Source organism: Hyperolius riggenbachi, chromosome 3 (genome assembly GCF_040937935.1).
Source record: "Hyperolius riggenbachi isolate aHypRig1 chromosome 3, aHypRig1.pri, whole genome shotgun sequence".
In the NCBI taxonomy this organism is placed as follows: Eukaryota; Metazoa; Chordata; class Amphibia; order Anura; family Hyperoliidae; genus Hyperolius; species Hyperolius riggenbachi.
In genome coordinates, this window is record NC_090648.1 from 316,469,841 (window position 1) to 316,614,019 (window position 144,179).

Genomic DNA, 144,179 nt, shown 5'->3' on the forward strand with positions numbered 1-144,179 from the left:
TTTGGGTAAAAGTTATAGCGTTTACAAACTATGGTGCAAAAAGTGAATTTTGCCATTTTCAAGCATCTATGACTTTTCTGACCCCCTGTCATGTTTCATGAGGGGCTAGAATTCCAGGATAGTATAAATACCCCCCAAATGACCCCATTTTGGAAAGAAGACATCCCAAAGTATTCACTGAGAGGCATAGTGAGTTCATAGAAGATATTATTTTTTGTCACAAGTAAGCGGAAAATGACACTTTGTGACAAAAAAAAAGAATCCATTTCTTCTAACTTGCGACAAAAAAAAATGAAATCTGCCACGGACTCACCATGCCCCTCTCTGAATACCTTGAAGTGTCTACTTTCCAAAATGGGGTCATTTGTGGGGTGTGTTTACTGTCCTCGCATTTTGGGGGGTGCTAATTTGTAAGCACCCCTGTAAAGCCTAAAGGTGCTCATTGGACTTTGGGCCCCTTAGCGCAGTTAGGCTGCAAAAAAGTGCCACACATGTGGTATTGCCGTACTCAAGAGAAGTAGTAGAATGTGTTTTGGGGTGTATTTTTACACATACCCATGCTGGGTGGGAGAAATATCTCTGTAAATGACAATTTTTTCATTTTTTTTACACACAATTGTCCATTTACAGAGTTATTTCTCCCACCCAGCATGGGTATGTGTAAAAATACACCCCAAAACACATTGTACTACTTCTCCCGAGTACGGCGATACCACATGTGTGGCACTTTTTTGCACCCTAACTGCGCTAAAGGGCCCAAAGTCCAATGAGTACCTTTAGGATTTCACAAGTCATTTTGCGGAATTTGATTTCCAGACTACTCCTCACGGTTTAGGGCCCCTAAAATGCCAGGGCAGTATAGGAACCCCACAAATGACCCCATTTTAGAAAGAAGACACCCCAAGGTATTCCGTTAGGAGTATGGTGAGTTCATAGAAGATTTTATTTTTTGTCAAAAGTTAGCGGAAAATTGATTTTTATTGTTTTTTTCACAAAGTGTCATTTTCCACTAACTTGTGACAAAAAATAAAATCTTCTATGAACTCACCATACTCCTAACGGAATACCTTGAGGTGTCTTCTTTCTAAAATGGGGTCATTTGTGGGGTTCCTATACTGCCCTGGCAATTTAGGGGCCCTAAACCGTGAGGAGTAGTCTGGAAATCAAATTCCGCAAAATGACCTGTGAAATCCTAAAGGTACTCATTGGACTTTGGGCCCTTTAGCGCAGTTAGGGTGCAAAAAAGTGCCACACATGTGGTATCGCCGTACTCGGGAGAAGTAGTACAATGTGTTTTGGGGTGTATTTTTACACATACCCATGCTGGGTGGGAGAAATAACTCTGTAAATGGACAATTGTGTGTAAAAAAATCAAAAGATTGTCATTTACAGAGGTATTTCTCCCACCCAGCATGGGTATGTGTAAAAATACACCCCAAAACACATTGTACTACTTCTCCCGAGTATGGCAATACCACATGTGTGGCACTTTTTTGCACCCTAACTGCGCTAAAGGGCCCAAAGTCCAATGAGTACCTTTAGGATTTCACAGGTCATTTTGCGAAATTTGATTTCCAGACTACTCCTCACGGTTTAGGGCCCCTAAAATGCCAGTTCAGTATAGGAACCCCACAAATGACCCCATTTTAGAAAGAAGACACCCCAAGGTATTCCGTTAGGAGTATGGTGAGTTCATAGAAGATTTTATTTTTTGTCACAAGTTAGTGGAAAATGACACTTTGTGAAAAAAACAATGAAAATCAATTTTCCGCTAACTTGTGACAAAAAATAAAATCTTCTATGAACTCACCATACTCCTAACGGAATACCTTTGGGTGTCTTCTTTCTAGAATGGGGTCATTTGTGGGGTTACTATACTGCCCTGGCATTTTAGGGGCCCTAAACCGTGAGGAGTAGTCTTGAAACCAAATGTCGCAAAATGACCTGTGAAATCCTAAAGGTACTCATTGGACTTTGGGCCCCTTAGCGTACTTAGGGTGTAAAAAAGTGCCACACATGTGGTACCGCCGTACTCAGGAGAAGTAGTATAATGTGTTTTGGGGTGTATTTTTACACATACCCATGCTAAGTGGGAGAAATATCTCTGTAAATGACAATTGTTTGATTTGTTTTACACACAATTGACCATTTACATAGAAATTTCTCCCACCCAGCATGGGTATGTGTAAAAATACACCCCAAAACACATTATACTACTTTTCCTGAGTACGGCGGTACCACATGTGTGACACTTTTTTGCAGCCTAGGTGCGCTAAGGGGCCCAACGTCCTATTCACGGGTCATTTTGAGACATTTGTTTTCTAGACTACTCCTTGCGGTTTAGGGCCCCTAAAATGCCAGGGCAGTATAGGAACCCCACAAGTGACCCCATTTTAGAAAGAAGACACCCCAAGGTATTCCGTTAGGTGTATGGCGAGTTCATAGAAGATTTTATTTTTTGTCACAAGTTAGTGAAAAATGACACTTTGTGAAAAAAAACCAATAAAAATCAATTTCCGCTAACTTTTGACAAAAAATAAAATCTTCTATGAACTCGTCATACACCTAACAGAATACCTTGGGGTGTCTTTTTTTCTAAAATGGGGTCACTTGTGGGGTTCCTATACCGCCCTGGCATTTTACGGGCCCAAAACCGTGAGTAGTCTGGAAACCAAATGTCTCAAAATGACTGTTCAGGGGTATAAGCATCTGCAAATTTTGATGACAGGTGGTCTATGAGGGGGCGAATTTTGTGGAACCGGTCATAAGCAGGGTGGCCTTTTAGATGACAGGTTGTATTGGGCCTGATCTGATGGATAGGAGTGCTAGGGGGGTGACAGGAGGTGATTGATGGGTGTCTCAGGGGGTGGTTAGAGGGGAAAATAGATGCAATCAATGCACTGGGGAGGTGATCGGAAGGGGGATCTGAGGGTTTGGCCGAGTGATCAGGAGCCCACACGGGGCAAATTAGGGCCTGATCTGATGGGTAGGTGTGCTAGGGGGTGACAGGAGGTGATTGATGGGTGTCTCAAGGTGTGATTAGAGGGGGGAATAGATGCAAGCAATGCACTGGCGAGGTGATCAGGGCTGGGGTCTGAGGGCATTCTGAGGGTGTGGGCGGGTGATTGAGTGCCCTAGGGGCAGATAGGGGTCTAATCTGATAGGTAGCAGTGACAGGGGTTGTTGATGGGTAATTAGTGGGTGTTTAGGGTAGAGAACAGATGTGAACACTGCACTTGGGAGGTGATCGGACGTCGGATCTGCGGGCGATCTATTGGTGTGGGTGGGTGATCAGTTTGCCCGCAAGGGGCAGGTTAGGGGCTGATTGATGGGTGGCAGTGACAGGGGTGATTGATGGGTGGCAGTGACAGGGGGTGACTGATGGGTGGTTGACAAGTGATTGACAGGTGATCAGTGGGTTATTACAGGGAAGGACAGATGTAAATAATGCCCTGGCGAATTGATAAGGGGGGGTCTGAGGGCAATCTGAGCGTGTAGGCGGGTGATTGGGTGCCCGCAAGGGGCAGATTAGGGTCTGATCTGATGGGTAACAGTGACAGGTGGTGATAGGGGGTAATTGATGGGTAATTAGTGGGTGTTTAGAGGAGAGAATAGATGGAAACACTGCGCTTGGGTGGTGATCTGATGTCGGATCTGCGGGCGATCTATTGGTGTGGGTGGGTGATCAGTTTGCCCGCAAGGGGCAGGTTAGGGGCTGATTGATGGGTGGCAGTGACAGGGGTGATTGATGGGTGGCAGTGACAGGGGGTGATTGATGGGTGATTGACAGGTGATTGACAGGTGATCAGTGGGTTATTACAGGGAAGGACAGATGTAAATAATGCCCTGGCGAATTGATAAGGGGGGGTCTGAGGGCAATCTGAGCGTGTAGGCGGGTGATTGGGTGCCCGCAAGGGGCAGATTAGGGTCTGATCTGATGGGTAACAGTGACAGGTGGTGATAGGGGGTGATTGATGGGTAATTAGTGGGTGTTTAGAGGAGAGAATAGATGGAAACACTGCGCTTGGGTGGTGATCTGATGTCGGATCTGCGGGCGATCTATTGGTGTGGGTGGGTGATCAGTTTGCCCGCAAGGGGCAGGTTAGGGGCTGATTGTTGGGTGGCAGTGACAGGGGTGATTGATGGGTGGCAGTGACAGGGGGTGATTGATGGGTGATTGACAGGTGATTGACAGGTGATCAGTGGGTTATTACAGGGAAGGACAGATGTAAATAATGCCCTGGCGAATTGATAAGGGGGGGTCTGAGGGCAATCTGAGCGTGTAGGCGGGTGATTGGGTGCCCGCAAGGGGCAGATTAGGGTCTGATCTGATGGGTAACAGTGACAGGTGGCGATAGGGGGTGATTGATGGGTGATTGATGGGTAATTAGTGAGTGTTTAGAGGAGAGAATAGATGGAAACACTGCGCTTGGGTGGTGATCTGATGTCGGATCTGCGGGCAATCTATTGGTGTGGGTGGGTGATCAGTTTGCCCGCAAGGGGCAGGTTAGGGGCTGATTGTTGGGTGGCAGTGACAGGGGGTGATTGATGGGTGATAGGTGATTGGCAGGTGATTGACAGGTGATCAGTGGGTTATTACAGGGAAGGACAGATGTAATTAATGCACTGGTGAATTGATAAGGGGGGGTCTGAGGGCAATCTGAGCGTGTGGGCGGGTGATTGGGTGCCCGCAAGGGGCAGCTTAGGGTCTGATCTGATAGGTAACAGTGACAGGTGGTGATAGGGGGTGATTGATGGGTAATTAGTGGGTGTTTAGAGAAGATAACAGATGTAAACAATACATTTGGGAGGTAATCTGACGGCGGGTTTGCGGGCGATCTAATGGTGTGGGTGGGTGATCAGATTGCCCGCAAGGGGCAGGTTAGGGGCTGATTGATGGGTGGCAGTGACAGGGGGTGACAGGGGGTGATTGATGGGTGATAGGTGATTGGCAGGTGATTGACAGGTGATCAGTGGGTTATTACAGGGAAGAACAGATGTAATTAATGCACTGGCGAATTGATAAGGGGGGTCAGAGGGCAATCTGAGCGTGTTGGCGGGTGATTGGGTGCCCGCAAGGGGCAGATTAGGGTCTGATCTGATAGGTAAAAGTGACAGGTGGTGATAGGGGGTGATTGATGGGTGATTGATGGGTAATTAGTGGGTGTTTAGAGGAGAGAATAGATGTAAACAATGGATTTGGGAGGTGATCTGATGTCGGATCTGCGGGCGATCTATTGGTGTGGGTGGGTGATCAGATTGCCCGCAAGGGGCAGGTTAGGGGCTGATTGTTGGGTGGCAGTGACAGGGGGTGATTGATGGGTGATTGATGGGTGATTGATGGGTGATTGACGGGTGATTGACAGGTTATCAGGGAAGATAGATGCATACAGTACACAGGGGGGGGGGGTCTGGGGGGGGGGTCTGGGGAGAATCTGAGGTGTGGGGGGGTGATCAGGAGGGGGCAGGGGGCAGGGGGGGGGGATAAAAAAAAATAGCGTTGACAGATAGTGACAGGGAGTGATTGATGGGTTATTAGGGGGGTGATTGGGTGCAAACAGGGGTCTGGGGGGTGGGCAGGGGGGGTCTGAGGGGTGCTGTGGGCGATCAGTGGGCGGGGGGGGGCAGATCAGTGTGTTTGGGTGCAGACTAGGGTGGCTGCAGCCTGCCCTGGTGGTCCCTCGGACACTGGGACCACCAGGGCAGGAGGCAGCCTGTATAATACACTTTGTATACATTACAAAGTGTATTATACACTTTGTAGCGGCGATCGCGGGGTTAACATCCCGCCGGCGCTTCCGTATGGCCGGCGGGATGTTACGGCGGGTGGGCGGAGCCAGTTGCCGGGGGAAGCGCGCGTCATCAATGACGCGATCGCTCCCCCGGCATGCCTAAAGGACGCGCCGCCTGAAGGCGTATTGCGGTCCTTTAGGCGTCCACTTTGCCGCCGCCCATGGGCTGTGGGCGGTCGGCAAGTGGTTAAAGGGGTTCTGTGGGGGTTTCTGAGGAGAAAAACTGCCACTTACCTGGGGCTTCTATCAGCCCCCTGCAGCGGTAATGTCCCACGCCGTCCTGCTCCCATCCGCCGTTCCCCGCAGCCGGCACCGGGCTATTATTCGTCTGTCACATAGACGAATAATGCGCGTTGCCGCGCCTCCACTCGCGTCATCTGTTTACTGCGCAGGCGCAGTACAACGGAGTCTTGTACTGCGCTTGCGCAGTAAGCTTCCGATGATGCAGGCGGAAGCGAACGGGTGCGCGGCCTCTGTAGCGCAGCCGCAATTCGATCCCATGCCACGCTAGACCGGGGCCGGCGGCGGAGAACGGCAGATGGGAGGAGGACGCCGTGGGACATTACCGCTGCAAGGGGCTGATAGAAGCCCAAGGTAAGTGTCTGTTTTTCTCCTCAGAAACCCCTAACAGAACTCCTTTAAGTCTCGTTCGCTCCCGACATGTGACTTCCCGTGATTACGTGCATACCTGCCGGCAGGAAGAGGCGTTGCTAACGACCATCGTCAACGGGACATCGCTGGACCCATCGGGTGGTGAGTACTGAGCTTTTAACGGACGGTCATCTGCAGATCAGATCCACCAGGATCTCAAAGATTGAAAGATACATATCTTTTGTGTGTATCTTTGGAGGTCTTTTGTGAACTTTTTTACAATGATTATCTGCAAATTATCTTTCATTTTTCAAATACTTTTAATCTTGTGTGTACACAGCTTTAATATTCAAAATCTGTTGGCCCTCACACTACATGTAGATGGTAAAATTGGCATTTGATCTTTCATTTTCCAAAGACTTTTATATTGGGTGTATCTAGCTTTAGATGTCTATGGAGGTCACGGGGCAGGAAGTTATGGAAACTCTCCAGTGCAGACACAAACTTCGATAAAGGCAGAAATCCCTGTTCTCTCAATCCAAAAGTTAGAATTTGTTTTACTCTAGAGTTGGTCTTTAAAAGTACAGCTATGATAGCTTGAAGTGCTGTGCACCAGTTGCCGTTCCCTGCAGATCTATGGTTAGGTAGAAGTCTTTGTTTGAGTTTCCATAGTAGAAATATAACACTTCAACATTATGTAAAAAAAAAATAGAGACTCCTGCTGAATGCGGGAACAATATGTAAGTAATTATGAAATCTCTTGAATCAGAAATAACTTCAGTAATGTAACTTACATGCTGTGATATATAATCAGAGAGACCGTGGGGTCTGTTTGGAAAAAAAAAAACATCCATAGAATTCACTGGCAGTAAGGATGGGAGAATCTTACATATTAACATGGAATTTTCTAATTTTTATTTAATGATCCAGCATATAAGGAAATGTTCTACTTTTTGTTTCAGTTATGTAAAGATAGACATCCATGCTTTTTTACATTACAAAAGTTCTTCTTTGCAATACCAGCAGGGGTATAGCAAGCAATATCTATATTAGCTGCTATAAGGCCATTAAAGAGGAACTGCAGTCAAAATAACATACTGAATGTCAGTCAGTGTTTGCCCATTGGACGATCTGTCCTCTCCCAGATTTAGTACTGGCAAATGATCTCTGCAGAATGTTTGTTTACTGACAGTTCTAAATCCAGTAGAAAATACAGCTGGTTTCCCAGAATGCTCTGTGGGAGAACTCACACAGCCGTCTCAGCCATTAGGCAGCTATAAATTTTTGCCTAGAGCGACAGGAGGAGGGAAGAGCGCTGTTGCACTGAGTAGTGAGATAAGAAATGCCTCTCAGCTCACTCAGGGGTCAGATTACAACAGCAGCTAAAAGCAGCGCCTGACTCCACTCATAGCTGATTAATTCAGTTCCTTCAGCTCAATGATTCAAAGAACCACAGTAATGAATGAGTCAGTGAGAGAAGGCACTGGTCCCAGCTCACTCAGTTCCAGCTCACTCAGTCAGGGATCCATTGGAGTACAGCATCAGCTTCTAAGTCCTGACTGATTAAGTCAGTTCCTCTCTCTCTCTCTCTCTCTCTCCCTCTCCCTCTCTCTCTCTCCTACTGGTAACTCCTTGGATTTAGAGAGACTTAGTGTAGCAGCCAGGCATGGACTGCCCCCCAGGTCACCTTTCATTCAGTGATTTAGGGCTGGTCCAGTGCCTGGTGTATTCAGGTTTGTTGTTGTAAGGCAATGTCAAACACTAAGCTAGCAGATAAAAGTGCAATTAGAGGGCAGGCAAGCTGGTAAATATACACAACATAATGCAGAGCTTGCCTGGAAGGTCTGTGGGAAAACATCTGTCTGGTCTCTCATCATTGTTAAAATGACTGCCTGTGCAGATAAGGCGTTAAACAAGTGGAAAAATGTTGACAGTCCCTACACTCCAGGAGGGCTGCTTTCTGACTTGTGTGAGAGACCGCCAGGGACAGGAATCCTATTACAGGTAAGTAGTCTCTGTGTAATGTAGGACTGCAATACAGATAAGCTCTCTGCTCCATCTCAGGCTTTTCTAAGTTTCTCCACTCCGCCTCTCTCTGGGCTACTGCACGACAAAATCGCAATAGCAATCGCTAGCAGTTTGCGAATGCGACTTTGTGAAGCGATTTTTAAAAGAATCGCTCCAAAAAATTAGAAAAAATCCCAACGCTGCTGTGGGAACACCGTCATAGGGTAACAATAGCCCAGCGCTTTTCAAATCACTGTCGATTTGAAAAGCGCTCAGAAGCACTCTTGGTGTGCACCAGCCTCCTTCATTCATCTTTGTTTCCCTCTTTCCCTAGTGCTGGCTGGCTGTGTCTTCTTGTCATACAGGAAAGCTAAATAAAAGTGCAATCCTGGTGAGGCAAACATCTTCTTCCCTCTCTTTCAGCTTTTCTCTCCTCATTATTTCTTTGCATAAGGGCTCAGACACACTATAAGGTAGCGAAAGCAGGGATTAGTAGAGATGGTGGTGAAGGGGAGGACATAGGTAGGTGTATGTGTGTGTGTATAGTGTAGTGTGCAGTGTGTATAGTGTGTGTGTGTACTGTGCGCGTGTATAGTGTGTATATAGTGTGTATATAGTGTGTATATAGTGTGTACTGTGTGTGTACGTGTGTATAGTGCTGCGTAATATGTTGGCGCTTTATAAATACAATAAATAAATAAATAAATAAATAATAAATAGTGTGTGTATGTATAGTGTGTGTGTGTTTGTATAGTGTCTGCGTGTGTATAGTGTGTGTGTAGTGTGCGCATGTGTATAGTGTGTGTGTGCGCGTGTGTATAGTGTGTGTGCGCGTGTGTATAGTGTGTGTGTGCGCGCGTGTGTGGTGTGTGTGTATAGTGTGTGTGTGGTGTGTGTGTATAGTGTGTGTGTGTGTGTACTGTGTGTGGTGTGTGTGAGTGTATGCCGCAATAAGTATATTTTATGGTGAAACGCTCTGCTGCATTACAACTATTTTCTGGTGAACCCATGCCGCAATAAGTGTATTTTCTTATTTTCTGGTGAAATGCTGCTGCATTATGATTATTTTTAGGGGTTTTGGGGGTGGGGGGAATGGGGCTGGGGGGCAATCACGGGGAGGGGGGGGGGCCACAGGATGTCTCGCCTGGAGTGACAAAATGGCTAGAGGCACCCCTGAGAACTCAACATAATAAACCACCTCTGCCAAGCCTCAATAGCAGGGAAGGGCGATATACCAATATACAGCAATATATACAGTAGCTATAGGAAGTGTTTCTGATGCTGAAACCAGAATATTTAATGCAAAATTGGGTATCCTGAATGATTTACTGCATGCTACTATTTGTCATTACAGTTCCTCTTTAAGTACCCTATCCCCAAACACTAACCCTACAACCAAAATGTGTTACTCTAATCAACCTAACATTACCTGATACTCCTAACACTGTCCCTAAAACCTAAATCGGCCTAACACTAACCCTCATACATATCCTACCTGAACATTCCTGCCGATATGCTTAGCCTAGCATTTGCTGCATAACTGGAAAACCTTGCCAATAACCTGGCATCAGAAAAAACGTGCTTGGCACTGCTGTATGAACTAGCCACATTGCTTGCAACAGTGGGCAATAACCCGGTGCCAAAAAGAACCTCCTCAGGTGCCCCATAACCGCAGTTAACATTGCGGTCTATGGAATAGCTGAATAGTGCAGGTTGCGGCAGAACCAAAAAGAACTGCTTTGCATCATGTGGCCCTTAATCTATTTCCTGCCCATTTTGCTTTGCTCTACCCTGTAACTTTATATCTCTGTGGTGTGCTGTATATGCTTTACATTAGTGTGAGTACACATTGCTATGCACAGGGGAAAGAAAGTCATTGATCAAGTGTGCTTAGGTCTGGAGGTCCCATCAAAAGTTTACAATAGGACCCCACTGTTTATAGGCAGGCAAGAAGTAAGACTGCATCATATGCACATTCTCCACTGGTGTCATTAAGCTGTTGTTGTAATCCACTGTACTATCCACATCGAGCTTAGTAACAATTGCTTTTTATGGCAACTGGACTGCACACTGCATGTTATGGACCACATGGTCCTTCATCAGGCGTACAATATACAAGACAACCCCACATAAATAAAGACAAGGATAAACCACACTCTACAATCAAGATCACACGATCGTGTCCCATAGTTAACCCCATAGTGTCCATGTTTAAGGGGGACTCCAAGAGGCTGTAAATAAATCCATAAGAAACACTTTACCAGTCCAGAATGTCAACTTACAGAGAAACCGTGACCAAGAACTGAACGTCATCCCAATCAGTAGCTGATACTCCCTTTCCCATGAGAAATCTTTACCATTTCTCAAACAGATCATCAGGGAGTTCTGTATGGCTGATATTGTGGTAAAACCCCTCCCAGAGTGTCCTGACAGTTTCCTGTCTGTGAACCTCATTGCCATGTGGGAAATAACAGCTGTTTACAGCTCGGTCCAACTGCCAAAAGCAAAGCAGCATCTCCTTCCACTGACATCACCTGCCAGCAGTAAAAATTTCACCATGTGGGTAAATGTCAGAATGTAAATCAGGGAGAGGAAACTGTTACAATGGGAAAACGCCGACTAAATCATTTATACATAATTATTGTAAAAATGAAGCACTTTTTTATTACATTATTTTCACTGGAGTTCCTCTTTAAGGAATCACCTGCATGAAGAAGAAAAAAGCACAATAAAAACTACTGAGTCTTGTGCTCTCATAATCATAATTAGAAAATCAAAATCATAGTGATACATGCCTTTATTTTAGGTGGTATAAAGATCTCATTTTAATAATTCATCTTGCCTCTTTCTGTAAGTAGAGACTTTTCTCTGTAACCTGTGTGGGGAAGGGACCTAGTCCAGGACTTACCACCCACTTCTACCTCAGGAAATGGCAAAAAAGTTCCTGAGCTCAGGTTCATTTTAAAAATACCACTTGCCTGGCTGTCCGCTGATCTCCTTGGCTGCAATAGTGTCTGAATCACACACCTGAAACAAGCATGCAGCTAATCCAGTCAGCGCACCTGATCTGCATGCTTGTTCAGGGTCTATGGCTAAAAGTATTAGAGGCAGAGGATCAGCAGGACAGCCAGACAAGATTAATTATTTAAAAGGAAATAAATATGGCAGCCTCTAAATCCCTCTCGCTTTAGATTCCCTTTCAGTGAGTGTATTTTAGTGAGAGAGTTGGAAAAACCTTTTATTGTACTTCTTACTGCAGAACCTGACAGGATATTGCCTGCTCTTCCTCCTCTCTCCCCTCTCCACAGGAGATTTTCAAGTAAAGGGAAGAAGTTGGTGATCGGTCAGATTTATGTGTATATGTGATGGAACAATGGCTGGTCCTTGGTGGATAGAGTGCGGACCTTCAGTGGACATCTTCTAGGTAATTTGCATTACGGTCCTGCACCTGGGAATTATTAGGAGTGCGAACTCTCAGCAGTGTCTCCGCAGGATAGAGCCAGACAGCATGTCTGTTTCCTGTCTGTTTTGAGACCACTGCCCGGTCCATCAAACTTCTAGGCAGTAAATATGGTGAGAAGCGGCCCTCGGATGATTTATTTATTTGAGTATTTATATAGTGCTAACATATTACGCAGCGCTGTACTAGTATATAGTTTTGTCACTAACTGTCCCTCAGAGGGGCTCACAATCTAGTCCCTACCATAGTCATATGTCTATGTATGTATCGTGTATGTATGATAGTCTGTATCGTGTATGTATCGTGTATGTATCATAGTCTAGGGCCAATTTAGAGGAAGCAAATTAACTTTTCTGTATGTTTTTGGGATGTGGGAGGAAACCGGAGTGCCCGGAGGAAACCCACACAGACACGAGGAGAACAGACAAACTCCTTGCAGATGTTGACCTGGCTGGGATTCAAACCGGGAAACCAGTGCTGCAAGGCAGGAGCGCTAATCACTATGCTACCATGCTGTCAAGATTAGACACACACAACAATTTTTCTGGCTGATTCGATCACTTTGATAAAAAATGAGGGACATCTATTGGCTCCAACACATCCAAGTGATTAATTATTTGTTGATTTTGGGCAGCAGGGAGTCAATAGGTGCACATCACTGCACTGCAGTGTACAATGTGTGCAGTTCAACCGATGCGCAATAAAACTTCTGTTGAAATTTATCATCGAGTGTGCAGTGTGGTGTAGCAATTGATCGATTTACAATCAGAGAGAGATTGATCAGCTATCAGGCTACAATCGACCACTGTACTCTTCATTGTGTTTCCTGTCATGCATCTGTGGTTGAGAAACAATTTCACTTGTGTAACAAGTGGGTTTTTCTGCAGCCAAAGTATTTGCACAAGATTAGGACAAGTCATGATTCACACAATGATGTTGTCATTCTGACTTGTAACAATAACCAAATGAAGATATTTTTTCCTTTCACTAAACTTAGCTACATCTACAGGTGTGTGGATGTTTTGTATTCCAGGCACAACTTTCCCTATAAATATTATGCTGTATGTAGTTTGAACAGGTCAGCTGCATAAGGAGATGTCCAGCTGTGAATAGGTTGATACAATATAGTATTAAACTGTAACTGTTTAGCATGGATTATTATTATGTAGTACTGTTTGCCTGAAAATAATACAGTGTCTTATATTAATTTTTGCTCCAAAAGATGTGCTAGGGCTTATTTTCAGGGGGTGTCATATTTCTATCAGGAAGTGACTCACATCAGAACATTTCCTGTTCCTTTGTACTGTGCTGTTCCTGAATTTGAAGATATGCTACTGTACTGATCAGGCACTTGCCCTGTCATCCCTGCACGCAGCTGATAACCTTGCTGTATTCTGGGATGCCAGGACTGGTGCACGATCGGCACTGCACCGCTGTGTCCTGCTTGCTGGCCGCCTCTTCCTCCTTTTTAACGTCTGCTAGGGCTTGTTTTCGGGGTAAGGCTTATATTTCGAGTATGCTCAAAATTCCAGCTAGGGCTTATTTTCAGGGTAGGTCTTATTTTCAGGGAAAGAGGGTATTTATATAGTGCCGACATCTTCTGCAGCGATGTACAGAGTATGTTGTCTTGTCACGTCACTGTCCCTTGGGGGCCTCACAATCTAATCCCTACCATAGTCATATATCTATGTATGTAGCGTATGTATCGTAGTCTAGGGCCAATTTTAGGGGGAAGCCAATTAACATATCTGTATGTTTTTTGGGGATGTGGGAGGAAACCCACACAGACACGTGGACAACATACAAACTCCATGCAGATACTGCCCTGCCTGGGATTCGAACCGGGGACCCAGCGCTGCAAGGCGAGATTGCTAATGTGTTTCACAAATTTCCAATGCACCTTAATAAAACTGAAAGCTCCTAACTCTCCACCCCTAACTTATAAGCATTTACATTTGTCATTCGGTTTCTCTGTGGCCTAAGGGCTGGTTTACACTGCAAGTGCTTTTCTAAGCGCCAGTGATTTGAAAAGATCTTGCTAATGTAATGCTATGTGTGTGATCCCACTTGAGTGGTGAGATTTTTTCCCAAATAGCATTACATTAGGAAGCACTTTTCAAATCACTGGCACTGAGAAAAGTGCTGGTAGTATGAACCAGCCCTCATCAAGCTGTCAGGGAAGAGGTGGCATCCTGACAGTCCAGGATATGTCCTCTCCAGTTACAACACAGCCAGAAAAGATACTAAAACTTGTTTGAGTATCTACATAGAGTTTGTATGTTCTGTTCATGTTTGTGTGACTTTTCTCTGGGAGCCCTAGAGCCATATGCAATTAACTTTTTATCCTGAGTTTTCTCCTAGAAGATAGTTTTTGATATTCTGTTTAATATGTATTTTCAGCACTCTGCAATTGAAAAAGTACCAAAAAAGTATATGAAAAAGTACCAAAATTATTATTTTGAGTATGTTCTTGCTTTCTGGTGGTTTAAAAGACATTTTATTGACAGGTTTGAAAATATCACCTAGGAGAAAACTCCGGAGAAGAAAGGAATTGCATATGGGCCCTGGTTTCTACTACAATAAACATACAGCAGACTGAAGCCTGGCTCCAGTGGTAGTGGCTTCAGATTCTGAGCCATTTTGTGGACAAATCAGGCCCAGATTTAAATGGTTTAAGGCTGGTTTCACAGTGGGACGTTAAAGTCCAATGTTACAGCAGCCAGTAACGCAGCCTAACTCACAGCGCTGTAAAATCAATTGTGCTGTTCACAGTGCCCACGTTGCGTTATATAGTAACGCAGCACGTTTAAACAAAGTGCTGCATGCTGTACGTCATACTGGGCTAAGCAGCGTTAGACTGCTTGCACATGCTCAGTAATGTTGGAGGAGGAGGTCTCCCCTCCTCCTCCTCCTCCTCCTCCTCAGCCAGCCACATGGCTAATTAATATTCACTGCACTGCAGAGACTCATGGTAGGACTGTAGTGTTGTCCGGATCATGAACGAATCGTTCATTTGATCCGGATCTTTTTTGTGAGTCGAATCATCCGGATCATCACAATGAAAGATTCGGTTCACAGTGGATGTCTGTCTGGAAGAAACAGGAACATACAGAATGTACAGTGCAGGGCCTTTTTTTTTCATTAACAAACTTAAAGCATACAAGGAATAATAAATAAGATAAAAAGTATGCCTGTAAATCAAAATACCATCATACAGCATACAATGAAATAAATATAAAAAGTATGCAATACAAGTAAGGAAACAAATATAATCCGGGAATAATCTTTCCCACACCATAATACAACTGAAACAACGCCATGATTACAGAAAAACTCTGTCAATGTACCCAAGAAAATACAAATCAAGGAACAAAACTGTGCTTTGCACATAACTTGTGAACAAGAAACTGTTCCATACTCCAGAAGTATAGCTGCTGAGGAGACATCACTCATCTACATTCAGACAAACAGGACAACCAGACAGAAAGAAAAAATAAAATAAAACACATAACACCAACCACCACCCAAAAGGACACAAGTCAACACCTACATCACATCATTCAAAACAAACAGGACAAGAAAAGAAAAGAAAAGAAAAAGACATATAACATACACCACCACCCAAAAAGTGAAGGACAACACCCACATTACACCATACATTCCACATACATACCGCGGGACTTTTACGCCCGACCAATAAGCAAGTACATAAGACTAGAAGTCACTACACAAGACAAGACTGAAAAGAAATTGAACCCCAAACACAGGACAAAACCACACCAACAACTAAAAAAGAAAGAGCACAAAGGGACACTCCCCTTGTGTCTGTGGCCAGACTTCAAAAAAATGTCAAAGAAAAAAAAAATCTAAGGTGTACAAGAGAAGCGACAGACAAGCTAACACCCAGGAGAGACCTCCACCAGTTTAAGGAGGCTTGATGTTCTGCCACGCCAGAACCCAAGCTCCTCTCCCCGGTTTCTTTCTCTCCAAGAACCGAATATTCCTCACCTCACCGAGAATAGTGCTCACCACCACCTGGACGGGCAAGTCTCGCTGTCTAATAGCTAAGTCACACCGTGCTAACCATAAGTGTCTCCTAACCACTAAGCTGACTACGTATAAAGTGCTCAAATGATAACCCTGGCGCTGATTGAACGCTCCATAGGCCCACTCAGCATAACTGAGATGCGCCAGAAACAGGATATTCAGAGCCCTCCCCACCTGTTTGTACACCTCCGTGTTGAAAGGGCATGACATCAGGAAATGGTCCATGGTCTCCTCAACAGCACACCCCTGTTGAGGACAACCACTCTCTGCCACATGCCGACACGTCATGTTCCCTCCAACGTAAAGTTTGCCCTGGAAGGTAAGCCAGGCGATGTCCCACAATTTATTCGGAACCCGCGGCGAATTCAACAAACGCAAGCCCTCCTCCATAATTGTGCCTGGGCAATCCCTCAAGTCCAGTGAGTCAGGAAAGTAAGAGTCCACCAACCTAGCCGACAAGACTTTCCTGTCGACCGATCTGATGTCCTCCACCATCAATCCCCACTGCCGCAGTTTCTTCAAACAAGGCAAGACATAGGTCGGAAGGTAGCCATGACGTGCTCTCAGATTTTTCACTGGGCAACCGCTCTTCCATTCTCTAAGGAAAGGCTCACACCAAGTCTGGAAGATACCTACCCAGCTAGGCGGGTTCTCCAACAACAAACTACCAATGTTGTGTTTAATAAAAATCAAGGAGAAAAAAAACGATCGGGTTGACCATACCTAAGCCACCCTCCCGCCTAGCTTTGTAAGTAATATTCCTGCGCACATGGTTTAGGACAATAGGAAAAACAATAGGACAACAATAGGAAAAACAGGCCATTGACCCTGGTGTACAGGGATGCTGGCAAAATCGTGACATAACTGACATATAACAATATTGTTATCAGGTAAGTCTTGATCAGGTCAATCCTTTCCCTAAAGGTCAAACTCCAACCTTTCCAGCGAGTTACTTTCCTGTCGACATCAGACAGCTTGCTCTCCCAATTTCGCAGGCCATAATCGCCTGGGCCGAATTTGATGCCAAGAATCTTAATTTCTTCCTGCGGCAAGGGAAAAGACCCGGAAAGTCTAAAGGACTCTCCAACTTTACCCATCCAGAAAGTTTTACACTTATCCGGATTGATCTTCGAACCAGATGCCAATGAGTACCTGGTGATCTCCTCAGAAACCACCAACGCCTCCTCTGCATCCGAGACCACCACAGTTACGTCATCGGCATAAGCCACCACCTTCAGAGATGAGCTACCAGAGATGCCCACTGGAACCCCACCAAGCGTGCTGCCCTCTGGCCTCCTCACGAAGGGGTCGATGGCAAACACGTATAGTAGTGAACTCAGCAGACAACCCTGGCGGACCCCCGAGCTCACCTCAAAAGGCTGGCCGATCCATCCATTGATCAGCATAAAACTTTCAGCCTCCTTGTATAAAGTTCGCAGCCAATCTACAACCCCCCCCCCCCCCCCCCCTTGCAAACCATACACAGTAAGCAATCGCCATAGGTACTCACCCGATCAAAGGCTTTGGACTGATCCAACGTCAGCAGGTATTTTCCCCAACCATCAGCCTTGCACCGTTCCAGGACTTCCCGGACAGCTAACAGTGCTGAGAGCGTGCTCCTTCCTACAACAGAGCAGTGCTGATGGCGAGAAAGCACATCTGTCACCTGGGACAACCACCAGAACAAAATTTTCGCCAGGATCTTCCTGTCGACGTTGAGAAGGCTGATGGGACGCCAATTCTCAATCATCTCAGGATCACGACCTTTTGACAACAGGATTACTGCAGATTGCCTCATGGAGGGCGGTAACTGGCCCCCAGCAAGGCAATCGTTGAACGCACCAGCCAATTGAGGGGCCAGGATGGACACAAAGGCCTTGTAAAACTCAGCCATCAGTCCATCCGGACCCGGGGTCTTTTTAGGTGCGAGGCCACCAATGGCTCTCGCTACTTCATCTGCAGTAATCTCCGTAGTCAAGTCTAAGGCAGAAATATCAACATCTTCCAGACCCGGCGTGGAAGCCAAGAAGTCTTCCATCCTCGCCTGGTCAAGTGGCTTCTCCCCAAGCAGATCAGCGTAAAATCCCCTAGCGATGGCTAGAATCTCTGCCCTGGACTATGCCAGAGATCCCGAGCCATCCATGAGACCGATGACCATCTTAAGCGCTGCACTTTGTTAAAACTCAGGTAAGGGTCAGGCGAGCGGTATTTACCATGATCCCTCTCCAGAGCTAAAGAAGCCAGCCGGTCGTACTGCTGCTGCCTAAGTTGAAGTTTGACCTCAGAGACAGGGGCGTAACTAGGCCCCACCGGGCCCCCCTGCAGATTTTCAGAGCGCCCCCCCCCCCCCCTGGGGCCCGCTCGGAGTTTTGTGGGTGCTGGAGGGGTGGCAGCATGAGGGGAAAGCCTTGCCCACAGTCGGCGGGGAGAGGGGTAGTTCCCCCCTCTCCCTCACCTCAGGGCTCTCCCCTCTGTGCTCCCTTCCAGCTCGTAAGTGTGTGGGGCTGTGGTGGGCAGCGAGCGGCTGGCAGATACATACCTGCTTCCGTGCGTTCCATCGCAGACTTCTCGCTCTAGCGGCTGACGTCACTTCCGGAAGTGACGTCAGCCGCTAGAGCGAGAAGTCTCCGATGGAACGCACGGAAGCAGGTATGTATCTGCCAGCCGCTGCCCACCACAGCCCCACACACTTACGAGCTGGAGGGGAGCACAGAGGGGAGAGCCCCGAGGTGAGAGAGAGGGGGGAACTACCCCTCTCCCCGCCGACTGTGGGCAAGGCTTTCCCCTCATGCTGCCACCCCTCCAGCACCCACAAAACGGCCCCGAGCGGGCCCCAGGGGGGGGCCGGGCCCCCCCATGGGCGCAGGGGCTGCAGGGCCTATTGCTACGCCCCTGCTCAGAGATCTCCCCCGGATCTCCGCCCTCAGAGACGAGAACAGTCAACCTCTCCCTTAGACACTGGTAAGCTAGATTTCTACCAATACTCCTTCGGGACGCTAGACCCTTGAAAAATCTCACAGCACATTTTTTTTACTTCCTCCCACCACTCAGACCTATTGTCAAAGCAGTCCAGGATGGAAACCTGTGCTTGAAAAAACTCCTCAAAGGATTGTCTCACCTCATCTTCCAGTAGCAGGGACGAATTCATCCTCCAAATACCCCGACCTCTGGGAGGAGCATCCGAAGCATTCAAGCCCACCGACAGAATAAGGTGATCCGAGAACTCCACCGCCAACAACTTAGGAGTTGAAGTGATGAGGCCCTCTGAAACAAAAAATCTATCTATCCTAGACCTAGCACTACCTCTATAAAAGGTGAACCCCGTGAGATCTGGGGAGTGACGAACGTGCACATCCACCAGATCCGCCTCATCAACTAATCTTGCTAAATACCTACCATCTACGCCTATCTGGACCTGGGCCCTTGCCCTGTCCTTGGCCCTAGTGACGGTGTTGAAATCACCACCCAGGATCACAGGATAGGCTGAAAAAAGGTATGGCCTGATCTGCATAAGAAGGCGCTTTCTCTCCCCCTTAGACTTGGGGTCAGCATAGATGTTGATTAGCCTGAGATCCTGCCCCCTCATGCAGACGTCCAAGACCAGACACCTACCCATCTCTACCTCAATTACTCGCCGGCACGTTACCATGTTGGCCCTAAAAAGGACCGCCACACCACTACCAGGCTCTCCCGCAAGAGACCAAAAACTCGGACCAGACACCCAGTCCCTCTCGGCTAGCCAAAGGTCAGCCAAAGAGGTGAGCCTGGTCTCCTGCAGGAAAAACACATCAGCCTCATGGGCAGCCAAAATCGAAAAAGCCAATTTTCGAGCCCTGGTCATTTTGATGCTGGCAACGTTGATCGTCGCCAGCATGAGTGGTGGGGAAACAGCCATCAGAATAATTTAGGTTTCCCTTTATACTCTTTTTGACAGTAGACAAAAACTAAAACAAAAATACAACGTCAACAAAAAGAAAAAGACAAACACATAGGACCATGTCCCCTCAGACAACTTCAGGGGTCTCGACCACCATCTCCTCCTCTTCCGATGAAAGGGGGGAGGCAGCCAAAACACCAAACCTGTTTGAGAGTTTCAGGTCTCTACTCTCTTGTCTCCTCTGCTCAACTGTCTGCCTTAGCGTCTGTCTCTTCTCTTCAGAGAAGGACCGAGGTGCAGACTTTGACCCAGTATTCCTTTTTTTTTTTTTATTTTGAACCTCTGCTCGAGATATTCTTTCTCCTCTGCCGACAGGTGCTCCCTCCTGCAAGGGGCGGAGGAAGCACCCGTCGGCTCGGGAGGCGAAAAACACAAAGGCTCCTGAAATCACGTTGACAGGCAGGGAGGCAGCCCCACCGTCAACGGTAGAGGAAAGGGTAGGAACAGGAGAAAGTAAAGGAAAGGCAAGGGAAGGAGGAGCGGGAGGAGGAAGGTCAGGGGGAGGAGGAGGAGGGGGAGGGAGATCGGGAGGGGAAGGGAGAGGGTCAGCAGGTGAAGGGAGGGAAGAGGAAGAAACACCCCTGGTAGGATTTCTCCACCGAGGCTGCGGAATAGGAGGATTTGTTGGGGGATCTCCTGGAGCAGGGGTAGGGCCCTTAGTCCCACCACCTCTCCTATCCCCACCAGATCTAGTAGACCTGGTTCGCTGCTCCTTGGGAGGAGAGTCCCCGCCACGAGCAGCATCCCGGACATAAGTCGATGACCTGGGTCCAGATTGCCCTACAAGGGCCATGCTGGCTGGAGGAGGAACCGAGGAAGGGGCAACAGAAGAATGGTCAACAGCACAATCCAATAACTCAAGTAGTGACATATTAGGATCTGGCACTGGGGCGTCTTGTCCCTCCTCCATACGGGCCAACATGGCCTTCTTGAGATCCGAGGGCATCGTGTTCCAGGAGACCGGGCACGCTGTGTACGGATGTCCGTACTCAAAACAGAAATTGCATTTTATGCGTTTGCACGCGGATGCAGAGTGCCCGAACTCCTAGCACCGACTGAACCTCGGATCTGGGCACCCGCTCGCCAGATGGCCCCGCTTACCACATTTGTTACAGGTCCTGGGCTGACCGGGATATAAGGTGACCACTTTGTCCCGCCCTATAAGGGCAGAACGGGGAATATGGGTGACGACCCCCTCCTTGATGCGGAGTTTGATCGCCACCTCATATTCCCCCCACCAGATTCCCAGGTCATCCAGGACCCTGTGGGGGTCTGCGTAGTGCTGAATCCAAGTCATCAAGTCACGCACCGGGATACTCTCGTTTTGGACTACTATGTGTGCCTTCCTCTCTAAGGACTGTCTTGAAAGGGGCACCACAGAGAACCCGTGCCATTGCCCGTTTAGGGACTCCCCCAATCTCTTTTCTAAGAAGGCCTCCATTCCCTGCTGCGAAAGGAAGGACACATCATAGTAAGGCGGTGGATCCCCTGGAGCCAGGATCACGAATAAATCAGCGAGCCTAAACCCCAGGTCGAACAAATAACCGACAAACTCTCTTTTTGTGGGAATTGCAGAAGGGTGTTCCCACTTAAGGCGAACAACGTTCCGTCGGCCTGGGGTGTAGGCCTCCGACTCTGTTTCCAGGGGAGCCAGGACCCTCCTCCCTGAAGCAGTACTTCTAACCGCCCTGGAATATGAGACTGGTTTTGCAGAAGATGTGCCCCTGGCTGAGGCTGCCATGGAGTTAAGGGCCCCTGGTCTCGCAGCCGGGCCCAACTCTGGGAAACCCCCCCTCGTTACGTACTCCAATTCTGGAGGCTCTGCCTCTCCACCCTCAATTGTCTCCACACCCACCTCAACCACCCCACCAGACACCTCCTCAGCCACATTAGAGGTAGAAACAGGGGGAGAAGGGGGCTTATACCTGGGGGCATCAGGGCTTAACCCAAAAATGGTCGCCATAAAGGTCTGTCTACCTTGAAAATCAAAACATTTAAATTTCTCATCTTCCACCACCATTCTCCTCCCACCTGCCCTAAACTGGCGACCACAATCGGGGTCACCCATGCCCACCAGATGCAAGCCTGAGTAATCCCCCCCTGGTTCCACCTCCTGAACTACCGTCTCATTAACATGAGAATCAGTAACAACCAACCGCTTCCTCTCCAAGCGTACAATTAAATCCGCGGTCTGAAACTCTGTGATTAGATCATCCTTAACCACAGGAGGCGGTTCTAAATGCCTTTCCTTTAGTTTTCTCTTTTTCTCCCTTTTCTTTCTCCTTTTCTCCCTCTCCCCCCTCACTCAGGTCATTATCAGACTCTGAACATGAAATTAAATTTCTCTCAAACAATACATCCAGCATTGAATTATTTGGTGACCTGATTAAGCCCCCCTTCTGGACTAAGAGTATTTCACCACCCTCCTCCGCTTGTAAAAGGGACCCTATCAGCTTCTGGACACCATCACTATCCTGATCAGTCTCTTCTACCACAACCTGCTCAACATTATCACCTGTGTCACCAAGCGGTAACCTCACACCTTTGCCAATTTTATTTCTCCCCTTTTTTTCCTCCCCTTTTTAGTTCTTTTCTTTTCAAAAGGTAAAGTGACATTTTTCTCACCCTCCAGGACGATTCCAGATTCTATCGCCAGGGAATCTTGGCCTCCTCCATTGTCGCCATCAGGAAAGAGCTCCTGGGCCAATTGTTCCATCCCATCAACAGGGGGAGTCCAGCACCCAAGGGAGTCTATCCTTTCGTTTTCCGCAGAGTTCCCCTTAAGAAAATCCTCCTCGGACATTTCCAGACTTGCTTGCTCGGTCACCTGTACCTTCTTTGTAAGTTTCCCCTCTTTTGGGGTCTCAGAAGTTCCTTTGGTATCCTCCTCGCTTGTCTCCTTGTTTTCAGGGACAATCGGTAACTCCTCCTGTGCATTTGCATGCACCTCCTTTTCTTTTTCCTTGAAATCCGCCTCTGGTTGCGGAACTCCGCTTGGAGGCTGTTTCTCTGCATCCCCTGCATCCATCTCCGCATCTAGCAATAAAAGGCTTCCCTTGCCTTGACTTTCCGCATTGGCAGGCTGAATTCCGCCTACAGCTGTATTGGTGGTAGTGGAGTTTCCGCCGCCATGCGGACTTTCAGCCGCAACACCTCCAGAAGAAAGTCTGCTTACCGCTACATTAACGCCAATGGGGTTTCCGCCTCCATGTGGACTTACAGCCGCATCAGCCTTAGGAAAAAGTCAGCGTTTGGCCTCATTGACGTCTATGGAAAGTCCGAAAAAAGCGGAAGAGCGGCCGCGGACGACACTTCCGCCCGGCGGACCGGAAGCTGGTTTGGCGTTGTCGGGCTGCCGCTCTGCAAGCCGGCGCCATCTTGAAAAGCCTGCATACGATGCGGGGAGCGTTCCCTGCAACTCTGGGCACACGTCCCCACTCCCAGCCTTACCCAAGCACCCACATCAGCCACTACAAGTGACCCTGATGTGGGAACCAAGGCTCCACCAGGAGAGGGATCCATGCGGGCATCCGGGGAGGCTGCTGCAGCTCCAGCCACACCACCACCTTTAGGTATTTCAGAGGGGGGCATGCCAGCCACAGCAACAGCAGCACTTGCACCCACCACCTCACTGCGGGCCCCAGTAGCACCCACGCCACCAAGACCCTCAGCAGCAGGGGCAGCAGCACCAGCACCAGCACCAGCAGCACTCACCCAAACACCCGCCGCAGAGCCAGGTACTTGCTTCCCCTCACTCACCAGCGTGTCCTCTTCACTCTGTGTCACATCACCCTCACTTTCCTCCTCCATGGGGTCCTCAGCCGGCTCATCTTGCCCGGGTATGATCTGTGACTGTTCTTCCTTCATCCATGGAGGCCTCTCTGGGGGGGTGCACTCGTCTTCCACAACGACACAATCTTCCTCTGTGTCGCTATCATCCATGTCAGTCTCAGGTTTGAGCATCTCTTCAAAGCGTTTCTTGTGGCCTAGTTGCTCGGCGAAAGGCCCACCGATTCTTATCAAGTCAGCTAACTTTGCTTTTTGAACTTTGCTTTTTCTTTTCAGGTTCAGCAGCTCTTTATCCTGCCACAGGTATTCTGGCTTCCACTTTATCCCATACCTGAACTTGGATCTTGAAAAGCTGTACTGTAGCTGTGCTAGTGTCTCCTCACAGGTTTTTGCAGCTTTCACCCAGGCTATCGCATTCCCAGCGATGTCCTCTCCAGAGTAGTCCCCTTCATCCCCCAGGTAAGTAGAGGTAGCAGGGGGGGTATGAGCTGGCCGCTCCATGGCTGGAGCGGCCAGTTAGCACAGGACAAGACAAGCCCCTGCCCGGCAAGGCCCGGAGCAGGGACCTCAGGTAAAGCTGTATCCCAAAAAAAGGCTTCCAAATTCGGATCTGGACCTGCTGGCTGAAGACCCCTCCTGGAAGTCCAGGAGCTCACGCACACACAACCTCTCACACCCACAGTGCAGGGAAAGTCCTGTCCTGCTAGTCATTTCACCCAGTCTGCTTCCCTAGTAAAATGATTCAAATGATTCGGTTCAAAGATCCGGATCTTTTCAATAATCCGATTCAAATGATCCGAATCCTTAAAAAGATCCGGACTTCCTATCACTAACCTGGAGCGGCTGCTTTGAGAGCTGAATAACGCAGCTCAATCTGACTTCCAACTTCAACACCACCATATGTTGCGTTAGGGGCACGTTATGCGACCATAACGTCCCCTAAAACGCAACGTCTTAGTGTGTAAGTAGCCTAAAGGAATCATCAGGCAAAAAATAAAAAATGAGCATTACTCACCTGGGGCTTTCTCCAGCCCCTTCAGCCGACTGTCCCGCACCAACTGCTCCGCTCTCCGCCACCATCCCGGGCTCCAAGCACGGTGCAGAGGACGACCTCGAGGTTGTCCTTCCTGCGCCTGCGTGAAGTGCCAATGTCATTCATTGCCACGTTGTAGTAGTCCTGCGCCTGCGCAGTGCACCGTGAACAAAGTGGCCATGATTGACAGCGGCGCTTCACGCAGGCGCAGCAAGGACGACCTCGAGGTCGGCCTGAACAGCATGCGGGGAGCCCGGGACAGCGGCGGAGAGTGGAACGGCCAGCGTGGGACAGTCGGCTGAAGGGGCTGGAAAAAGCCCCAGGTGAGTAAGGCTCTGTTCACATAATCAAACACGGATGGCCGTGCGTTCAGAACGCAACGTATAAGAAACCCACGCCATCTGTGTTTGTATGCGGTGCGTGGCTGATCCCATTCACTGAAAGTGAATGAGTCAGCCGCGCGTTGTGGGAAAAATGCATGCAGCATGCGTTCCCGGACCGCACTGGTCCGGAACGCATGCAGTGTGAACATCAGACAGTGCAGTCTATGCACTATCTGATGTCATGCGTGTCTGCCTCCTGCACACGTTGCTGAAATCCGGACGGCAATGTGTGCAGTGTGAACGGCCCCTAACGCTTGTTTATTTTTTGCCTGATGATTCCTTTAGGCAGGGAACAGGCATATGTAGGCAGAGTTAGGCATATGTAGAGGCCGGGTTAGGGGTTGGGTATCAGTAGAGAAAGAGTTAAGGGTTAGGCATATGTAGAGGCCGGGTTAAGGGTTAGGTATCAGTAGAGGAACGGTTAAGAGTTAGGTATGAGTAGAGGGAGGGTTCTGTGTGAGAATAGGATTAGGTTAAATTGTAGTAAAATATCGGTAAAGATTATAGATATTTTACTATTGGAATTTAGTAACAGAATATTGGCCATTCCCTGCTTCCTTTTATTCCAGGCGCCTTTATTACATGGATGCCTTCCTGACAGCTACCCCTTCACTTTAAATTTGTGCCTAACTGGTTGAACTTGATAGACGGATGTCTTAAAGCAAACTATGTACTATGTACTGCTGAATAAAATGATTACCGACTGGGCTTTCAGTGTGTGATGAACCTATGATACAGTTTTTACAACCATGATCTCACCATTGCACCATCTGTTTAAATACACAGTACTATTTACCTTACAAAGCATACAGAATACACTCCCATTCAGCATATGTAGGGCAGTGTGTAATTTTATGCACACATGCTGTAGGCCAGTTTCTGATACTATGTACATGAGTAGTATCTGATGTTATGTATATAATTCTAATAGCAATCAGGATAACATCCAGATGATTACGTTCCATCTACCGTAATCTTCATAGGAGGACTTATTGAATTGTAAGAAGCAAAGTGCAAACACTCCTCTCCATCTTTTGATCTAGTAATATTTACACAAAGCACACAGAATAATGATGTGATATTCAGACAGTGTTTGACATTATGTATGTATGTACATTTTGATAGTCTGTACACCAAAGGCTTATAAAATCCATTATACAGTAGGCACAATCTGTTTCATAGGTGAGCACACTCAATTACAAAGGGTAAAAAAGCAACAAAGTGCACAATGCATAGCATCAAATCTAAATTCATCTTGCATAGCCCTTACTTCACATAAAGTGAATTCTGATTGGTTACTGGACCTTGCACTCCACTCCTAGAACTGGCAGCAAATGAAAGACTATAGGTGCGTACACATGCACTACGGCCACCAACGACGGGTCCGTCAGACCCTCCCACTGGGCGGACTTTCAGGCGACAGTAGCGTGTGTGTACGCGCTGTAGGCGCACGTACACACGCACTACTGTCGCCTGAAAGTCCACCCAGTGGGAGGGTCTGACGGACCCGTTGTTGGCGGCGGTAGTGCGTGTGTATGCACCTTCAGGCCTCAATTCACTAAGCTTTATCAAACACTTTATCGAACATTTGATAATTTATCTCATGGGTAAAATTTAAATTTGCATTCACTAAGGTTTTATAGTTTTATTGAACGTTTTATCAATAAAACATTAGATAAATATATAACACCTTAGTGAATTAAAAATGAGATTTTACCCATGAGGTAAATTATCAAACGTTTGATAAAGTGTTTGATAAAGTTTAGTGAATTGAGGCCTATGTCAGGGGTTCTCATACTGGTTGCCGCAGCACCCTAGTGCCCTAGTGCTCCTCAAGCACCTCCCAGGGGTAACTCAGCATGCATCAACATCCTGTGTGCCCTGCCATCAGATAATGCAACCGCGCACTGATATATAATGGGTGGGTCACTAACCACTTTGAGTGGGATGCTTGCTAGTTGGGGTCACTCACTAGCTACTTGGGGGGGTTATTACCCAAAGGTGGGGTGTCACTGACATCACTAGCTACTTGGGGGGGGGGGGGCTAATAAAGGTAATAACAGCGTTGCATTCCAGTAGTTCTTTTTACCCGGGGGTGCCTTGAAAAAATTTCAATGCCATTAGGATGCCCTCACCCCAAAAGTTTGAGATCCGCTGGGCTATGTGATTGAGCTAAGCATCATAGGCTTGACTTATCTATAGTGTGGGTACAGTATTGTTTATCTCAGATTGGTAGTAGTAATGTTTTGTTTTATCACACCAGACATCAGACATATTCAAGGGGCTTGTTCCCACTGGCAGCTGTTACAGTGGGTTGCAAAAGTATTCGGCCCCCTTGAAGTTTTCCACATTTTGTCACATTACTGCCACAAACATGCATCAATTTTATTGGAATTCCACGTGAAAGACCAATACAAAGTGGTGTACATGTGAGAAGTGGAACGAAAATCATACATCATTCCAAACATTTTTTACAAATAAATAACTGCAAAGTGGGGTGTGCGTAATTATTCGGCCCCCTGAGTCAATACTTTGTAGAACCACCTTTTGCTGCAATTACAGCTTCCAGTCTTTTAGGGTATGTCTCTACCAGCTTTGCACATCTAGAGACTGAAATCCTTGCCCATTCTTCTTTGCAAAACAGCTCCAGCTCAGTCAGATTAGATGGACAGCGTTTGTGAACAGCATTCAGATCTTGCCACAGATTCTCGATTGGATTTAGATCTGGACTTTGACTGGGCCATTCTAACACATAAATATGTTTTCTTTTAAACCATTCCATTGTTGCCCTGGCTTTATGTTTAGGGTCATTGTCCTGCTGGAAGGTGAACCTCCGCCCCAGTCTCAAGTCTTTTGCAGTCTCCAAGAGGTTTTCTTCCAAGTTTGCCCTGTATTTGGCTCCATCCATCTTCCCATCAACTCTGACCGGCTTCCCTGTCCCTGCTGAAGAGATGCACCCCCCGAGCATGATGCTGCCACCACCATATTTGACAGTGGGGATGGTGTGTTCAGAGTGATGTGCAGTGTTAGCTTTCTGCCACACATAGCGTTTTGCATTTTGGCCAAAAAGTTCCGTTTTGGTCTCATCTGACCAGAGCACCTTCTTCCACATGGTTGCTGTGTCCCCCACATGGCTTGTGGCAAACTGCAAACGGGACTTCTTATGCTTTCTGTTAACAATGCTTTTCTTCTTGCCACTCTTCCATAAAGGCCAACTTTGTACAGTGCATGATTAATAGCTGTCCTAAGGACAGAGTCTTGACTGCATTTCTGATCAGCGCTCTCCTTGTTCGGCCTGTGAGTTTAGGTGGATGGCCTTGTCTTGGTAGGTTTACAGTTGTGCCATACTCCTTCCATTTCTGAATGATCGCTTGAACAGTGCTCCTTGGGATGTTCTTTGGAAAACTTTTTGTAGCCTAAGCCTGCTTTAAATTTCTCAATAACTTGATCCCTGACCTGTCTTGGACCTGTCTTGTGTGTTCTTTGGACTTCACGGTGTTGTTGCTCCCAATATTCTCTTAGACAACCTCTGAGGCCCTCACAAAGCAGCTGTATTTGTACTGACATTAGATTACACACAGGCGCACTCTATTTAGTCATTAGCACTCATCAGGCAATGTCTATAGGCAACTGACTGCACTCAGATCAAAGGGGGCCGAATAATTATGCACACACCACTTTGAAGTTATTTATTTGTAAAAAATGTTTGGAATCATGTATGATTTTCGTTCCACTTCTCATGTATACACCACTCTGTGTTGGTCTTTCATGTGGAATTCCAATAAGATTGATTCATGTTTGTGGCAGTAATATGACAAAATGTGGAAAACTTCAAGGGGGCCGAATACTTTTGCAACCCACTGTATGTGATTTTTAGTGGTCTTGCAAACTCTGATTGAATTGTACTGAATGAGACAGACACTCAGTTACTCATTGCACAGAGCTGCATAATAAGCTGGCATGCTGTAATTGAATAATAACCACAACACAGACAGTTGTTGCGCTTTCTCGTTACTCTTCATATCTGTGTACATTGACTACATAGAAATATAGGAATTTTCTAATTAAAATGGAATTGACCTATGCTCCTCTGATCTGAAAGCCATGAATGCCATTTTAAGTGACTGTGTATTTGTGTAGCTCTTCCTGCAGTGAATAGGATGTTGTTGTGTCTCTGGGTAGCCCACAGTGTATTATTACATCTGAGCTGGAACAAATCTTCATTGTTCCCTGTCTCATCTCCACGCCAGACTGACTTTACACAAGTGATTCAGCTGGGGGATTAAATCTGGGAGTAATGTAAGATATTTTATAGTAACAGTCCTGCCAGTAATGACATTCTCTAGTTTCATGCTTGCAGGGCTTCTCCATGCTTGTTACCAGCCCTTATGCTCCCCTTTGCCATCTTATATTTTTTGTCATTGCTGTACATGCTCAGTTCCTTGGAAGGCTGGTCTGGGCTGCTTCACTCTGGGGGAATTGTGATGCACTTGCCAATCACTGGCTATTGGTAAAGCACTAGTGCAGTGTCACTCTACACGGGTGTTCCAACAGCAGCGTTACCAGTTTGAGAAAATGGAAATCTTGCTACGTGTAGCATTTTTCGAAATCATTCAGCTTGTAAATGTTCAAACTTCCTGTGTGTATATAAGTGTGACTGCACTGCACAGGTGCAAATATGACCCGTGCCTGCGCAGTAGCACAAAGCCACTCCTGTGTGGCTTTTTCCTTTGTGCATGAGTGGCTCCACGCTACTGGGCAAGTGCGGGTCATACTGGTGCCTGAGCAGTTTGACCTAGGCTTGTCGAATATATGTTCAGAGGGTCCCAGTGCTGGAATAGCGGGGTCGAGGAGGATGGGGCTCAACTCTCCTGAGGTAATTATCTCTCCATTCTGTACACTATAGACTTGGCTGAGGAGCTGCTAAAGACATTGGTGAGAGATATGGCACGTCGGATCATATTGTCCGAACGCAGCCCAACTCCATTATTCTCTCCCGTGCTCTTCTCTTCCTTCATGCGCTGTACGTCGTCCATCCAACACCCTATGTAGTGACAGAATGCATTGTTAGACTGCAGGCTAGAGACGTGTCTGTACAGCCTCAGCCCTGAACCTGCCGGGCGACAGTAGTCTGAAGTGGGTATGAGGCTTTAAACAGATGCATGGGTGGCCGCATCAGATAATGGGGTTAATGTACTGAAGTGCAGTAATATTGCTGTGCCACAGCAATAATACTGTTACTACTGCAAGCACTGTACTGCGAGTTATGCTATAAGCTCCACCCACTGTACTCCAAGCATTGCACAAGCGTTGCTATGGTAATATGCACTACTACCATTAGCAACACTCGCCCTACTCGAGTACTGCGGGGGCGCTAATATGGTAACTCGCGGTACAGCGCTGGTGGTAGTAACAGTGATATTGTCTGCACACAGAAATATTACTGCTCTTTTATGCATCAACCCCAATGAGTGATACAGAACACTATCCCATCAGCTCAGTTACAGACAGAACTTTACAATGGTGAATCAAGCATCCAATAAGATGCAATAACCAGATGTGATTTATGCGCAGATTACCACATCATTAGTGAATTGTAGTCCACCAACCCTCCTGTCTTTTCCTGGAAATCAGATTTTTGTCCAGGAAGTGAGAACAATTCTTTCTAATGGGGATGCAGCAATAACATCAGACGGACATTCTTGTCTGTCAGTGGCTGGGCGAGACTTGCACATTTTCTCTGTGCACTTGCCATCCAATTTTTGATGAGCTTCCATAGTCCCGTTTAATGGGATGGAAATACAGTCACACCAAAAATACAGCATGCAGTGTGTTTGTGATGCAGCAACAATCACATTGCAGTAGTGGGCATGGAGTTCCACAATTTACATTATAAAATTATTGTCTTTAAGCCTGGTAAATAAATTCAATTTTAATTTGCCAATCAGCGGCCAATTTTACCACTTACATGTAATATTACCCACACAATCTGTTCATAGCATTCACAATCTGTTGGCTCTCACGCTAATCACATTCACAAAACCAGGCGCCTGGTACACACTTTAAATTATGACTGGCCAATTACTGACCAAATTTACCACCTCCGTGTACCGCACTATTAGGGTCAACAGATATTAAATACTATGAGCAGATTGTGTAGATCAGGGGTGCCCACACTTTTTCGGCTCGCGAGCTACTTTAAAATTTGCCGAGGCCAGGAGATCTACCAACGTCTCAAATGCTAAGCACGCCTTCCCCCCCCCCCCGCGTAGGTTAGCCAGGTATATGGGCCCTCAGTGTAGGTTAGCCAGGTATATGGACCCTCAGTTTAGGATAGCCAGGTATATGGGCCCTCAGTTTAGGATAGCCAGGTATATGGGCCCTCAGTGTATGTTAGCCAGGTATATGGGCCCTCAGTGTAGGTTAGCCAGGTATATGGGCCCTCATTTTAGGTTAGCCAGGTATATGGGCCCTCAGTGTAGTTAGCCAGGTATATGGGCCCTCTGTGTAGTTAGCCAGGTATATGGGGCCTCAGTGTAGTTAGCCAGGTATATGGGCCCTCAGTTTAGGATAGCCAGGTATATGGGCCCTCAGTTTAGGATAGCCAGGTATATGGGCCCTCAGTGTATGTTAGCCAGGTATATGGGCCCTCAGTGTAGGTTAGCCAGGTATATGGGCCCTCATTTTAGGTTAGCCAGGTATATGGGCCCTCAGTGTAGTTAGCCAGGTATATGGGCCCTCTGTGTAGTTAGCCAGGTATATGGGGCCTCAGTGTAGTTAGCCAGGTATATGGGCCCTCAGTGTAGTTAGCCAGGTATATGGGCCCTCAGTGTAGTTAGCCAGGTATATGGGCCCTCAGTGTAGTTAGCCAGGTATATGGGCCCTCAGTGTAGTTAGCCAGGTATATGGGCCCTCAGTGTAGGTTAGCCAGGTATATGGGCCCTCAGCATAGTTAGCCAGGTATATGGGCCCTCAGTGTATTTAGCCAGGTATATGGGGCCTCAGTGTAGTTAGCCAGGTATATGGGGCCTCAGTGTAGTTAGCCAGGTATATGGGCCCTCAGTGTAGTTAGCCAGGTATATGGGGCCTCAGTGTAGTTAGCCAGGTATATGGGCCCTCAGTGTAGTTAGCCAGGTATATGGTCCCTCAGTGTAGTTAGCCAGGTATAGGTGCCCTCAGTGTAGTTAGCCAGGTATATGGGCCCTCAGTGTAGTTAGCCAGGTATATGGGCCCTCAGTGTAGGTTAGCCAGGTATATGGGCCCTCAGTGTAGTTAGCCAGGTATATGGGCCCTCAGTGTAGGTTAGCCAGGTATATAGGGCCTCAGTGTAGTTAGCCAGGTATATGGGGCCTCAGTGTAGTTAGCCAGGTATATGGGCCCTCAGTGTAGTTAGCCAGGTATATGGGGCCGCAGTGTAGTTAGCCAGGTATATGGGCCCTCAGTGTAGTTAGCCAGGTATATGGTCCCTCAGTGTAGTTAGCCAGGTATAGGTGCCCTCAGTGTAGTTAGCCAGGTATATGGGTCCTCAGTGTAGGTTAGCCAGGTATATGGGCCCTCAGTGTAGGTTTGCCAGGTATATGGGCCCTCAGTGTAGGTTAGCCAGGTATATGGGCCCTCAGTGTAGTTAGCCAGGTATATGGGCCCTCAGTGTAGGTTAGCCAGGTATATGGGCCCTCAGTGTAGTTAGCCAGATATATGGGCCCTCAGTGTAGGTTAGCCAGGTATATGGGCCCTCAGTGTAGGTTAGCCAGGTATATAGGCCCTCAGTGTAGTTAGCCAGGTATATGGGCCCTCAGTGTAGTTAGCCAGATATATGGGCCCTCAGTGTAGGTTAGCCAGGTATATGGGCCCTCAGTGTAGGTTAGCCAGGTATATGGGCCCTCCAGGTATATGTACCTGCAGCGTAGGTTAGCAGGCAGGCAGAGGAGAAGAGGCGGCTAGGAGAGACTCTGGCAGGCCAATGGGATGCAGGAGAGAAGCGGCGGCGAAGAGAGAGGCGACGCGGCCGCTACGTCATGGCTGGGGGCGGCGCCGGGCACGCACGTTGCAGGCCGCCCGTCGCCTCCCCCAGCCATGACGTAGCGGCCGCGCCGCCTCTCTCCTCCCTCTCTCCTCGCCTGCATCCTTATTGGCCAGCAGCTAAACCGATGAGCTGCTGGCCGCAACAAACTTTTACGAGACGCGCGATCTACCAAGAAGGCGGTCGCGATCTACCGGTAGATCGCGATCGACCTATTGGGCAGCCCTGGTGTAGATAAAGTTACATACTACATACTACATTGGTCAGTGTTTGGCCAATCACAATTGAAAGTGTATACCAGACTTTAAGGCCTCTTTCCCACTAAGACATTGCGTTAGATGTGACGTTAAGGTCGCATAACGTGCCCCTAACTCAACGCATGGTGGTGGTATTAGAGGACACTACATAGAGCTGCGTTAAGCGGCTCTTGATGCGTCCGTGATGCGTACTTTTTGACGCATGCGCCGGTGGAGACCACGTGAGCGGAAAACTACCGCATCACGTGGTCCCACCAGCCAATAAGCGGCCGCTCCAGGAAGAAAACACTGCAGTGCAGTGAATATTAATTAGCCATGTGGCTGGGATCTCTAGCGGACTTTCCCCTCCTCCTCCTGCAACGAAAAAACAACATTACTGAGCATGTGCACACAGTCTAACGCGGCTAATAACGTGTATAAAGTACTGCATGCAGTACTTTCACTTAACATGCAGCGTTACAATGTAACGCAACGTGGGCACTGTGAACAGCCCATTGATTTTTCATTACTGTGCATCGGGCTGCGTTACAGGCTGCTCTAACGTGCGCCTGTAACGTCCCACTGTGAAAGCAGCCTTAAGAGAACACGAGGCGAGAGAAGAGGTGAAAACCTAATACACACTTTCAGGGCTGGTGCACACCGAGCGGCTTTTTCAGCGTTTCTGCAGCCGCTTGCGGCTGCGGATATACGCTTGGTCAATGTATCTCAATGGGGTGGGTCACACCAGAGCGGGAGGCGTTTTGCAGAAACGCATACTCCCGGGGTGAGGCATTTTTTGGATTGTGGATGCGTTTCTGCCTCAATGTTAAGTATAGGAAAAACGCAAACCGCTCTGAAAAACGGCACTTCAGAGCGGTTTTGCAGGCGTTTTGTTACAGAAGCTGTTCAGTAACAGCTTTACTGTAACAATATCTGAAATCTACTACACCAAAAACGCTTCCCAAAACCTCAAAATGCTAGCTGAAACGCTACAGAAAAATAAGAAAAAGCGTTTCAAAATCTGCTAGCATTTTGCGGATCTGCTAGCGGGTTTTGGTGTGCACCAGGCCTGAGTTAGGACTGGCCAATCACTGACCAATTTTACCTCCTCCATGTAGTATGAGGGTCGACAGATATTGAATACTATGAGCAGATTGTGTAGGTAAAGTTACGTACTACATGGAGGTGGTAAAATTGGTCAGTGATTGGCCAATCATAATGGAAAGTGTGTACCAGACTTTAAAAATAACACAAGGTGAGTGAAGAGGGTAAAGCCTAATACACACTTTCAGTTAGGATTGGCCAATTCACTGACCTCTTTTACCAACTCCATGTAGTAGGAGGGTCATAGTACATGTAGATGGTAAAACTGGCTGGTCAGTGATTGGCCAATCATAATTAAAAGTGTGTACCAGGCTTAAAGGATACCCGAGGTGACATGTGACATGATGAGATAGACATGTGCATGTATAGTGCCAAGCACACAAATAACTATGCTGTGTTCCTTTATTTCTTTCTCTTTCTAAAAGAGTTAAAAATCAGGTATGCAAATGACAGTTTCTATCTGGGTCGGGACCGGGTCAGACTAGGTCAGACTATAGCATAACCCTCACTGATAAGTAATTACAGCCAAAAATACTTTCCAGTCAGTAAATGGCTTCTGAGAGCAGGAAAGAGATAAAAACTATCAATAATTCATAGATTTTAGCTCTGGCATACTTCAATGAAGGTGTCTTTGAGCAGAAACAATAAAACAGTAAAAACTTAAAAACGAGATTTAGGCCTCTTTCACAGTGGGACATTGCGTTTGATGCAACGTTAAAGTCGCACAACGTGCCCCTAACGCAGCGCATGTAGGTTATGAAATTGGACGTTATTTTGCACTGCGTTGTGTGTCTCTTGGTGCGCCGTTTTTGTTGCATATTGATGGAACGAAAACGGTGCATGCGTTACATTAAAAAAAAAAACATTACTGAGCATGTGTAACACACATAAAGCAGCAGATTTATTGCTAAACGCACGGCATGCAGCACTTTCTAAATATTGCTACACGTTGCACACAACGCAACGTGTGCACTGTGAATGTCGCACAGACTTTGTATTACTGTGCGTTAGTCTGTGTTATAATTTTTTATAATGTGTGACTTTAACATCCCACTGTGAAAGAGGCCTTAAATATAAAATAAAACTGTGGGATATCTAAAAAAGTAATTTTTAGGAGAAGGAGGATAGATACAATTGTTTTCCTCATCAGTTTATTTTCACCTCGGAGGTCCTTTAAGATAACACATACTTACCTAAGAAGAGGGAAGCCTCTAGATCAGGGGTCTCAAACTCATGGCCCGCGGGCCATTTGCGGCCCTCGATACAATATTTTGTGGCCCGCGCCGGCAAAAGCTTCCTTATAGTTCGCTTCAGTGCTCCCAAATAATCCGCCGCATCCCCGCCGCTAAACGAGGGCTGCAGAGCCCCAAATCGCCCGGTGGGCAATCCGCCTGCATTTCCTGAAAGGGGCAGAGCTTTCAGCTTCAGCTCTGCCCCTCCTGACATCAATCGTCGCACAAATCGCTGCCTCTCCCCGCTTCTCTCTGTGAAGGAAGAATGAGAGGGGCGGGCAGAGGCGGTGATGCACCGCGATTGACGTCAGGAGGGACAGAGCTGAAGCTGAAAGCTCTGCCCCTTCCAGGAAATGCTGGTGGATTGCCCCTTGGGCGATTTGGGGGCTCTGCAGCTCTCGTTTTGCGGCGGGGACATGGCGGATTACTTGTAATGGGAGCACTGAAGCGAACTATAAAGTAAAATAGGCAAAATAGTTTGCTTCAGTGTGAATTTGATTTTGAAATAAAAATCAATGCAAGTGCCGGGGGAGGGGGGGAGCTGCTGATTGTGAAATCCCTTATGCTGGATACACACCATGCGTTTCCGCGTTAGATGCGTCCGTCGATACGCGTCGATTTGATTATTTCCGACATGTCCGATTCAAGCTTCGATGGATCGTTAGGTCGATTTGCCATACTTTACATGGCAATCGACCTAAAAATCATCGAAATTCGTTCGGAAATGCTCGGAAATAATCGAATCGACGCGTATCGACGGACGCATTCGACGCGGAACCTCATGGTGTGTATCCAGCATTATGCGGCCCAGCCTCATCCTGACTTTGCCTCCTGCGGCCCCCAGGTAAATTGAGTTTGAGACCCCTGCTCTAGATCCTGTAGATTCAAAAGATCAGTTCTGCAAAATGCATCCATAGTTTATTTACTTCCTTATTTTTCCCACATGCCTGTGCACATAAAAGTTAAGAAACATCTGCAGATCTCATATACACCTTGTTATGAACAGATCAGATTCACTGGGATGGATCTGAAAGATTGAGAGATAAATATCTTTTGTCTGCATCTTTGGAGGTCTTCTGTGAACTTTTTTTTTTACAAAGATTATCTGCAGATTATCTTTGACCTTTCATTTTTCAAAGACTTTTATTTTGTATGTACCCAGCTTTACGTATGCAAAATCTGCTGGCCCTCATACTACATGTAGATGGTAAAATTGGTCAGTGGTTGGCCAATTATAATTGAAAGTGTGTGTGTTCTGTGTGTGTTTTATTCTGGCAAGAGCGCGGGCGAAAAACTGGTTGAATATATTAATCAGATCAAATTGGTTAGCAGGAATTCATCCATTAATGGGCACAACCAATAGTATCTGATCGATTACTGCAGTGTTTGGAGACGACCGATCTCCCTGGTGATTGTATTGTTAATGGCCACCATAATGCTGGGAATACACCTTAAGTTTTTACTTTAGATAGATGGGTTCGATAGATAAATTCCAACCTGTCGGATCTAGTCGATTCTACTTTCGTTTCGATTCTCCTCATTCAAGTGAATGTAATTGATAAGAAAAGATAAGGAATCGAGAGGGGAATCGAGCAGTGAATCGAGAGTAGAATCTATCGAAAGCGAAAACGACGGCAAAAACGAACGCAAAAACGCATCGTGTATTCCCGGCATAACATTGTACTTTATGGGCTTGATTCACTATGCGGTGCTAACCTACCTAGCACGTCTAAAGTCTTTAGGCACGCTAACCAGGGTGCTAAGTAGGTTAGCACCGGTTTTCTCAATCAGATCGCGCGCTAAGTACCGCGCGCAAAGTTTTGCACGCGCAAAGTCCTATGTGTGTGCTAAGTCCCATAGGCTTTAATGGGCACTTCGCGCGGAGCGCTCTGTGCAGTGCACACGTAAAGTTTTGCACGCATAACTTTGCGCGCGATGCGGTTCACGCGCAAATTAGCGCGGAAAAAGCTCATTTAGACGTGCTAAGGGGGTTTTCACAGGCGTGCTAACAGTTAGCACCACTTTGTGAATCAAGCCCAATGTGTCAGGGTATGTGCTTCTAGCAACACACTGAATGTTCTGCATTGTAGCAACAGAATCAGTTGCATTGCAGCGCAACCAATGAGGTGTGAACTGTTTATAGAGTTTGAATTGCACCACATTACAGTGCGCAAAACACAGTGTCCGTTACAATGGTACAGGTCACACTGACACGTTGTGTTGGACAATATAATTACATGGCAATGCAATGCACTTATACTGTATTATATTCACATTGGGGTGTTAGGACCCCGTTGGAATAACACGAGGTATGATGTTATGTACTGGACAACACGCACATTTACAGTTACAGTGATGCATGCTTTTTATATACTGTATGCTTCCCATCAGACGTAACGCACTTTTCCCCTGTGTCGCCATCCTGTTTTACAGGATGTGCAATGCAATTCCCCAGTGCAAAACTAGGCTCAGCATTCAGTTAGGCCGGGTGCACACATGGCAGAAACGCTTGCGGAGCTGGAAACGCTACGTTTCATGCAGCAATGTTAGTCTATGGGATGCAGAAGTACCAGCGTTGAACTTGCGATTTACAGTAAGTGTTCCGCAGACGCCGGTAGTGTTGCATAATAAGCAGGCTGGCTGCCAAAACACACATAATGAAAGTCTGTGGTAACGCATATGCATTGCATTTCTCATGCGTTTTTTCATACGTTTTTTGTGCTTCTGCTTCCTGTTGTCTTCCTAGTGATTTGCATAAATGTAAAAAAAATGCATACAAAATGCATATGCGTTTTCCATTAACGAACCACAAACGCATTAAAACGGACGGAAAACTCATCTGCTGCAAACGCGGTAAAAACGCAATAGCAAATCGCAAACACGAGCTCCTAAAATGCTACTTTTTCATGCTGTCATATGTGAACCCAGCCTTAATCAATCATTTGCTCCAAGTAGTATCTAAATTGCTCTGTACAAAGTCACAGCTCAGCCTCCTATTGTGAAGGAAAAACGGGAAAGCCAAATCTCAGATCACATCTCAAGTGCTCAGTAAACATGAAGTGTACAGGTCCACTAAACAAAAAGAGAAAAGAAGAAAACAAGGGTGCGTATATACATCCAATTTTCATTGGCCAATTTTACCACTTCCATGTAGTATGAGGGCTCAGGCCTCATTTACAGTGGTGCATTGCCGGTGTGGCATAATGGCCGCTTTGTAATGCAGCTTGCTGCATGGCAATGCACGACCTATAGTGACGTTCACAGTGTGGCAGGTGCACTGCGGTACAACGGCATGTGGAATGATAACTCTCTGCATGCAGTGCGTTAACAGGTACAGTGAAGCATACTTTTCATTTACTGTTTGCTTCTCCTGTATGTGATTTAACGTGGACGCAAAGCGTGATGCGACTTTTCATCCCATTGCGATGCGTTCCTGTTATACACAAAACATAACGCAGCGTCCCCCTTTTTTAAATGTGGCCTCACAGATTTTAAATTGTGTAGGTAAGCTGCTTTCATACGACATGGAATGGTAAAATTGGCCAATAAAAATGATATACGTGTACGCACCCTTATGTTTAAAAAGAAATCCTCTTCAATGTTAATCAAGTAATGAACAGCTTTTAATAACCTGGCTGAATTTGTTGAGGCATCATGATCGTTTTAAAATATTTACAAATGCTGTGTACTTCTCACCTTGTGACATTGTAGCATATGATACCATGAAACAAATACAGAGATCATTAAAGTATTTGCCATGTTGTGGCTTTGTGTATGATTCCCAAATCCTGGTCACAGTGGCAGCTGTGTGGCCTTCCCTGACATACCAGCGTGGCTCCGCCTCACCGAACTTCTCTGTGGGGTGCTGCTCAGTATCCATGTGACACTCACAGAAGCCTGCAGAGCGGGAGCTGCCTGGGCTACCAGTGTGCCTCGCAGAAGCTTCTAGTAAGTCAGGTAAACTGTAATGTGCCCTTACCGTGTTTCTTTCACTATCCTTCATGCTTATGCTTGCATACTGTATGTGAAAAGCTTATGTGTGCTAAAGACAGGATATGAAGCTTTGCATGGGAAACTTCACAGAACATTTGTGCTGGATGCAGGAAATACCAGATCCCACTGACAAAGCAAGATACTAGTTTGCATGTGCCTACTTTTATTACACTTGTTTTATTTTGTTATTTGCACTCTAGGTTACAGCCATGAGCTTTATGTGAAGGAAGAAAATCTCTCAGCAGACACTGAATATATTTAATCTGGACAAATTGAATTGATGCTTCTTATCACACAGGACAGGACTCAATTTGGGAGTAAATTGTGAATGCCTTGCTGTGTTCCTGTGTCTTTATTATCCCTTTCACCCCACCCATCCTGTTAAGTGAACTGGGAAAGCTGACAAGCATGCCTGCAAGCTGCTGCAGGTGGAACGACTGGAGACGTCATACTTCTTATTCACCTGCTGGACGAGTCACTGAGAAACTTACCAGGCAGGTTTGCACCATTCTAAGGTAGAGGGTGGAAAGAAAAAAACAAATAAAGAAGAACTGCAGGGAATTTATGTAAGTGAAAAGTGCCTCCACTCCCTGTAATGTGAATAGTACAGTCCCGGAACTCTTTCTTACTATGCCAGAATGTTGGAGCAGTTGGCAGGTTGCTGGCAAAAACTAAGCCAGGTATGGATACTTTGTGGCCTTTAGCATACTACTATTTTTTCTGTTGCTGTGGATGATACAGTCGTGTACTGGAAACATGTCTTCACAGTTATCTGATGGAAACACGGATGAAACCGTTTATGAGGAGCTATGCATAGATGATGACAGTGATGCATTTACCAGCACTAATTATTCGGAATCTGCCTCCATACAGAACTTGGGTTTGTGGCCTAGTGCATATCCAGTGGGCTGGCCACTGCCCCACTCTGAAAACGGTGAGGCTGGGGTGCTGCCTAGTGAGCACTCCAGTGGTAGAGGTAGTGCTGACAGTGCCAACCTAAATGCTTGTCAGGAGGGTCGGAGCCGCACGTCATCCCTGGTGAATGGTCTGCTGACAGAACTGTATGACACATACCGTGGTGGAGTTGAATCTGGAACATGGCGCTATCAGGACAGTGTGGATAGCTCAACAGAAGCCTCAGGCTCAGACGCTTTTCTAAGCAGAAGTAACCCGGAATCTGGATTCCTGCTGGAGCTTTCAGAGCATCGGAGCCGCAGGCATCGTATACAGTTCCTCAGGCAGAAAGGTGAGTGAGCCTGGCTGGCTGCATGATCTGATCACATAACCTGTCTGGCAACGTGGAGATCTGATGCTTCAGAACAGCCTAATCCTTCTCTTCGGGGTATAGGTAAAAGTTCTGTCCAACATTCTCCAATGTGTTAATGTAAAGCCTTCTCGACCAACATATGGGAGCTGCCATTGCTACTGCAGTTTCCTAGCCTGTCATTATGGACAACTTGTACATGAATTGGCACTTGCATGAGGGGAATCAATTACTGCACCAAAAAAACAAACAAAAAAACCACAGGCGAATGGCATTTATAGACTGCATATCTAGCTGTCATACACATATGCAATTGTGATTGGCCAATCACTGACCAAATTTACCCTATCCGTGTAGCACGCAAGCCAACAGATTTTAAATACCATGAAAGTTTGTTGGGGTAAGCTCTCATACTATAGAAGAGTCATGGCTATCGGAACTCAAGTAACTGGCACAAATCGTCAGCAGTACTCGCAGTGGAGCAGGCCAACTCCTTAGGCCGTTTGTGGGCTCTGCTGTGCTTAAATGACAAATGTAATGAGAGGGATATGGAGGCTGACATATTTATTTCCTTTTAAGCAATACCAGTTGCCTGGCTATACTGCTGATCCTTTGCCTCTAATACTAATTGCCATAGACCCTGAACAAGCATGCAGCTGAACAGGTGATTCTAATATTTTATTGTCAGATTTGATAAGATTAGCTGCATGCTTGTTTCTTTTTGTAGTGATTCATACACTACTGAAGCCAAATAGACCAGCAGGGCTGACAGGCAACTGGTATTGTTTAAAAGGAAATATGGCATCCTTCACATTCTTCTCACTTCAGTTGCCCTTTAAAGCAAACCTAAAACCAAATTTAGAGTTCCCCCAACCCTGTTCTTGAGGTCCTCCAAAAGTAAGTTCTGCAGAAATCCACAAACATGCACAGGTGAGGTAACTGGTGTCTCAGCAGAGCTGATCATCCTACAAAATTGCATCGCTCCAGTGTAAACACACACATAGGATAACATTAGCAAGAGCTTTTAAAATCACTAGCGCTTAGAAAGCTCTTGTAGTGTGAATGAGTCCTAAGGGCTGGAACCAACGAGTGCTTTTCAGAGCATTGAGGGAGCGCTTGAAAACGCTAGCGATTTCCAAAAACGATCAGCTAATGTTAACAGGTGTGCCAACTTCCACTGGAGCGTTTGCGATTCCCAATATCGCAAGCGCAGGACATGCAGCATTTTGTTAGCGTTAGCGCTTCAATTTAAAGTATATAATCACTGGTGTAGTCGCTCATCAAAACTTGCATGGAGCGATTTTGCTAGCGTTTTAAAGTTAATGTACACTGTAACAAAATTAAAAATAAATGATAGGACCAATCAGACTTGAAACCGCTAATGGCTACACAACCGCTGGCAAATTGTTTACACTTTCTAAAATCGCTCCCTAAAACGCTCATGAAATCGCTTACAAACTGCTCATACAAAACGATTGCGATTAGTGATAGCGTTGTGTTGGGTTCCAGGCCTTAGTGTGTGTTGTCACATGGGCAATGTGATTTTACAGAAATCACCCATAGCATTACATTAGCAAGAGCTTTTCAAATCACTAGCGCTTAGAAAGCACTCATAGGGCTCTATTCTCAAAGAGCCAAATTTTCCGCAAAATGTTACCGCTATATTCCCGCCGGCGGTAAACTCCGCATTTTTTCCACATTCACTAATATTTTCCGCATGTTTTCCGCATGCGGGAAAAAAGATGCGGAAACAGGCATTATTCATGCGGGAATCATGCGGTAAAAAGGTCGCATGAAAAAGTGTTTAAAAAAAAAAAGTTAAAGTCCACCAAGCACAGCCCTTAAGCCTCCACACTTCATTAAAGTCAATGGGATGCGGAATATATCACCTACTACTTGTAGGTGATAAAAATTCGGTAATTAACGAAGAAATGATGCGCCTGAACATCTTTGAGAATTGATCTTTTATTGCGGAAAATACCGACTTTTGCGGAAATTTTCCCGCATGAATCCCGCACTTTTATCACACTTTTTCCGCATGCGGAAAAAACATGCGGAACATTTTGAGAATCCCAACTTGCCGGTATTTTGGGTGCAAACTTCCCGCATGTACTTTACCGCATGCGGGAAGTCTTTGAGAATAGAGCCCATAGTGTGAACCAGTCCACCACTGGATGTTTTTGCGCTAGGCTTAATCCTATGGCTTTACTGTTTGGAAGTCATGAAGGTGTTTAACCTCATTACCTGTGTAATGGATTTGAGTTGGAGACTAAGGCCTAGTGCACACCAAAAACCGCTAGCAGATCCGCAAAATGCTAGCAGATTTTGAAACGCTTTTTCTTATTTTTCTGTAGCGTTTCAGCTAGCATTTTGCGGTTTTGTGAAGCGTTTTTGGTGTAGTAGATTTCATGTATTGTTACAGTAAAGCTGTTACTGAACAGCTACTGTAACAAAAAACGCCTGGCAAACCGCTCTGAAGTGCCGTTTTTCAGAGCGGTTTGCGTTTTTCCTATACTTAACATTGAGGCAGAAACGCATCCACAATCCAAAATCTGCAGCAGCCCGGGAGTATGCGTTTCTGCAAAACGCCTCCCGCTCTGGTGTGCACCAGCCCATTGAAATACATCACCCTAGCGAATCCGCACCCGCAAGCGGATCGCAAACCGCAGCAGAACCGCTCTGGTGTGCACTAGGCCTAAGATAAGGTGGCTATACACTACAAAACCTTTTATAATAGATGAGGTGATACACATAAAAAGGTCGCCTGAGATGGCCGCCAGTAGGATATTAGTAAAAGTACTGATTTTGTACTACTTACAGCAAATATGATGCTGGTAAAGATTGCTGATATTTTACTAGCATCTTATTATCGCCTAACTCCTACTCTCACACAAAACCCTCCCTCTACTGGTGCCCAACCTCTGGCATGCATGCAAATAAAATTCACATTGTACACAGCTTGGAAATGGCCAATCTAAGGCCTCTTTTCCATGGACTGTTGAACTGTGTGCCCAGCAAGCAGTTGCCAGGCTGCAGTGAGCATTTGTGATAGTTTGAGACGCAATTCACTGCCTATCAACAGTCTGTGGAAAAGAGGCCTAATTTGATTATAAATGGCCCATTCCAAGCTGCATATAAAGTTGTATTATGCTACGTACACACATGCGACAACGATCGTTCGTTAAGAACGACGAACGAACTTTTAATTGATGAAAGAACGACCTAAGTAAAGGTAGTTTTAAAATGTGTGTAACGATCTGATCGTTAGAACGAACGTTACATCACAGAAAGCAACTATTGCGCCTGCGCATAAAAATGAGAAGTTCCATGGAGAAATAGTGAAATGCGCATGTCAAGCCTAGTACGAACGATCGTTTCCAACGATGTACTACTTTTGCAAACGATCGTCGTTGGTTAAAATCCGCCGAGACAGAACTTTCTTTTGTAGCGATTTGGCTCGTTCGTCGTTTGCCTTAATAGTCGGTGGTTCGTTTTTTGTAACGATCGTCGTTGGTAAAGATCGGGGAACGATCGTTACAAACGACTATAGTCGCATGTGTGTACGCACCATTAGGCATGTATGCAAGTCAGGATTATTTGCATCTCATTGTCCATCTCTAGTAGCAAAGATAGCATGGCCAGCCATGGATAACAGGTGTCCCATTATGTCCTTTTACAAGTGTGCTTCCCGCCCTCCAATGCTGAGTAATGCAACTAGGCAGGACACGGCTGGTACTGTTCGTTACCTGTCCTGCTCCCTTGAGGCGGGACACAGCTGTCCTGTTCTAGTTACCTGTCCTGCTCCCTTGAGGCGGGACACAGCTGTCCTGTTCTAGTTACCTGTCCTGCTCCCTTGAGTTAGGGGCAAGGCCAGATTTAAACTTTTTCCACTCCTAGGCTAAGCATGTCGGGGCTCTCTGTGCACGGAGCAGTGCTGTTCAGCGCTGCTGGATTTGGGTGCAGCCGGCGACTCCATAGACTTCAATAGGAATCATTCCTATTGAAGCGCTCTGTGAGTAACATCGGCTCCATCAGAAGACGGAGCCGAAGTTGCTTAAAAACATAATAATTCGGCCTCCAGCAATCGCTGGAAGCCGAATTATTTCATTCCCCCACTATCCATGTCGGCCTGGAGGGGGAATAGTAATTAACACGGCCAGGACTTGTGTAGAAGCAGGATCAGCTATATACCGCTGTATCCTGCGCCCAAGTTTACCGGCGCCGATTTCAAATGTACTCCTCTGTGCATGTGCAGTAGTGCCCCTCCTATTCCACATGTGTACATTCCTAGACCTGCACCCCTTTCTTTCATTTACTGCTCCCTTGGGTATCAACTTCACTTTTTATGTGTTACTCCCCATTTCCATTTGCAGCCTTCTTTGTTTTATATGTAGCAGCCTCTATTTCACACCCAGGTACCCTCTTGAACTGCAGCTGCCCAAGGCCTGGGCCTTTGTGGCCTTTCCAGAAATCCGGCCCTGGGTAGGAGGTTACACTTGTAAAAATCTGCAGCATTTTTTTGCCCGTAGTTCAGAGACGCATGTGGGGAAAAAAAATGCTCTACTACTTTTCTGCATAACGCATGCCTAACGCCAATTGGTGTCAAGTCCTGTAGTTGCAGTTTCCCAGGGAACGGCCATGCGCATGCGCGATCGTTTCCTGCCCGTTCACGGAGCGGAGTTCTGTGATTAGCCTGCTAGCCGCCGATCGCGGCTAGCAGGCTGTTTGTAAACGAAAGGGGAAATCCCCTTTGTTTACATCTGTACAGCACTGCAGTCTCCGGCAGCGTTGTACGAGATCGGCGATCCCCGGACTCTCATAGGCATTAGCCTAGGTGGAACTGGACAGATCGCCGTCCTGTTCAATGCTGTAGGTGGGGTGGGGGGAGGAAGGAGAGGGAGGGCGATGGCACTAACCAGAGCCTCTGAGGAGAAAAAAAAAAAAAGTGCCGCAGCGATCGGACACCTCCGGCGGCATGTCACCTTAGGGACAAAAATAGGTGAGTCCGATCGCTGGGCTTCTAAGCTGGGCTGTGCAGGAGGCTAAAAGCCTGCACAGCCCAGTGCTGCAAAAAAAAAAAAAAAAAAAAAAGCTGGTCGTTAGGGGGGTTTAGCACTGTAGTCTTCAAGTGGTTAAAACCAATGGCTACTGTAAGGCAGGGAACACACTTGACTGTTTTCGTGCACGTTTTCTGCACAGAAAAACTGAGAACTCATGTTAATCAATGGGCTAGTCCACACTTAATATGTTGTTCTTAATATGTTGATTCTGCACATTTTGTCAGTTTTCTCTATCATTACATCAGCTGCTGTGAAAAAACACGCATGTTTTCCTGCATAGAAACACACTTGATGTGTAAAAAAAGTATGCAGGAAAACGCGCGCAGAAAACTGAGACAAGTGTGTTCCCTGTCTTAAAAAAATTGCATGCTTTAAAACACACACAAAAATACCCAATAGTGTGGCAAAAAGTTTGTGGTGACTCGTCTGCGGTTCCTGCACACAAGTGTGATCCCTCCTCAGATGTCATGTCTTGCTGCCGTCTGTAGCCATCCCAGCTGTCATGTATGTGATGTATAGAATGCGGATGTGACTGCTGAAAGAAGCAGGGTAAGTGATGGAGGGTAAACTTTGGGCAACATTTATCCACCATAGAGATGGTCAACAAGATGCTAATTATTCCAGCCAACATTCTGGAATTGGTTTTGGCCCAGATTCCAAACTGCATAAAATTTGCTTCACATTGACGATCTTCATATAGCTCAGTAATCTGAAGACAGATTGGTTGCCATGGACTACAGAGCTTTCCACACTCTCAGTACTATTCTATGTAGGGAAAAATTCAATACAAGTGGCTCATTTTATTTAAATGATCAGTATTAAAGTGAACCTAAACCAAAGGAAAGAAAATGGTTCATTAACCGGGGGCTTCTACTAGCCAACACAGAAGGGTGTGTGCATCAAGCACCGAGTGAAACCTGATATTTCTAGCCTAGCAAGTTTGGCTTAATCAAGAGGCATAGCTCATGCAAACTTGTATTTGCTTTCGCTTGCCAGAATGTGCAGGGTTTTTCAACGAATTACACGGCAAAATTTTGCCCTGCGAGGATACGTTCATGCTGCATTAGCACTTATCCAGGGGCGCCACGTGGAGGCCCCCCACCCCTTTGGAGACGGGTGGTGGATGGTTTGTTCTAGGTGGTGAGAGCCCTGGAGCAGGCGGTCTGTGCCTGTCCTCCGCACCCCCCCCCTCCCCACCTGGAGTGTGTTGCTTGAAACCCAGCCCTGGGATACAAAGCTTGGGGTGGCCCATGCTTCACTCCTATCTCATGTGTTGCTCCCAAGTCGTGCTCCTGTAGCAGAACGCAATGGACGTAAAGGTAAGTGCCTGTTTTTACATTTTGGAAGGTGGGTGCGAGCAGCTCTTCCCAGTGCTGGCCACGCTTGGAGGGGTCGCCTGCAGCTCCAAGCCTCCCCCCTATGGGGTGCCGCTGTGTGGTTTCCGAGCAGTGAGAGGGCTTGGAACCCCATGGCTCCCCGGTTGTACGGGGGCATTGGGGAGCCTCCCCGTGGCGCTCCTGAATAGTGCAAATGCAGCATGAACTAATCCACACAGGGCAACCGCTTTTGCGGTATTAGTTTTAGACCCTTCATATTTTGGCATGCGAAAGCAAATGCATATTTGCATGAGCAAAGTCTCGTGATTAGCCGATTTGGCCAAATTTGCAAAGCCAGATTTGTCAGGCTTAACTTGGTGTTTGATGCACACATAAAATTCTCTGCTGTAGGGCTTCTACTATCCTCCTGTAGCCATCCTGTGCTCACGCCGGTCCTCAATAATCCTCGGGTCCCCCACCATGGCTTCATTTTGTTTCTGTCGGTGGCCCCTGCGCGGACCGACTGTGCACGTCCTCGTTTGTGCTCCTGTCTGCGAGAACGTCCTGTGCAGTATAAGGTTTTTTTCTTATGCGCCTGTGCGGGATGCTCTGAGGCCATGTTCACAGTGGTCAGTTGCGCTGCAGAAAAATTTTGCGTGTCAACTCGCTGCCCATACAGTTCTATGGGGCTGCTCACAGTAATGAATCGCTTTATTCTAACTCACTGCATGCAGGCTTTGTATTAAAGTCTATGGCCAGTCTCCATTGCCGTTCACAGTCATTATAACGTGTATGTTATGTAACTGACCCCTGTGAACATACCCTCACTGATGGGAGCGCAGTGGCCCGCTGACTGATCAGTTAGCATAAACAAAACTAAGCTGCTGCAGGGGACCGGAGGATCTTTGAGCACCGGCCCGGGCACAGGACGGCTGCAGAGGGAGGGGGGGGAGGTGGGGGGGGGGGGGGGGTTGAAGCCCCAGGTAAGTGAAACTTTTTCTTTCCTTCGGGGCAGGTTCACTTTCAGGCTGCTTTCACAGTGGGATGTTACAGGCGCACATTAAAGCAGCCTGTAACGCAGCCCAACTCACAGTAATGAAAAATCAATGGGCAGTTCAGTGTACATTGTAAAGGCCCATACACACGTTGGATTTCCGTGGACGGGTCGTTTGAACGTCCCGTCGTTCACCCGCTAAATCGGGCGTGTGTACAGACTGTCGTTCGCTTGATAAGAGTGAGTTTGACTCACTCTTATCAAGCGAACGACAGTCTGTACACACGCCCGATTTAGCGGGCGAACGACGGGACGTTCAAACCCGTCCACGGAAATCCGATGTGTGTATGGGCCTTAATGCTACACGTTAAGTGGAAAGTACTGCATGCAGTACGTTATACACGGCTAAGCCGCGTTAGCCTGTTTGCACATGCTCAGTAATGTTGGAGGAGGAGGGGAGAGTCCGCTATTGCGGCCAGCCACATGGCTAATTAACTTCTTGCCGACCGCGTCACGCCGGCAGGCGTGGCCGCGGCGGCAGCCCCAGGACCGCCTAACGCCAATTGGCGTAAAGTCCTGGGGCTCTGTTTTGCAGGAGATCGTGCGCAGGCTGCGCGCGCATCTCCTGCTTGGGGGGCGGAGCTCCGCCCCTCCTTCAGTCTCTGAGCGGCGGGAGACTGTTAGACGGCGTGATCGCCGTCTATTTACTCTGTGCAGCGCTGCGATCAGCAGCAGCGCTGCACTGGGGACAGCCGTGTGACACGGCTGTCCCCCTGGGGGACAAGAGAGCGATCGTTAGAGGCACGTTATGCGACCTTAACGTTGCATCTAACGCAACGTCTTAGTGGGAAAGAGGCCTCAAGCTTATGAACTCTCAGAGTAGGAACCCACTAGAGCATTTTTTTAATGGGATTGCTTTAAATCGATAGCGCTTTCCCTAAACGCTTTGCCAATGTAACTGGATGGGACTGATTCCACTTGAGCGATTGTGATTAGGCCAATCGCAGGACATGCAACATTTTGGGAGTTTTTGCCCTCCAATGTAAAGTATATACACATAGCGATGCTGTATATTTTGTGTGTGCTTTTGAGTTACTGTAAAAAAAAAAAATTTGAAATGACCAATCAGAATTGAAATCACAATAGCTGGCAAATGCCTACACCTTTTTGAAAAAAAATATGCTACCTAAATTGACGTAAAATGCTCATGAAATCGCTTACAAAATGCTAATTCAAAACGGCAGTGATTGCCATTTGCGACTTGTAGTGGGTCCCAGGCCACAGACCGTTTAAAAGCATATTGTATGCAAAGCTATATAACCAAGCATGTTAAAAGCTTTATTGGTGGTAAGCAGAATTACTGGTAGTTGGTATAGGATATTGAACTTAATTATCTCATTAAATAATGATTTTCAGCTTTTTGTGGACATATCTTTTCTTTTAGGGAGGGAGCGATTTTCCGCATGATCTGTGTGTTGGTCTAAAATTGAACGCAGGCTCTTTTTATTTTCAACAAGGCATCGCATGTGCTGTGTGAAAAATTAGTGCAGGTTTTTTGGGTTTTTTTTTCTTTTGCTCCACACCATTGCAGAGGTTTCAAGAAAACGCAGCCAGCCCATAGGAAAGCTTTACATGCAATTTTGCGATCCCTGCCTTACCATGTTAACTCGCATGTGTGGCCCATACTGGAATGCAGTGTTCCCCCAACCCTGTCCTCAAGGCCCACCAACAGTGCATGTTTTGTGGAATCCACAGCGGTAGTTAATCAGTTCTGCTGAGACACTAATTGCCCCACCTGTGAATGGTTGGGGTTTTCTGCAAAACATGCACTGTTGGTGGGTCTTGAGGACAGGGTTGGGGAACTCTGCTTAATGCATATATAAGCTTCTTCTCTTTCTGGCCTCTGCACTGACAGAGGCTTATGAACAATTATTACCCACACAAAACAGAGCTGCATATTTCCATACCTTATCTTGACATTCTGCTGCTGACGTGATCCTCCAATGGGAGGGTGGAAAGTCATACCTCAGTGTATTTCAGGGAATACTATTGGTGTGTGAAGAGGCATGTTTGTGAGGAGCTATAATGCAAGAACATGTGCTGAGGAGAGGGGAGGCAGCTTTAATTACTGCAGCACTTTCCCTTTCCTACCTGCTCTTTTATAGCAGCACTGCAGAATTTAATTAAGGCGACTGTAAAATAATTATAGGTTTCATTTATAACACATTCACATTGTGGCTGCTTAGAACACAAGCACAAGTGAAAAGGTGCATTAGTAGTTGGCAGGAATTTGTTATATACAAGGCCTTAGGAAAAGACATGCATATTTAAATGCTATGCTACGTGGGAGACTTTAATCTCATGCTAATAAAAGATTAACTACTTGGCAGGCACCTAGGCTACTTTACAGTTTATTGATTTTTTTTAATCGGGCCAAGCAGGTATAATAAGGCCCTGTTCACACTGCACGCGTTTCCAGCCGCGTCTTGGAAACGCGTGCAGGTGGCCGACACGCACGACATCAGACATTGCATAGAGTGCAATGTCTGATGTTCACACTGCATGCGTTCCGGACCTGTGCGGTCCGGGAACGCATGCTGCACGCATTTTTTGTAAAAACGCGTGGCTGTCCCATTCACTTTTCAGTGATGGGATCAGCCACGCAACGCATACGAACACGGATGGCGTGCGTTCGTACGCGTTGCGGTCCGCATGCGTTGCGGTCCGCGTTCTGCAGTCTGACCGGGGCCTAAGCCATCAAGAGTGTGAATCTGATCTCTGTGAGAAAACAAAAAGGTGCCCACTGCCCCACCTCCACGTAAGGCTTATAAACCTGGGGCTTATTTATGACGCCATAATGAGGGGTGCTTTATATTTTCACCTTCTCTCACTGCACATTTGTTGTGGACTTTCTACCCTTTAAGTAATTACAGCAAAGTAAATCCATTCTGATACCAAATACAAAGGGCTCGTTTCCACTATCACGAATCCGCATGCATCCAACGCATGCGGATTCGCACATGGTATGCAAGTGAATAGGCCTGTTTCCACTGTTGCATTGGTGATGTGCGTTTTTTTTTTGAGCGGTGAAAAAACGCACAAAAGAGCCAACGAATTCTCCTGAGAGTGGAATGCATGCGAATCGCATGCAATGTATTTAATAGGGAAATCGCATGCGTTTTCCCCATGCGTTTTTTGCTGCGAATTTGCATGCGAATTCGCATAGGTACCGATGTAAATTCACACAGGCAGTGACATGGTTAAAATCGCATATACCCTCACCTATGCGAATTCGCATGCGAATTTGCTGCAAAAACGCATGGGGAATCGCATCCGCATGCTATTTTATCAGCGGTGGAATCCAGGCGATTCCGCACCGCAATAGTTGAAACGAGCCCAAAATGTTTTTTCCCTTTTAAACCACAATGAAAAAGGAAGTAGTCAGCTAACACTTCCTCTCATCTGTTTGCTTTGATATCCCCACCGGCAGGCTGGCAACGCCCATGCAGAGCAGTTCTGGCTGTGAGAAGACTGTATACCTGACAAAAATGAGGGGGTGTCTGTTAGGGTAAGGGCATAGGACAGGGGTGGTTACGGTTAGATATCGGGGGGGGGGGGGGGGTGTTATGGTTAGGCATCGGTACAGGGGGAGGGTTCTGTGTGACAATAGGGTTCGCTTTAGCTGTAGTGACATATTGGTATCTTTGATATTTTACTATCTGAATTAGCACTGCAAATTAGTATTGGTACATTTACCGATATTCTGCGGCTATTTCCGGCATCCAAATGTGTGGGGCACCCTTTTTGCTTGTACACGAAATACCCCAACACCTATGGAGACAGACCCTAGGGGAGTGACTTGTGGTGGAAACTGGAAGGCCTGATTGATTGGGATTCCTCCAGATATCCACACCTTCACTTCTGAGAAATGTCTGACATCCCCTTTACATTACAAATCACCTTAGCAACTTACAATTTTTTATTTTTTTTCCCCACAAATGTAAAGAAAATTTGAGACTGACTACGCAGGTGAAATGGGATGTCTGAGAGTCTCTCTCAGGATCCCCCTTCCCCCAAATATGCATAGCGGCTCTAGTCACCCAGCCATTTGTATCCCAGAGATAGATACAATACAGACTATTGCGTTTCATTTCTTATTGTCATATAAAACTCTCATTCAGGCTATTATAAATCAAGCACATACGGAAGACTTTTTTTTTTATTTTTGAAAATGTTCTGACACGTATTGAATGTTAGACTGTTGTGTTTCCCTATTGATAAATATACTGTATTGTCAAGGTTGATTCTTCTGAGAATTTTGTTCCTGTAACCATGACATCAGATGTGTTGAAGGACACCATATGTTTGTCAGGAGCCTTGATTTATCCTGTGATTAAGATAATGTACTTTCCGCCTGAAGCAGGGGCAGGTATGCAATGCCCAGTAATTTGTTTTACACTTGATTGGTTTTATTCTCAAGACCCCTTGAAGTACAACACTCCATCCGCTATGCATTTATATGGCATACAGCTCAGCTTCACTTGGCTTCCTATTTCTGCAGGAAAAACTACAGAACACAGATACATTTTCCATTGTTACTCAATGACGCCAATCACATTCTTCTACTTTGACATGTGAAATTTGATACGTAAATTATGATTGGTTGCTGTGGAAACTCACAATTTAACATATTTTACTTTGGAAGCACATAATTAACATTTAATCGCTAAAAATTCAATTTTTCTGCTTTTGAGTTGTGCTCATGTTGGTTCCTTAGTGAATTATGGTTTTTAGGAACAGGTGAATGCACGTCAGTTATACAGCTGTTTTTCATGTGCTTGTTTTTCTGTGACCTCATTGTTAAACTGCTGTATTAAAGGATACCCGAACTGACATGTGACATGAGTATGTACAGTTTTTCTTTCTCTGCCTGAAAGAGTTAAATATCAGGTATGTAAGTGGCTGACTCAGCCCTGACTCGGACAGGAAGTGACTACAGTGTGACCCTTACTGATAAGAAATTCCAACTGTAAAACACTTTCCTAGCAGAAAATGGCTTCTGAGAGCAAGAAAGCGGTAAAAAGGAGAATTTCTTATCAGTGAGGGTCACATTATAGTCTCTTCCTGTCAGCCACTTGCATACCTGATATTTAACTCTTTCAGGCAGAGAAAGAAAAAAAGGAACACAGCATAGTTATTTGTGTGCTAGGCACTGTACATACACACACATGTCTATCTCATCATGTCACATGTCAGTTCGGGTATCCTTTAAGCCTGTAAGATAAAAGTGAAATTTACACTAAAGATGGTCCTAGCCATGGCATAGTATTAACCTAACCTGACACATTCTGACTGCATATGATAAATGTTAATACTTCCTATTAGCCTGACTGAAAAAATAAATGCAGAGTAGAACAAAGCTAACAGCTATGCTTTTCCTTCTCTTAGGTGGGTGGCTGTTTACTGAGAATTTCCATTATGTTGCTTACAGCTTTATTTTTATTTCTTTTGCATTGAAGCACAGTGGGTTGTAGCGAGATCAAGGACGTTGCTAGAACACGAGTCCTGTTGTGCCAGTGTTCTACCTTACGTACATTTCTGGCCTCAGTACATGTTCATTCCCAAATAAAGCATAACTGTGTCTGTAAGTACACAATAAAGGACATTTATCACGCTTGTCCTTGTACATTTTATTCTTCATTGACCAATATTTTTCACTATCTTGAGAGCTGTTTCTCTCAGGAAACAAGTGCCCCATTTAAAGGGAACCCGAGGTGAGATGGATAGGTAGGCTGACATGTTTATTTGCTTTTTTTAAATGCACATTGTCTGGATGTCCTGCTGATCCTCTGCCTCTAATACTTTAAACCATAGACCCTGAACAAGCATGCAGATCAGTGGTCTATGACAAATCTGACAAGCTTGCTTGTTTCAGGTGTGTGACTAGGCATACACGGTAGTTTGTATCCTTATCGATCGAGCCGCTGATGGCTCGATTGATAATATCCGACAGGTCCGATGACCTGCCAGATATATTCCCCGCGGGCGGACAATAGCGGGGAATCGAGCGGCTGATGAGGAGCGCCGGCGGGGAGACGCCAGCATCGAGCCGCTGGCTCGATACCGGCGCATTATCGCGCGGTGTATGCCCAGCATTAGACCTTACTGACCAGAAAGATCGGCAACTCTGCCAGGCAACTGGAATTGCTTAAAGGGAACCTGAAGTGAGTAAAATTATTTAAAATAAACACATGACGTAGCTGCAAATGAATATTACATACTTACCTCGCCATCAGTTCCTCTCAGCTCACCATTTTCTTCTTACAGTGATCCCTTCCAGTTCTGACAATATTTTGTCAGAACTGAAATATACCAGTTGCTGTCAGTTACAACTGAATGTGCAAGGTTGAGTCACAAAGACAGAATGGAAACATCCGGCAGTGCAGTAAATGGAAGTTGCGTTTAATCCAGACTGTGTTCAAAACAGGGTGCAAACAGTTCAAACGTAAGAACAATACAGTCCTACCATAGGTGTGTGGATGGCAGTGGGCGCAGGGTGTGATACCACTGGTCAAGCCTTAGAAGAAGCCCCGCCGTGCGAAACGGCCATCAGGCTGCCCGTAACACACCCTGCGCCCACTGCCATCCACACACCTATGGTAGGACTGTATTGTTCTTACGTTTGAACTGTTTGCTGTTTGCACCCTGTTTTGAACAGTCTGGGTTAAACACAACTTCCATTTACTGCACTGCCGGATGTTTCCATTCTGTCTATGTGACTCAAAATTGCTGCCGTGCCATTTCATCCTGAGCACGCAGATGGGACCATAGGTGTCAATTTGGGTCTATCCTGTCTAACCTAATGGGCAGTTTCTCCATGTAGTGCCGACCACTAGTTGCTTCTCTCCATTGTACTGAATGTGCAAGGTAATGTCGATGTTTCCCTATGGCTCAAGTGGGTGATATTACAGTTTAACAGTGTGCTGACCAGGAAGCTGTTATGGGGTAATGGCCATTTTTAAAATGGAGGACGGAGAATTCCATTGATCACTGTGGACAAATGGGGGACGCAGGAGAGGCGAAAGAGATTGAGGAGTAGACTACATCGGAGGTATGTATGACCTCTGTGGTTATTTTAAATTTTTATTTTCAGTTCCGGTTCTCTTTAAGGAAATACATATGGCAGCTTCCATAGGTCTCACACATCTGGTTCCTTTATTAAAGTAAAATTGTACTCTTGCTAACACAAATTGCTATAATCTTGTCAGTATTGCACACATTTTTTTTGGTGTTGTTCAAAACAAGACTATTTCAGTTTTCATCAACCACAACTACCTTGAACCTCAAATAGTGCTATACCTTGGCTAGGTAGCTCCCGCCAATGCTTTTCTCTCGCAGGATCATCACTCCTGAAAACCTGTCAATCCATTATATTTTAGAAGCAGTCGCTCCACAGACTTCAAACTTGCTTGTAGTTTATTGAGAAACTGAACACACATTAGGGGTGCACTGACCGTTCCTGAGGTGTATCACCACCCACAACTACCACCCCTTATATAGGACTACCCATACAGGAAGTCCCACCCAATGTGGACTTTTACGTGCAAGGTTTGACTATCAATTGTATACAATTCCTATACAGGGAACTGCTATACCATCTACACAGCAATAAACAGTGGAGGGGTCATCCTACCTTCCCTGCAACATAAATAATCCATATCATTATTCTTTCCTGCAATAAATCAAGAGAAACCACTTAAGGGCAGATTCGACCAAGAGACAAATATCTCTCTGAATCTTATTAGAGAGAGATCTGTCAGCTGCCCATACACCACAGGCCAATTCCTGATCAGTTTCATGCTAAAATTGATCAGCAATCGGCCATGTGATGCCGCATCCGACCGCCTCGCTGATACTGTCTGCCCTAATGTTTAATGTGCCCCCCGGTGCTCAGCACATGCTATACATCACCTGTCTGCGGCCTCCGTTTGTTCTGGGCTCCCTCCGTTATGTATACACACATACCCCATGTGTTTGCCTAGTAAGGGCGCGTGTGTATGGTGCATGTGTATGGACAGTGGGGGAAGCCCGGTGCATGCAGAGGCCACAGACAGGTAATGTACAGCGTGCACAGGGATATCGTTCCAATATCGCTCGCTGTTACCGCCACGCACCCGATCAAGCAAATTGGACCTACATCTTGCAGCATATCCAGCCGATTAATGTGACCAATTTTGGCCTGAAATTGGTCACATTGTTGGTCAGGCATGCACCTGGCAGCACCGATTTTTATCAGATTTTAGATTATGATAATCAGATGGTCGGTTGGCCGCCAATCGTCTGATGTATGGCCACCTTTTATAACTCACATTTTCATTTAAACTTCTCGGGTTAACACAATCCAATGTTCTTATCCACTTTGGACAATTGACTGTCTGCCACTCATTTTAACCGAGCTTCATTTGACATTTGCACAGAAAGTCAGATTGGCATGCCATGTAAAATGTAAAAAGTGGATCATGTGCAATACACATAACGTTATGCATAGCAGAGCCTGATCTTTTTCACACAATACAGGTTAAGAAAACCAGGTTTGAACTAACTGCTTTTTAATACTTTTTCACTTGCCAGGTGCTGAAAAATAATTCTGTAAGTAAAATAAGAACATGTATCCAGTAAGCAAACCCAGGAGAAGTGTTTGCAGGGCTTGCATTTCAGCACAAATGGGCACAAGTATTTCCTGCATGAATAATTAGGCGCACAGAACAGCCACGGTGGATGTTTCATTTACACATCTGCATAAACTGTGTGACTGTCAGGAAACCTTGGCACGGTCTCGGCAGGCTGTTACAATCAGTGTGAAGCAGCTAAACTGAAAGGAAGCGGTTTAAAATATGTGCAATAAATAAATATATGGATCTGGACTGAAGGGATTTCTTATTTCTCATTTTAAAGTAAACCTATTATATTTAAAAATTAAAAATGCTTGACTCGGGAGAGGGGAGCTTTTGGATCCTGTAGAGGCTTCCCCATTCTCCTCAGCCAGGCCGTTTCAGCAGTGAGACTCCTGAAGCATGTGGCCCCTGCGCAGTAGCATGGACCTAACTGGGCTTTGGCGTAAGCTCATGAAGAGCTGGAACGGGCCAGTGGAGGATGGAGGAAGCTGCTGGATTATCCAGAGGCTTTCCTCCTATTGAGGGGAGTACCCCTTTCTATCCATCTATCCATGTAAAGTTTCCCAAAATGTATTTAGCACATGCTAGAGGTATATTCATGCCATATCCACATGCCTCTGTGCTGTTCATTCCTCTCCTCGTCTAAGGTGTGCTTGGGGACTTTATCATGTTGGAATTCTTCCCTGTGGACTAGTTTTCCAAAGGATGGGATGTTGCTCTGTCAGTATGTCAAAGATAAAATGTATTTGGTTCAGATGGTGTCAAGGTGTGTGGTGACAACAAGGTGAGGAGTACAAAGACAAGTGTGTATTTTCTACAGTCAAGCCTTGTGGTGGGAGTGTCATGGTGTGGAGCTGCATTTGTGATGCAGGCACTGGGGTACTACTGTTCGTTGAGGGAACCATGAATGCCATTATTCATGGTTCCCTCAATGACCTGTAGTACCCCAGTGCCTGCAGCACTCTTGCAGCTCCACACCATGACACTCCCACCACAAGGCTTGACTGTAGAAAATACACACTTGTCTTTGTACTCCTCACCTTGTTGTCACCACACACCTTGACACCATCTGAACCAAATACATTTTATCTTTGTCTCATCAGACAACAGGACATTATTTCATTAATCCTTGTATCTTAGTCTTCTTTGTCTTCAACAAACTGTTTACAGACTTGTGCATCACCTTTATAAGAGGCCTCCTTCTGGGAAGACAGCCATGCAAACCAACTTGAATTGAGTGACGCATCCCATGATGCACCACTCCCAAATATGACATGTATCTCTTTATGCCCCTGAAAGCCAGGCACACATCCAGAACTGCTGGCTCTGTAAAATGTGTAAGCTGGCGGTTCTGGATGTGTCTGGCTTTCAGGGGCATAAAGAGATGAATTGCATATTTGGGAGTGATGCATCATGGAAAACCATACTTGCTCACTTAAAGCTGAATTATTGCAAACACCTTCTATTTCAAGGAGGCAACATGTTGTTTAGTGTTGATCTTTTTAAACTGACCCTTTGGTTTAGGCCTGCACTAAATGGAAATAACAATATAGCCTTGGGTAGGTTTTAGTGAGGGTAAAAAAGTTTCTATACTTGCCTAGCAGTGGTCATCTGAAAATCCCAAACCAATCATTTATTGCGGTGACTACATCCCTACACCGACACCAGTAAATAATTAAATGATCATGGGGGAAGGGTCTGCCATTAGCAGATCTGTGCAAAGCTTCCCTATCCAAACTGAGGAGGATCACATGACTGCTGCTAGGTAAGTTTGTCAATATTTCTAACCTTCAGTCCATACACAAAGGGCCTACATTTCTCTCCAGTGTTCTGTTTAATTTTGAAGCCCAAACCTGTGCTAAGCGTGCATGCTAACCCAGTTGGATAATGCTTATTGCCTGCAAGTTAATATTTTCCCATTATGCATTTGTTTTGTAATTTTGCTATAGATTGCAATGAGCTGAGAACCATACGAGGAGAAATAAAGCGTCGTACTGACGTCCAGTCTGCCAAGCTGCTGCGCCAATTGAAGCAGAAGGACCGACTCCAGCACAAGCTACAAAAAAATTGTGATATTGTTACTGCTTGTCTGCAGGCCGTCTCCCAGAAACGGCGTAAGTACCCATTTGGCATAGAGCTACTAAAAAATTTTTTTTTTTATTATTCGGCTGGCTAGTTTAGCTGACTTTAAAAATGTCCAGATATTGTAGTGTGTTGCATACACGTATGGCTTAATGTGCATGGTTACGGGTTCCAGGCGAAGAGTATGCAGTGGAGCTCTTCTAATATTGCTTAAAGTTAAGGGTTTTGCTATTGTTTCTTCACCCTTATGCAAACAAAATCGTTTGCCATTGCTTTAACTGAAGTATGCTGTAGGGTAAGATACTCATAGGCCTGGTGCACACCAAAAACCGCTAGCAGATCCGCAAAATGCTAGCAGATTTTGAAACGCTTTTTCTTCTTTTTCTGTAGCGTTTCAGCTAGCATTTTGCGGTTTTGTGTAGCGGTTTTGGTGTAGTAGATTTCAGATATTGTTACAGTAAAGCTGTTACTGAACAACTACTGTAACAAAAAACGCCTGGCAAACAGCTCTGAAGTGCCGTTTTTCAGAGCGGTTTGCGTTTTTCCTATACTTAACATTGAGGCAGAAACGCATCCGCAATCCAAAATCTGCAGCAGCCCGGGAGTATGCGTTTCTGCAAAACGCCTCCCGCTCTGGTGTGCACCAGCCCATTGAAATACATTACCCTAGCGGATCCGCACCCGCAAGCGGATCGCAAACCGCAGCAGAAACGCTCTGGTGTGCACTAGGCCATATTGTTGGTTTATCATGTTTTCCAAATGTCTGTTATGTGACACGTCAACGACATCAGAGTGTTTGAGCCTTTTCAGTCTCCTCATGCCATTGGTGGTGTTTGTTTTAATTTTCTTATTACTGAGTGATAGCCAACATTGCATGCAGAGGTTCCCAAAATCACAAGAAGAGTCAGACTTGAAACATTCATTTTTTTTATTATCTATTGAGCGTTACAGACACAGGATGCCATTTGACCAGTCTAGTTTATTGCTGCATTGGATGTCTCATCAATGGGTGGATTCTGACAGATTCTGGAGGAAATTAGCTGAAGGTATTTGCTTGCTGTTGAATCCATTCCACATACTGTATGTGCCAGTATGCAAATTCAACTCCTTTGCATATACAGTACATGTATGCCAGGCTGCACATTTTTATTCACCTACTGGCATTAATACACACCTGAGGTGAGAGGGACGTGGAGCTGACATTTTACTTTTAAACCATGCAAATTGCTTTACTTTCCTGCTGCTCCTCTGCTTCAGATACTTTCAGCCACAGCCCCTGAACAAGCATGCAGGACAGGTGCTCTGACTGAAGTCTGACTGGATTAGCCACGTGCTTGTTTCTGGAGTCTGATTCAGACACTACTGATGCATAGAGAAATATGGAGGCTGTCATATTTATTTCCCTTTAAACAATAGCAGTTGCCCTGCTGATCTATTTGGCTGCAGTAGTGTCTGAATAACACCAGAAACAAGCATGTAGTATTAGAGGCAGATGATCGGCAGAATGCCTAAAGAAACTAATCAGGTGTGACTTTCTTCTTGCCCTTGAAATCCTTGACAGAATAGCCCCATATCTCAAAGTAATGATCACTGTGTCCTACGAAAGGAGGGGGGGGGGGGGGGGGGGGGGGGGCACGGCGGCAGGGTAGCGAGGATTTATACGATGTCAAACTTTGCTGGATGGCTCAGGTAGAGAAGTGGTTATTGTCACAGTCATGTGGTCATAGTAAATGTTTTTTATCTTTTTCAATACCACACGTTTGGAGGGGGCAACCAGCAAGCCAGGATCCTTTGACCATTGTGGAATTCAGTTGTGGGTTTGTTAATCACTTTGTAAAGTTTGCAAATCTTTGTTTCAAGAATGGCTGCCGATTCCTGTACCCAAGCGAGCTAATCCAGGACTGGGGATGGGATGTAGCAAGTGGGGTTAGGACCAACACAGTGCAAAGTTAGTGGTGGCTGGTGACTGGCCCCAAATGAAGGAAATCCATGACTGCCGTATACACAACTTCTGCAATGTGAATTGAGCTGCTGCTCCATTCAATTAATACGTTTTAAAATGGGTAGTTTGGTCCCATGCAGTCTGTGGTGACAGGCCCACTGAGCAGCTCTTTTAATTGCCTGCGTGGATGGTGCCATAATATAGTGTTATTGGGAGACTGGCGAGTGGGGAGCATGCTTGTCTAAAGGGGCCGAAAGATGTCTGCTCTTGCAGTTTTTTTTTTTCTGAGAAATGCTGCAGATGTCTTTTTTAGTCAGGACATCTGAATGGAGAGGCATCAAGCAACCCCAGTGATACAGTTAGGCTGTATTCACAGTGGGACGTTGCGTTTTAATGCAACGTTAAAGTTGCAACGTGTCAGCGTTGAGGTAACTCGCAACGCAACAATTTTTAATGCGACTTTAACGTTGCACTGTGAAAGGCTCATAGGATTAGCATTGCAGCACGGTAAGCTGTGTTATAAGACTTTATAACGTGCGATCATAACGGCCCACTGTGAATGCAACCTCCATGAAAATGTATGTTATATTTTCTGTTATGACAAGATTATGGAAGTTGCTATTTGCAGATGCTAGTTTTCTAATTCTGTTGATATTCTGGCATGAACTGATATGCAGGCGAGTTGTTATATCAATCTGTATTTTCTGTTTCCAGGCAAGTGTGTTTTTTTTGTTTTTTTTAATATATAAATATATATATATATATATATATATATATATATATATATATATATATATATATATATATATATATATATATATATATATATATATATATATATATATATATATATATATATATATATATATATATAATATATATATATTATATATATATATATATATATATAATATATTTTTTTTATAAAGGCATAACATGTTTTGTATGTGTCTTTGACGTGTGAAGCATGTGCTTTCCTGACAATGGCACATACAGGGAATTTCCATGGCACTGTTCACACTATGGACCAGATGCATGAGGATGCGGTAACATTGCCATGTGCAAGGCAGCACATGGCAATTTTTAACAGTATTAACGGCAGGGGGGAGGGGGGGGGCATTACCCTATTAGTGCAATGCCAGAGCTACATGTGCATTGCGATGTTAATGTGCGGTACGCTGCCCATGCACCACATGTTACGATAGCGGCTTTCCCGTAGCTTCAGTATTGTGCTAATATGGTAAAATGCACTGGTTATTGGTGTGCTTCTCAACATAGCCATTCACTGTAAGAAATGGGCTGTGAAAATGCCTACAGTCAGACATGCATTTATCTTTTTTTTTTTTTTTTTTTTTGTGTGTGTGCATTTTCATGTGTTTTGCAATGCATACAGTGTGAATGCGGTCTTGTAGACCAAGGTTTAAAGTTAGAGCTTTCAAAAGGTGGTCAGCAATGGCAGTTGCCATATTTGTCTCTTGACAAGTGTACTTGGGAACAGCGTTTCATATGCCTGAATACATTAAGCTAAGCTGTGTGAAGTGTGCGCTTTGCGGACTGCAGGCGCTGAATCCTATGCTTTGGCGTTGGAATGTGCACAGATGTCTCACTCCCACACAGCATGAGCTAATGATGTTTTTCACTATCTTAAAAAGGACTGTTAGAAAGTTCATCATCGGGGAAAGGGTTTTCTCAACATAGAGCGGAGTCTCTTAGTGGTTCTCTTAGGGACATGTAAACTGGACATATTTATTAAAATTCATGCATTAGATAAAATAATAGAGCATCCCTAACTTGCTTCACTTTCAATAAGTACCTTTTGTTTTCATAAATGAAAAGGTTTTAATCATATGTGCCTACATTTTAATTACACAAATTCAAATAATGTTTTTCTCCTATGAGATACATTTTGATATTCCCTTTTTTTTCAGCACTTTGGAATTTAAATTATGAAAAATTAAGTCAAAAAGTATTAAAATTATTTTCCATATATTCTTGTTTCCTGATGGTTGCAAAGGCATTTCATTGGCCCAGGTTTGAAAAGATCACTTAGGAGAAAACTCAGGAGTAACAGTTAATTGAATAGGGGCCATGGTCTCTGGTAATAGGAGTCATGGGCATGTTTCACAGCTTTATGAATAGCAAGCAGAACACAAAGGGCTTGATTCACTAAAACAAATAGCATGCCTTATCTGAGTTAACACGCCTTATCGGAGATGACATGCCTGATCAGAGTAGCATTGTGAGCACTACGAACCCCGCAGGGGCTCAGGGCAGGACGAGTGGAGCTCTCTTCATTGCCAATTAGCAGGCATAAGTTCGTAGCGCTCGCTATGCTACTATATGGCGTGTTAACTTGGAGGCATGCTATTTATCTTAGTGAATCAAGCCCAAAATGTCTCTTACTTTAATCAGACTCTGGACAGTAGACTTGTGATGAAATAAAGTACGACGGCTTTAAAAGAGAACCTACAAACCTGCATGTGTATTGAGAAAATATAGCTGCCAGTGTGTCGAGGAATTGCACAATCTGATAAGTGGGCTACTGGAGTAAATGAGACAAGAAGACCTGAAATGAGACCTAAAATTCATAAATGAGACAAGACCTGAAATGAGTGGCATGCTACTACAATAGCAGAACCAGTGGTGTAGCAATATCGGGATGCAGAGGGCTGTGACCGCACCGGGGGGTCCCTGGACAAGAGGTGCCCTCCTTCATCCATCTTATTAGCATTTTGTTGGTGCTATACTGGTAATGAACACCGCTATTTGTGCATTGTATAGGGGTAATCCTTAACAAACTGTTTCTGTACTCCAAGTACACCTCTCTGACACTGCAGCTGTCCTTAGTAGGTTTTAGGGCTCCATGTCAAAAGCAGGCTTGGGGCTCCATGTGGAACTCGCACTTGGGCCCCAAGCTCCTTAGTTACACCAATGAGCAGAACTAATCGGAGAGGATATGAAATGTGTATTTTTGGATGGATGGGCAGAAGCCCCTCGGCCACACTGAAAGACCACTAACTTCCCAATACTGCAATATAGCGAAGAAGCTGCTTTCACAACTTGACATGCTCCGATTATACATTACAACCAAGATGCAGGAAGATCCATAAGAGCTGGATGTGTAGTCAGTACCTAAAGCTGTAATATCCTATCCCCATGCTTGAAGATTTCAGTGAAACCCTCTTGATAATCCCCACCATACCCTCTGCAATCCTAGAAATGATCAAGCAGAGCAACAGTACATACCCTATGGAAAATCATGTTGGAGGCTTAGATTAACACAAGTCAGAGAGAATTCAGTCAACTAAAGAAGGGTGTTGAAATTAAGAATAAGACACAATCGGTGTAAAAATATACTAGCCTAACTCTATCTGATGCCATGGAAACTGCTAAGAAAAACAAAAACGTTCACAGATTTAAAGTGTATGGTCAAGTTTACTCTCCAGGATGTCATTCCCTTATCAAAAAAACACCACCCTCATCCTTAAATGAGTAAACAGAAGGGGCAGGAGGGTTGAGACAAGAGCAAAGAACTGAAAACCGGGAAAGGTGCAAAGGGAAAAGAGGTAAGCGAAGGAAAAGGAAGCAAATGAGGGAGAAAACCAAAGAAGAGACCAAAAATACAAAGTGAGAGTAAAGAAAAGTAAGAGGATTGAGAACTAAAGGAAAGCCAACAGGAGAAAGGGGGATCTTCACAGCCAGGATAGTGTGAGGAGCAGCTCTGCCCACTTTGGGGGGGGGGGGGGGTCACTTAGCCTCCAAAGCTGAAAACTCCCATAGGTGAGTATGAGGGGACTTTGGGTGGCAGTGTTATTTGTGTTAGGTTGAGAGGGAATTCCCAAAAAATATAAATTGTATTAACAAAAAAACCTCCCTAACCCCCCCCCCCCCCCCCCCCCCCAAGTAAGCATTTGCTGGGAAAGATGAATAAGAGGGGTTTTCTAGGATTGTTTCTCTTTTTTAAACAATTTAACACATTACGAAATTACGTGTCTTTTGTGTTCTTTAATTTTGTGCTTGCCTGGAATACAACTTAATTCTGCATCAGGTCCTTTCTGGATTCACTCTTGGTAAGATCACTAAAGTTTGAGTTTAAAAATGTTTTGTTTTCATGGAAAGATGTCGCTGGTTGAGGTAAAATTGTTATCTAAAAAAAAGTGTTTCCCTCTCCAAGATGAAGTGTGATGACTCCCCATATTTTAGCACCATTAGTGTGTAACATGATATTTTACAAAATGAGCAGGACACTAATCAAATTATAGCCTACAGCAGGTGTTTCCATAGCAGCCTCCTTTTTAAAATGCAGCTGCACATGGAAAGACTGGATTTAATGCTTGACTTATCTGCAAAGTGCTACATGGCCCGGTAAGTTAATGGATGAGGAGAGAAGTGTGGTTAATGGACAGAGAGAGCAGAGTTTAGATTAATGAGAGTGATGCTTCAGGAAATAAGATCTGTGTCCCAGCACAGCAAAGTATTTTCTCCTACCTTGGCATTGTCTACATGGGTTTTGTTTCCACAGAGAAAAATATTATGTATAAACCACTTTCTTTGTCATATTTCTGCTAGCTATTCTTTAAAATGTGGATCTCAAACCTGCTACTATTTTTAAGTTTTTGATTGACAACGGTTTGTGCTATATGCTTCCACTGGGGTGACGTACCGTAATATCCGTTTTCTAATTCTGATGATACTGTGAGCATAACCTGCTCTTTCCTCTCACTTTAGTGCATTGTTCCTGGTTAACGAATGAGCTGTGGACTGTGGGTTGGTTCTTAAATTTGTATGTAGTTTGGAACACTGCTCCCAGTGTCCCTCTATGCATCCTCTGTCCCCCTGTGCTACAGTGTTTCTCTGTTCCTCCACTTGACCCCGCTCCCAGTTTTCCACTCTGTGCCACCTCTGTCCTCCTATACCTCTGTGACCCTCTGTGCCTCCAGTGTCCTTTTTCGTTTTATCACTGTTCCCTCTGTGCCGCTTCTTGTCTGCCTGTGCCGCCTCCTGCTGCCCTCTGTGCTTCCTCCATGTCCCCTATGCCCTCTCTGCTCTTCCTCCGCTCCACCTGTGCCACGTCCTGTCACAATTTGCCAACACTGTGCCTCTTTTGGTCTCCCTGTGCACCCTTCTGTCTCTCTGTACATCTTCCTGTCACTCTGTGCCCTTCTCCTGTCACCCTGTGCCACCTCCTGTCAGTGTGTCCACTGGGTGCCGTCCCCAGTCTCTCTATGCCCGGGGGGGGGGGGGGGGGACGTCTAGTGCACAGCATGACCCTCAGCTTAACCAGATGGGAAGTAAATGAGAATCACGAGGAACATGGACAACAATAAAAGTCCAACAGACATTATTTACCGTATTTCTCTGACTATAAGACGCTCCTAACCATAAGACACACCTAGATTTAGAGGACAAAAAACAGAGGGAAAAGATGTATACTAAACCTGGTGCATCCATGGTGCAGGGGCATCTTGTGTATTATGCCCACTTTGTACTTCATGTCCCCTTGTACCTTTTTTGTGTCTCCCTATGTCCTCATTCCCCCTTGTGTCCCCCCTCTATGCCCCTTTGTGTTTCCCTTGTGTCCTTCTCTATGCTCCTTTGTGCCCCCCATTTGTCCCCCTCTGCATGGGTACAGTACAGGGAGTCCTTGACATTGCGATGGGTTAGAGCAGGCATGGGCAAACTCGGCCCTCCAGCTGTTACGGAACTACAAGTGCCACAATGCATTTGCCTTTATGAGTTATGACTATGGCTGTAATGCATTGTGGGAATTGTAGTTCCTTGACAGCTGGAAAGTTTGCCCATGCCTGCGTTAGAGGTATGTATTGGCAGGCGTTCACAAGTCAGGAACTCCCTGCATTTGGACTATGACGCAGTGACTTTTTCCCCCAGTCTTCTAGTCCAAAAAATACAGTATTTATTTTGTCCTATATGTCCTGCATTTATTACAAGGGTGTGTATTCGATAGTGTACAAAAGAGGCGCCATTTTTATAGCTGGCAATCTAATAATGATTTATTACAATCCATATCCAGGTGTAGTGGCTGCAATCAATGATAGCTAATGTTCCTGGTGGCGTAGTGGCAATGTATCTGGTAGTGCAAATGAATTGGTATTGTGCATTGGTGTAGGACCCCTGGTGGAGCAGTGTTCCCAGTAGTAGTAGTATTTCTGTTAGTTCAGTTCTGTAATGGTAATATTTCTGGTAGTTTAGTGCTGTTATGTCGCTGTTGGTAATATTTATGTTGGTACTGTAATGTCCTTGGTGTTGGTATTCTACTGGTGTAGTAATATCCCTGGTTGTAGTATTCTTTTTTTGGGGCAGTGTTAATGTTCTTGTTCCCCGGTGGCAATATTCCTTTTGGTGCAGTGATGTAATTTCTCTGGTGATAATGCTGTTGTTGTACTGTAGAGCTAGTATATCTCTGGTGGTATTCCTGTTGGTGCAGTGCTGTAATCTCCCAGGTCATAATGTTGCTGTTAGTTCAGTGCTGCAATGCTAATGGTGGTAATATTCCTGTTGGTGCAGTGATGTAATTTCTCTGGTGGTAGTGTGCTTATTGTTGTACTGTAGAGCCAGTATGTCTCTGGCAGTATTCCTGTTGGCGCAGTGCTGTAATGTTCCAGGTCATAATGTTGCTGTTAGTTTAGTGCTGTAATACTGATGGTGGTAATATTCCTGCTGGTGCTGTGCAGTGATGTAGTGACCCTGGTGGTAATGTTGTAGTGCTAGAATGTCTCTGGTGGTATTCCTGTTGGCGCAGTGCTGTAATGTCCCAGGTCATAATGTTGCTGTTAGTTCAGTGCTGTAATGCTAATGGTGGCAGTATTACTGTTGGTGCAGTGCAGCAATGCCTCTGCTGGTAGTATTCTTGTGTGTGCAGAGATGTGATGTCTGAGTTGATAATATTCCTGTTGGTTAAGTACTGCAATGTCCCTGGTGGTAGTGTTTCTATTGGTGCAATGGAGTAGTATCCCTGGTGCTAACCTCAATATGCAAACAGGAATATTATCCCCAAGGATCCAAGGACATTGCTGAACTTACAGAAATATGATGTCCCTGGTGATGATATTCTTGTTGGTGTAGTGATGTAATGTTCTAGGTGATCATTTTTCTATTTGTGCATTGTTGCAATGTCCCTAATGATGATCCTGTTTGGTGCAGTGATGTAGTGACCCTGGTGGTAATGTTCTTATTGTTGTACTGTTACAGCTAGTATGTCTCTGGTGGTATTCCTGTTGATGCAGTGCTGTAACGTCCCAGGTCATAATGTTGCTGTTAGTTCAGTGCTGTAATGCTCATGGTGGCAATATTCCTGTTCGGTGCAGTGATGTAGTAATATTACTATTGGTGAAATTATGTAATGTCCTAGGGGATAATATTCCTGTTGGTGCAGTGATGTAGTGGCCGTGGTGGTGGTGGTAGTAGTAGTATTGCTATTGGTGAAATTATTTATTTAATGTCCTAGGTGATAATATTCCTTTTGGGGTAGTGACCCTGGTAGTAATTTTACTATTGGTACCCTTTAAAAGCTCCGCGATGAAAGACAGAAAAATGCAAGATATTACCAATATTAGAATATTGGTACGTTTACAGATATCTGACTATCGTCCTGTTATCCTATTCTCACACTTAACCTTCCTGCATATATACCGAATACTAACCTACCCCCTACCTACACCTAATGTCCTCACCACTACTGACATTAATGGTAACCACCGATTACATTTTGCCCCCTTCATATGTGGCGTTGCTGTACTCTCCCCCACCACAGCTTGTTGCAGTGGCCATTAGTCTTTATGAGATAGGCCTCTGTACCTGAGGTGCAGTGCGATGCAACAGAAGGGCCCCAAGCACTGCAGGGTAATGCAGAAGCTGCAGTGCATTACCCTTTGATTCCCAGAAGTAAATAACCGTCACACCGTGGTGCAAAATTTCAGTGATCACAACGCCATAGTGTGCAACTGGCCTTAATAGTAAAGTGCCATGTCCAAATTTAACAGCTTGCGCTATTATCTGCTCCATCTGTAGTGCTTATATTCCGGTTAGTGCAGTGCTGTAATGTCATTGTTAGTAGTACCCTTGTGGTTGCAGTGATGTAATATCGCTAGTGATAATATTCCTGTTAGTGCAGTGAATGGTTCACTGATGGTATAGTGAAACTCCCTGCCTGTCTCTGGTTCTATAGTGTGTACTCGTTGCTAGCATTGTTCCGACTAGTGCAGCGGTGTAAAATTCCTGGTGGTATACCATTGTAATGACCCCGTTGATAAAGAGATTGTCCTTGCTAGTAACATTCCCGCAAGTGATTGGTCTCTGCTGGTGCAGCAATGTAAAATCTAGTAGTGCAGTGGTGTAATGTTCCTGGTGGTAATATCACAGTTAGAGCAGTGGTGTCCCTGGTGGTGTAGTGGTGTACTAACCTGATGGGGCATCTCTGCAGAGAGGAGAAAGTCTTTTATCCCTGACTTTACTTGAGGCTAATGTCATGTGGCATATTGGGTAATGCAGACTTCCCAGAACAGTTAGCAGAGGGGTTTCCTGGAATCTCTGGATGTGTTTATGCCAACTGCCCTTATGTGTCCCGATTATATAACATCATGACTTGATTGGATTTCATATGACTTTAGAAGCAAAGGTTTTTAAAAACTGAACTCATTCAGGACCTTGTTTAATCTGATTTAAAATGGAAACAATCAGTGGACATTAGTACAAATCATCCATAGAAGCTATAGATGCTGAAACATTCCATGAAGAAAATGTACACCAATATAGTTTTGGTTACTGAACGCAGATCTACAAAGGCCTTTACTTCCTAAGAACAGTAGTTACAACCTAGCTATCCCTGCCATGTAATGACCTGCATAGATCACATGGATAGTACCAATAAGAGCTAGATACTGTTTTGGGTCATCAGACTGAAATGATAGCGTCCCCCTCCCCCCCCCCACCTTGGCCAGTTGCTATTTATTTATGTTTGGGGAAAGAAAGGTGGTGGGGGCAGGGGGAGGTATTGTACAGTGACAGATCAGGCAAGCACTGGACTCAATCTGAGCAGCTCCTGTTTGTGTTCTGGAGAGGGTAGGGGGAGAGCCCAGCAAGCGTATACACATTTGCACCCTGACAAAGTTTTCCAACTTGCTCAGTTGCATTCCTACGCAACCGCCCCCAAATCCCTCAGATTTTGCAATGTATGCCAGAGAACTCAGATGTGAGGTCAATGCCTGATGGGGCTGAAATAATACAGATCAGGAAACTGCTGTCTTGTCCAGGACCAGCGGTATATTGCATGCATAATTCTGGACAATATATATCAAGTGAAGTGTGACCACACATTGCCTAACCCTTTGATTTTTCATTGAATTAAAATGTAAGTAACTGAAGTGCATCAGCATTTTTCCTTTGAATGAATCCTTAGTGCCTTCCTTTGGACGGTTATTGATTTTTTTTCAGCAGAATGTATGTGTCGATAATGAAATAAAATGCAATTTCCACTGCATGTTCTGCAGGCTTGTAGCTAGGTAAAGCTGTGAGAGTTGGGCATAGGGAATTAAATGGTGTATCTTCAGAAAGAGCTGGCTCCCTTGCAGAATGATGATATAATTGTTGGTAGGTGGAGCATCGCTACCCCAGTCCCTCCTCATTTCTGCATCTACACACAGTTGCCTCTGCAGTGCAGATTTCCTCGACAAAAGACAGCTTCTGGAAACTGACTGCATTAAACCTGCTCTGCTACAGATCTTTTATGATTGCTAGGAGAAGAAACCATGGTAATCTTGATTTGTGCTACTCCCTAATGATCTGGGCAGTGTATACAGGCTGGATGTTTCCTAGTCGGTAAACAGATGCATTTGCTCATTGACGGAAGCGAGCTGCCTTTGAAAGGCTTTTGGATTCAGCAGCTGTCATCTGGGCTGCCTTTGTGCCTATAGGATTTCATACAAGCTCCTAGATGAGACAGGAAAGGATACCTTGCAGCCTGCGACGAGGGGGAAGATGCTTGAAGAGGCAAAATGCTGGAGGAGTGGGGAACATTCTTAGCAATGTGCTTAAGAAGAGAAACTGCATTTCCAGAACAGCTCCCCGATTGCTGTGCACCCTGGAGCCAGGTGAGTAGATAGCACTGTTCACAAAGCCTCTTGTGATCTAACTAGGATGGGGTTCCTTGGGGTTAAGCTCACCATCTTGTGTGTTAACTCTTGCGTAGGATGGCTTGGGTGTATTGAGTCACTAAATGTCAGCAGCATCATAGATTTCTCTCTCTCTCTCGCTTGTCGTCTATTCTAGATTAGTTTGTATTTTGGAAGGGGTTATTAATCATGGCTTAGCCATACAGTGTACGGATAATCAGCTTACCACTAGTTGCTTTGTTATTCATCTGTATTGTGTTGTAATCCAATCGAAAAGGAGGCACAAGGGACTTCTCTCTTCATGATGGAAGCACCTGGTACTGAAGCTTGCAGGAAAGGCAGCTTGCTGTGTTGTGCTTGTCGCTGTTTTATTGCAGATGGATGTGAGCGTGTGTAGCTTTTGCTTTCATGGGTCAATGTGCATCAAGATGTGGTAGACACATGCCTCCCTAGTGAAATGAGTGCAGATTTCTTGGTGAGATGAGTAGGGCTTCAGCACTGGACAGCGCCCCTGCACCTCCTGCTCCTCTCCACAACCATACTTCTGAATGAGACAATAAGGCTTTGCAGCTTCCTGGCTGTCATCTCTCAGCGGTCATCATCCTTGTACTTACACGGCAGCTGTTCTACTCTGCTTTTAATAAACCTTGTAGTGTTATTATTTACTAAAGAAAGGGTGGAGTGCAATAAACCTGTGTTTGTACACAGCTATACTTTTTCAGCAGACAGTCTGCTGTGTATTACCCTGTTCATGAGCAGAACATGGCTTCAGCTTACCTTACATCTTCTGAACATTGCTAATTATGTTTGTTTTGAATTGCTAGATTGTAAATTTACCATATTTTTTCCCCTTCCCAGGGGTGGACACAAAATTAAAATTTACACTTGAACCGTCGCTGGGACAGCATGGATTTCAACAGGTATGCTGATCCATATGAATCCAGTGTTCTGGACAAAACTCTGTATGAACAATGCTCTGTATTTTGAATGTGGATATTATTATATTTTACATTTAATAACATCACTTTATAGTCAGCCTGGGTATTATTGTATTGTCTAGATTTTAGCATTCTAATTTGTATCAGTTCTAAATTCACCATGCTGCATGAGATAATATAATGGATGCTCAACCCATTACAGTATAACGGAAGTGCTAGCCACTCCATCCAACAACTGTACAAACGGGCGGTGGGACATTGCCATTCGTATTTGTGGTAAATGGACAGACCTCTTAACTTGATGCATTGACCTTTTTAATTAGTCAAAATATGCATTTTATTTTTTTATACAAGCACAATTTCTGTTACTGCCCAGCTAAGAGGCCTTTCAGAGATGGCAGCTAATAATTTGTTCTTGGTTTCAGTATCCTGCCAATTGAATTACTTGCCATCATTGGAGAACATAAAATATACACTATATGGCTCTCTTATCCTGTCCATTACAGATGGAGGGAAGTCTCTCCCACTTCCTGCCTCTGCAACATTTGCTAGGAGACAAGAAAGCAACATTGTCACCATATCTCGAGTTGGGCATAAGTCTCCCCATTGGGACATTTGGTCTGGTGAATGAATGCTGTCAAAAGTGGGATTTCCCCAAATTACCTGAAAGCTTCTGTTTTTGAAACAGTCTCAGGGCAGATATCTTTTTTAATAAGAACAGAAATAATCTACTTCTCCCTCATTGTCTTATTTCATATGAATGTGATTAGCAACAAATACAAGAGCCATGTCTCTCACTGTACTGAGTATTAAGATTTTTATAGTAATTTCTGCCTTGCAGCCTTTATGCCTATGTTCATATTATCGATTTATTTTTAATATTTACATGCTATTAACTTTTTTTCCTAGTTTAATGGGGATTTTTCATATGAGTGGCTATGTAAATGGGAGATGGCAGATTAGACACTGCAGCAACAGTCTTTATTTTTACGAGACCCTGTTGTAGAGAGTCGGGATGTGTGGATGAATTCTGTGAAGCTGATTTCACAGGAGAAAACTGGTATAAGTGGCCTGAATTTTATTTTACAGAAAAGTCTTTCTTTTGCAGTGTTTAACTATTTAGTGAAAGTATGTTGTGTTTTTTTGTTTTTTTTTGTTTTGAATGGGATAGTTCAGAGATAATGAAACCTTTGTTGGCCCTCCCCACCTACCTCATCAATAATGAATAGGCTGTGGGCTACAGGGCTACAGAGGTTGCATGGCATGGTCATGTGATCTACATAAACCTAAGTTTGTGCGGGATTATGCAAATTTTATGCAGCTTCAAAATGGACCAATCGATTTGATTGCTGCATGTATTGGGATACAAAACTTGCATAAACCGTCCCAACCTATCAGGGCTGTGGAGTCGGAGTCGTGGAGTCGGAGTCGTGGAGTCGGGCAATTTTGGGTGCCTGGAGTCGGAGTCGGGAAAAAATGCACCGACTCCGACTCCTAATGAATTTGTAACTGTAATTAAAATAAAAAATATGATAAAATGTTCTATTTCTCAGATAATAGTCATTACAAATAATGTATATATACAGTATATATACAGTAATAGCTGTGCTTAGTCCACAAAAATGAAATAAACCAATCAAAATTAGTTACTTGTGCTGCTTCAATAAAGCAGTCCCCGTATTTTTAAGGTCAGATATACATATCTGATTGTGACTGTATATATGATGTGTACACAGGAATCTCTTATATATACTAAATAACATCTATGCTGTAAGAATAAAGCCTGATGTGTAGCTGTGTCACTAATAGAGATGGTCAACGAGATGGAAATAATTCTGCATTGATGCTGATTTATGCAAATGTATGCACTCCCTTTGCTGATGAAATCAAATAATTTGATATGTTGTTAAAATTTGGTTTGGTGACTACAAATTAAAGGGTAACTGAGACGGATGAAAAGTAAAGTTTTATACATACCTGGGGCTTCCTCCAGCCCCCTTCAGGCTAATCAGTCCCTCGCTGTCCTCCACCACCCGGATCTTCTGCTATGAGTCCTAGTAATTCAGCCAGTCAGCGCTGTCCGGCCGCATGCCGCTCCCACAGCCAGGAACATTCTGCACCTGCGCAATAGTGCTGCACAGGTGTAGTATGCTCCTGGCGGCGGAGTGTGTGCATGCGCACTACGCCTGACTGGCTCAAGTACCTGGACTCGTAGCAGAAGATCCAGGTGGCGGAGGAGGACAACGAGGGACTGATTATCCTGAAGGCGAATTTCATCTGTCTCAGGTTTACTTTGTTACACAGTAGTACTATACTCTACATATGCACTCCCCACAGAGCTGCAGGGAATCCACTGAGAATGCTGTGCACATTGAACACAGAGGTGTTGTCTGTTTACAATCTCCTCATTCCCCTGCAGAGTACCTGCACATCATTCTTACATGTACCCACACTTACACTGCCTAGGGCCTGATAGATGTTCTTTGTTCCGGTTTGTACCTTTTACAAGTACTCTTACCAAGGACTAGTTTTAGTCTAAAGGGAATAAATATAGTAGTCTACATATCCTTCTCACTTCAGTTGTCTTGTAAAATTCCTAAGCGTTAGCAGTTAAGAGACGAATTTCATGTTACATACTTTTAATCAACAAAATTGTAATATGCAAATTAGAGGAGTCGGAGTCGGTGGAATCCTAAACTGAGGAGTCGGAGTTGGAGTCGGAGTCGGTGGATTTTTGGACCGACTCCACAGCCCTGCAACCTATCACATGCATGTATAAAGGTGCGTACACACATGCGACTATAGTCGTTTGTAACGATCGTTCCCCGATCTTTACCAACGACGATCGTTACAAAAAACGAACCAACGACTATTAAGGCAAACGATGAACGAGGCAAATCGCTACAAAACAAAGTTCTGTCTAGGCGGATTTTTACCACCGACGATCGTTAGCAAAAGTGGTACATCGTTGGAAACGATCGTTCGTACCAGGCTGGACATGCGTACTTCACTTTTTCTCCAAGGAACTTTACAATTTTATGCGCAGGCGCATTAAGTGCTTTTACGTGGTGTAACGTTCGTTCTAACGATGTGATCGTTACACACTTTTTACAACTAACTTTACTTCGGTCGTTCTTTCGTCAATTAAAAGTTCGTTCGTCGTCCTCAACGAACGATCGTTGTCGCATGTGTGTACGTAGCATAATGCACAATGGCTGTGTCAGGGTGCATTTATTAGGCTAACATTTAATATCACTTTGAGATATTTACACGTTTGTTATTCACAAACAACCATGCAAAGTGTGGGTTACACAAGTCCCAATAACTGGTTTCATGGGACACAATTTTGCACACTGAACTTTGGTAATCTCTAATTATTTTGTACTGGCTGATGACCCGGCGTTGCCCAGGTATGCATTTGGCTGGTGTTGGGTCCGCCCACTTTTTCTAACCCTAACACACAAACACTCAATGACCAAGATTGTGAGCTTTGGCATCAATCATTTTGTATATTACCATAGAAATCAAATAAATCAGATTGGCGGTTTGTGACTAACCCCCCCCCCCCACCCCCTCTCCAGCATTTGAACCCCAGTTACCCAATGACCATCTGTATCAGGTTTGAGGCATCTGCTATTAACAGTGTAAAAATGGCAGCAATATAAATATTCCTATTGAAAATCAACAGCTGAATTTTGATTGACTATTATAGGCTCCACCCACTTCCTGAATATTAATCTGTCACCCATTGACCATCTGGGCAAAGTTTGAGAACCCTGCCATTAACAGTGTAAGAAGGCCTGCAATTTATATTTTCCCAGTGAAATTTGTTTTGGCTCTGCTCACTTTTTGTAACCTGGACACAGTCACTCAATGACCAAGTTTGTGAGCTTTCGAGTCCTTGGCATCATTAAAAACAAATCTTTTCTGAATTTGATGCCAAGTGACACAATGACCAACTCTACCAGGTTTGATGCTTGTGCCATTAACATTGCAAGAATGGCAGCAATTTTAATATTCCCCTTTGAAAATCAACACGTGAATATTGATTGGCTTTCTTCGGCTCTACCCACTTTTCTGAATATTAATCCCAGTCACCCAATAACAAACTGTGCAAAGTTTGAAAACCCTGCCATTGACAGTGAAGAAGGGCTGCAGTTAACATTTTCCCATGGAAATCTGTTTTTGACTCCACCCAATTTTTGTAACCTTGACACACAGTCACTCAATTACCAAGTTTGTGAACTTTCGGGATCCTGGCATCAAAATTGTGTGAATGGAAGCAGTTTATCCAGCAAAAAAAATCTGATTGGCTGTTTGTGGCTCCTTCCTTTTAGTCACTTAATGACCAACTGTACCAGGTTTGAGGCCTCTCCCATTAACAGTGTAAGAATGGCAGAAATTTCAATATTCCCCTTGAAAATCAAAAGGTGAATTTTGATTGGCTGTTGAAGGCTCCACCTACTTTTCTGAGTATTAATTCCAGTCACCCAGTGACCAACACTGTCAAGTTTGAGAACCCTGCAATTAACAGTGTAAGAATGGCTGCAGTTTATCTAAAAAGTTAGTTTGTTTTGGCTGTTTATAACCTTGACATACAGTCACTCAATGACCAAGTTTATGAGCTTCAATAAGTTGCATTTGTAGCCCGTCCCATTTTCCGAATTTAAACCCCAGTCTCCCAGTGACTGACTGTACCAGACCTGAGGCATCTGCCATTAAGAGTGTAAGAATGGCAGCAATGTAAATATTCCCCTTGAAAATCAATAGGTGAATTTTAATTGGCTGTTGTAGGCTCCACCTACTTTCCTGAATATTAATCCCAGTCATCCAGTGACCAACTGTGTCAAGTTTGAAACCCCTGCCAATAACAGAATGGCTGAAATCAATCTAACAAATCTGATTGACTGTGGCTCCACCCCTTTAGTGAATTTAGACCCTAGTCACCCAGTGACTGACTGCATCAGGTTTGAGGCTTCTGCCATTAACAGTGTAAGAATGGTAGCAATGTAAATATTTGACCTATAGTTACTCAATTACCAAGTTTATGAGCTTTGGGGTCCTTGGTATCAATTTGCATATTCCCATTGAAATGAATCAAATCTGATTGGCTGTTTTTGACAGCAATTTAAATATTCCCCTTGAAAATCAACAACTGTGCAAAGTTTGAGAACCCTGCCATTAACAGTGCAAGAATGGCTGCAGTTTATATTTGACCAGTGAAATTTGGTGTTGGCTCTGCCCACTTTCTGTAACCTTCACACACTCACTCAAAGTTCCTGCCATCAAAAATGTGTGAATGGAAGCAGTTTATCCAGCAAATAAATCGGACAGGCTTTTTGTGGCCCCACCCCTTCAGTGAATTTTGACCTCAGTCTCCCAATGACCGACTGTAGCAGGTTTGAAGCCTCTGCCATAAACCGTGTAAGAATGGCAGCAGATTAAATATTCTCCTTGAAAATCAATAGGTGAATTTTGATTGGCTGTAGGCTCCACCCACTTTCCTGAATCTGTCACCCAGTGACCAAGTGTGGCAAGTTTGAGAACCCTGGGATTAACAGTGTAAGAATGGCTGCAGTTTACATTTTCCCATTAAAAATGAGTGGCTGAAATTTGATTGGCTGTTTTATGTTCCACCCACTTTTCCTGGATTTTTAACCTTAGTCACCAAGTGACCAACTGTGCCAAGTATGGGGACTCTGGCTTGAGTTCTGTGAGAATAGCAGCCTTTTACATTTTTTTTCCATTGACATGAATGGGTGAAATCTGATTAGCTGTTTGTAGCTCCGCCCAGGTGTGCAGGGGGGACGCGAGATCCCCAGAACCTCTCATCCCAGGTAGTAAGGTATCTGTAAACCAAGTTTCGTTCACACGATTTTATTTATATAGATTAATTAAGCTGATCTCTCTTTCCCATAAGCTGAAATGAATTCTACAAGTCTCACTTGCAGCGTACACTAATATTTGTATGGTAATTCCGGTTACCTGGTTAAAAAGCATAACATTGTAGAACTATTTTTAAATCGAAATATGGTGAATATGTAAACTATTATGAAATAACCATAGACTCAGTCTAGTATTTTTAGGTGTCCTTGGTCAACCTGTTTTAAAACTGAAGTTGTTTTGGTCATGTATGAATTAAGATAAATGTGTATGTATAATGCCTGTTGGAAACGAATATGGATTTATTTTGTTTCTTGTTTTTCAAGTGGTATGATGCACTCAAAGCTGTTGCTAGACTACCCACTGGAATACCAAAAGAATGGAGGAGGAGAGTAAGTTCTTAGTAACATTATAATACACTAGTATTTCACGTGAAAGTGTTTTATTTATATATATATATATATATATATATATATATATATATATATATATATATATATATATATATATATATATATATATATATATATATATATATATATATATATATATATATATATATATATATATATATATATATATATATATATATATATATATATATATATATATATATATATATATATATATATATATATATATAGTGTGTGTGTGTGTGTGCGTAATATTGTAATATGAAACCTCACAAGGACGTTCATGTAATTTTATTGTTTTAATTCCAGGTATGGCTGACTCTTGCGGACCACTATTTACGTAGCATCTCTATCGACTGGGACAAAACCATGCGCTTTACGTTCAATGAAAGGAGCAATCCTGACGATGATTCAATGGGGATACAAATTGTTAAGGTAATAGCAGCAGCTGCTATTTTTTATTACCATTATTGTAGCAAAGTATTTCAAAGTTTCAAGTCCTATTTTTAATGGTTTCATATTTATTAGGTTTAGCAAACTAGAATATTTAGTCATATACTTGCCCCACTGATAATCGGTGTGAAGGTTTGACTCGGCCAAGACTTAGGCCTGGTACACGCCTATCGCTTGCCAGTGACCCGATTCCAAGCCAAAAATCAATTGGAAAATATTGAATTAAATACCGGCAATCATTTCATAGTTTTGCCGCAGAGCTGTGGAGTCGGAGTTGGAGCAATTTCGGGTACCTGGAGTCGGTGGTTTCAATAAAGTGAGGAGTTGAAGTCGGATGATTTTTGAACCAAATCTATAGCTTTTGTAAAAATTAGACCGAGGAGTCGGAGCAATTTTGGGTACCTGGAGTCAGTAGTTTCATAAACTGAGAAGTCAGCCGGAAGGTTTTTGTACCGACTCCACAGCCCTGTTTAGCCGTATTCTGGTAAAAATGTTTCCTCTTGATTAATTTTTAATATCCAACTGTGAAAAAAATAAATTTAAATTTGGAAAAAAATGGAATGCATGTGTATCATATGGATAGTGTGGTGCCTGTGCTTAGACTAGGCCCGTCACTGTACAGTGCTGGAGGGTGCCAAGAGAGGTAATGAATAGCACCCTCTTTTTATTAAATACACTGTGTGTGTGTGTGTGTGTGTGGTGTTATTGCTTATGTGCCTCATAATGTTTCACTTATTGGGTGGGGGGGGGGGGGGGGGATTTCTCAGCAGCAAATATAACATTCTCTGCTGTGAGGTGATGGGTAGTGATCAGTACTCAATATGGCTCCACTGACCTTGAAGTGAGTTGGATACTCAAAGCTCACTAGTTGAAGTCCACCTCTAATCTATCCTGAAAATGAAGATGGTGGTCTCACAACATTGTTGTTACTGGATTAATAAAGTTTTGACTTTGGATTTGACATCTTCATTTATGTTTTTTCTGCTGTGAGGTAATCTTGCAGAGGGAAGTATCATTAACAGTCACTCAAAATGTGTGGTGGTGGCAGGGAGTATGATGGACTCTTTCAGTTTAGAAAGCAGAGGTTAATTGGTTTGGACATGTCAGAAATTACATGACACGCTATTTATCTATAAATATCTGGGTACTAGCTGCTGTTAAAATAAAAAGCATATCATCTATATCCTAGGTTCTGAACCTGTGGTGGGCGTATCCCAGGGGGTACTTCTGATGGGTCCAGGGTTCACTCAAGCTTGATGTAGTTAATTAAATATATCAAATGTAGTGTTTTCAAAAATGAAAAAAATCAAATAACTATATTAGCTATTTAAATGCCATAGTAAACACTTGGAAATTGTTTAGAAACAATTAACATGTACTACTATGAAATATCTCAGTATTTGAGAAAATCTTTACCCTAACAGGGGCTACTTGGTAAGTACAGGCTTTTACAAGGGGTACATACCAAAAATGTTGAGAAATGCTGATCTACTGTATGTTATGCACAATATTTGATATGCTATACTGACAACTCCCCCTGACAGTAGAGGTCTGGTGGGTGTCCTCTGCTCCTGTTGACATAATGGTTTTCTAATATCTGTGAACTCCTTATCATTAATCTTAACCCTTAAGGTATGCTAAATACTCACCCTAAAGGTAGCCATACACTGGTCGATTTGCCATCAGATTCGACCAACAGATAGATCCCTCTCTGATCGAATCTGATCAGAGAGGGATCGTATGGCTGCCTTTACTGCAAACAGATTGTGAACCCGTTCACAATCTGTGGTGGTGATGCTGCCGCCGCTCACAGTCCCCCCTTCCCCCCCGAGCGCCCTCTACTGTTTAAACTTCCTGCCGGGACAGGAAGAAGTGAAGCATGCCGGATCTGGAGACCAGACCAGAGGGGAGAAGACAGCGGAGACCTGGGGAGTCGCGCCGGCGGCGCAGGTAATGTATTGCGTCGGGCACTCGAACGCCGCTAGCAAAGCACTCCCTACCCGCGGGCGATCAACGATAATTTCCCGCACGGAGCGATTGACGGGATCGGACGAAATAGATCAAAATTTAGCGTGTAGCGTGAACGATGTGACAGCAGATTCGATCCCAGTGATCGAATCTGCTGTCGATCTGCGGGGAATCGGCCTAGTGTATGGCCAGCTTTACTCTACCTTGTTCATAGTAACAAAAGTATACATGGACTTGCATATGTAAGCTCAGATCTCTTATAACTAAATTAAAACTACATTTGACTTTTAAGTGTATTGAATAAATGTGTCTAACTTTAACACTAACCTTAAAGTAAAGAAAAACTTAAGTTTAGGAAAGTCACCGACATGTGTTCAAACATACAGCCAAGATCAGATGTTGCTAGTTGTAATGCTGTGTACACATGGTGCGTTCTCACACTCGATGCCCCGCTCGATTCCCGACCGCTCTATTATTTCCGAGCAAATTTTGATTTTTGTTAGGTCGATTCTCATGCAAAGTATGCCAAATCAAAACCTATTATGCAGCGCTGGACATTAGTTTTGGTTACAGACAATATTTAGGGGTGACCTACATCAAAACGAGAATAGGACATTTCGGAAATAATCGAGCGTCCGGGAATCAAGTGCGGGAACACACCGTGTGTATCAGCATAACAGACACCCTCTCTAGGACTCCCTTAGTTTCCTCTACAAATATTGGCATAGTAATGTGATAACATTTGTGCACTGGCAGCAGAGGTCATACTAGTAGTGTACTGTGTGTACACAGTCTGGTAGAAAAGATTTGGGGATTCATGAAGCTGCAGTACAAAAGCAGGGGTAAGTATCTGATGTTGCCATCTGTGCACTGGATGGGTCTTTGCTAGGCATTTGTGAATGTGAGTTCACATTTGCCGCAACTAACCTTTTTAAAGTGGACCTGAACTCTTGCACAGGACACAAGGAAAACATAAGGCCTCTTTTCCATGGACTATTGAGCTGTGTTCTCAGCAAGCAGTTACCAGGCAGCAGTGAGTAGATACCAGGCAGCAACAAGCAGTTACCGGGCAGCAGCGAGCAGTTTTGAGTTTGAGAGACATTTCACTGCCCATCAACAGTTCGTGGAAAAGAGGCCTTACAGAAATGCACCCTGTATGTATTTAAAGAGTTTAGCCTGTGTAATTCCCCCTCATTTGTGTATAATCACTAGTTGTAATTTGATCTCCCCCACCCATGTCACATGACTGCCTTTGGCAGATAAGCCAATTTGAAAGTACAGGCTGTAAACCATATGTCTGCTTCCATGAATCCGGAAGTAGAAACTTGAATCTGGAAGTAGAAACTGTGCATATTTATTTTAAGATTTGTAATGGCTGTAAAAAAGAAATGTTGTTTTTTTGTTTAAAGGTTATTTATTCTTTATTTTATTTATTGTATTTATAAAGCGCAAACATATTACGCAGCGCTGGACATTAGTTTAGGTTACAGACAATATTTAGGGGTGACATACAGCAATACAACAATACAGGAAAACAAGAACAAAACAGATAAAAAAACAGATCACGCAGCACAGTATGAGTACAAGGTAATGCTTAGTCACTGGATGGGAGCATTAAGATTAGGCAAGTTGCGTTCACTCAAATGCATAGCATGGGTGCACAGTAATGGAGGTGCATGATCAGGTAGGACACAAAAGGAGGAGGAGCCTGCCCGAAGGCTTACAATCTAGAGGGAAAGGTAGAGACCAGAGTTCAGCTGCGGGTTTAGAGCACTTATGAGGGGTAGTAGGCCAGAGTGAAAAGGTGAGTTTTGAGGGCCTTCTTGAAGTTGTTGGAGGGGGCTGCCCTAATGGGTGGAGGTAGGAAGTTCCATATTGTTGGAGCAGCTCTTGAGAAGTCCTGGAAGCGTGCCATGGACTGAGTGATGCGGGGGGCGGTCAGGCGAAGTTCATTGGAGGAGCAAAGTGAGCCACTAGATGTGTACCTCTGAGTGAGATCGAAAATGTAGGTTGGACAGGTTTTGTGGACAGATTTGTAAGTATCTTGAATCTGATTCTGGACTGGATAGAAAGCCAGTGGAGGGATTCACAGAGGGGAACCGCTGCGGTGGAGCGATGGGAGGAGTGGATAATTCTGGCTGCCGCATTCATGTTGGACTGCAGCGGGGCAATTCGGGTCATAGGGAGACCAGACAGAAGGGCATTGCAGTAGTCAAGGTGGGAAATTTATGAGGGCATGGATGAGGAGTTATTATGCTGTTGTGTATCTTTTAGAGCAGAGAAGAGTTCTGAGTTCAGGTCTGCTTTAACACTGTCTCACTTCAGCTGTGTCTGTGCACTGGGCAGCATCAGCACCTCCAATGTCATTGCAGCTTTTATGCAAATTACTGTGCCTATTGCATTGTAAAAGTACGTTTTTTTTTTTTTTTGTTTTTTTTTCTTCACCTGAGCTGTTCCTTTGCCGTAGCTACAATAATGTTCTGTAGCAGCAGCCAACTGTCTGACACAATGATCTTGTCCCAATGCTTTTTTTTATTTTTCCCCAAATTATTTTGATTTTATTGATTTTCTTTCTAGGATCTCCACAGAACAGGCTGCAGCTCCTATTGTGGACAGGAGGCAGAACAAGACAGGGTGGTGCTTAAACGAGTACTTTTGGCTTATGCCAGATGGAACAAGTCTGTCGGCTATTGTCAAGGTTTTAATATTCTGGCTGCACTCATCTTAGAAGTCATGGAAGGAAATGAAGGAGATGCACTTAAGGTGTGTACAGTGGTTTTGGTCTTACAACAGACTACTACATACAGAATGTTTTAAATACTCACAAAGCAATATCTGTAAGCACTTTAATATTTGAGCCACTGACCCAAAACAAGTAAGTGGATCAGGTGATTGCATCAAGCACAGCTAAACTGAGATGGATATGGAAACTGACAGTTCTATTGTTTTTAAACCATCCAAAGGGATTAGCTGGATGCTAGGCAACTGATATTGTTCAAAAGAAAATAAATATGGCAGCCTCCATATTCCTCTGTTCAGGTGTACTTTCAGTTCTGAGTGCACTGCATGCATACTTGTTGCAAGTGTATGAGTCATTTACCAGTAGCAGCCTGACCCAGACAACTATCAGTAGACCCTGATCTGGGCTAGGACACTATCTGCATGGTGTCTGCATGTGCATAGAACTATAGTGACAAAACTGGATGATTGTGGCACCGTCTTGTGTAGAAGCGTAGTGTACCACCTAACCTGTCCAGTAAAGGTATCCCTGGTAGCTATCCTGGCTTAGAGTAAATTATGACTATAACCTCCCCCACCAAAAACCATCTAAATTGAAGGTTTAAGGCCTCGGTTGCACTTTTAGATATCAGCGTTTTTCCACACACTCACATTTTTAACAGCACATTGTAATTAATAGAAAAAAAATGTGCAATGTCGTCTGAGGGAAAAAAGTAGCAAACTAAGTTTTTACTTTTTAATTTTTAATTTCCTTTTTTCTCCCCCCCCCCTCCCCCCATGTAGTAATTAAAAAAAATGTGAATCAGCATACTGATAAACATGGGCTCTCATATCAAATGCCTTGTGTGCAAAACAAATTGAAAAATGCATTTAGTGGAAATGTGGCCTTATTGAACACCTAAACCCAAACAACGAGATATTGAAGGTGCGGTCATGACCTGAAAACAAAATCACGCATCGCCTAAAGCAGAGTGCTAAACTAGTGGAACAAGCTTTTTAGACTATATTTTTAGTCCTTACAATGATATTTTCTGTAATACAAGAATGGTTATGCACCAAATAACTGTTGCTGAACCTGGAGTTTATTATAAATAACAAAGCATACAGTGCATAAGGAAAACCCAATGCTTTCACACATTAAGATATGATTACTACTGGATAACTAAACCTCTTCAGACACCTTCTTAAAGGACACCTGAAGTGAGGAGGATTTGGAAACTGACTTTTTTTTTCCTTATAAACCATTCGTTGCCCGGCAGTCTTGCTGATCTCTTTGGCTGCAGTAGTATCTGGATCACACACCTAAAACAAGCTTGCAACTGAAGGCCAGATGATCAGCAGGGCTACCAAGAAACTGGTATTGTTTAAAAGGAAATAATTATTGCAGTCTATCCCTCTGTTCAGGTGTCCTTTAAACAGGGGATGCCACCAACCAATCAGTTGGAGGCACGACACTTCCCTCACAGGTGCCAGCTACTTGATAAACAGTGCAATCACTGAACTGTCTGAAAACATATACAATGTTTCCCCATGTTACAAAAAGTAGTAATGCACTCCACTTGATATAGATTACCTATTATTACTGATTTATAAAGAGTCAAGATGTTTTGCGGCAATATACAGAATAAGAAACCTACAAATGGTACAAAATAATACAAGCCATGGTAAATACAAAATAGAGATGTTGGTACATAATACACAATTGGTAGACATAGTAATTACAGTAACCAATGTAACCCGATGAACAAAATGTATAACAAATTCTAAGACGCACAAAGTTGGCAGACCACTGCCCTGGCGAGCTTACAAACTATTAATTTATATTTTTTCCCTTATTTTCATATTGCCAGGATTCTTATAAACTGTACTGGATTGAGACAGAACAACACGCACATACTTTGCTGTATATTCAGTATCTGTTTCTTAGTCCTACTGTTATAAAATGTCCCATTTGCTATATAATCCAAAAGGTATTCACGCTTTTAAAGTTAAAAAAGCAATGCTGGTAGTTCTTCTTCTTTTTTTATTTTTTTTTTTGTTTTCCACATATTCCTTTTTGTGTATTTGTACTAGAAGATTTTTTCTTTTTTTTATCTCTGCTTATTTTTATAGCAGTTATTTGACAATGAGTATGTTGTGCTCTATCTCTTTCTACAGATAATGATTTACCTTATAGACAAAGTGCTGCCTGGCAGTTACTTTGTCAATAATCTGCGTGCACTCTCAGTGGATATGGCTGTGTTTAGGGACCTTTTGAGACTGAAGCTACCAGAACTATCTCACCACCTGGATATCCTCCAGAAAACCGCAAATAAGGAGAGTGGGGGTATGTCTGTCCATGAAATACTAAATGTTTCAGCATGCGTTCATTATTGCTATTCCATATTGTGCTTTGCTTTTTTTCTGTTTTAATAAGTAGATCATTTTACTTTAAGTATGCTGCCATAAAACTACTCTGAATTCATGTTTTAGCGATGTGAACTCCCTGGTGACTGGTTGTCTTCCAGAAATGCAGACCCGTCTGCCTGATATTTCTTGTTCCTTCTACTCCTTAGCTTGAATTACATAAATTATAGATGTTCAGAGGTAATTAGTCTTAAAAGCTATTCAGCACAAAGCTGGTGAAGTTGAGAGGTAAGATGTAAAGTACACAATTAGCTGCTCATCCAGTATCAGAAAAGCAATATACGTTTTTATTTTATGGCAGTAGGTAAAGGTGTTCATACCTGGGGGTGACAAGTGATTTGATTATTCATCAATCAATGATGCATCCTTTTGAAGTGTCAGTAGGAATGTTATTGAAAAATCAAATGTTTTTTACTGCTTGATGCATTATAGACCCGCTGATCAATAGATAATTGTAAGCCCTCTCAATGATTCCTTCAATAAATGAAAGCAAGACGTTTTGAATCAGGATGATACCATTTACTGGCTAATGTAAAAGAATTAGGAGTAAGCTTTTGGCTATTCAGCCTTCATCAGACTTTAATCCTGTATACTGACAAGCTGTTACAGCACATAGCTATATACATGCAACAGAGCACACAGCTATATAAATGCAACAACAATAGCAGATAAATGGATTTATTTTTTTTTAAGGAGGGGGGGGGGGGGCAGATACATGTAATTAGCCACTTCACAATCAGACCTTGTTTCCCACTTATGGACCAGAGCAGTTTGACAGTTTGGCTATTTCCCTATGTAATCATCAACTTTATCCCTACTTATGACACCTAAATGAAATATATATATATATATATATATATATATATATATATATATATATATATATATATATATATATATATTATTTTCCCAAGACAAACTAGGCTTTCATTGTATGGCATTTTTCCCTCAAACTATTTTGTTTTCTATGCATTTTAATTGGGAAAATAGGAAAAAAATAGAACAAACGCATTTCTCAGTTTTTTACCAATTCCAATTGAAAAATAAAGAGCTACTGTAGATAAAAATATACATTTTGTTTGGCTATTTTTACTGTTTATCATAAAACTTAGAATATATTCCTGTCACAATTTATGGTGAAGATATTTGATTCTGAAATAATGCTACAGTGTGTATTTTTCACTACGAATTAAGAAAATGTAATTTAATGGTTAAAATCAATCCCATTAGCTCAGGTAACAGCCTTTCCCCAATTAGTGCTGCATCAGAAAATGCCAAAAGTATGCACAGGAACAAGCAAAGTCCTGCACAGCACTGCTTCTGCTGCAAGACGTATATCTATGTCCTCTTGGTTTGGATGAAGTCACAGAGGATGTAGATATACTGTAGTGGTGGTTAAAGTAACACTGAAGTGAAAAAAAAACCTTATGGTGTAAGGAATTGTATGCATAGTACGGATTATTCATTAAACATTAGTAGCAAGGAAAAGTCTCCTTTTTTTTCGGTGGTATAGGTTTTTTTTTTTTTTTTTTTTTTTTTTTAACTATGCATCATTCTCTATTTGCAGTTTACAAATTACTCTCTGTATTTTAAACTATGAAGCAGAGCTAATGATCCTTTGAACTTTCCTGCAACAAAACCTTAAACAAATAGTGAGAGGACAGGCTGAGATAAGTGCTTCAGAAACAGCACTGTAGCCGGCCAAGCTTGGTCTGAGAGCTCAGAGAAGCTCTTTCATAGAAAACTGAAGTTTCTGAGCTATTCCTGTACTGTAAACAATATGAGACTCATATCTGTGCTACTAATGTTCTATTTCTTAGCTGTACTACACATGCACATCATTATATCATAAGTTTATTTTCGCTTCAGAATCCCTGTAAGATGCATTAGTTGAAACAAGACATCCAAATAGGGTCTTGAGAGGAATGTTAGACTGCTTTCAGTTCCTGATTTTGTGAAGATCTGCATGCTAGAAGGATTTCCTGCTCAACACTGCTGGCTGTATCAGGTGTTGGTCGCCTGATATTTTATGTGCTCAACTTCACAGCTACAGAATTTACAGAACACAATGTATTTGAAGAAACTTTAACAATATGCCATGCTTCAACGACCAATAGAAAGCTAAAAGGTATTTGTTTCCCTTTGCAGGTGGTTACGAACCGCCACTTACTAATGTCTTCACTATGCAATGGTTCCTGACTCTCTTTGCAACGTGTCTTCCTAACCACACTGTTCTGAAGATCTGGGACTCTGTTTTCTTTGAAGGTTCAGAGATCATTCTCAGAGTGGCCCTGGCAATTTGGGAGAAGCTGGGAGAGTAAGTTTAACTTGGTCTTAAAATTTGTGGTGGTGTTTTTTTTTTACCAATAACCTTTTATGACAAATGAGCAATGATAATTCTAAATGCTTAAAGGCTCCATCATGAGCACCAAATTATCTTTCATTTAAACGTTATCTTTAACATCCAATTCACATTTTTCCAGGTGGGAAAACCACTGCTGGGGAGTTGGAGTCGAAGCAATTTTGGGTACCTAGAGTTGGAGTCATAAACTGAGGAGTCGGAGTTGGATGATTTTTCTACTGACTCCACAGCCCTGGGGAAAAATTTGGCAAATGAATGTCCGGATTTTGCTTGCTTAAATTTGTTTCAAGCAATACTTTCCTATATAAATCTGGTCCATGAAGAGTTCTGAGTTTTTGCCTGGTGTTCAACAACCTGAAGGCAGTATAATTAGCAAAGTTTTTATGTACAGTATACCATCGGATTAGTTTTCTAACAAAATGACCAAATGTTTTGTGCCAGATCTGCAGGAAAATATCTGGAAATAACAAACAATCGATGGACCTTCTCTTTCTGCTCACTGAGTCTCATGTTCCTAACTAAAGCGGATTACCCACCTGAATATGGCTTGGGGAACCTACAGCAACGGAACCCAATGAACGAGCGTTCCCCGACCCATCTTCTACAGCAGTAACAAGCAACTGCATACAATGGGTGCAAATGATAGTACTTTGCTGGGGATCTTAAAGATCTGATCTGCAGTGACATTGGTCAAGTGTACCCACAGAGAAATATTGTAGAAATGATTGCTTGTTGCAGGAAAAAAACGCTGCAAAAATTGTGCTGCGGGTACGGACATGAAGCCCATAGGGTCAGACTTGGACTTCAAGGTGATACTCCACTTTAATATGCATGAAACATCCGTCCTGTCCATTCAGTTCTATAGGTTACAAGAGAACATTTGTAAACATTACTATGGATCTCTTACTGCAGATACAGCTACAGCCTTGCCGTAAGATTAGTAACCGCACATGGCCACAGGGTGGATAGATATTCTGATTTAAGAAGAATACAGCTTCAAAGCTGCAAAGCTTTGTGTTCTGTGCTGTTAGTATTCTGAAAAATATGGCAGTTAATGGGAAATTACTAGGCAGGATGTACAGTGCTTTCAGAGCAAACCTGAAAAAGATATCAGGTTTGGGGGAAAAAAGTGCTATTTGAACACCCAATCACTTTTAGCCATTTACAGCTGGCTGCAAATTAAAGGGGAGAGGGTTTTTTTTTTTTTAATCAAATTACAAAATGATTACATTAATGATCAAATTATGTATCTCCCACACACATTATAAATCCAATTCCTCTAATCCTTTATACTTGGCACAACTAAAGTATACCTAGTATATCTAGCATGTTGTACAGCAGAAAAAGAGCAGAGCTCTATTCTTCATGCACAGTGTATAGACCTGGATAACAAACTGTCAACATATTGAAGGGTTTGTTGAAGTGTCTTAGTATGTTTGTTTTTCTTTGTTACAGTCAAATTGTATGTTGCCAAAATGCAGATGATTTTTACAGTATGATGGGCAAGCTGACACAGGAAATGCTTGAAGACAATCTGATAGAAAGTAATGAACTGATGCAGGTGAGAAAGTATTTATTTTTCATAGAGCTTTGTTGAGGTTGATCTGTTACATTTTATAGAATAACAACAACAACAATAACAATAATATTTTTATATAGCGCTTTTCTCCCTGGGGACTCAAAGCGCTGTGACCCTGCATTATGCAGTCTCAAAGGCTAGGGAAAAGAGGAGTTTTTAGCCTTTTTTTTTTAAAGCTGTCCAGAGAGGGAGCCTCTCGTACTGATTGTGGAAGTGAGTTCCATAGAGTAGGGGCTGCGTAGGAAAAGGCCAGAGCACCAAATGTTAAGTGTATCCTGGGAATAATCAGCTTCATCTTGTTGGCAGAGCTGAGGGTGCGTGGAGGGGCATAAAGTTCCAATAGATCCGCTATGTATTTGGGTCCCATGTGGTGTAGAGCCTTGAATGTCAGCAGGCAGATCTTAAAATTGATTCTCCATTTTACTGGCAACCAGTGAAGAGTTTGCAGTACTGGGGTGATGTGTGAGCTGCGGGGGGTATTGGCTAGGAGTCTGGCTGCAGCATTCTGTACTAGCTGTAAGGGGCGCAGAGCCTTATCTGTAGATCCGATGAACAGGGCGTTGCAGTAGTCTAGGCGGGAGGATACAAATGCATGAACCAGGGCAGGTAGGTCTTCAGCTGGGATAAGGTGTTTGATTTTCGCTATATTGCTTAGATGGAAGAAGGAAGACTTGACGACAGCTGATGCCTGCTGTCTGAGTTTTAGATTTCCATCCAGGATCACCCCAAGGTTTCGCACAGAGTCTTTATACTGTACAGTATCTCCCCCAATTGCTAGTTTGAGGTGGTGAGCGTTTTGAACTTTATCCATCATGTGTGGACCACCTACCACCAACACCTCTGTTTTGTCAGAGTTCAGCCTCAGCCAGCTGGTGTTCATCCAATTTTGTAAATCCACTAGACACGCATTTATGGATGCTGATGGGTCTTGGGTGCCAGGCTTGAAGGACAGATACAGTTGTGTGTCATCTGCATAACAATGGTATCCTAGGCCATAGTTCTGGATTATTTTGCCCAGTGGGAGCATGTAGACTGCAAAGAGTAATGGTGATAGTACAGAACCCTGTGGAACTCCATAGGGAAGTGGCACTGGATTAGAGTAGTGTGTTCCCAGACATACTTGCTGTGTCCTGCCAGATAGGAAGGTCTGAAACCAGCTAAGAACAGTACCCCTTAGGCCACAGTAATTCTTCAGTCGCTGGATTAGTGTTTCATGATCCACAGTATCAAATGCTGCAGACAAGTCGAAGAATCAAAATTGAGCAATCACCAGAATGACCATATGGTTTTGTTTTGTCACCACTATAGCTGTTGACATCTAGACAATCATTGAGTCCTTGCTTCCATGCATTCCAGTGAAAGTATTCAAGAATCATTATACATTTCTATGCACTTGCAACTTCTTCATCTTTCCTTAGTAGATGGCCCTGTTACTATCTCCCTCAGAGGAACTCAAAATCTAATATCTACTATAGTTTTAGTCTAAAGTCCCATCTTAATATTTTTGGAAATAATCAGTTAATTTATCTATGTTTTGGGGATGTATTGTACATACACACTGCCACAACTGCACCCAATGTACACACCCAGATACACAGACTGACATTCTTGTGTGTCCACAGACATACACAGCATCAGCACATACAACCAGATTTGCCTCACCTGTCACTGCCAACCACTAATAACTGTTTCCTTTTCACACTGTAGCCTAGTCTTCAGTCGGTTCTTCCCCCAATGCACATCTTGCAGAGACAGCATTGGGAGAAGGGAGGAGGTTCCATGCTGAACTGCTCCTGTATAGATGTGCAGTTTAAAATTTCCACTAGGGCTAGGCAGTTTTTTTCCCCTTTGCTGTGTTCTGAACATGAACTTTATTGGGCTGAACAGGAACTTGGTTTGCACAGGAATAATTAGGTTTGATATAAAGGGACCCTGAGCACTCATTAAAAATGAAATGTGATTTACCTGGGGTTTCCTCCAGCCCACCGCAAGGTCCCCTGGCATCCTTCTGGCTCCTCTCCCGGACCTGGCTGGCAGCTTTATGGTACAACTTCGGCCTGAAGTCGTCAGGCCTGCTTCCCGCTTTGCTGAACTGCAACATCACGCCAGCCTGCTATGCATCTTCACACTGGCCGGCGTGAGAGTCCTGCGCATGTGCAGTTCAATATTAGAGAACTGTGCATGCGCAGGACTCTCACGCCACCCAGCATGATGATGCATAGCCGGCTGGCGTGATGACGCAGATCTGCAAATCTGGAAGCAAGCCTGACTACTTCAGCCTGAAAGTCTTACCGTAACGGAGCTGCCAGCCGGGAGAGGAGCCAGGAGGATGCCGGGGGACGTTGCAGCCTACGGTGGGCTGGAGGAAGCGCCAGGTAAGTGCTCGGGGTCCCTTTAAGCAGATACATGTTAGCTTGACAGGTACTTAAATCTGATTTGCCCCGTGCAAATCAGTACTGTAATTCTGCGTCCTGTGGAGCAAGAAAGGCATACTATTGAATTTTTTGTCTCTTCCGTGCTCATGTAGTGTCCAGTATAGGCAGAAGAGTAGGCTTTGCAGTCTGCTCTCTCCTCCATACTGATGGGCTCCCAAACAGAATGCAGACAGCAGTGACTACAAAACGAAAGGACACTGTGACCACTACATGGTCTATACCTAGAAACTGCTCTGCATACTGTATATATCTAACCTGTGCAGCAGCATTCAGTCCTGTTCTTTGTCCATGTGCTTTTGGGGCAGCTGCTTACACAGGCTTTTTGGTTTTCCCAATTAGAGCAATCGGCTATGAAGAGGTTTTTAGAATGTACCTGCATGAACCATTAAAGTGGTATGGTCACCATAAAAATCAAATTTCAACAGCAACTGGTCTGAGTGTATTAAGTGATAAAGATGCTAACCCTGCATTCAAAACTTGCAAAACTTTTTCTGCTGTTATGGTTTGTAGTTATCACATACTTTAGGACCACTGGCCCTAGTGCCAAACAGTGCCAAAGAGTTAAATGGAAGAGGAGGAATATATTATAGATACAAATAACTCCCAGCATTCATTTCCCTGCCTAGCTGCTTATCAGAATCCCCCTCTGATTACTTATGTATACAAGCAAGGCTGAGGTGACTCAGTGATTGGATGTGTAAATAAAAACCAGTGCAGTTGTTAGTATACACCTCAGTGGGAGTGTCTGAAGACTCTGGGAGGAGGGCAGCTAATGAATACACAATGAGCAAGAGAAGGGAGGGGGGAAAACAAAGTCAGGGAGGATATGATGTCAGCATTAGCTTGGCAAGATGGCCACTGCCTAGAATAGGATTTTCTGCATTTCCTTTATAAAATTCACAGGAATCATTACGTGGATAGCACAATACATCTGTTATGTAAGTAGTAGTAGTATTAATCTACTTATATATGTGTTTTGTATTTCTAGGTTAGCATGGGTGTCGCTTGTTCTTTAAAGGGCAACTGAAGTGATTGAGCAGTGGAGGCTGCCATATTTACTTTTCAGCAATACCAGTTACCTGGCTATCCTGCTGATCCTTTGCCTCTAATACTTTTAGCCTTAGCCCCTGAGCAAGCATGCAGCAGATCAGGTGTTACTGACATTATTGTCAGATCTGACAAGATAAGCTGCATGCTTGTTTCTTTCTGGTGTGCTTCAGACACTATTGTAGCTAAATAGATCAGCAGGACAGCTGGGCAACTGTTATTGTATAAAAGGAGATAAATATGGCTGCCACCAGATCACCCTCACTTTAGTTCCCCTTTAAATAAAATAGTGAATGGACTGAGATTTGGATTTACTGTGGTGGCCTAGCATTTATGGGCAGATGCTTGAACATTTGTTGCATCTGGTAACCGAACTCCTCATGTATACATGGTGTATTTAAATTTTGTATACTTGTTTTTTCTTTGTTACATTTTGACAGCTTTTTGGTGCATGGTCTTTAGCTATGCTAAGAACTAAAATTAATATCCTTGGTGTATCTGCATTGAGTGCAGAAAACCACATTGGCTCCATATTTTCTGATAACACACTTTCAGTGCTATCTAAAATCAAATAAATGTAATACCTCATAATAAATATATATTCAAAAATCTAAGGTGACTTAGTCAGGAGGACGGTATAAACAATAAAGGTTATGACTCACTATAACCATTTAAAAATAAATGGAAATCTGGTAAAAGTACACGACGTTCTACACAAAAGTACACAATGTTCCATGGCCGTTTCTTGGGCCGTGCGGCCTGTGCGGGCGCCCTGAGCGCTGAAGAAGGGGGGGCGCTGTAATGGAGGGGGAAGTCAGCCACGGGGAGGGCAGCCCGACCTCTCTCTCCGGGCCGCCCTCCTGCTCCCCCCTCCGATGCAGAGCGCAGCAGCCAGCAAGGAAGCGCTGTAATAGTAACAACTCGCCTCCCTGGTTCCAATCGCCGGTCACTAGCCGCTGGTCTCCTCCTCTGCACACACGCTGATACACACGCTGCTTCCTGTTTAGCCGGAAGCAGCGTGTGTATCAGCGTGTGTGCAGAGAGAAGACCAGCGGCTAGTGACCGGCGATTGGAACCTGGGAGGTGAGTTGTTACTATTACAGCGCTTCCCTGCTGGCTGCTGTGCTCTGCATCGGAGGGGGGGAGCAGGAGGATGGCCCGGAGAGGAAGGGAGGGAGAGGTCGGGCTGCCCTCCCCGCGGCTGCGCTCCCTCTATTATTGGGGGGTGTCGCCTACCTACCTACCCTGGGGGGCAGCTACCTATCTAACCTATACTGGGGGGCACATGCCTAATTAACCTATACTGGGGGGGCGCCTACCTACCCTGGGGGGCAGCTACCTATCTAACCTATACTGTGGGGCACCTACCTAATTAACCTATACTGGGCGGCACCTACCTAATTAACCTATACTGGGGGGCAGCTACCTATCTAACCTATACTGGGGGGCAGCTACCTAATCTAACATATACTGGGGGGCAGCTACCTAATCTAACCTATACTGGGGGGCAGCTACCTATCTAACCTATACTGGGGGGCAGCTACCTATCTAACCTATACTGGGGGGCAGCTACTTATCTAACCTATACTGGGGGGCACCTACCTAATATAACCTATACTGGGGGGCACCTACCTAATATAACCGATACTGGGGGGCAGCTACCTATCTAACCTATACTGGGGGGCAGCTACCTAATCTAACCTATACTGGGGGGCAGCTACCTAATCTAACCTATACTGGGGGGCAGCTACCAATCCAAACTATAACCGGAGGCAGCTACCTATCTAACCTATACTGGGGGCAGCTACCTATCTAACCTATACTAAATGCACATACCTATCTAATCTATACTGGGGGCACCTAGTTATCTAACCTATATTGGGGGCACCTACATACCTAGCTAGCCTATACTGGTGGCAAATATACTGGCTACCTATATTGGAGGCACCTAACTAACTAACCTATGCTGGGGGCAACTATTCTGGCTCCCTATTAGAGGCACCCACCTAGCTAACCTATACTGGGGGCACCTACCTATCCTATCTAACCTGTACTGGGGGCACCTACCTATCTAACCTGTACTGGGGGCACCTACCTATCTAACCTGTACTGGGGGCACCTACCTATCTAACCTGTACTGGGGGCACCTACCTATCTAACCTGTACTGGGGGCACCTACCTATCTAACCTGTACTGGGGGCACCTACCTATCTTACCTGTACTGGGGGCACCTACCTATATAACCTCTACTGGGGGCACCTACCTATCTAACCTATACTGGGGCAACTATACTGGCTACCTATACTGGAGGCACCTACCTGGCTAACCTATACTGGGGGCAACTATACTGGGGTACCTATGCCTGGCTACCTATACTGGGGGGACCTATAGCTGGCTACCTATACTGAGTGCAACTAGACCTGGCTAAACTAAACTGCAGGCACTTATACCTGGCTAAACTGTGGGCACCTATACCTGGTTTCACGGGGGGGGGGGGGGGGGTGCAATTTTTACACCCTCGCCCTGGGTACATTTTAGCCTAGAAACTGCCCTGCAATGTTCTAATTATTTAATTTAATGGTGTATTAGGCCTGGGACCCACATGCAGAGCTTTTATAAGCGCTAGTGAATCGAAAAGCTCTTGCTATGCAATGCTATTGGGGACTTTTAAAAAAAAAATCCCATCCCTCAAGTGGGATTACACCCATAGCATTACATCAGCAAGAGCTTTTCAAATCACAATCGCTTAGAAAAGCGCTCCTAGTGGGTTCCAGGCCTTACAAATACTTATTTCTGTTTCAGTGGAAATCCAATGAATACACTTAGCTGGCCTACCCCAAGAGGTACTGTAATGTTTATTAGAAGTTCGTGTAATAATCCTTAATATTTCTGTGTTTTATGCAGACTGTTTACTCCATGGCTTCTTTCCCATTCCCACAACTGGCTGAGCTGAGGGAGAAGTACACCTATAACATCACACCGTTCCCAGCACCAGTGAAGTCTGCTTCATTTTCAGGGTGTGTATTAAACATCGCTTCACACATTGGGCCTCACAACAGAAATATTGCCAACCTCAAACTCAAACCAACAAACGTTCATTCGGGCAATACCTTAGTCATTAGGACTAATTATACATAGTTTAATGCAAGCTTGCAAAACAACTGAATCAGAACCACACAAAAGCAAATGTAACATGCACTCATTGCTTGTATATCTCTTGTACGGTTCTGTATTGTGCTTAGAAATGAAACGTAAAGTGTTGAAAGCTTGCGGTATATTATGTACAGTTAGTCATTAACGGTATTACCTGAATCAATGTTTGTTGCGCAAAAACGTATTGATCATCATCTGACCAATAAAAAATGTTTTACAACAGCAGGCCTTTTTTTTTTTTTTTTTTTTCTTTTGAATATGGAATACATTTGTGGGATTTTCTATCTAGTGACACATTTAAAACTGTTAATATGGACATGAGAAATGCATACAGAGCCAAAAACTTGAGTATCGTTTTAGACATGGAAACAAATTGTATCTATATTGCCATCTTGTGGCAGCTTTGAAGAAAGGTCTATATATTTTGTGATTGTGAAGCACAAACTTTTACTGCTAACACACTCAAATAGATGCACTGAATATCCCAGTCGGTAAAGAATGTCACAAACCACCAGCCTAACACAGGCCTTAAAGAGACACTGAAGCGAAAAAAAAATAATTATGATATAATGAATTGGTTGTGTAGTACAGCTAAGAAATGAAGCATTAGGAGCAGAGACATAAGTCTAATATTTTTCCAGTACAGGAAGAGTTAAGGTGCCCATACACTCGTCAGATTGGCAGCAGATAGATAAGAAATGCATCTGATGATCTATCTGATGCGTTTTTAGAACATTTTTTACCAGGATAGAATTCCAATAGATTTCAGTTTGAAATCTATTGAAATTCGATCTGATGGCATTTTTTTGCCATCAGATTTCCATTAAGGCCAATGCAAAATGATAAGCAATCTCATCAGATCGACCTAAATTTTCCATCCTGCCAGTTCGAGAGAAATCGATCGAAATCGGCCATCGATCGGTCGATTTCCCAACCGATTTTCAATCGATTGATTGATCGATCTGGGTCGATCGGTCGGCCAGAAAATCGGCTCAGTGTATGGGCCCCTTTAAACTCCAGTTGTTATCTATGCAAATAGCCATTGAGCTTTGAAAGTCGCAGAGAGCTCTGAATTCTGATTAGGTTATCTAGGCTGTATTGTGTTTTTCTTTTGCAGAGAACAGTTCAGGACAGGTCAAATGTTCACTGCCTGTTCTGTAAAAAAAAAACTTTTAGGGCCTGTAGAATGCTGAGTAATGTGTAAACTGCAAATATTAGAGAATGATGCAATGTTATAAAAAAAAAAAGCTGTATAACTGAAAATGGAGGGTTTTTTTTGCTGCCAATGTTCTAGTAATTACCCCTACTACACAACCAATTCATGATATCATAATTTTTTTTTTCGCTTCAATGTCTCTTTAAAAGAAAGTCACCTGTAACAGTAACACTGTAAATATGAAATAACAATACATCATGTGTAGTAATCTTGTCCAAGAATTATACATTTGTCAGTTGACCAATGGAGTGAAGACACTGTGGTATTTGAGCTTGGAGGGTCACCTACTTTACAGACATTATTTGCAGTTCTACGCAACCATGCTAGCTGCAGTGAAGGGCCTTCTGTTACATGGACAGGCGGTCTGGTGAGAGTTCATTTTAACTGGGAAGGGACATATACTCCATATAGACCATGAATCTGGCTTTTGTGTAGAGTATGTGCATGAGCCCATCCACACATCGATTTACCTACACTGAACCTTCCTGCACAATACTGAGGTCAGGGTTATCCGAGCCCCAAATTTGTTCAGGGGCTTAACTTTTTTATATAGATAGATAGATAGATAGATAGATAGATAGATAGATAGATAGAGATTACTTGCAGAATTATTGGTGGAACCCATGTGACCCCACTGTTGGATAGTATGTGCTTAAAGAGGAACTCCGGTGAAAATGTAATAAAAAGGTGCTTCATTTTTACAATAATTATGTATAAATTATTTAGTCATTTTTTTCTCATTGTAAAATCTTTCCTCTCCCTGATTTACTTTCTGACATTTACCACATGGTGACATTTTTAATGCTGGCAGGTGATGTCATTGGAAGGAGATGCTGCTTTCTGTTTTGGTAGTTTGACCCAGCTGTAAACAGCTGTTAATTCCCACAATGCAATGAGGTTCAAAGGTGGGAATCCCACTGTGGGAGGGGTTTCACAACAATTTCAGCCATACAGAGCCCCCTGATGATCCGTTTGTGAAAAGGAAAAGATTTCTCATGGGAAAGTGGTATTAGCTACTGATTGAGATGAACTTCAATTCTTGGTCATGGTCTTTTTACAGCTTTAATGTACTCTAATCTAGAGATCTTAAAAACTGTATTGAAAAAATAGAGTAGAACTTTGTTTCTTCAATCCACTACATTGGGACGGCTCTGTTAAATGTTTGTTGAATTTCACGTACAGACTTGTTCTATTACATTTTCTGCTCATACAGATTTTATTTTTTAATAATTGTTTAAATTTCATTTGGCAGCTGCCAGATAAAACAGTTTTCGATTTGTGAGATAGTTGTGTATAGCCATTCATTGTTTGTTCATGTTTAAGGCACCCAAGCAAAATGCACGAGAGTGATGAAGAAAATGACATTGATGATGAAGACATAAATGCTAATTCTATTGGATGCCTTGGCCCATTAAGTGGACTTTTGGCCCCAGAACTGCAGAGATATCAGAAGCAAATAAAAGGTAAATTAAAATTTCCATTTCCATTATTGTGACGTTTACCAAACTTTTATCTGTAGCACTACAAGTTAAAATACTGAAAATACTGTAAATGAATTGTATTCTGGTAGTAGCGTGTCATGTTCTTGGTCTTTGCTCTATGGACTTCTTGTCACTGACTTGAATCCTATGACTTGTATACATCTTGGCTTGGTCCAGTTGGCCCAGTGCTCCCCTTTGTTGACTTTCTATTCTGGAATTGCTCTTTCACCACATAAAAAGGTGGCATTGAAATTGCTGATACTTCGGCACTTCATGTATGCACAGTTGGTTTTGCCAGTGTTATTGTCACCACTTCCCAGTTGATGTCTAAAGGGCCTGAGCCCACTAACGCAGTTGTGTTCACTTTTGTCTGCTTTTATGCATTTGTAACATTGTGTTGCTAAAAAGCGGACACAACTGCGTTTTTGGGCTCAAGCCATTAATCTCTTAGGCTCTTGGCAAAATGCCCCTCCCTGATGCCTAACCCTTAACCCCTGCAAATTACACCCTTTGTGATATCTAATCCTAGCCTCCTCTGCGTAAATGAGACCCAACTCCATGAAACCCAACTCAGGCAGGGGTCATACTCTCTATGAAATTGTAGGCAGTTTTGCCGCAATGTGAGATCCCATGCAAAATCGTGCAGTAAGTAGTACTTTCCTATGGGGCTTATGCATTTTCAGGAGCCATTTGAGATTCTGTATAGCGTTTAGAAAGAAAAAAATATAGAACATGCACTACTTTGCTACACCACGCATGCGATACCTCATTGAAATGCACTGGCTGCAGTAAAAAAAACAAAACTGCTGAGCTCAATCTCTCAGACAAACCAGACAGTGTGCAGCGAAACGCTTGTGAGGAATCATCTGTGGTTCCCTCCGGTACAAGTCCCTTCCTGACTGGGGACAGATATCTACACAGCCAATACTTCAGATAGCTGGGAACTGGGATCATTTACACCAAAGCATTACTGCATTGCCTTCATGGATTATGCATAATTTACATACCAAGTACCACCATAAGCAGTATTAAGAACCTGAGTCCATTTTGTGACTACAACTAACCAAGACACCAGCAGAGATGTCTTATTGCTTCTAAGATTGTGAAGGCCTAGTGGGAATTGAACCCTGCCCTATCGCATGCAGAATAAAACTCTTTTCAATAGAATTGTTTATGCTAAGTTATTTTTAATTATGAAATCCATGTCTTAGCAGTTCCTCCATTTTCTTTAGACCATAGAGAGGAGCAGAAGCTTGGCAACATTGCAGAACTGAGCCCAGGTGCAATAGATTCCTGTCGGAGTGAATATCATGCCGTATTCAACAGTATGATGATGGAACGCATGACGACGGACATCAATTTCTTAAAGCAGCAGTACTCCAGGATTAAGAAGAGGCAACTACAGCAAATCCACCAGGTCTACATCAGAGCAGGTAATGGCTCTAGTCAGTGTTGAGTTTTTTTGGTTTTTTTTTTTTTTTTTGCTAATATAGCATAGCAGTGTGTTACATCATACTTTTTCTTATTTGGCCAAGCTGGGATCATTTAGTTTTGATCCTTGTTGATCACCGGGAGCTTTGGAACCAATATCTTGTTTGTTTGTGTAAAGGTTATGAATCTACAGAGAAAACTTAGTGGTAGTCTGTATGCACAGTAACTCAAAGATTCTGGTCTGTCTGTGATGAAAATTACTGTATGTACGGGAGTAATCAACAAAATTAGTATACAGTACGCCCTTTTATTTATACATGTGGTCATTGTCACCATGGAGATTTGAGTATCTGCTTATACTTATTCTTCCTGCATTAAATAAGGGAGGGATGCTCTGGAGACTGCTCAGGCAGTAGTAGAACAGAGTAGGTGTAAAGAGTACAGGTGAACATAGACTACTTTGGAAATTACATACAGCACTTGCTTTATGTTGCTCACATCCTCAGTGCCATTAGTATCATCCATGGATTCTCCTTTGACAATTTGTAACAGCCATTCTGAATGAAATCTTGCAAATGCCACCCTGCCTGAGTCAGCACACCTTCACTAATTATATCCTTATATGGCAGCACAGCCACATCATACAGTATTCATCTTGTTTATCTCGGTTCCAATATTTGGCCTAATTCTCCAGCTTGGCCCAGGAGAATAAACCCACTCCCTTATACTACCATCGCATTTTAAAACAAAGCCAGTCTTTGCCAGTAAAAATACCCAGTACTTGTACCTTTTTTTTTTTTTTTTTTACTTCCCCCTTTTTTTTTTTTTAACTTGTACAAAAACACAGCACCTAATCACACCTCTGCCTGATGTAGTTATCTGTGCCTAATCTGCTACATTATGTAGTGCCCAGTCCCTACTCGATAAATATTGACAATACTGCCAACAGGAAGATCAGTGAACAAAAGAGGTGAAGTGAGGAGCACTTTGGCAAAAAGAGGTGTGCCACGACCCCGTCCCAGTGTCCCTGTGTCCCTTGGGACCACAACAGTCAAAAATACAGATGGGTCGGCACCACCAAATAGCAAATAAAGCTCTTTTATTACTGCTGTAATAAAATAGCTTTATTTGCTATTTGGTGGTGCCGACCCATCTGTATTTTTAACAGGAAGATCAGGGCAGCTTAGTAGCAGTGAAGGTAGTTTTTGACTTTGTCAGTATTTTTAGGGTCAGGTTAGGGTTAGCACAGGGTAATCATTTAGCTGAAAGTATCAGGATAGGGTAAGGATAGCTTGGTCAATACAAGGCTACCAGGTATAATTTAAAGCAAAAACAACACTTCATTGATGTTGAGTAAAATTGTTTTATTCAGTTCAGCTCTAGATAATAATTTTTTTGTTGCAATACTAATGTGGTTTGGAATTGGGTCTATGGCAGCAGCTGTATTTGACTGGTCCAAGTCAAAGCTTCATGCCAACTGCAACAAAATTAGCATTAATTCAGAAAATTAGTATCCTGTTGCTCATCTTTGTTTTGCTCCCCATATTGCAAAAATTAATATCGAACTTCTTTTCATCTTGGTTATTTTGACACTTAAAACACATCTGTGGTGTTTCTAAAGCCTCGTACACACAGACATCTGTACAGAGGCTCCTAACCAGCAACGCCCACTCGGCAAGTAATCCGCCTGGCAGATCAATTTGGCCGAGGGGCAGCCAACTTCTTTGAAGACATCGCTCACCTGCCTACCACGTGACATCATGCATATGCCATTCCGTATTCCCTCGGCTCCCCCTCCCCATATAGCAACAGAATGCGGTGTCCGCTACACAGCTGACATGCCTCTGTTCAAGCCGGCCCAGTGATGTCGCCCAAGGGGATTGGGTAGCGATCCCCAATGGGTGACATCAGTTGTTAGGTGTGTACACACCATTAACAGGCACTGATAGTCAGTGGGCTGTCGGCAAACGTTGGCACTAACATACTGTAGATAAGTAACAATGGCTTTTGCTCTGTAAAGCTAATTAGTTATAAGCTAAGGTGGGACTATCTGCAGTTCTGTATTGCAAACAGAGTATTGTTGTCATGGTTGCCTAGAAGTGCAGTTTTAGCTTACTGTCAGTTTAGCCAATGCTTTCAACCTGCATTTTTAAAAGCATTTAATTACAAAAATCCTTGTGCAACACTGATCTAGGCTTATTAAAATTCTACTTTCATTTGTAAATATCTTATGGTAATTTTCTAATAGGGATAGTCAATGAAATGCTGATAATTCCAGCTGCTGATTTTGCAAATGTTTGCAGTTTGAAAATGGACCAAACTAATATTGCTGAGGTGGATTCCAATTGATTCCTTTTCAAGATGCATGCATTTTCAAAATCCTGCATCAACTCTGGATGATTTGAATCTCACTGACCATCCCTATCCACAAGTAGCATACATTTTTTCAGTTATTCGTACCTGCCGAACCACACTGTGGCAACGTTCTCGAACAAACTGTATTTTGTATTCTATAATCACACACTGCATTTTTGTTTTCTTAATTCAGGACTTGAAGAAGAAAGAGACCCTGGGATTTTGTTAGATCCCAGGGATCAGCTGAATAATGGTATTTAAAAATAAGTTCCTATGTTTTGAGTTTTTGTTCCTGTTTCTGTGTAACATGTGCAGGCATCCTGTCTTATGAAATGCAAGTCAGCTGAGAATGATGAAAAGCAGGCAATGTACTGGCTGAAATGGAAGATGAGGTAGTTAAACAGTAGATTAGCCCTCTTCCCATCTCCCAGTTGGTAACTGAAGTTCATGGAGTGTAGCTCAGGCAGAGTCCTGCTGTATGTTTCTCCAGACTCTCCTCAGTTCCGTACTAACAGCCTAGTCTTTGCCGTACCAGAGTATAGAAGGAGAATAGTTGTTATACTTTCTCAATACCTCACATTCTTTTTGAATTGGCTCTTCAACATTGTGTGAGCGGGTTATTTACATCCTGTATTTTAACAGACGCTTGAAAGAATCAAGAGATCTCCTAAGCTGGAAGGGCTGCATTTGCTTATTGTCTGCAGTACATCATTTGTTTGCGTAAATGCAGACGTATGAGCTATACTCAGGGAAAGATTTAGCACTAGGCAGGAGCAACCAATGTGCTGAGAAGCGGCTTTCATGGGTTCTCAATTCTGCACTCCCCATCCTGGAGCTGTGCTGTTCTCCCCGCCCTCGGACCATAGAGCACTGGATGGGCAGTCCCTTACAGCCGCATCCATCCAGCTCTCTCTATGTTCCAGGGGTGGGGACATCCGTGCAGATCTAGGATGGCGAGTACATGCACGCTGGGTAGTGGGAGTGAGAGAAAGGTGATGGCTGGGTCGCCAGGGAATGGGTGTAGCCAGCACATTCAGGGTCGCAGTTTGGCTTGTGAACCCACACTTTCATCAGAATTTGCAGAGGGAGGAGTCTTGGGTGCAGAATTTGTATATTATATATTTGTCTATAGGCTTCTGGTATGTACATCCGGCCCTGAGTTTACTTGCATGCAGCAGAACTAGATTAAATATGTTCTTGTCGTATAAGAGACCCAGGCTCTGGCACTGGTCTAATGAAGGTACACAGGCCATGGCTTCCTGGCCTGGCTGCTTTTGTCTAATCATGCCTATTGTTGTTGATTTATTAAGGTTGGAGAACAGAAGCAGGCACTGGATTTTTTTTCTTCTTAAATAAATTAGGTGACAGACTGCAGCTCATCTGGCTCATGTAGTATAGTGAGGATTTCTGAGAGATTAGTAAATTGCAGCCTGGATTTACAAAACAAAGTTCTTACTCTGGGTGCTGCATGTTACTACAATAGAGCTGCTAATTCATTTACTTTCCAGCATCCCCCCACCATCTTCCGGTGTGACTGACGGAGGTTGCAATTCTTTGACACAGAATAGCAAATGTTTTTTTTTCACAATCCAGCCCAGGTTTGCTGGATTCCTTATGTTCTCCAGTGTTGTCCATCTTTTGTAAATCAACCCTACTGTGAATAATCTCCCAGCCGCGTGCTTTACAGAACTGTATCTTTCCGCCGCTGAAGCTGGCTCCCCTTATAAAGGATTACTGCACATGTTTTACAGAAGATCACCTCTGAAACCCTCAACTGATGTCTCGCTTCTTACATGTTTCTTTCACCTCTTTCTTTCCAGTCACGTAAGGCCACCATACACTGTTAGATCCAGTAACAAAAATATGAAATCTAACTTCCAATTTATCAAAATGCCTACTGGAAATCTTATTTACAAATGAAGGCCACCTTGATCCATGGTTAGATTTTTCTATCTACTCTCACATAAAGGAGTGCAGATGCAGAGGGTGGGTAGCTGCGGGTAGGTGCAATGCATGCTCACTACTCCTGTAGGCTTTGTATTTTATCAAGTATAACAAAGCCAGTGACATTGCCATAGGTATCCGATATCAGGCATAATATTGTGTTGTACAGTGCTATTCAGGTAAATGATCAATATCCAATGTTAATTGCTTACCTGATCTAAGCCATATCTAATAATGTATATTGGCCTTTTGATACAATATGTGGTTTGCTATGGGTGTCTGTTTCAATGTTTTTCTGACTGGTGGTGGGACTGTTGTTTCTGAATCTAATTCATTGCGCTTAAAAGTTGGATGAAATCCTGATATATGATGATTTGTTAATTTATATAATGTGTTGAGATAGTGTAACAATTGCTTCCTATTTTATTTAGTAAATTCTCCTGTTGCAGAAAAAAATACACTGCACAGGGCTTGTTGTGGTATTTGGTTACAGATTAAAGATCTGCTCTAGAAGAGAAAAAAATTAGCTTTGGACTTTGTGGTAATAGGTTAGAGTCTCGTTAGAGCCTCTTTGGGATTTTACTGGGGTCTGCATCCCTATTGAATTCCAACACCTTCTGCAGTTCATATGTATTCCGTGCAATCATCTCAGCAGTGTGTGACTGGGTGCAAGATATCTAGTTACGTAATCGAAAATCCATTATCCTGACATCTTGTGCTCCTGCATAACCCATCAATTGTCTCAGTGTTTTGGACTAATTCGACTCATCTAAATCCTGTCGGTAAAAGGTTCAAGCCTGTCAGATTAAGAATGCCTACTAAAGGTAATAGCAACATAGGGAAAAAAAGTAGTCTATAGCAATGCTGTTTGGTATCCGCCCACCTATGGTTCAGTTGATGCTAAAACTGAAAAACGTTTTAAACATTTTTTCAATTAAACAGATTTTATATATAGATTGCTACAATATGGTAATGAAGTTGTTCTAACATTTTTCTTTGATATTTCCTTCTCCAGATAAAGGTCCGGTAAGCAGCATTTTGCCATCTCAGGTTAATAATTCTCCAGTTATAAACCATCTGTTACTTGGGAAGAAGTTGAAGCAAGTAAACAGGTCATCTAAAAACTCAGCTGTCCAGCTTCCAACATCTAAATCCATGATTCTACCTAATGAAGAAACCAAAGGAAAGCTGAATTCTCCATGGCGTACCCATATTCGAGTTCACAGGAAAAACATTGCCAGAGCCAAATGTCAGCTTGGTTACGGGGATACTATTGGACTTATTGAAGAGCAAAATGAAATCCCCAAAGATCAGGTTGATGCACCCAAAGAAAGCGAGGAGACCGAGCAGAATACTGAGCCAGCCCTGAGAGAAGAAAGTGACTCAGACAGGATGGATATGAAGGCTGATGGACACTCCCCGGAGCCTGTGTTTCAGGATGAAAATGCAAACGTGACTGTTGTACAAAGCAAACTTGAAGCACTGGAGCTGAGCTCCACTGATGACCCAAAAGAAAAGTCAGAAATATTCCAGTCCATTCAGCGAACACCTTCTGACTCTCACAGTTCCTCCAGTGACAGTGGAACTTCATCAAAATCTCCTAGGGGACACGTTTTCAGCCCTTTTCCAAGTGTCAAGCCACTTCGAAAATCTACCGCTGCTAGGAATTTGGGTTTATATGGGCCAAACAGTAGAACCCCAACTGTGAACTTTCCACATATGAGCAGAAGTTTTAACAAGCCTGCCAATGGTGCCACTGGGAGCAAGAAGCGATAGCACAACACTAGCACTTTGGTGCTTCATGCAGACTCTGTCCTGATTTAATTTCCTGTCTCTGTTCTGTCATTGCTTTCATAGAAAAAGATTTCATGGATCGTGTTTTTGAAAATGTGTGTACAGGATTGTGCTTCGATGTAATGAGACTTTGGTGTTAAAAGGTGGTGTTGTTATGACTGCAAGTACAAACCTGGAAAAATACTTCCAGATTTACATGAGGATAATAATGCTTCTATCTGTTTAATTTTTTTTTAACACCGACATATAATGCTAAACTGATTTTTATTTATTTCATGTATCCTTTGCTTATGTTTCTGAAGTCCTTCTGATATTGGTGGAAAGTTTATAGGTAAGGAAACCAGTGTGATGTCAGCCTAGTAGACCTTACAAAGGACCACAAAGGAATAACTATAGGACTGAATTTCATACTGGTTTTCAAACCTTATAAAATGTATCTTTTTGGTTTGTTACTAGTGCGAAGTCAACTACCTGACAAATTGGGCAGTTGTCAGTGCAAATTGATTTGACCAGCTAAGAAAACTTCAGATTGTGGACATCCTGTTAGACGTTCACCAACTCCTCCCTTCTGGGTAGTATAACTCAGAACTCTCCTAAAATGCTACTATCTGCTTTCCACCACTATGAAAACCACATCTGTCCTTAAAGGAGAACATCACACATTACCATATAGCAGCATGGGTGGAGACGAGTGCAGTTATGAATGACCTATATACTTATCGGAAATCAGTCACTGGAACCATTTGCGTTAAAACACACTTGAAATAAGAAAACGCAACAAAATAAACACATTCTGAATACTTACTTTTGTAGATTCTATCACTTCCCTTCAATATCCCTTTTCGTCCACTGTTCGTGCCGCTGCTGGAAGAACTTTTTCTGCTGTGCCTAAATTCTCACTTGTGTGAGATGCACAGGGAACCAGTGATAAACAACAGTGTGCATAAAAGGACAGTCAAGGAGTGGAGGGCTGGGCAAACACTGCAAGCCAGGCTCTTCCAGCTTTAATATTTAGCTTTCCTTGTCCGCGCTGACAGCACTCAAAGGTATGTGCCAGTTGTCTGGACATACTTCTGTGCTTAGATTAAAAAGCTGCAGATGCAGCAGCATACACCTCAAATTTGTAGTTTACATCTCCTGGGTGGGCCATTAACTGATTGCGTACAGTCTACTTAGGACATCTGTATTCATTTGACTAAAGGGATTCATGGGATACTGCACATGGGTACACGTGTCATACTTCCTATTCGGGAGACAGTGTCTTCAGGCAAGTGGTTCCATTGATGGTTTTACGTATCTACAGTCTCCTCCACCCACATTGTTGAATGATGGTGGGTATAATTGTTCTTTAATAAGTTTATTTAAAAAAGAGTGAGGTCACTGAAATAGGTGTGAGGCAAACATGTCACATGACCATCAGTAGCCAATGGCAGAGTGGATGATTCCCCAACCTGACATTACTCAATGCCAGCTCTTAAAGAAGTATGAGAGGGATTGAGGTTAGTCGGGCAGAACCTGGACTTTCTCAAGTGCATCTTCCTCAATTTAGGAGTGGTATAGTGAAATGAGACATCATTTCACTCACAATTTTTTTTTTTTTTTCCCAATAAACATTCTCAACGATAGTTTGCGAATTATCACCACAGCTTTAGAAAGGGACGCCTAAGTTAAGGCAAAACATTGTGACCTGCAACGCTTGTGAGTGACTGTAGCAAGAATAATCTCAAACCGCTACAGAGAAGACACTCAATGGCTAGGAAATGGATGGGGTCAAAGCAGGAAGGTTTACTGGATTTTGCATAACTGTAATATGATGCATCCATTAGGTTGTGCTCATTAGCTAAGGTGAGTGCTGCGATTTACAGGAAATGCAAGGAAGTAGGTGACCTTGCTATCTGGTGTAGAACTAACCTGTGTAACTCGCCACTTACACAGCTGCTTGTCGGCATTATTTTTCAGGTAATCATCAGACTATTCTCAATTATCAGCTATATCAACTTTCAAACATTCAAAACTATGTGCAGTTTGCCAGAACAGAGTGCCAAATCTGTAGCATCAGTTTCTTAAAAAGTATTTTTTTTTTCCTTTTCAGAATGCCTTTGTGTAACTTGTCCATGTTAATTAGTTTATAGCAAAACTAAAGTCAGATGAAGAAAGTAACCCAGCAAAGTCACAATAGTAGCAATGTGTACTTTGTTCCTTGTTTTAAAATGATGGAACAGCTTCATTTAACTCATTACACTGCGGCAGCGTAGGGGCGGGGCACCGTGTGTAGACAAGGATAACTTTAGAGATGATGGGTGGTATGGCAGTATCTAAAGGACACCAAAGAAAGGTCATTCAGTACTGCTGTGTCACTGAAATGGGCAGGTCCTGAAATACTTAGGGCTTGTGCATACTGTGCAAAGTAGGTGGCTGTTTGGTTTACAGCAACACAAGATACCTGCAATGTCCTACGTTGCAGCAATGACCCAATGCAATGTCTTTAAATGGGACAGCACTGAGCTGCGGACTGAAGCGCATGCAGGAGTGTCTTGGATGCCCTGCTGTTTCATCCCATATGCAAGAATGGCAGACAGTGCAGTCTACGTTCTGTCTAATGGTATTGTATAGTGCACTCTAAGCATTGCTGCAACCAGTCCATCAACACATAAGTGTGTCTAAGCCCTTCTGTGTACAGTATCTTCAAAACTGTGTCATTTTAGGAAGCAAGGGTCCTTTTCCATTGAAGATCCTAAGCACAAATGCACTGCAATGTAACTGCCATTTTCATATTTTACACCAAGCAGTTTTCAGTATGATTTTCTTGTGACCATTTTCATAATGCAGTTGTGTTTTCTTTATTCCATTCATTCCTTAACAAAAACAAAACCAGTTACTAAATAAACAATAAAACCTGGAAATTGAATATCGCACAGCACTCAGTTTTGGTATGGGATTTTACTACACTTCCAATGACTTTCTCCTGCATTTATGTTAGGGTTAAATGCTCATGCACTACGTTTGTGTTTGGGGAAAATCAAATCCCATCAATGGAAAAGGGCCCTAAGACTTTACACATTGCTGCTACAGTGATTTTGTGATACAATGGATTGCTTTCCCATTTGACTTATTATGATTGGCCTGCTTATGTTTTAGAGGTTTGTACAGTTGCATGGAAGTAAAGCAGTTTATAATAGGCAAGGCCTAAGAAATGCAATTCTATAAAGATGGAAGGAGTGACTTCTCCCTGAATGCCCAATCACTGCATGCCTTGCATCTTGTGTTGCCTTGTTCTTTAGCTGTGTTACTGAAAATGCTTCTTTCAGTTCTCACTGTGCTGTTTCTTTAAGTCCTCTCTGCCATGTGTTAGAATAGATCAAACCTTTTACGTTCTGTCTGTGAAATGTCAGCTTGATCCCAAATATCAGTTATTCATAATGTGCCAAAACCAACCGTTCTTTAGGAAGGTAAAATTACAAAGTGGAAGTTAGACTGTGCTATGTGCTGTTTGTTTTATAGCTTAATTTCTGTAATAAAGATCCAAAATGCATTATTCTGTGTACTGTTTCTTTAAGAATAGAAATACCATATTAAAGACAAACTCCAGATGCAAATGCTCCCCTAGGCCATAGGCTTGCTTTTATCTCTTTTGTAAAGTGCTTTTCTTCTGTATGACTCAAAGCCCAGAGACTTGTCTCAGATCATACTTATGCTGGGAATACACGATGCGATTAGCCGCCGGATCGATTCCCGCTCGTCCCCGTGGGCACTTATCTTTTTGTTTCTCTTCCATTGTCCGTCCTCGGATCGAGCGCGGAATCGATCCGCCGCGTGATCGGACATGTTGGAAATGATCAATCGAACCATCAGCGGCTCGTTTGATAAGAAAAAAAAATGCCGTGTGTGCCCAGCATTAGTTGGGGTTTGTAATGTTGCAAAGGAGCTATGTTATCATAAATGCCTGACTAAACAGGTGGCTTTTCATTACATAAATGCTAGACTGAGCAAGTGGCTTTTCAGTTTCGATTTACGGTAAATGCCTCCAGGGTTGCAGCTATCTTGGTTGGGTGTGGTAAGGCATTCCAAAGGTAAGGCAGCATTACTGAAGGCTCCAAAGGCTTTGCTGGCGTTTGGGGACGGCAAAGTTATTAGATCTGAGATTGAGAGGTGATGCACCTTAAAGAGAATCTGTATTGTTAAAATCGCACAAAAGTAAACATACCAGTGCGTTAGGGGACATCTCCTATTACCCTCTGACACAATTTCGCCGCTCCTCGCAGCATTAAAAGTGGTTAAAAACAGTTTTAAAAAGTTTGTTTATAAACAAACAAAATGGCCATCAAAACAGGAAGTAGGTTGATGTACAGTATGTCCACACATAAAAAATACATCCATACACAAGCAGGCTGTATACAGCCTTCCTTTTGAATCTCAAGAGATCATTTGTGTGTTTCTTTCCCCCTGTTCTCATGCACTGAAGTTTCAGGCTGCTTGTTTCTTCCTGCAAACAGCTTTGCCCTTGTCTGTAATTCTTCAGTATGTGAAAGCCCAGCCAGCTCAGAGGACGATTTATCCAGCTTGTAAAAGATAAGAGAGAAGAGAGAAGCTGCTCTAATCCTAAATAACACACAGGCAGTGTGCATAGAGGGGTCTGGAAGGGGGAGTTCATAGCAGAACCACAACACTGAAGAACTTGGCAGCCTTCCAGACACAGGCCGACAAGTCTGACAGGGGAAAGATACATTGATTTATTACAGAGACAGTGATAGTATAAAGTGCTGCAGTAAGCCAGAACACATTAGAATAGCTTTTTGAACTTGTAGGATGATAAAAAACAGGATGCAATTTTTGTTACGGAGTCTCTTTAATTAATTGATGTAAAATTACTGTTAAAAACAGTGTTGCAGCTGCAGAGTAATGGGCCCTAGTGCAAAAACTTGCAGAACCCACCCCCCCATTTTATATCGCACTTTTCTCCTGGGGGTCCCAAAACGCCAGAGTTGCAGCCCATAGGGCGTGCTCTATATGCCTATGTTGGAGAGTCTTGCCCAAGGTCTACTGAATAAATGCTGTTCTGAACCATTTACCAATGCACTCCACAAAGCCGTCCATGTTTTATGGACTGTCTGAGTTTTATGAAAGATAAGCACAGTTCCAATTCGTGTAGAAGTTTTTCAGGGTTCACACACACACACACACACCTCCTCCCAGGGTGGACTCAATATTATGCAGGAGAACAGAGGCACAAAAAGGATAAAAGGAAGCTAAATAAGCTTAAAAATATTCTTGGTAAATAGAGGAGGTAGTGGTGGACTTACCTGCTCCAAGTAGACACACAACGACTGTAGTAAAGACAGTCAATATATTTTATTTATGAACTCCAAATATGCAACGCGTTTCACAGATTTGATCAGGCAACAACAACGGAGCAATAGCGTATGTGGTCAGTAGAAGAGCCAGGCACCTGCTTTTGCTCCGTTGTTGCCTGATGAAGCGGGATCAAACCTGGGAAACGCGTTCATACGAAACGCGTTCATAAATAAAATATATTGACTGTCTTTACTACAGTCGTTGTGTGTCTTCTTGGAGGAGGTAAGTCCACCACAACCTCCTCTATTAACCAAGAATTTGGTTTACGCTCATTTAGCTTCCTTTTATCCTTTTTGCGCCTCTGTTCTCCTGCATAACACTCACTCACACACCTCCCACAACACACAATTCTTAGAAACCCAAGACTGTGTTGTCAGTTTGTTCATGATCTTTCCTTGGACCATCCACTTTTGGTAGGTACTAACTTGCTGTATACTTTTAAGCATTCTCGGTAGGCTGCTTTGACACAGTCGTCTAACCTACAATTTGCCTCCTATCAAAGTTGCTGAGATCTCATTGTTCCTCCTTCCAAATTCACTTTCTGTTTAATATATTAATATTATAATAGATTTATCTCATCAATGTTATTCACTTCACCTCTCTGCTTTTAATATTGTGGCAGACTGGTATTTTTACACGTTAGAATAAAAATAACCTGCAGGATCAATACTTTTCAAGGCCTCGTGTCATGCTCCCTGTTGCCATAGTTTCACCACCAGAGGTCACTATTACACTAAATTAGTTCATTAGCTATGAGGCCTTGAGAACAGTGAAATACTTCACGGTGATCTTCAGGGGCATAAAACAGACAGGTCTAAATGAATATAGAACATTTGGCAATTTTAAATTTGTTCTTCTTCCCATACTACTGCTCATTCAGCAACATTTGTTAAACAAAGATTCTACATGATTATCAGCATCTGTTAAACAAAAATTCTACAGGATTTATTACTTTGATATTATGAGTGCATCTTTAATGTGTTCTATTTTTTACTTTATCCTATCTGAGTCCTGCTAAGCTGGAGAAACTAAAATCAACCAGGATTCTTGAAAACAATATCTGCAAACACTTAATTTTTGCAGCAATAAATTCTGAAGTGCCCATGCATTTTACTTTTAAGGTCGCATTCACAGTGCCACATTGCGGAGCTGTGTTATAAAGACGTATAACGCAGCTTACCGCACTGCAATGCTAATCCTATGGGCCGTTCACAGTGCAACCTGAATGTCGCGTTGAAAAATGTTGTGTTGTGGTAACTCACTGCTTGCAGTGTGTTACCTCTCATCACAGACACGTTGCGACTTTAACGTCGCATTAAACCGCAACGTCCCACTGTGAATATGCCCTAAAGGACAACTGACCTTAGAGGAATATGCAGGTTGCCATATTTATTTCCTTTTAACCACTTGCCGACCGCCCATAGCCGATGGGCGGCGGCAAAGTGGACGCCAAAAGGACCGCAATACGCCCAAGGGCGTTGCGTCCTTTCGGCATGCCGGGGGAGCGATCGCGTCATTGATGACGCGTGCTTCCCCCGGCAACTGGCTCCGCCCACCCGCGACGACAACCCGCCGGCCGTTTGGAAGCGCCGGCAGGTTGTTAACCCCACGATCGCCGCATACAAAGTGTATAATACAGGCTGCCTCCTGCCCTGGTGGTCCCAGTGTCCGAGGGACCAACAGGGCAGGCTGCAGCCACCCTAGTCTGCACCCACTGATCTCCCCCCCCCCTTCCCTCTGATTGCCCACAGCACCCCTCAGACCCTCCCTGCCCACCCCCCAGACCACTGTTTGCACCCAATCACCCCCCTAATCTCCCATCAATCACTCCCTGTCACTATCTCAGCGCTATTTTTTTTATTCCCTAAACTGTCCCCTGGGGACTCCTGATCACCCCCCCCCCCGACCCCTCAGATTCTCCCCAGACCCCCCCCCCCCCCTTGTGTACTGTATGCATCTATCCCCCCTGATCACCTGTCAATCACCCCCTGTCACTGCCACCCATCAATCAGCCCCTAACCTGCCCCTTGCGGGCAATCTGATCACCCACCCACACCATCAGATCGCCCGCAAACCCGCCGTCAGATCACCTCCCAAGAACATTGTTTACATCTGTTCTCTCCTCTAAGCACCCACTAATTACCCATCAATCACCCCCTGTCACTGCTACCCATCAGATCAGACCCCTATCTGCTCCTAGGGCACCCAATCGCCCACCCACACCCTCAGAACGCCCTCAGACCCCAGTCCTGATCACCTTGCCAGTGCATTGCTTGCATCTATCCCCCCCCCCCTCTATTCACACCTTGAGACACCCATTAATCACCTCATGTCACTAGCACACCTACTCATCAGATCAGGCTCTAATTTGCCCCGTGTGGGCTCATGATCACTCGGCCAAACCCTCAGATCCCCCTCAGACCCCCTTCCGAAAACCTCCCCAGTGCATTGATTGCATCTATTTTCCCCTCTATCCACCCCCTGAGACACCCATCAATCACCTCCTGTCACCCCCCTAGCACTCCTATCCATCAGATCAGGCCCAATACAACCTGTCATCTAAGAGGCCACCCTGCTTATGACCGGTTCCACAAAATTCGCCCCCTCATAGGCCACCTGTCATCAAAATTTGCAGATGCTTATACCCCTGAACAGTCATTTTGAGGCATTTGGTTTCCAGACTACTCCTCTCGGTTTTGGGCCCCTAAAATGCCAGGGCAGTATAGGAACCCCACAAGTGACCCCATTTTAGAAAGACACCCCAGGGTATTCCTTGGGTATTAGGTGTATGACGAGTTCATAGAATTTATTTTTTGTCAAAAGTTAGCGGAAATTGATTTTTATTGTTTTTTTCACAAAGTGTCATTTTCCACTAACTTGTGACAAAAAATAAAATCTTCTATGAACTCACCATACACCTAACGGAATACCTTGGGGTGTCTTCTTGTGGGGTTCCTAAACTGCCCTGGTATTTTATGGGCCCTAAACCGTGAGGCGTAGTCTTGAAACCAAATGTCTCAAAACGACCTGTGAAATCCTAAAGGTACTCATTGGACTTTGGGGCCCCTTAGCGCAGTTAGGGTGCAAAAAAGTGCCACACATGTGGTATCGCTGTACTCAGAAGTAGTATAATGTGTTTTGGGGTGTATTTGTACACATACCCATGCTGGGTGGGAGAAATCTCTCTGTAAATAAATAATTGTGTGTAAATGACAATGTTTTGATTTTTTTACACACAATTATTTATTTACAGAGAGATTTCTCCCACCCAGCATGGGTATGTGTACAAATACACCCCAAAACACATTATACTACTTCTCCTGAGTACGGCAATACCACACGTGTGGCACTTTTTTGCAGCCTAACTGCGCTAAGGGGCCCAAAGTCCAATAATCACCTTTAGGCTTTACAGGGGTGCTTACAATTTAGCACCCCCCAAAATGCCAGGACAGTAAACACACCTCACAAATGACCCCACTTTGGAAAGTAGACACTTCAAGGTATTCAGAGAGGGGTATTGTGAGTCTGTGGCAGATTTCATTTTTTTGTCACAAGTTAGCAGAAATGGAAACTTTTTTTGTTATTTGTTTTATTTTTGTTTCAAAGTGTCATTTTCAGCTAACTTGTGACAAAAAAAATAAAATGTTCTATGATCTCACCATGCCTCTCAGTGAATACTTTGGGATGTCTTCTTTCCAAAATGGGGTTATTTGGGGGGTATTTATACTATCCTGGAATTTTAGCACCTCATGAAACATGACCGGTGGTCAGAAAAGTCGGAGATGCTTCAAAATGGGAAAATTCACTTTGGCACCATAGTTTGTAAACGCTAAAACTTTTACCCAAACCCAGTGGCGTTCCTTCCATTGGGCGCAAGGGGGCGGGGCGCACCGGGTGATTGACAGGGAGGGGGTGTCACAAAGCAGGGTTGCCAACCGTCCATCTAGATTAATCACCTGAAATTAATCATGTCTGTATTGTTTTAAAGTCGCTTTGTGAGCATTACACAGTTCCCACTATTATTATTATTATTATCAGATTCATTAGTATTATTGTTTAGCAAGCCTGAAAAGTTAGGTCCGAGATATCAGGCTGCTGCCGCCGCCTCCTCCTCCCTCCCTCCAATCAGAAGCTATCTTTTCGGCTGTCAGATCTCTCTAGCCAATAGAAGCGAGAGAGACAGCCAAGCAAACCCGCCCCCATAGCCCCGAAGTCCTGGTCTCTACTCTCGATCAGCATGGAGAGAAGGTAACTCTCTATCACTCAAGTGTACTGGGGTATCATTGTCCTCATACCTGCAATCCGCTTCTTATCCCTTCCAGTCACACAGCCTGTCAGTATAATTCAGCACAAGGAAGCTGATCACTGTGTGCATGCAGTGGCACTTCAGCTACAGAGTCCTCCGTGCTCTGGACTGTTATCTTCTCTGCTGGGCAGCATTCCTTAGAAGCTTTGATGGGGTTACAGGAGGGATGGGAGCAGGGAAGCCTTTCTATAGGCAGAACATGGGGGTTGTTTATGTTGATAAGAGGTGTAGGGTGATTCACAGATGAAGCCAGACCGAGCTTTGTAAAGATAAAATCACCTTCACATGGAATCTTGCTCTGAAAGGGAAATTTGCATTGTTTTGTTTTATAAATGATTTGTTGTGAGCTGTTCTGATGATCAGGCAGGCAGCTTTCCCCCTGTATTTGCTATGGAAGCTGGTGTCTATAGATTGTGAGCTAGTCTGAGAACAGTTAAAGTGTACCAGAGCTGACTAATAAGTTTTATACATACCTGGGGCTTCCTCTAGCTCCATCTGCATGGATTGCTCCCACTCCGCTGTCCTCAGCCATCTCCTGCTTCGGTACCAGGTCCCGTCACTTCTGCCAGTCGTGGTCTGTCTGACACAAGAGAAGTGCGCTCTTTACGCAGCCACTGGAGAGATACGTAGAGAGCGCACTTCTCTTGCACAGACTGGCCACAACAAGTTACGGGACCCGGTACCAGAGAAGGCTGAGGACAGCGGCGTGGGAGCGATCCGTGTGGATGGGGCTAGAGGAAGCCCCAGGTATGTATAAAACTTACTGTCATTCAGCTCTGGTTTCCTTAAAGTGTTGCAGAAGATGTCAGTGATATATAATACATAATAATAATAATATGGTAGGACATTAGGCTATGGTAGGATTAGATTGTGAGCTCCTCTGAGGCCAGTCAGTGACATGACTATGTACTCTGTAAAGTGCTGCAGGTGATGTCAGGGCTATATAAATACATAATATGGTAGGCCATACAACTATGGTAGGATTAGATTGTGAGCTCCTCTAAGGACAGTCAGTGACATGACTATGCACTCTGTAATGTGCAGCAGGAGATGCCAGTGCTATATAAATACATAATAGTAATATGGTAGGACATCACATTAGACTATAACTATGGTAGGGATTAGAGTGTGAGCTCCTCTGAGGACAGTCAGTGACATGACTATGTACTCTGTAATGTGCTGCAGGAGATGTCAGTGCTATATAAATGCATAATAATAATATGGTAGGACATAACACTATGACTATGGTAAGATTAGAGTGTGAGCTCCTCTGAGGACAGTCAGTGACATGACTATGTACTCTGTAATGTGCTGCAGAAGATGTCAGTGCTATATAAATACATAATAATAATATGGTAGGACATTGCACTATGACTATGGTAGGATTAGAGTGTGAGCTCCTCTAAGGACAGTCAGTGACATGACTATGCACTCTGTAAAATGCTGCAGAAGATGTCTGCTATATAAATGCATAATTATAATATGGTAGGACATTACATTACACTCTGACTATGACAGGGATTAGACTATGAGCTCCTCTGAGGACAGTGACATGACTATGTACTCGGTATAGTGCTGCAGAAGTTATCAGTGCTATATACATAATAATAATAATAATAATAATAATACAGCAGACATTGCATTATGACTGTGGTAGGGTGGGATTCGATTGTGAGCTTCCCTGAGGACAGTGAATAACCTGACTATGTAAAGTGCTGTGGAAGATCATCTCAATGCTATATAAATACTAAAAAAAAAAAAAATTATGTGCAGAGCTTAGCCCCACCCACAACTCTACTTAAAAGTACGCTTCTGACTCAGCCCCCAAAATGTTGCGCTTTTTTGGGGCCTTTTGTCCTTCAAAAATAGAAATAAGGTTGGCAACCCTGTCGCAAGGACCTCCCACAGAGGCCATGAGCAGGAGGAAAGCAGCACACAAAGGAGGGACAGGGGAGGGGGGTGCCACATACCCCCCTCACTTGGGTCCCCTCCTTCCACGGTCTCCCCCTCCAGATATGGGACGGGCATGCAGGGAATACTTCAACTGACTCCTGTGTTCCAAGCGCTGGAGCGCTGCGTCACCATCACGTGCCACAGGTCTACACCTTCACTGTTGCTCACTGTGCTGATGCATATCTGGAGGGGGGAGAGTGTGTAAGGAGGAAACCCAGGTGGGGGGGTCTGGCATAACCCACCTTGGCGCGCTTAGTATGCCGCTCTCTCTCCTTTCCTTTTTTTTGGGGGGGGGGAGGGTGTCTTTTAATACCCAGCACCGGGTGTCAAATACCCTAGGTACGCCACTGCCCAAACCAATAAATATACACTGAATGTTTTTTTTTTTTATATCAAAGACATGTAGCACAATAAATTTGTACAAAAATGTATACAGAAATGTTACTTTATTTGACAAATTTTATCACAGAAAGTTAAAAAAAAATCATTTTTTTGACAAAATTCATGTCTTTTTTTGATGAATATAATAAAAACTAAAAATCGCAGCAGCAATCAAATAGCACCAAGAGAAAGCTGTATTAGTGACAAGAAAAGGAGGGAAAATTCATTTAGATAGTAGGTTGTAAAACCGAGCAATAAACCATGAAAGCTGCAGTGGTCTGAATGGAAAAAAAAGGCTCTGGTCCTTAAGGGGTAGAAAGACTGTGGTCCTCAAGTGGTGAAACAATGCACATTTCCTGGCTGTCCTATTGATCTTCTGCTATTTAATACTTTTAGCCACAGACCATGAACAAGCATGCAGATCAGATTTTTGACTGAAGTCTTGCCGCATGCTTGTTACTGATGCATGAAAGATCAGCTGGACTCCCAGGCAACTGATATTGTTTAACCTCCTTGGCGGTAACCCCGAACGTAGTTCTTGGGAAGCCGCGCAGGAGGTTTTCTCAGGCCTTGCTGGGCCGATTTGCGTAATTTTTTTTTGTTTTTTGCTGGACGCAGCTAGCACTGTGCTATCCGTGCTGCCGTAGAGCCCCCCCCCCCCCCCCTAGACCCCTGCGCTGCCTGGCCTATCAGCGCCAGGCAGCGCTAAGGGGTGGATCGGGACTCCCTTAGACGTCCGTGACGTCATCCCGCCCCGTCGCCATGGCGACGGGGAAGCCCTCCAGGAAATCCCGTTCTTTGAACGGGATTTCCTGATCGCCTATCGCCGGAGGCGATTGGAGAGGCTGGGGCTGGACCTCACGTCCTCTGCGTGATGACGCATACGAGGGTACGCGTGACGCGTACCCTCGTATGCAGAGGATGTGAGGTCAGAGAAAGGGCGGAAGTACCACAAGGGTACTACCGCTGAACCCGCTCGCTGCCCGGCCTCCCTCAACGCGTCACTCTCCGGACTCCTCCTCCTGACTCACTTCACAGTGCCACTGCCAGCCACTACCACCGGTATTATTTTACTTTCCTTAAACTTTTGTATGGGGAAGCGGGCAGAGGGGGGAGTGCTAGCAGAGGGGGTGGGGGGAATTTCCGACCCCCCCCCCCCCCGCGATCGGGGCATGCTCCCCCCTTATGCCTGCAACCCCATAGGGCCCGCAAAAGCGGGGAGTTCGGGGTTCGGCCTGAACATGCCGAACATTGCGGCCATGTTCGGCGAACGTTCCCGAACCCGAACATCCAGGTGTTCGCCCAACACTATACTCAACTAGCAGCTTCAGCTGGCACCCAAATTACTGTGGGACCCTTTATGTTGCTACTGTTGCCTGATTATCTGCCATGATTTACCCCCGGCTTCGGATAATATGTGATGTTTGGCTGATCTTATCCATCATGCAAACGAGTATAAAAACCCTTTAACTACTCTGGCGCTTGACATCGAAAAGGCCTTTAACGGCTTGTATTGGTCCTTCATGCATCGAGTCTTTGCCAAATTCGCGGTCACTGGGGAATTTGCTCAGGCGATAAAAACCTTATACCCCCATCCCTCTACTATCCTTAAACTTCCATCCTCAAACCCTGCCCCTATAAGTATTGCACGAGGAACCTGCCAAATATGTCCTCTTTCCTCAGTGATTTTTGTGCTTGCCATGGAGCCCCTGGCCACAAAAATTTAAAACAAGCCTGACATTATGGGCAATACTATTAAGAACCAATCCTACAAGGTGTGTCTGTTTGCAGATGACCTGGTCCTCTCACTCACAAATCCCTTGGTGTCTATTCCCGATCTTTTGCTGCTTCTACTTCAGTTCGGTCAAGTCTAAGGTTTAATCTTAATTGCCTCTAAATCTGATGTCCTCTTTTGCCACATTTCTCTCCAGTCAGAGTCAGAGCACCTGATCTGCATGCTTGTTGAGGGGCTGTGGCTAAAAGTATTAGAGACACAGGATCAGCAGGAGAGTCAGGCAACTGATATTATTTTAAGAGGAAAAATCCATATCCTTCTCAGTTTAGGTTCCCATTAAGGACCTGGTCCCCTTATCTTGTCTCGTGGCTGGGCAGAATCAACGCAGTAAGGATGACTCTGCTCCCAAAAATCCTGTATTATTTTAGAGTTTTTCCAGTTGGGGTGTTGGCAGCACAGCTGAGATCATTGCAGGCAACTATATTTGAATTAATTTGGAAATCTAACCGCCCTACTGTTTTTTATTATCTGCCATGAGTAGTGAAGCACTGGCAGGTATCAAAGGCATCCATGTCTCCATTGGCAAAGGATGTGGACAAGCATGACTGAACTATCTCTTGTTTGTTACTCATTTTGTGACAACCATGATTCTGCTTATAACCTCTGGCTTTGCTGACTACTATCCATTGGTGTTTGACCCTCTGTGTTTGCTAATTGTTATGGCTTTTGCTGCTTGGTAGGTCCTCCAAGGGGAGGATTTCCTACAGCCAAGCAAAACCCCGTGTATAATAAAATGCAGAACTTGTTGACTCTTTTGTTAGATTGGAGTCTCTAATCCCATACCAGGGGCGTAGCAATAGGGGGTGCAGAGGTTGCAACCGCATTGTGGCCCTTGGGCCAGGGGAGCCCCAAGGGGCCCTTCCTTGATTGCAGTATCAGCTCTCTATTGGTCCTGTGCTCATAATAATCAGTTCTATAGATACTTTGAATAGTGTTATTCATTAACAAACTGTTCCCCATCCCCTCTTTGACACTGTAGTTGCCATTGGTAGGTTTTTGTGCACCGTATCAATTGTTATGTATAGAGTGCTTAGGAGGCCCCAATGTAAAACTTAAATCTGGGCTCACAGTTCCTTAGCTACGCCACTGTCCCATACAATGGATTTGTGGAATTGTTTCAAGTGCTGGCTAAGGGCAGATGTTGCAGATGACAACAGGAGGAGGTAGAGGATGCCAGTTCACTGCTCATCACACAGGGCTTCTCTGTGCCTGGGATGAGGGGTGGTGGTGATTTCAGGAATCTCATGGTAAAATGTTCACTCTACTATGTTTTGTGTATGCAGTGGCTGCATGGGAGGAGCAATATCACATGTAAGAAGTGGCAGACATGTTATGCCTCTTTAGTGCTATGAAGTCCTATTACAGCTCTATCAACAATCCTACCCACACTGCACATTCCTGTAGGTCCTTCTAAAAAAAGCATGTTGGTAATGTTAATAAGTATTGAATGCATGAAAGTGGAAACATCACCAAACGTTTATTCTTTTGGCATATACAGTACATAGGTAACACAAACTACAGATGAAGGCTACAAGCAAGATCAAAATCCCTTGTTCACTATTTATGATTTATCTAATTAAAGGTGAGACGAGCACTACATATACAGTTTTATGTAGGTTATACAGGTTGATATCCCGTGTTTGATGCTTTTGGTTTCAAGATCAAAATCTTGTTGACTGGAGAGATTGTGGTAAAATAAATAAGGGCAATAAGGTTAATTACATTTTAACGAAAAGGCAACACAAACGTGACAAAGGCTAAAAAGTTGTGGTGTACTTTTGTAAATGGAGAGAATATAGATGTATATTTAAAACAATAGGTAGTCCACTACATAGTTTTTGCTTTTTTAAATCCTAATAATGTTTTTCAATTTTTTTTTTATTAGAGGGAAAAACACAGGGTAGTGGCATTAGCTTTGGCAGTGATGTTAAAAAATCTCAGTAAAATTCAGCAGTGTCATTCCCTGCCTTAACATATATTGCCTTAATACAGTACAATAAGGATACTTTCATACTATATAGTCGCATAGCAAATGCACTGTGATAATATTGTAATGGGACGTTTAAATTGCCACATTTGCAGTGCATTGCAACTGAACCCATCGGATAACATGAGGCATGTATGAACTCCCGTTGTAGTTTGATCCTGTTTTTACAGGGTGCCCAATGCCAAAGCAGGTCATTTCAGCGCTTGCTGGCCACTGCGCAGTGCTAGACCTGGGCGCGGCTATAGCTATAATGTTATAGCTACAGTGCCACATACAGTACTGAGTCTTGTCTCACTGTAATTCGCTAGACACCAATTTATGCCACTAGAGGACAAGCAAGATAATCAGTAGGGGAATATCTCTCTCGACTTCTCCCCACATCCAGATGACTGACACCACAACGATATGTTTGCACCCAATGCATGCCCCAGTGTGACACTAGTTTAAGCCTCAGGAAAATATATGAGAGTGATAGAATTACAAAGCTGTGTACCATTTGGCAGTGTTTCTCCTATTCTAGTTAGAGCATAAGGATGCATTCACCCATCCAGTTTATATTGGTCAAGCAATGGTCAATTTTGCCATCTCCATGTAGTATGAGGGCCAGCAGAGTTTAAATACTATAAAGAGTTTGTGCTTTCACACTACATGGAAGTGAAAAAATTGGCCAATATTTGGCCATTCAAAATTTGATGTGTGTACAAGGCTTAAATGCAGCAATGACAAACTGTGAGAGTTGAAAAATACATAGAAATTTGTGGTACTCTGTTTTTTTCTAATATAGTTTAAATGCACTTGAATAGTCCCAAATAGCGAGGTCAAAGTGATAGTAGGGATTGGAAATAATTCTAATTATTTTGTGATGTGAGAGGAACCTGGAAATTATCTGACCATTCCCACCGTACAGCATCAATCTATCTAGCTAGACCGCCAAGCTGCAAATGTCTGGAAAATGAATGGTATTAAGGGCCATGGGTGAAGCCATACACCATGTGATCACTGGCATCCAATATGTAACTTGCACAAATGTTAAAGCCAAAGTACAGTTACCAGAGGGCTAATGCTGAAACCCTTGACTCCCATTTTCTTTATGAGCCTCCCTGGCACAGGAATGCTTTTATTTTGCAATACATGAAGAGGTCATTGAGGCTAACCAAGCAGTCTTACTGGTTATGGTAATGTCCAAAAAACAATGTTCCAACAAATGTCTGAGCTGTAACCATAGACAAATTAATAGCAAATTTCTGTGAAGGGAAGTATGGCTCTTTATATATCTGGGATTTTCAAGATCTGTCATGTCAGCATTTTTTGAATAGTTTTTCTGTCTTTTCTTATTATAACTTTCATTTACCGAAGGCCAGGAGAACAACGATACCTTACCATTTATATCTAGTCCACATCCACTGACTATAATTATTCTTATATCGTGAAATTAATCTGTCTAGAGAAAATAAACCAATGTTCTAATGTGAAAGAGTTGGTTTTCTAATCATGTGGAAAAGCCAACTTTATAAATTTAAGGCCTATATTCCTAAAATGAGCCTGTGTGTGAGTGAGGTCTCTCAGCAGATGGAAAAATATACACAGCTATTTAGCTAGTCCTCCACCTTTGCTATTTCAGTTAGAAATGAAAACATTGGAAAGCTCCCTTCGGTGACTGTTGGTTTGCTCCTAGATTTCCCAGGAGGGCGGCCATCAAAGGAGCTGGCAGCGGAATCCCGCCATAAATACCATTAAGGCATAATTATCACAAGGCAATATCAGCCAGCTGCTAAATACAACATATCTCTAAAACATCATTGTCCCTCTGCTCCTGCAAGCTACTGAAGTGTAGCACTGTGCTTCTTTGAAGGGAGATTTTCACACACTGTTTCACAGGTTTCTAAATGACTTTTTTTGCAGAGTGACATTCAATCAGTGACCTAGAAGTTTACTCCAGTGAACTCTGTCAGGGATGTATGAAAAAAAAGTGAAATAAAAACCATGTAAAGAGATTTAATATAAATGCTTATTATACTTGTCAGTGAAAGATCTCCAAGCATCTTCAGTGCTTCAGATGCACCAAGTTTCTTGAGAATTGCAAAAAAAATTAAAATACATGGACATACATAGATTTGTCCCAGAGTAAAATGCACCATACTAGGACGTTACTATAAGGGAGCGGCCCCTATGATTGCAGGGGGGCCCAGAGCAGTGAGGACCCCCAGCTACTAACCTTCCCTCCTTCGGATACAGGGATCCATCCTCCAAGTCAGGTGTTCCTGTGGCTGCATGTGTTATGGATGTGAAGATCATGATGTCTACTTTGGTTTTATGATCCTTTCCAGATGCCCCCCCCCCCCCCCCAGACAGTGTCACCAAGGAGAGGCAAAATCATAGATTTGCCGGGGGAAGGGGGAAAGCATTATTTGTACTGTAGTTACACCCTTAGCACTATATATTACTTTTTTCTATATTGCAGACACTTACAGTAAGTAGTAAATATTTGACCAGTTTTGGACTAGCCCATCTTCTCATGTTTTCTTTATTTTCAAAAGCACTTACTGAACTCCATGTGTTTACATGTATATTACATTTTATATATTTTTTGCGACAGTGGTCCATTAAGTGATTGGGATTTGCTACCTTAACTTGGGTCATATAACATGATAGGTTTAGTGGTTGTTTGCTCTTGAATGTAGCATCCCTAGAAACTGTTTTTTTGTTGTTGTTGTCTTTTTGTTTTTTAACCACTTCACAACTGAGGGGTTTTCCCCTTTAAAAACCAGAGCATTTTTCACTCCTCCCAGGCAGTCTTCATTCATTTATTTATTAGGCAATATGATTGGTTATTGGGGACTGGGGTCCCCAAAACCAATCATTGGACTGTGGAGCTGGACACCCCCACTATGTTTCAATATGGTTCAGGTGAGTGGCAATATTTGACTACATTATAGCAAGCTATAAAAAAAATATGCTCCAGGATGCCTGTATCACTTATGTCATAACTGGAGATGTTTGGAGAATGGAGATACCTTAGTGTAAATAGTCCCAACCATATGGGCAGATAGGGTGTATTTATTGATGGGAAATTAAACGTCTGTTTTTGTAAAATTTCCTGTTTTCAACTAAGGATCAAAAATGAAGCACCTCAAGCGCTGAGAACATCTGCCATCCTTGGTTCACACCTTCATCATATCATGACAGTCCTTCAGGTCTTCTAAAGAGAGACCTGGTCTGCCTTCAGTTAGTAGAGCACATGGCTGCCATGGTGCTAACAAACTAGCCTTTTTAAAGGTAAAACAATATATCGAACAAATATGCAACTTTACAATTGAACTATCTCCTCAACTATGTCTGTTTAATAGCATGAACGTAACCTCCTCAACCACCATGGACACCACTCAAATGCCCAAGTTGCCTTAAAAGCTAACTCACTTAATGCTCATAATAGCAAGGAAAGTTATATATGACAAATGGATATACCCCAGTGCACCTATGGTGTGGGACCTCAAGGAAGAACTGCTACACTTATTCAATTATGACAACCTAGAAAATCAGTTACACAAAGAAAGATCTACTAAAAAGCTCTTTTCCATCTGGGAACGTTTCATCATAGCAACTTTCACTAAGCAAGAAATCGCTGTTCTAATGAATCCATAAAAATACACGTCCTGGTATGCGATACGTGACATTCAAGGAAAGGTGGGCAAGCTCAAACTCTAGACCCGCCCATACGTAAAACTATAACCATGGTGTGTTTTTTAATCTCAATTTTGCATTCTGCATTTTCACTGGCAACTTGATCTTTGCATCCCAACTAGGTTTGGAAATAGTTGCATGGGCCTGGGAAGGGGTGAAATTTAGGAAGGAGGGTAGCCGGATTATAGAGAAGAGTTTTCAGGGGTACATACAGTGACGGAATAGCGGGTAATCATTTCCTCAGGAATTACTAGGTTCTAAGAGGAATTGAAAATGCATTTGTTTGTACAATCATAAAATGTCTTTCCTTATCTGTATGTATGGTCAGCGAAAATTCTTTACAAAAATCTTTTGAAACTACATATTGTTTAAAAAAAAAACAAAACTAGCTTTTGCCTTTGTGATACAACACTCTCTTTTTTTTCTAAATGTTTGTTCACTTGACTAGTAACTTATAAAATGGAGAATCTTCTTTATGATTGGCCTACTATCATTCAAATAATTAGACTGGAAAAAGATTTATTCAACACAAAAGGTAAGACTCTTTATCCACCTTATAACCGCCTAATGCCGATTTGTGGTCACAAGGTGGCTCCCCCAGGACCGCCTAACGCCAATCGGCGTCATGTCCTGGGGTCGGAGATTAGCGGGGAGCGCTCGCATCTTATTGCGGCTGGCAGGCTAAGAACAGAGAAGAAAAATAGGCAACAGTAGCTTTACAGCGCTGCGATCTAGTGCAGCGCTGTATGGAGGAGAGCTCTGTCACTGAGCTGTCACCAGGAGAGAATCACAAACGATTGTCTCTCATAGACTGTTGCCTATGACAGGCAATTGCAGGGATTTGCTGTCGGGGGCAGGGATAAAATAAAAAGAAAATACTCTTTTTTTTTTATAAAAATAAAATAAAATAAATTTAAAAAAATGCAAATCGCAGCAGCAATCAGATGCCACCAACAGAAAGCTCTGTTAGTGGCAAGAAAAGGGGGCAAGATTCATTTGTGTGCTAAGTTGTATGTCTGTGCAGCACACTGTTAAAGCTGCAGTGTGCTGAATTGTAAAAAATGGCCTGGTCACTAGGGGGTGTAAGCTTGTGGTCCTCAACTGGTTAAGAGGCACAACTTTTCAAATTGACCTGAGGAAGCGGGCAAGTACCCATGCAATGTGTTATCTTATCCTCTGTGTTGAATAAATCTTTTCCAGTTTACTGGTGTCATATCTTCTAGACTCTAAGGTAAGACCCTAAGTGGGACTCTAAGACCTAAGGTAAGCGATTACCTCTTTATACCCTATATAGAAGTATATAGTACATAGTTATAGCTATATAACAGTACCAATGGTGGGTAATTTGACACCCTGATGAAGCCTGTGATTGGCAGGCACAACGTGTAGGTGGCTTTCTTGTCAGGAAGGATTGCTCCACTGTCCTCACCAAGTGGCAACCCCTGACCTTGGCATGCATGCTGGTCTCCTTGCTCATAGTCAACAGTACCTGCTGTCAGGATCCTGGTGAGGACAGATTCACGTACCTTTGATGCCAGAGTGATAAATGGTGATCACCATATTAACGGCAGTGGACTAACAGCTTTGCTGTGAACAGTGTGTCATCACGTGAGTTTACTCTGGGCTTGGATGTCTGCTTAGGAATAAAGGGTATATTGCTCTTGCTGCACCCCAGCCTCTCCCCCACTCAGAAGTGGCCGGTCAGTGTGAGTATGAGTGTGGTGTCTGTGACTTGACTGGGTGACGTCTGCTTGAGCTTAAGTGGAGCTTTCCATTCTAATTGATTCTAGATTGTTTGTTTTGTTCAATCATATCTTGAATTAAAGGCTTTTTGTATCCTTGGCTTTCATATCCTAATTGAGTCATGATACCTTGTTTTATTCAATCGAGTAATTTGAGCTTTCATCCTATGCAGCATATTCAGGTCTTTTTATTTTTTAATGAGCGTGGGGGAGGGAGACAGGGAGAGTTGAAGGAGCACCAAACCAAATAAACCATATGTTGGATTACTTAATTTAATGTTTAACTACATTGCTGAAAGAACATGTGACAGATTACTTGAGTTTTTCTGCCACCAAGTTTCCAGGAATATTACTAGAGACAGCCAGAATCAGTAAAATGAACCTTTCTTCTCTTCACACCCTACCTGCTATCCACATGTCATATACTGTCTCCAGAAGGGAAAACCCTGCGGACAAGTTAGTGTTTATTGAGCACAGAGTTCTCATTATTGCTGCCCTTTTACACTTCAAGTGGAGGAGAGAAAATGTGGAGTGTTGCTGTATTTGGCTGATGTTATTGTCTCTCTGCTCAGCATGGTTCTCAGCCATGTGCTGCTCAAAGCATTCTCTGCTATGTCTTCCACACAGGCTGGTGCATGGACAGAGTGACAGTTAAGTCTTGCTCAAACCAGGGATGTGTGGTGGCTTTGTGTTACAACACAATGCACTGCCACTGTATTGCTATCCATACAGTGAATGAGGTAGACCTCTGAGCACAAAAATGTTTACTGCTGTGTTATTGCAATGCAGTACAGTGCAAACCATTGGTGGGAATGTCTAACAATGTTGTCTATGTAATGTCTAATGTCTTTGCAGGACACATACTGTGCATTGTGTTGTACCCCAAGGCAACATGAATTGTGTGAATGAAGCTTAACTTAATTGCATGTATGAACCAGCAGCTGGGAACACTGATATACATATCTATAGCATTGTATGATAGCTATTTGGATATTTGAAGGCAAGGTATTGTGTAAATTATGACCAAACATACATGACATACCTTCACCTGTGACAGTGAACATGGCTGCAGAATGGTGTTCAGAAGCATGAGGATATAGAAGTTAAATTCCAGAATCTAGAGGACCAAAGGACTGGATCTCCAAAAAGATGAGGCAGAAATGTCTGACTGAGTAGGAGATTTGGAATCAGCAGGACCTGGGTCAACAGGCTGGGACTGGAACCAGACTAGACACATACCTCCCAACTTTTTGAGATGAGAAAGAGGGACACTTAAGCCACTCCCCACCACACCCTGATCACGCCCCCATCAAACCCCTAGAAACGAATACCATAAAGATTTCATAAGAAAAATATGTTGTTTTATAATTCAACCCACACTGGTCCTTTCTATCCTGGTTCATTTTCCTTGATATTCATGTTTTAAAACTAGTAATATATCCGGTTAAAAGATGGGAATAAAGTTTAGAGTTAATCAAACACATTTTTTAGTAGATAAATATATATATATATACATAGAAAGAGGGACAAGGTCCTGAAAGAGGGACAAATGAGGAAAGAGGGACAGGGCTCCCAAAGAGGGACTGTCCCTCCAACAGAGGGACAGTTGGGAGCTGTGTACACAGCAGGCTGGAATTTAGGATAGTCTATCTGAATAACAGACTGAGACTGTAGAGTCTGGCTGGGCAGCAAGCTGGGCCTCTCTACTGTAGAGTCTGGCTGGGCAATCGAATGACCTTCAAGAGAAGTAAGTCTAAAGCCTGGTACACAACTGCAAATTTGATTGGCCAACCACTGACCAATTTTACCACCTCCATGTAGTATGAGAGCTTACCAAAACAATCTGTTAATAGTAATTATAATATGTTATTTCTCGTACTACATGGAAATGTGAAAATTTGACAATAAAAATGTAAGGTGTGCAACAGGCTTAAGGGAGTAACAGGGCTGAATATAGCTGTTTTTCTAGAGGATAAATAGAGCCTCTTGGAAGATATGGATAGTGGAAGGAAAAATGAGAGAAGTTCCACAGCAATCCAATGTTTACAGAAGATAAGACTAAAGCTTATATAAGAGGCAGAGCTGTGGGGAAGACTGCAATCATGGCATCTGCTAGTAGGGCTGGTGGCAAGGCACCTGCTGGGGAAACTAGAGGCAGATCAGATCATTTTAACCACTTGAGGACCCACCCTTTACCCCCCCTTAAGGACCAGCGCTGTTGTAGCTGATCTGTGCTGGGTGGGCTCTGCAGCCCCCAGCACAGATCAGCGTGCAGGCAGAGCGACCAGATCGCCCCCCTTTTTTCCCCACTAGGGGGATGATGTGCTGGGGGGGTCTGATCGCTCCTGCCTGCCGGGTGTTGCGGGGGGGGGCACCTCAAAGCCCCCCTCCGCGGCGAAATCCTCCCCCTCCCTCTCCTACCTGGCCCCCCCTTGGAGATCCGGGCTGCACAGGACGCTATCCGTCCTGTGCAGCCAGTGACGGGACGTCCCCTGTCACATGGCGGCGATCCCCGGCCGCTGATTGGCCGGGGATCGCCGATCTGCCTTACGGCGCTGCTGCGCAGCAGCGCCGTACAAATGTAAACAAAGCGGATTATTTCCGCTTGTGTTTACATTTAGCCTGCGAGCCGCCATCGGCGGCCCGCAGGCTATTCACGGAGCCCCCCGCCGTGAATTGACAGGAAGCAGCCGCTCGCACGAGCGGCTGCTTCCTGATTAATCAGCCTGCAGCTGGCGACGCAATACTGCGTCGCTGGTCCTGCAGCTTCCACTTTGCCAATGCGCGGTATGAGTGCGCGGTCGGCAAGTGGTTAATGCTGGAAGCAAGGTGCATGCTGTTAGTGCTGGAAACATTCAACTCATCATTGGAGCCCACCACTGCCATGGCTTTCAGCAAGAGACAAAAACACAAACCACAAACACAATGCAAGAACACTGTCCTGCCTGAGTATATTATCTTACATTGTATCCTGCAAATAAGCAGCAATTACAATGACATTAGGTACAGTCACCCTTATTCAATTCACCTTTTCTCCTAAGTTTTCTCCCAGGGGATCATTTTTCATCTTCTGTGTAATAAAGCACTCTGCAACTGAAAAAGTTCCCAAATGTAAGCAAAAAAGCACTACCAAAGTTATTCTGAGTATTTTATTGCTTGCAGGTGGCTTAAAGGCATTTTATTGATAAGGTGTGAAAATATAATTTAGGAGAAAACTTATTTGTATTTGCAGAGGTTGCCTACACACTAGGGGCAGTGCAATAAAGCAGGGCAAGACTCCAACACATCTGAGTCATGCTAAAGTAGTTCTGTAAGCAAGCATCACTAGTGGTGGAAACTTTAGCTGTAAGCAACAGGTCTGTGAATTAGTGGAGGGTGTGCAGGTATTCTATTAAACGCACTCAATTTATTCTGACACACCAATCTCTATCCCATTTTCCATGAACACCAATAATCCACCTCTGGCAGCGTGTCACGGTCACTCACGTGTCCAGGGAAGGTGGCGGCTACAGACTGGTGTCAGCGGGCGTCCTGGTGCGGGCGGCCGGGCTCCTGGGGGTCTTGCTGTCCGTGCCCGCGGGCGCTATGTGCGTTAGCATGGCATGGGCGTGGAGACGCGTCCATGTGGGTGCTGACGTGCGAGCGCCCGTACGGGGCGTCCGCGTGTACATGTGTTTTTGGTTGATGTGCGCATGCGTGGCGTGATGCGTATTGACGTGCGCATGCGTGGCGTCATGCGTATTAACGTGCGCGGCGTGATGCGTGCTGACGTATGCGTGCGTCACGTGCCGCGTACGTCACTTCCGTCCAGAGGCCTATTTAAACCTGGAGAGACCAACGATCAGTGCTGTTAGTATTGCAGCTTGTTCGTTCGTTGTGTCTCCTGTGCTTGATCTCTGAATCTGCTCCTGGAATGCTGAACCTGGCCTGGCTGACTACCCGCTCCGTTGCTGAACCCTTGCCTGTCCGACTATCCGCTTTGATACCGACTTCTGCCTGGCTGACTATCCGCTCCGTTGCTGAACCATTGCCTGTCCGACTATCCGCTTTGATACCGACTTCTGCCTGGCTGACTATCCGCTCCGTTGCTGAACCATTGCCTGTCCGACTATCCGCTTTAATACCGACCCCTGCCCGGCTAACTACTTACTCCCGCACTGGATTCCTGCCTGCTTCCGGATCTACCTCACTAAGGAACTCAGTCTGTGTATCTCAGACCAAGAAGCCTGCAACTGAGCAACCATCCTCTGGGGTTACGACCTGCAGCATATACCACTCCTGCCGCAAGGTCATTGCACAACCCCCGTGGGAGTGCCTGAGAGTCAGTTTGGTCACGCTTCTCGACGTCACACCGGCTGTCTCGCTAGCGCTCCTGCCCCTTGTCTCCCACTGGTCCCTGTTTCACTTCCAGGGCCTGCGGGTGGTAAGTCGCAGGGGAGGCTGTCCTCTACAAATCGGCCGCACCTATTCCAGGTACGTAGTCATTCTTGTGACACAGCGGGAAGTCCCCAATGTACTGTATGGTATAAGGGCAAGTCGCAACATCTATGTAGGCAGTTTAGCTGTTTGTGTATTTATACAGTTCTGTGAAAACAAACCACTTGCTTCCTGTAAAGACAGAAGAGCAAAATAGATAGCCTTTAATTGCATTTATTGGCCCAATCACTTATCACTTTAAATGACACTAGATTCCCTTTGGACTTCACAAAGGATTTAGACAAAAATGCATATAAACATATTAACCGCTAAACAAAACCTTCACATGGTTTATGTTACACTAATCTTCTTGGACACTAGATCTCTTTTCTAACCCCACATCAAACGGGCTGTGTTTGCTATGGTTTAGAATTTGATACTAACAAGCGGATTGTACAGTAGGCTTTTGTTTCCATCGTTTTATTTTTTTCTGGATGGGAATGAATTCCTGATGTTCTTTTGCTCTTGTGTTTTGCTAGAAGCCGCTGTTTTACAATTAACTATTTGGCAGAAAGCTGTCGTTCTTTGCCTGACTTATTTTTTCTTCGAAATCACTACTCTTACTCAGAAATTAATTTAATAAGATATTCAAATTGAATGTCACTGTGGTTAGAACTGATAAGCCACTTACTTTCAAAATGTACCACATAGCCATATTATGGTCCACCAAAAACAAATGCAAAAATGAATTACAACCATACATCCTGTGTAATTGTTTGTCTATTTCATTTGCAACGATCTTGCTTATCACAACCTGCAAAGCTTTTTCATTCACAAACAGTATGGTTGTTTGCACCTTATATATTTCCTGAGTTTACAGTGTCGTAACATGTTATGCTGCTTTTTATAGAGTTCATATACCTATTCACATCTTTCCCCAATATATACTAAATAATGTCCCTATTGGACTCAAACTATAGGGCCAATCTGGAGACATGACAGTTAGCTTATTTTGGCTGTTGAGGAGATTACAGCTCCTACAAGACCGTACACTAATTACCAACTTTACTGAGCAGCCGTATTCTATGTATATCAGCCCCCAGCAGCATGAACACCACTTCCATGTTTAGCTCCCATTTCTGTGGTGACATCTCTATATGCAAGGCCAATGATCAGCAGCCCCTACATCCATTTATAGTAGCTGCACTTCAGTATACAACTTTTCTTTTAGAAGCCCTCCTCTTCCATGACAAGCCTCCACCCAGGGTTTCAGGTGCCCCAGCTGCAGCCTATGTGGTGCTTACATAAAACAGTGCCCGCTAATCACTGTGCTGCTGATGTACAGTACAGACCAAAAGTTTGGACACACCTGACCAAAGAGTTTTCAAAAAAAATTCAAAGAGTTTTCTTTATTTTCATGACTACGAACATTGTAGATTCCCACTGAAGGCATCCAAACTATGTATTAACACATGTGAAAGTATAGTACATAACCAAAAAGTGTGAAAATATGTCATATTCTATGTTCTTCAAAGTAGCCACCTTTTGCTTTGATTACGGCTTTGCACACTCTTGGCATTCTCTTGATGAGCTTCAAGAGGTTGTCACCTGAAATGGTTTTCACTTCACAGGTGTGCCCTGTCAGGTTTAATAAGTGGGAGTTCGTGCCTTATAAATGGGGTTGGGACCATCAGTTGCATTGTGGAGAAGTCAGGTGGATACACAGCTGATAGTCCTACTGAATAGACTGTTAGAATTTGTATTATGGCAAGAAAAAAGCAGCTACGTAAAGAAAAACAAGTGGCCATCATTACTTTAAGAAATGAAGGTCAGTCAGTCCGAAAAATTGGGAAAACTTTGAAAGTGTCCCCAAGTGCAGTCTCAAAAACCATCAAACGCTACAAAGAAACTGGCTCACTTGCGGACCGCCCCAGGAAAGGAAGACCAAGAGTCACCTCTGCTGCGGAGGATAAGTTAATCCGAGTCACCATCCTCAGAAATCGCAGGTTAACAGCAGCTCAGATTAGAGACCAGGTCAATGCCACACAGAGTTCTAGCAGCACACACATCTCTAGAACAACTGTTAAGAGGAGACTGTGTGAACCAGGCCTTCATGGTAGAATATCTGCTAGGAAACCACTGCTAAGGACAGGCAACAAGCAGAAGAGACTTGTTTGGACTAAAGAACACAAGGAATGGACGTTAGACCAGTGGAAATCTGTGCTTTGGTCTGATGAGTGCAAATTTGAGATTTTTGCTTCTAACCACCGTGTCTTTGTGCGACGCAGAAAAGGTGAACGGATGGTCTCTACATGCCTGGTTCCCACCGTGAAGCATGGAGGAGGAGGTGTGACAGTGTGGGGGTGTTTTGCTGGTGACACTGTTGGGGATTTATTCAAAATTGAAGGCATACTGAACCAGCATGGCTACCACAGCATCTTGCAGCCTCATGCTATTCCATCCGGTTTGCGTTTAGTTTGACCATCATTTATTTTTCAACAAGACAATGACCCCAAACACACCTCCAGGCTGTGTAAGGGCTATTTGACCAGGAAGGAGAGTGATGGGGTGCTGCGCCAGATGACTTGGCCTCCACAGTCACCAGACCTGAACCCAGTTGAGATGGTTTCGGGTGAGCTGGACCGCAGAGTAAAGGCAAAAGGGCCAACAAGTGCTGAGTATCTCTGGGAACTCCCTCAAGACTGTTGGAAGACCATTTTAGGTGACTACCCCTTGAAGCTCATCAAGAGAATGCCAAGAGAAGGTGGCTACTTTGAAGAACCTAGTTTGGATGCCTTCAGTGGGAATTTACAAGGTTCATTGTCATGAAAATAAAGAAAACACTTTGAATGAGAAGTTGTGTCCAAACTTTTGGTCTGTACTGTATGTTGAATCATTATTCTACTCCATTTCATACTCACACCATACTTTTCCTCTTCAGCCATTTTCTTTTCACTAGCAACATATTAATAACCAGTACTTGTTGTTAGTGGTGCTCAGCAGAGCTCGAATATTCGAGTAGCTCGAATATTCGAGCTCTTTTTCAGCTATTCGAGCTCGGTATTCGAGCTCCGAATAGCTGTAGCTATTCGAATGGGCTATCCGAGTACACTCGAATAGCCCATTCACTATTCGAGCTATTCGAGCAAACCGGCGCTATTCGAGCTCGGTGCCGAGCTCGAATAGCGTCATAGCCCAGATTGATGTCCTTAGAGCCAATCAGAGGGCTCCCAGGCCCTCTGACGGCAGCCAATCACAGAGGGGGACCCTGGCCAGCCCCTACCCTATAAATAGCGGCCGCCATGTTCGGTTTTTCCATGCTTGCCTGAGACTTGTACAGAGAGAGAGTTGCTCCTTTGTGCTTTGGCTTAGCAAGTGCTCTATTGTGGTCATTTACCTAGCGTTTTTGCTCACCTACACCTGCCATATACACCTATATTGTTGTTAGTTAGATAGACATTGTATTTTAGTTAGTAGCTTGTGTGTTACATTAGAGAACTGCAGGCAGCTGCTGCAAGCTTACAGGTTTAGGCCTCAGGGGGGCCTTGCCTCTGTGGGCAGCTGTCCTCTGTTTATTTCTCTCATCTATACCAGTATTTCTGCTGTCCTTTACTAATAGTATTGTAGTTATACTGTACTAGGAGTAGGACACTCACTGACTGTCACTGTTTATAGGCTACTAGCTAGCTCCTGCGTGTGTGCACTCACTCACTGTCTGTGTGTACACACACTCTATTTCCTTCTGATTACTGATTGATTATTGTTAGTTGTACTTACTTACTACTTACTCTTACTGTACCCGTAGGGACACTCACTGTCACTGTTCATATAGGCTACTAGCTCCTGCGTGTGCGCACTCACTGTCTGAGTGTACACACACAACACACACTCTATTTCCTTCTGATCGCTGATTGATTATTGTAATTAGTTAGTTCTACTTACTGTTACTACTTACTCTTACTGTACTAGGAGTCTAGGACACTCAGTCACTGTGTTCATAGGCTACTAGCTCCTGCCTGCATGCACTCACTGTCTGAGTGTACACACACCCACACTCCATTTCCTTCTGATCGCTGATTGATTATTGTAATTAGTTAGTTCTACTTACTGGTGTTACTACTTACTCTTACTGTACTAGGAGTCTAGGACACTCAGTCACTGTGTTCATAGGCTACTAGCTCCTGCCTGCGTGCACTCACTGTCTGAGTGTACACACACCCACACTCCATTTCCTTCTGATCGCTGATTGATTATTGTAATTAGTTAGTTCTACTTACTGGTGTTACTACTTACTCTTACTGTACTAGGAGTCTAGGACACTCAGTCACTGTGTTCATAGGCTACTAGCTCCTGCCTGCGTGCACTCACTGTCTGAGTGTACACACACCCACACTCCATTTCCTTCTGATCGCTGATTGATTATTGTAATTAGTTAGTTCTACTTACTGGTGTTACTACTTACTCTTACTGTACTAGGAGTCTAGGACACTCAGTCACTGTGTTCATAGGCTACTAGCTCCTGCCTGCGTGCACTCACTGTCTGAGTGTACACACACCCACACTCCATTTCCTTCTGATCGCTGATTGATTATTGTAATTAGTTAGTTCTACTTACTGTTATTACTTACTCTTACTGTACTAGGAGTCTAGGACACTCAGTCACTGTGTTCATAGGCTACTAGCTCCTGCGTGCGTGCACTCACTGTCTGAGTGTACACACACCCACACTCCATTTCCTTCTGATCGCTGATTGATTATTGTAATTAGTTAGTTCTACTTACTGGTGTTACTACTTACTCTTACTGTACTAGGAGTCTAGGACACTCAGTCACTGTGTTCATAGGCTACTAGCTCCTGCCTGCGTGCACTCACTGTCTGAGTGTACACACACCCACACTCCATTTCCTTCTGATCGCTGATTGATTATTGTAATTAGTTAGTTCTACTTACTGGTGTTACTACTTACTCTTACTGTACTAGGAGTCTAGGACACTCAGTCACTGTGTTCATAGGCTACTAGCTCCTGCCTGCGTGCACTCACTGTCTGAGTGTACACACACCCACACTCCATTTCCTTCTGATCGCTGATTGATTATTGTAATTAGTTAGTTCTACTTACTGGTGTTACTACTTACTCTTACTGTACTAGGAGTCTAGGACACTCAGTCACTGTGTTCATAGGCTACTAGCTCCTGCCTGCGTGCACTCACTGTCTGAGTGTACACACACCCACACTCCATTTCCTTCTGATCGCTGATTGATTATTGTAATTAGTTAGTTCTACTTACTGGTGTTACTACTTACTCTTACTGTACTAGGAGTCTAGGACACTCAGTCACTGTGTTCATAGGCTACTAGCTCCTGCCTGCGTGCACTCACTGTCTGAGTGTACACACACCCACACTCCATTTCCTTCTGATCGCTGATTGATTATTGTAATTAGTTAGTTCTACTTACTGGTGTTACTACTTACTCTTACTGTACTAGGAGTCTAGGACACTCAGTCACTGTGTTCATAGGCTACTAGCTCCTGCGTGCGTGCACTCACTGTCTGAGTGTACACACACCCACACTCCATTTCCTTCTGATCGCTGATTGATTATTGTAATTAGTTAGTTCTACTTACTGGTGTTACTACTTACTCTTACTGTACTAGGAGTCTAGGACACTCAGTCACTGTGTTCATAGGCTACTAGCTCCTGCCTGCGTGCACTCACTGTCTGAGTGTACACACACCCACACTCCATTTCCTTCTGATCGCTGATTGATTATTGTAATTAGTTAGTTCTACTTACTGGTGTTACTACTTACTCTTACTGTACTAGGAGTCTAGGACACTCAGTCACTGTGTTCATAGGCTACTAGCTCCTGCGTGCGTGCACTCACTGTCTGAGTGTACACACACCCACACTCCATTTCCTTCTGATCGCTGATTGATTATTGTAATTAGTTAGTTCTACTTACTGTTATTACTTACTCTTACTGTACTAGGAGTCTAGGACACTCAGTCACTGTGTTCATAGGCTACTAGCTCCTGCGTGCGTGCACTCACTGTCTGAGTGTACACACACCCACACTCCATTTCCTTCTGATCGCTGATTGATTATTGTAATTAGTTAGTTCTACTTACTGGTGTTACTACTTACTCTTACTGTACTAGGAGTCTAGGACACTCAGTCACTGTGTTCATAGGCTACTAGCTCCTGCCTGCGTGCACTCACTGTCTGAGTGTACACACACCCACACTCCATTTCCTTCTGATCGCTGATTGATTATTGTAATTAGTTAGTTCTACTTACTGGTGTTACTACTTACTCTTACTGTACTAGGAGTCTAGGACACTCAGTCACTGTGTTCATAGGCTACTAGCTCCTGCGTGCGTGCACTCACTGTCTGAGTGTACACACACCCACACTCCATTTCCTTCTGATCGCTGATTGATTATTGTAATTAGTTAGTTCTACTTACTGGTGTTACTACTTACTCTTACTGTACTAGGAGTCTAGGACACTCAGTCACTGTGTTCATAGGCTACTAGCTCCTGCCTGCGTGCACTCACTGTCTGAGTGTACACACACCCACACTCCATTTCCTTCTGATTGCTGATTGATTATTGTAATTAGTTAGTTCTACTTACTGGTGTTACTACTTACTCTTACTGTACTAGGAGTCTAGGACACTCAGTCACTGTGTTCATAGGCTACTAGCTCCTGCGTGGGTGCACTCACTGTCTGAGTGTACACACACTAAATTTACTTGTGATTACTACTGATTATTGTAACTGCTAGTTGTACTTCCTGACTGTTACTACTTACTTACTGTACTAGGGGACACTCACTCAGTCACCTCACCAACCAACCCACTCCATTAAAGTACCCCACTTTTCACCCGCCCTTTTAAAAAACTTTTGTCTATACGCCCAAAACATTGAAGATGTCTGGAAGTGGCAGCCAGCGCGGTTTGGGCAAGGGGAAGGGCAGCAAGGGAATCAGGAGGAGAGGGAGCAGCATTGTGGCAAGCCGCGGCCGCGGGCGCGCCACCATGCACAGTTCCGCAGCAGCAGCAGCAGCGTCAGTGGCTAACATTCCTCCCATAGCCACTGGCCGTGGACGCCTTGGGCGCCGCCCAGCAGGAGCATCTGCAACTCACGCTGCAGAGACACAGCAGCAGCAGCGTGTAGCACCTGCTCCCATTTTCCTCCAGCCGGGTCGGAAACGTCCCATTGAGGAAAAGGATGCAGACACTGTGGTGCAACTCATGACGGAGGATGAGCAGCCCGCCATCAGCTCTGCATCCGAGGCCTCCACCCTCACCACCACCACCACCACCACCACCACCCCTGTTCGCAGCAGCCGCCCAGCAGGGCCTGGGGAGGAGGCCAGTTCACCATCAGTCGCCGACCTGTCACTCAGCAGTCTTTTTACCCCAGGCACCATCAGGGTATTGTCTGCTGTTGTTGGCGATTTTGAGGAGGAGATGCTGATGGGCACTTTGGGGGAGGAGGGATTGGACAGCAAGACTGTGGCGACAGTCAAGCGTCCCATCCATGCATCAGGAGAGGAGTTTGGGGGGTCATCATCCCAGCAGGACATGTTTCAGGAGGGGCATGATGATGATGACCCGGTGACAGACAGAGACTGGGTGCCACCACCTCCAGGGGATGTCGTCCTCAGCAGCTCTGAGGAGGAGGAGGAGGATGCGCTTGTGGGCCTTGCAAGGAGGCGCATCATTGCAAGCATTGGCAGCGTCCCACAGCCTGCTGGTGTCTCAGGCTCAGCAGCAGCAGCAGCAGCATCAGCCAGTACCACCACCAGCCGCACCCAAGCCCCCCCCCCCAACCACCACAGGGAGACAGGCAGCAGCGCTTCCATGCCGTAGGGGGAAGTTTCTGTCACCAATCTGGCGGTTTTTCACCATGCCCACTGTGTACAGCAAGTACGCCACTTGCAACCACTGTCAGCGGAAGTTGAGCAGAGGTGCAGACCCCTTAAAGTTCAGCACCAGCTCGCTCATCAACCACCTTGCGGCTAAACATTTCCACCAGCATGAGGAGTTCCAGAGGCTGAAGGCATCTGCTGCTGGCAGTGGCACCACACCCATCACTGCACAGCCTTCAGCAGCAGCAGCAGCAGCAACAGCAGCCACCCGCCCTCCTGCTCCTCCAGCAGCACCAGCAGGAGTGCGGAAACGCACTGCTCCTCCCCCCTCTGCAACTCCTGCCGCCGACACTGAGGCCTGTTCTGGCAGCCAGTCCTCAGTGGTCTCCTCTGCTGTGTCTGCTGATTCCCGTGTCAGCAAAAGGCCACGCCAGAGCCTTTTGAGCGAGTCCTTCCAGGGGGTGGTTAGGGCTCTGCCTCCCAGCAGCCGTCGCGTGCGGCAGCTGAACGGCTTGCTGGCACGGGCCATGTGCTCCCAACTCCTGCCGTACACGCTCGTGCAGGAGGGGAGCGACATTCGTGCGCTGCTTGCTTGCGCAGCCCCAGACTGGCAGCTCCCCAGCAGACACTTCTTTGCCCGCAAGGCCATTCCTGCACTGCACCGCTTTGTGATGGCCAATGTGGAGCGAGGGCTGGAGCACGCGGTTGGTGAAAGGGTCCACGTCACCATGGACTCCTGGAGCAGCCGCTTCGGGACAGGCCGCTACCTGTCCTTCACTGTCCACTGGGTCAGCTTGGTGGAAGGGGGTGAGGATGGGAGAGCAGCAGCGGGCACAGCAGCAGCAGCAACACAGTGGGTGGTGCCACCCCGCAGGGTCAGGGGAACTGCAGCAGGTTCCTCCGATCCTCTGCCATCCTCCGGCACACCTGGCCAAACCCCCCGCCTCAGCAGCAGCGTGAAGGCCCGCCACTGCCAAGCGCTGCTGCACTTGGTCAGCCTTGGGAAGACCAAGCTGACGGCAACCCATGTGTTGGCCAAACTCCAGGAGCAGGAGAGGATTTGGCTGACCCCCAGAGGCCTCAGAGTCGGAGAGGTGGTGGCCGACAATGGGGCCAATCTGGTTGCCGCAATAGACAGGGGAAACCTGACCCACATCCCCTGTCTTGCCCACGTGCTGAACCTGGTGGTGCAGAAGTTCCTGCGCACCTACCAGGGGATGGGCGAACTGCTGGAAACGGCAAGGAATGTTGTGCGTCACTTCCGGCGCTCGGCTGCAGCCTGTGCGAGCCTGGAAGACGTGCAAAAGGAGCTGGATCTGCCACGCCATCGGCTGATCCTTGACGTTCCGACTCGCTGGAACTCCACCCTGGCGATGTTGGAGCGTCTGGTTGAACAGAGGCACGCTGTCAAACAGTACCTTGCCCTGGCCACTGTTTCCGCAGCTCAGAGAAGGGACAAGACCAGCAACATCCCGTCCATCGTCCCCGATGATGACTGGAGGCACATGCAGCAGGTGTGCTTAGTGCTGGCTCCCTTCCTGCAGGCCACAAACATGGTGAGCAGGGACCATGCTATGGTCTGCGAGTGGGTGCCCCTGGTTTCTCTGCTGAACAGGGCCCTCGATGCTTTGCTGGAACAGGGAGCGGCAGCCTTGGACCAGCAGGAGCGGCAACCAGCTGCGCAGTCCACCTCTGAGGGGGAGGAGGAGGAGGACTTGGTGGAGGTCCCTGACCTGGCTGCTGATGAGGGGGATCAGCACAGCGCAGCTGAGTTGGTGCGGGGGTGGAGAGAGGATGAGGCGGCAGAGGAGGAGGATGAGGACAGCACTGACGTCGATGTGCCAGCAGACGTGGCCCGCCTCTTCCCAATGGCAGCGCACATGCTGACGTGCCTGCGCAGGGACCCCAGGGTGATCCAGATGAAGCAGAGGGAGGACATCTGGATCAGCATGATGTTGGACCCACGCCTCAAGGGGAAGTTGAGCCAGTTCCTGCCGCCTGCAGGAGGAGACCCAGCGCAACAAATAAGGAGCTTGCAGCAGGCCCTTGTTGAGCGCTTGGAGGAAGCCTTCCCCCAGCCTTCCACCCCCACTGTCCAGCAGCCAGCACAGAGGCAGCAGCAGGTGCCTGCATCCAGCAGCAGCAAGCGCCCCACAGACCTGCTGTCTCTCAGCCACGAGCTCTACAGGACTGTAGAGGCTCCGGCAGCAGTGACTAGAGAGGAGATGCATGCAGCAGCATCCTCCTCCGGTCACAGCCAGCGCCTGACCCGCATGGTGGCTGACTACATGGGGTCGTACAGCGGGCTTGACAGCGATGCCCCTGTTGATCCCATGGAGTATTGGGTCAAGCGCATGGAGATCTGGAGCGAGCTAGCGCAGTACGCCCTGGAAGTGCTGTCCTGCCCCCCTTCCAGCGTGCTGTCCGAGCGCTGCTTCAGTGCAGCTGGTGGCGTGGTCACCGAGAAACGCTCACGTCTGTCTCACAAGTCTGTGGACAGACTGACGTTTCTGAAGATGAACCAGGCGTGGGTGGAAGGCGAGTTCCTGGCCCCTGTTGTCGGCGAGAGGGGGACATGAACTGGCTGCCGGAACCATCGTTAATGTGCCTTACCACCCTTTACCACCTCCTGGCTCCTGCTCACTAAGCCAGCCTGGTTCACTTTGACTATTACGTCGCCTGCAGCCACACATTTTACACCTACAGTGGGCTGCTGTGTACTGCCCTTCTGCTGTCTGTCTGTGTTTCCCACTGCCAGGGTACACAGAATTACCTTCTTCTGCTGCCACTCTGCCACCAGCTATTACGTCAAACAATAGCTATATTGGTTGCAAAACCAAAACCAAACAAACCATTAAAAAAAAAAAAGGTTTAATTTTTCTGAGGTGCCCGGGTTGAAAACTGTGTTGTTCCAGTTGTGTATTGGACACAATGTGGGCTGCACGACCGCTGTCTGGGACCTCCTGTTGTGTTTATTTACAGCCCTGGTATCACCGCTAGGTACCAGGGCTATTATGTCACGCTGCCTACCTGCTGCCACACTCACACTACTCCTCCATTCCTCCTGCTGCTGCTGTCTGTCTGTGTTTCCCACTGCCAGGGTACACAGAATTACCTTCTGCTGCCACACTGCCACCAGCTATTACGTCAAACAATAGCTGCTCACATAATTACTCCTCCATTCCTCCTCCTGCTGCTGCTGCTGTCTGTCTGTGTTTCCCACCGCCAGGGTACACAGATTTACCTTCTGCTGCCACTCTGCCACCAGCTATTACGTCAAACAATAGCTATATATCTGTGTAATTGGTTGTAAAACCAAAACTACAAAACCATTACAAAAAAAGGTTTAATTTTTCTGAGGTGCCCGGGTTGAAAACTGTGTTGTTCCAGTTGTGTATTGGACACAATGTGGGCTGCACGACCGCTGTCTGGGACCTCCTGTTGTGTTTATTTACAGCCCTGGTATCACCGCTAGGTACCAGGGCTATTATGTCACGCTGCCTACCTGCTGCCACACTCACACTACTCCTCCATTCCTCCTGCTGCTGCTGTCTGTCTGTGTTTCCCACTGCCAGGGTACACAGAATTACCTTCTGCTGCCACACTGCCACCAGCTATTACGTCAAACAATAGCTGCTCACATAATTACTCCTCCATTCCTCCTCCTGCTGCTGCTGCTGTCTGTCTGTGTTTCCCACCGCCAGGGTACACAGATTTACCTTCTGCTGCCACTCTGCCACCAGCTATTACGTCAAACAATAGCTATATATCTGTGTAATTGGTTGTAAAACCAAAACTACAAAACCATTACAAAAAAAGGTTTAATTTTTCTGAGGTGCCCGGGTTGAAAACTGTGTTGTCCCAGTTGTGTATTGGACACAATGTGGGCTGCACGACCGCTGTCTGGGACCTCCTGTTGTGTTTATTTACAGCCCTGGTATCACCGCTAGGTACCAGGGCTATTATGTCACGCTGCCTACCTGCTGCCACACTCACACTACTCCTCCA

The 144,179-nt window shown here is 44.4% G+C and overlaps 1 protein-coding gene across 5 annotated transcripts; it reads left to right on the forward strand.

The window, feature by feature from the left end:
- Nucleotides 1-39,503: 39,503 nt before the first annotated feature.
- TBC1D30 (TBC1 domain family member 30) lies at nt 39,504-110,213 on the forward strand. Of its 5 annotated transcripts, none has more exons than XM_068276750.1 (15): nt 39,504-39,588; nt 39,825-40,870; nt 58,883-59,047; nt 71,943-72,004; nt 78,232-78,297; nt 78,628-78,753; nt 83,317-83,502; nt 85,636-85,804; nt 88,033-88,201; nt 89,702-89,807; nt 96,212-96,324; nt 99,000-99,139; nt 100,390-100,590; nt 103,137-103,196; nt 105,903-110,213. In XM_068276750.1, exons 2-15 carry the CDS (start codon nt 40,357-40,359, stop codon nt 106,661-106,663), a joined length of 2,838 nt encoding a protein of 945 aa, XP_068132851.1. In that variant the 5' UTR covers nt 39,504-39,588; nt 39,825-40,356; the 3' UTR covers nt 106,664-110,213. The 5 variants fall into 5 exon arrangements, with proteins under 5 accessions (XP_068132851.1, XP_068132853.1, XP_068132852.1 ...); XM_068276751.1 differs by having other exon boundaries at nt 39,515-39,579; XM_068276752.1 differs by lacking the exon at nt 103,137-103,196.
- The last annotated feature ends 33,966 nt before the right edge of the window (nt 110,214-144,179 follow it).

Bases quoted from the DNA above. Each gene is read 5' to 3' on its own strand.
- TBC1D30 (XM_068276750.1), top strand. From the start codon at position 40,357: ATGATACAGTCGTGTACTGGAAACATGTCTTCACAGTTATCTGATGGA. The intron at 72,005-78,231 runs GTATGCTGATCC...TTGTTTTTCAAG, and splicing joins GACAGCATGGATTTCAACAG to TGGTATGATGCACTCAAAGC. The intron at 88,202-89,701 runs GTAAGTTTAACT...TCTTTGTTACAG, and splicing joins ATTTGGGAGAAGCTGGGAGA to TCAAATTGTATGTTGCCAAA.